The 144,179-nt window shown below is 44.3% G+C and overlaps 1 protein-coding gene and 1 non-coding gene across 6 annotated transcripts; one reads left to right on the plus strand and one right to left on the minus strand.

The window, feature by feature from the left end:
* Positions 1–4,816: 4,816 nt before the first annotated feature.
* On the plus strand, positions 4,817–4,889 carry trnak-uuu (transfer RNA lysine (anticodon UUU)). Its single transcript has one exon. It is a non-coding gene; the product is annotated as a tRNA-Lys (tRNA).
* A 4,504-nt stretch (positions 4,890–9,393) lies between these two features.
* On the minus strand, positions 9,394–117,979 carry LOC137377052 (uncharacterized). 5 transcript variants are annotated; one of them, XM_068046246.1, is made up of 23 exons: positions 117,860–117,979; positions 112,451–112,789; positions 98,817–99,131; positions 96,730–96,822; positions 90,166–90,240; positions 86,542–86,967; positions 85,473–85,547; positions 81,849–82,274; positions 80,780–80,854; positions 77,159–77,584; positions 76,090–76,164; positions 72,469–72,894; positions 71,400–71,474; positions 67,776–68,201; positions 66,708–66,782; positions 63,081–63,506; positions 62,013–62,087; positions 58,395–58,820; positions 57,327–57,401; positions 48,291–48,365; positions 35,755–35,832; positions 32,934–33,008; positions 9,394–12,499 (listed from the first exon to the last, which is right to left on the minus strand). In XM_068046246.1, the coding sequence occupies exons 1-23, from the start codon at positions 117,909–117,911 to the stop codon at positions 12,483–12,485; spliced, it is 4,626 nt and encodes a 1,541-aa protein (XP_067902347.1). In that variant the 5' UTR covers positions 117,912–117,979; the 3' UTR covers positions 9,394–12,482. The 5 variants fall into 5 exon arrangements, with proteins under 5 accessions (XP_067902347.1, XP_067902352.1, XP_067902349.1 ...); XM_068046251.1 differs by lacking the exon at positions 117,860–117,979 and adding an exon at positions 103,460–103,588 and having other exon boundaries at positions 112,451–112,514; XM_068046248.1 differs by lacking the exon at positions 96,730–96,822.
* Positions 117,980–144,179: the final 26,200 nt, after the last annotated feature.

Genomic DNA, 144,179 nt, shown 5'->3' on the forward strand with positions numbered 1-144,179 from the left:
TTTACATTTACAGCAATTGAGAATATTAACGATACAGTTCGAGGGGCTCCCCATGGTTCCAGCCCCTCAGTCCAGCTTGGTGGGGGAACCTTACACTGTGGTCTTTCCCCATTGAGCCTTTGCTGCGACTGCCCCAAGCTTTAGTGCGTCCCTCAGCACGTAGTCCTGGACCTTGGAATGTGCCAGTCTGCAACATTCGGTGGTGGACAACTCTTTGCGCTGGAAGACCAGCAAGTTTCGGGCAGACCAAAGGGCGTCTTTCACCGAATTGATAGTCCTCCAGCAGCAGTTGATGTTTGTCTCGGTGTGCGTCCCTGGGAACAGCCCGTAGAGCACAGACTCCTGTGTTACAGAGCTGCTTGGGATGAACCTTGACAAAAACCACTGCATCTCTTTCCACACCTGCTTTGCAAAGGCACATTCCAGGAGGAGGTGGGCGACCGTCTCTTCCCCACCACAGCCAACGCGGGGGCACTGTGCGGAGGGGGCGAGACTTCGGGTGTGCATGAAGGATCTGACGGGGAGGGCCCTTCTCACCACCAGCCAAGCTACGTCTTGGTGCTTGTTTGAAAGTTCTGGTGATGAGGCATTCCGCCAAATGACTTTGACGGTCTGCTCGGGGAACCATCCGACAGGATCCACCGTTTCCTTTTCCCGTAGGGCCTTGAGGACATTCCGTGCAGACCACTGCCTGATGGACTGGTGGTCAAAGGTGTTTTTCCGCAGAAACTGCTCCACGTTGGATAGGTGGTACGGCGCCGCCCAACTGCACGGTGCGTTCCGCGGCAATGTGACCAGGCCCATCCTTCGCAACACCGGGGACAGATAGAACCTCAGCACGTAGTGACACTTGGAGTTTGCGTACTGGGGATCTACACATAGCTTGATGCAGCCGCACACGAAGGTGGTCATCAGGATGAGGGCCACGTTGGGTACATTTTTCCCGCCCATGTCCAGAGATTTGAACATCGTGTCCCTCCGGACCCGGTCCATTTTAGATCCCCAGACGAAGCGGAAAATGGCTCGGGTGACTGCCACGGCGCAGGAGTGGGGTATGGGCCAGACCTGCGCCACGTAGAGCAACAACGTGAGCGCCTCGCACCTGATGACCAGGTTCTTACCTACAATGGAGAGAGATCGCTGCCCCTACATGCCCAACTTTTGTCGTACCTTGGCTACTCGCTCCTCCCATGTTTTGGTGCACGCCCCGGCCCTTCCGAACCATATCCCCAGCACCTTCAGGTAATCTGACCTGACGGTGAAGGGGACAAAGGATCGGTCAGCCCAGTTCCCAAAGAACATGGCCTCGCTCTTGCCGTGGTTAACTTTGGCTCCCGAGGCCAGTTCGAACTGGTCGCAGATGCTCATCAGTCTGCGCACGGACAGCGGATCCGAGCAGAAGACGGCGACGTCATCCATGTACAGGGAGGTTTTGACCTGAGTGCCTCCGCTGCCTGGGATTGTCACCCCTCTTATGCTCGCATCCTTCCTAATAGACTCAGCAAAGGGTTCAAAACAGCAAACAAACAAGACCGGGGACAGAGGACAGCCCTGTCTGACTCCAGATTTGATCGGGAAACTTTCAGATTCCCACCCGTTGATTGACACTGCGCTACTGATGTTTGTGTAGAGCAGTTGGATCCAATTGCAGATTCCCTCCCCAAACCCCATTTTGGAAAGCACGTCCATCATGTAGGTGTGCGATATCCTGTCAAAAGCCTTCTCCTGGTCCAGGCTGATGAGGCAGGTGTCCACCCTCCTGTCCCGTACGTAGGCGATCGTATCCCTGAGTAGCGCGAGGCTATCAGAGATCTTCCTGCCGGGTACAGTACAGGTCTGATCGGGGTGAATCACCAGCTCCAGAGCAGACTTGACTCGACTGGCTATGACTTTGGACAGAATCTTGTAATCAACATTAAGCAGTGAGATGGGCCGCCAATTTCTGATTTCTACCCTCTCCCCCTTCTGCTTGTAAATGAGGGTGATGATGCCTTTTCTCATGGATTCTGACATGCTACCAGCCAGGAGCATACTCTCGTATACTTCCAGCAGGTCCGGGCCGACCCAGTCCCACAGGGCCGAGTACAACTCGACCGGTAAGCCGTCGCTCCCGGGAGTTTTACTCGCCTCGAAAGACTCGACGGCCTTTGTCAGCTCGTCCAGAGTTAGCGGCTTGTCCAGTCCCTCCCTCCTGCTGTCATCTAAGACCTCTGTGATAGATGACAGGAAGGACTGGGAGGCTCTGCTGTCTGTGGGCTTCGCGTCATACAGCCCAGCATAAAAGGATTTGCTGATCCTTAGTATGTCGGACTGCGAAGACGTTACCGAGCCATCTTCTTCCTTCAGGCTGCTGATAACAGAGCTCTCTCTGTGTACCTTTTGGAAGAAGTAACGCGAGCACGTCTCATCCTGCTCGATGGAGCGGACTCTGGACCGGAAGATGATCTTGGAGGCCTCCTTGGCAAAGAGCGAGGCCTGCTGGCTCTTCACCTCTTGGAGGTCCTCCTTGACCTCGACCCCCATTGACTGCAACCGGAGTAGATTTTGCATAATTTTCTGGAGTCGGGACAGTTCCCTCTGTCTCTCTCTCGCCTTCTGAACACCTTTGTGGATGAAGAACCTCTTGATGTTCTCCTTAATCGCTTCCCACCAGTGAACTGGAGACTCAAAGAGGGGTTTCACGGTCCTCCAACCATTGTAATCCCTTTTGAGTTCCTCAACGTTCTCTGGGGTCAGCAGTGTCGCATTGAGCTTCCACGTCCCTCTGCCAACCCGCTGGTCGTCCTGTAAGTGACAGTCGGCCAGTAAGAGGCAGTGGTCGGAGAAGAACACCGGCTTGACGTCGGTGGATCCGACTGTGACAGCACGGGAAACAAACAGGAAGTCAATCCTGGAACGGGCAGACCCGTCCGATCTTGACCATGTGTATCTGCGCTGCGCTCCGTCTGCAGGTTTGCTGAAGACGTCGTGCAGTTTGGCATCCTTAACTGTTTCTATGAGGAATCTGGACGTAGCGTCCAGTTTGCTGTCGTCACTGCCGGATCGTCCAGCCGCATCGATGATGCAGTTGAAGTCACCGCCTAGGATGACCGGCCTGGATGTCGCCAGCAGCAGTGGGAGCTGCTGGAAGACGGTCAGCCGCTCGCTGCGTTGTACCGGGGCGTACACGTTGATCAACCGGAGCGGAGCGTTGTTGTACATCACGTCTGCTACGAGGAGGCGGCCGCCCACCACCTCCTTAACTTCGGAGATGGTGAAGTTACCTCCCCGCAGCAGAATACCCAGGCCGGAGGAACGGCAGTCATTACCCCCCGACCAGATCGATGGCCCGTGGGACCACCATCGCGACCACTGCCTGTAGGTGCTGAGGTGTGGTATTCCACACTCCTGCAGAAACAGTAGGTCAGCTTTGACCTTGGCAAGGTAATCCAAGGTTGAAACACATCGCGTAGTCGATTTAATGCTACGCACATTAATGGAAGCAATTCTTACACCCATTTTTTTCTAAAAATTAGTTGTTGCTTCCCATACCATTTGTCCTCGCTAGTCCCAGTCCTTCCCCTTCGGGATGTTCCTGCATACCCATCGTATGCGCAAGCAGTTTCACGTTGGTTGGGCTCAGAAACCCCTCCTGATTTTTCATGCAGGGTTTGTGCCGCTCGGGTGACATCGGGGGGGTCTTGTAGGCAGAGAGGATTGGGTTGTCCTCAGCTGCTTCCATCTGTTCCTCCTCGAAAACATCACAGCTCCCGGTCTCCCGGAGCTCAGGTGCGCCAGACGTGTCTTTGCTCCCGGTGTCCCGGAGCTGAGATGCGTTGGCCACGTCGTTACGTGTGGGGAATTGGGGTTGGGGCACGCCGGGCCCATCACAGCTTCCAGTGCCCGGGGGCTGGGATGCTTTATCATCCATCTCGGAGTTCTGCCGCCTCTTTTGAAGGGGCTGTCGTTCCAGCATTTCCCCGTCCAGTGAAGAGGAGTTGTTGCAGTCTGATTCAGAAGAGAGCCTCCTCTTGCCACTGGTTTGGGTGGTGGCTTTGGGATGTTTTTTCTTTGTGGTTTTCCTCTGGACCACTTGCCACTGACCTGTTTGTCCATCTGCTGCCTCCTCCTCCATTGATTCTGTCTGCGGAGGAGGGGTTTCCGGGCGCTGGGTAGGTGCTGGGTCGTTGGTTTCAGCTGCCTCCCCTTCCTTCTCAGGTTGAAGTTCCTCACTGCGGAGAAGGTTGCTGGTCTCCTTTCGAACAGCGGACGCCTTCGTCCAACCTTCGCCCGGCCATTCCTTGGACCTTGCCGCCTGAGCATAGCTGAGACAACGTTTGGGGCAGGTCTTGTAGAGATGGCCTGCCGCACCGCACAAGTTGCAACACTTAGTCTGCTTACAGTCCTTGGTCTGATGGCCTTCCTCCTTGCAGTTCTTGCAAACAACCGTGCTGCAGTTGGCTGCCATGTGACCAGATTTGCCACAGGTGCGGCAAACTCCGGGCTGCCCAGCGTAGACCAAGAAGCCTCGACTTCCCCCGATAGCGAAGCTGGAGGGAGGGTGGATGATGGCTCCACTGGGATCTACCTTCAAGGTCACCTTGACCTGCCGCTTGCTGGTCCAGATCCCAAAGGGGTCCTTGACATCAGTGCTGCTGCCGGCCACCTCAACGTACCTGGCGAGAAAGGTGAGTACATCCACCACCGGAACATGGGGGTTGTAGAGGTGAATCGTCACCACCCGGTCCCGTTGTGACGGAAGCGTGAAGAGCGGCTCCGCTGTGAGGATCGACAGTGGCGACAGTTGGTCCAAAACAGGTACAACTGCATAGAGGGAGCCTGGATAGCTCAGTTGGTAGAGGATCAGACTTTTAATCTGATAGTCCAGGTTTCAAGTCCCTGTTTAGGTGAAGCTTTTCAATCCAGATTCTCAACTTCTACTCCTATGCTTTTCCACAAAACATAAGGCAGCATAAACATTAAAAAAACCCCAGAAAAAGTGGTGTCACAGGAAAGCTGTGACCTGATTGGCTGGTAGGGGATCTGTACTGAGTTTGAAAATAAAACATTGATAAAAATTGATAAAAACCCTAATTAACTAATTAATGAATAAGTAGAGTAACTAAACTGGAGGGAGGAGATTACTGTATTTAGTTAGCATTTAATATTTATAGTAGAAATCTAGCACGAGGGACCACATAGTTAATTGTAACATAATTTAGTAAGGATTTGATAAGTATTTATTCATTTTACATTAATTTATTAATTAGTGCTAGAAAGGTCAGTTAGAAGGGTAAAGTGCTTCACCTGTGAGATGTGGGAGGTCCGTGACGCTTCCACGTTCCGGATGACTACATCTGCAGGAAGTGTACACAGTTGCAGCTCCTCACAGATCGCATGGATCGGTTGGAGCCACAATTGGATGCATTTAGGAGCATGCAGGTGGCAGAAAGCATCATAGACAGGAGTATTAGGGAAGTGGTTACACCCAAGGTGCAGGCAGATAGATGGGTGACCGCTAGAAGGGGCAGGCAGTCAGTGCAGGAATCCCCTGTGGCTATCCCCCTCTCTAACAAGTATACCATTTTGGATACTGTTGGGGGGGATGGCCTATCAGGGGAAAACAACAGCAACAGTCAGAGCAGTGGCACCACACTGGCACTGTTGTTCAGCAGGGAAGGACAAAGCGCAGAAGAGCAATAGTTATAGGGGACTCTATAGTCAGGGGCACAGATAGGCGCTTCTGTGGACGTGAAAGAGACTCCAGGATGGTATGTTGCCTCCCGGATGCCAGGGTCAAGGATGTCTCTGAATGGACAGGGGGCATTCTGAAGGGGGAGGGGGAACAGCCAGAGGTAATGGTACACATCGGAACCAACGACATAGGCAGGAAGAGTGACGGAGTCCTGCAGGGGGAGTTTAGGGAGTTAGGTAGAAAGTTAAAAGACAGGACCTCTAGGGTTGTAATCTCGGGATTACTCCCTGTGCCACATGCCAGTGAGGCTAGAAATAGGAAGATAGTGCAGCTAAACATGTGGCTGAACAGCTGGTGTAGGAGGGAGGGTTTCAGATATCTGGATCATTGGGATTCCATCAGGGACAGGTGGGACCTGTACAAGAAGGACGGGTTGCATCTAAACTGGAGGGGCACAAATATCCTGGCTGCGAGGTTTGCTAGCGTCACTCGGGAGGGTTTAAACTAGTGTGGAAGGGGGTGGGAACCAGAGCAGTAGGACAGTAGGTGAAATAAATGAAGGGGAACTAGTAAATAAGGCCAGTAAGACTAAGAGGAAGAGCAGGCAGGGAGATGTTGCTGAGCACAGCAGGACTGGTGGTCTGAAGTGTATTTGTTTCAATGCGAGTAGTATAACAGGTAAGGCATGTGAACTTAGAGCTTGGATTAGTACATGGAACTATGATGTTGTTGCTATTACAGAGACTTGGTTGAGGGAAGGACAGGATTGGCAGCTTAATTTTTCTTGGATTTAGAAGTTTCAGGCGGGATAGAGGGGGATGTAAAAGGGGTGGGGGAGTTGCATTACTGGTTAAGGAGACTATCACAGCTGTACTGTGGGAGGACAGCTCGGAGGAGTCATGCAGCGAGTCAATATGGGTGGAGCTCAGGAATGTTGGGGGATTACTACAGGCCTCCCAACAGCCAACGGGAGGTAGAGGAGCAGATATGTAGACAGATTTTGGAAAGATGTAAAGGTAACAGGGTTGTAATGGTGGGTGATTTTAACTTCCCCTATATTGACAGGGAATCACTTAGTGCTAGGGGCTTGGATGAGGCAGAATTTGTAAAGAGCATCCAGGAGGGCTTCTTTAAACAATATGTAGATAGTCCAACTAGGGATGGCACTGTACTGCACCTGGTATTGGGGAATCAGCCCAGCCAGGTGGTCGACGTTTCAGTTGGGGAGCATTTTGGGAACAGTGACCATAATTCCATAAGTTTTAAGGTACTCGTGAATAAGGATAAGAGTAGTCCTCGGGTGAAGGTGTTAAATTGGGGGAAGGCTAATTACAACAATATTAGGCAGGAACTGAAGAATTTAGATTGGGGGCGGCTATTTGAGGGTAAATCAACATCTGACATGTGGGAGTCTTTCAAACGTCAGTTAATTAGAATCCAGGACCGGCATGTTCCTGTGAGGAAGAAGGATAAGTTTGGCAAGTTTCAGGAACCTTGGATAACGAGGGATATTGTGAGCCTAGTCAAAAAGAAAAAGGAAGCATTCGTAAGGGCCAAAAGGCTGGGAACAGACGAATCCCTTGAGGCATATGAAGACAGTAGGAAGGAACTTAAGCAAGGAGTCAGGAGGGCTAAAAGGGGTCATGAAAAGTAATTGGCAAACAGGATTAAGGATAATCCCAAGGCTTTTTATACCTATAAAAAGAGCAAGAGTGTAACCAGGGAAAGAGTTGGCCCACTCAAGGACAGAGGAGGGAATCTATGTGTGGAGCCAGAGGAAATGGGCGAGGTACTAAATGAGTACTTTGCATCAGTATTCACCAAAGAGAAGGACTTCGTGGATGATGAGTCTAGGGAAGGTAGTGTAGATAGTCTGGGTCATGTCGTTATCAAAAAGGAGGAAGTGTTGGGTGTCTTGCAAAGCATTAAGGTAGATAAGTCCCCAGGGCCTGATGGGATCGACCCCAGAATACTGAGGGAGGCAAGGGAAGAAATTGCTGGGGCCTTGACAGAAATCTTTGTCTCCTCATTGGCTACAGGTGAGGTCCCAGAGGACTGGAGAATAGCCAATGTTGTTCCTTTGTTTAAGAAGGGTAGCAAGGATAATCCAGGAAATTATAGGCCGGTGAGCCTTACGTCAGTGGTAGGGAAATTATTAGTGAGGATTTTTCGGGACAGGATTTACTCCCATTTGAAAACAAACGAACTTATTAGCGAGTACAGCATGGTTTTGTGAAGGGGAGGTCGTGTCTCACTAATTTGATTGAGTTTTTTGAGGAAGTGATGCAGATGATTGATGAAGGAAGGGCAGTGGATGTTGTTTATGTGGACTTCAGTAAAGCCTTTGACAAGGTCCCTCATGGCAGACTGATACAAAAGGTGAAGTCACACGGGATCAGAGGTGAGCTGGCAAGATGGATACAGAACTGGCTCGATCATTGCAGGCAGAGGGTAGCAGTGGAAGGGTGCTTTTCTGAATGGAGGGTTGTGACTAGTGATGTTCCGCAGGGATTAGTGCTGGGAACTTTGCTGTTTGTAGTATATATAAATGATTTGGAGGAAATGTGGTTGGTCTGATTAGTAAGTATGTGGATGACACAAAGGTTGGTGGGGTTGTGGATAGTGATGAGGATTGTCAGAGGATACAGCAGGATATAGATCGGTTGGAGACTTGGGTGGAGAAATGGCAGGTGGAGTTTAATCTGGACAAATGTGAGATAATACAGGTGGGAAGTATACAGTAAATGGCAGAACCCTTAGGAGTATTGACCAGCAGAGAGATCTGGGCGTACAGGTCCACAGGTCACTGAAAGTGGCAACGCAGGTGGATAAGGTAGTCAAGAAGGCATACGGCATGCTTGCCTTCATCGGTCGGGGCATAGAGTATAAAAATTGGCAAGTCATGTTGCAGCTGTACAGAACTTTATTTAGAGCACACTTAGAATATTGCGTTCAATTCTGGTCGCCACACTACCAGGAGGACGTGGAGGCTTTGGAGAGGGTACAGAAGAGGTTTACTAGGATGTTGCCTGGTCTGTAAGGCATTAGCTATGAGGAGAGGTTGGATAAACTCGGATTGTTTTCACTGGAACAACGGAGGTGGAGGGGTGACATGATAGAGGTTTACAAAGTTATGAGTGGCATGGACAGAGTGGATAGTCAGAAGCTTTTTCCCAGAGTGGAAGAGTCAGTTACTCGGGGACATAGGTTTAAGGTGCGAGGGGCAAAGTTTAGAGGGGATGTGCGAGGCAACTTCTTTACACAGAGGGTGGTGAGTGCTGCCAGGGGAGGTGGAAGCTGGTACGATAGCGACGTTTATGAGGCACCTTGACAAATACATGACGAGGATGGGAATAGAGGGATATGGTCCCCGGAAGTGCCGAAGGTTTTAGTTTAGACAGGCATGAAGATCGGCGCAGACTTGGAAGGCTGAATGGCCTGTTCCTTTGCTTTACTGTTCTTTGTTCTTTACAGCATTTTGCACTTCAGTCCCATGCTTCTTTGGCCAGCTGATGTTGAAGGGACTAGGCAGATCAGAGGATCTCCTTGTGAGACTGCTCCTGGACTGGCCAAGGTGGCCATCAATAGGTACAGGCAACAGGTGGTTGAGAGGCCATTCATCTTGACTGCCTGCCTCTCTTCCAGCAGCTATGTTCACATCTAGGATCCCTGGAGAGGGAGCATGCTATTCCATGTGGTGCATAAAATGGTTACTACCAAATGCCTTTATTTACATGCCATGCAATCAGAGGTTACATGAATACGGTAAGCCAAAGTGTACAAATGTATTTATCCAAACAACCATAAAATAAAGTCTGTTCTTTCTTGTCCTTTCAAATAGACTGTCCCAATACATGCATTTCGCATATAATCTTTAAAACATGAAGGTTGGTTTATGTTATGCATGCGAGTTGTTATTGACTGTTTCCCTGGTGTCTGCTGTTCCTTGGGTAATGTTGCTAGTGGTTCTTCTCTGGGGAAAGTTCTTGCTCTGGTGACTGTTGCTGCTGTGGTGATTGTTGTTGCTCATCTATTGCACTGGTTGGAGTATGGTTGGCCTCTGGGACTGATGGTTGTTCAGTTCGTTGTTCAGTTGGTGAACTCAAATTTGTCTCAGCAGCTAATTGCTGTGTAGGAGCAGCTTCTCTGGTTGAGTGTAGCTATCTGCGGTTGCGATGATAGATCTGGTCATTCACCTTCACCTGATACCATTGAGGTGACAACTTCTTCATGCAAGTCCCAAGTTGCCAAGTCGGCTTGTTTTTATTCTGTGCATTGAATGTTTGCATTCTGACTGGCTCTCCAACTCTCAGCTCTGGCAACGTTTTGCTATTTTTTCAAACTGACATTTAACTTTCTGTCGTCTCACTATGATCTTGTCTCTCACACCCGTTACTACTTCTGGTTTTAGTTGTTTCTTAGCTGTTGGAAGTGTCGTCGGGTGCAGCATGACATTAGTCTCCCAACTGAACTACTTCCCATGCTTCAGTAGGTGTGTTTCTCCACTCTAATATTGCCTTGTACACATCTGTGCTGGATCTAGTCGATTTCTTTATGGTCCTTTTGACAATGTTCACCACCGTCTCAGCCTTTCCATTTGACTCGGGATAGTGTGGAAAAGATGTGTAGTGTTGAATTTCCTAATCATTCATGAAGCATCTGAATTCTTCACTCATGAACTGAGCCTACTGTCGCTTATCACAATGTCAAGAATGCCATGACGACTGAAGCGTGCTATTAGGCATTCTACAATCTTACTGGTAGTTGTTGACATCAGTTGGTCTAATTCCCCGTAGTCTGAATAGAATGTGAAAATCAGTTCCAGTGAGGGTGAAGAGGTCTACTCCAAGCTTCATCCTTGGTCTGCCAGGTATATGACAACTCATGAGGGGCTCTTTGGCTTGGTCAGCTTGATGATCATTGCAAGCACTGCACTCACTGATGTGGTCCTTAATCTCATTGCTCATGTTTAGTCAGTAGAGCATTTCTCTTGCCTTCCTCAGACTAGACTCAATTCCTTGATGGCTTTCGTGGACATGCTTCAGTATCTCTTGTCTCATCTCTTTAGGGATAATAATCTTAGTCCCTTTGTACAAGATGCCATCTTGGGCATTCGTCTCTGTATACCCAATGCTCTCTTACAGCAACAGGTGTACCTTTGATGATTTCAGGCCATCCTTTCATCACAACTTCCTGTAGCACTTGAAGGGTTGCATCTTGTCATGCAGTTTCTTTTATCTGAGCAAGACGCTTGTCTGCAGATTCAATGTCTCTGCTGGGTTAGTTACTTCCAGAGTATGTCATGCTGTTGCTTCTTGTTGAATCTGGAAGATTTTGCACTCTACTAGCATTGTCAACTTCCTTCAAAGGGAGCGCAGCTCTCGATGGCATATAGGTGATGTACATCTGCTTCCCTTGCTTGACTTCTCTGCAAACAAAGTAACAGCCTTTACAAATGTTTTGGAGCAGATAGAAGCAGTTTAAAAAAAATGCTTTGAAGTAGCTTGTGAGCAGACTCTACCATCATTTTCTCTCTCCCAAAACAGGCACTGGTTGAAATTCTCACAAGCAAAGACAATAGCCAGACACTCTTTCTCAATCTATGCATAGCATCGTTCAGTTTGCATTCATGCTCAGCATGCAAACACAACTGGTTCCCCTTGCCACATGAGAGTGGCTCCAAGTTCTGTTTCATTCATGTCACACTGCAGGGTGACTTCCTCATTGACATCATAGTACCTCAGCAATGGCACTGTCATCACTAGTTGTTTGATTCAAGTGAAAGCTACCTCTTGTTCTGTGCCCCAATACCACTGAACATCCTTTGCAGTGAGCTTGTGTGGAGGTTCATGCTGTGATGACGGATTAGGCAAGAGTTTGGCTAGGTAGTTCATAAATCCTACAAATCGTAGAACTGCCTTCACGTTTGTTGGTTGTTGCATCTGCTACAGCTCATACCTTATCAGGATCAGGGTGAAATCCTTTAGCTGTTATTACATGCCCAATGTACCTGACTTTAGTCATGTTCAACTTCAGGTTCATCTGGTGATCTCTCTCTAGCAGTCTCACTAGATTCCAACCATCGTCTGTGATGACATCTTCCATCGTATCTCCACATCCATAGACTAGAAGATCATCCACAATCGCTTCCACTCCATGGGATATTTAGACCCTCTTATTAGCAATTTCTCAGTTGGTCTAAAAGAGGTATAACAACATAGCGAAGGAGCCTGAGTAACTCAGTTGGTAGACTAGCTGCCTTTTAATCTGACAGTCCAGTGTTCAAGTCCCTGTTCAAGGAAAGCTTTGCAATCAAGATTCTCAAATTCCACTCTCGCACTTTTCCACAACACATAAGCCATTTTGGACTTCAGTCCCATGCTCCTGAACTTTGGCCACCCATGCAGAGGGGAGTGGGCAGATCAGAGAACCTCCTTGTGGGACTGCTCCTGGGCCCAGCCTAGGTGGACATCAACAAGTCCAGGCAGTGGGCGATTGAGGGATTTGTTCATCCTGACTGCCTGCCTCTCTTCCACAGGTTCATTTGTGCCTGAGTGCCCCTGGAGTCCACCTTCATGCTTCAGGCCTTCTGTGATTGGTGGGCACTGGGGGAAATTGGAGTGCATTGCCCTTGATAATTACACCTTAGTGTGATTAGTTAAGATTTCTTCAAAGTTTTTGGGTTTTTGTTACTGGTTGATTTGGTGGATTTGAGATCACTTGACATCAGAGTCCAACATGACCTTATAGTAGAATATTTTCATGTGGTAGCTCTATAACATCAGGTGTCCTTACACATGAGGGTTTGCTATTGACTTGGATTCTCTGTAGAAAGAAAACAAAATATTTTAATATTTGCCTATTTTTTTTTTAAAAAACAAAATATTTTAATATTCAATTACTGTTATAAATTAATTTAATTTTAGCATCTAAAGGATGCCTTTATCACCCTTTAGTGATAAAGTGGCAGTTGATTATTTGTTATTTTTAAAGCCAGTTATCTTTGTGCAGGTAGAATAGGCATGAAGCCATGCTGCGGCCACCATCTACACTTGTTAACAAACTCCATGCAGATTTCTCATGGTAGTGATACATAAATAGGGCAAATATTGGGGGTGTATCTACTTAATTTAAAAGAATGAAATTGTAAATGCAATTTTTTATTTGCTTGTGCAACGTAGATGCTGCTTGCAAGACCAGAATTTATTACCCATCCCTAATTGCCCTTGAGAAGGTGGGGTTGAGCCAACACCTTGAACGGCTGCAGTCTTTTTGGTGCAGGTAAAGAAAGAGTGCTGTTAGGAAGGGAGTTCCAGGATTTTAACCCAGCGACAGTGAAGGAGTGGCGATATATTTCCAAGCCAGGATGATGTGTGGCTTGGAGGGGAACTTGCAGGTGGTGGTGATCCCTTTCATCTGTGCCCTGTCCTTCTAGGTGGTAGAGGTCGCGTGTTTGGAAGGTGCTGTCAAAGGAGCCTTGACTAGTTGCTGCAGTGCATCTTGTAGATGGTACACACTGCTGCCAAGGTGAACCAGTCGTGGAGGGAGTGAATGTTTAAGGTGGTGAATGTGGCCCCAATCAAACAGCTGCTCAATGCTGGATGGTGTTGAGTCTCTTGAGTATTGGAGCTGCCATTCATCCAGGAATGTGGAAAGTATTCCATCATACTCCTGACTTGTGTCTTGTAGATGGTGGAAAGGCTTTAGGAAGTTTGGAGGTGAACTACACAATACAGCCTCTGACATGATCTTGTAGCTACAGTATTTTGGTGGCTTCTTCAGTTAATATCGGTTGATAGTGACCCCTCAGGACGTTAATGGTGGGGAATTCAGTGATGGTAGCACCATTGCATGTTATGGGAAGGGGTTGAGATTCTCTTTTTCGAGCTGGTCAGTGCCTGGCACTTGTGTGGCGCGAATGTTACTTGCCACTTATCAGCCCAAGCTTGAATGTTGTCCAGGTCTCGCTGCATGCAGGCATGGACTGCTTCATTGTCTGAGGAATTGTAAATGGAAATGAACACTGTAATTATTAGCAAACATCCCACATCTGACCTTATGAAGGAAGGAAGGTCATTGATACATTGATGAAGCAGCTGAAGATGGTTGGGCCTAAGACACTGCAAGATTTCAGCAGGTGATGAGTTGAGGCAGGGGCGAAGTCAGGCGATATTAGGCAGGTAGAAATCGGCAGTCTTAGTGGTGGCATGGATATGTGGGCAGAAGCTCATCTCAGGGTCAAATATGATACCAAGATTGCAAACAATTAGGTTTAGTCTCAGACAGTTGCAGAGAGAGGGATGGAGTTGTTAGTTAGGGAACTGAGTTTGGAATGGGGACCAAAGACAATTGCTTCAGTCCTTCCAATATTGAATAGTAGGAAATTTCTGCTCATCCAGCACTGGATGTCAGATAAGCAGTCTGATAATTTAGCAGCAGTGGAGAGAGGTGATTTTGAGGTAGAATTGGGTGTCATCAGCATACATGTGAAAACTAACATTGTGCTTTCAAATGTTGTGGTCGAGGGGCAGCATGTAGATGAAAAACAGGAGAGAGTCAAGGATAGATCCTTGGGGGACACTAGAGGTAACAGTGCAGGAGCAGGAAGAGAAGCCATTGCAAGATACTCTGACTACGATTAGACAGATAAGAATGGCACCAGGTGAGTGCCGTCCCACCCAGCTGGACGACATTGGTGAGGCATTGGAGGAAGATGTGCAGTCAACAGTGTCGAAGGCTGCAGACAGGTGGAGAAAGACAAGGAGGGATAGTTCATCTTTGTCACAGTCACACAGGATGTCAATTATGACTTGGATACAGCTGTTTTGGTGCAATAGCAGATGTGAAAACCTGATTGGAGGGATTCAAACATGAAGTTCTGGGAAAAATGGGCACGGATTTGGGAGGCGACAACACATTCAAGGATTTTGGCGAGGAAAGGGGGGTTGTAGATGGGGGTGGAAATTTGCAACGATGGTGGGGGTCAAGCATTTTTTTTTGAGGAGTGGGGTAATTATAGCCAATTTTGAAGAGAAAGAGACATCATCTAAAGAAAGAGAACCCATTAACAATATCAGCTTACACAGGGGCCAGGAAGGAAATTTGAGTGGTCAGCAGTTTAGTGGGAATAGGGTCAAGGGAGCAGGAGGGGTTCTCAGGGACAAGATGAGCCCAGAGAGGGCATGAGGGGAGGCAGGAGAGAAACTAAATGTAGTTTCAGGGTTAGGGCAGGGGGGATCTTTAGAGGAAATTTGGCCCACTGGGCTAGTGGAAGGGAGGGAAAGGGCAAAGGCAGCTGACTGGATGATCTCAATCTTAATGATAAGTCTTTGAGTTCCTTGCACTTTCTGTTGAGATGAGGGTGGAGGAGATAGGAAGAGAGGTTTAAGAAGACGGTTTGCAGTAAAGAAAGGAAGCCAGAATTATCTTTACATTTCAGGATAATCCTGGAATAGTGAGCAGGTTTAGCAGACAAGAGCTGGACCTGATAGTGCTTTACGTGGTCCAGCCAGATCTGGTGGTGATTGGTTAAGCTAGTTGTTTGCCATAATCGTTCAAAACGGCATCCCTTGGATTTAAGGGACTGCAGTTGAAGGCTGTACCAGGGGAGTGACAAGGGTGAGAGAGAGTAATGGTTTTGTTGGGGACTCGGGCATTTAAGGTGGAGGTGAGAGTGCAGTTGAGTAAATCATTCCCAGCTGAAATGTTGTGGTGAATGGAGAGTCAATGGTTAGACAAGTTGGCATTTTGGAAGTGCAGTTGTAAGTGAATTCAAAGATAGCTTTTTTCTGAGATGGATACCGAAGGAGGTAGGGATTGGGCATGGAAGGGGGATATGGGTAGAGAGTGATAAAAGGAAGTGATCAGAGATCGCCTTATATGTTATTGATATGACGGGAGTAGCAAGACTACATGAGATAGAAAGGTCAAGGAGGTGGCCATAAAGATTGATTGGAGAGTTTACATGGAGAAAGAGATTTAGGGAGGATAATAGGACAGTGAATTTAGAGCAGAGAGAGCACTATGAATTGAGATGGAGGTTAAAATCACCAAGGACGATAAGTCAATCGGTGCAGAGGCTGAGAGAGGAAAGCAGTAAAGATGCCTTGGCGAGAAAAATTTTATCGTACTTGGGAGGGCAGTAGAGAATGAAGCTTTTAAAAGAGAAGTGAGAGGGATGGAACAAGGTGAAATGCTGAAAGGAGGAGAAGGTACCAGAGGAGTAGAGGGTCAGACAAAGCTGTAATTTGTTGGTAAGAGCCACACCATGATCATGACAGTGTTGGCTGGGCAAATAGTGGAAAGTATAGCCAAGTGTGGAGGCTTCATTTAGGGTGAAGGTATAATCACCCTCAGCTAGATTTCTGTCAAGGCCAAGATGTCAATGCAATCATCCATAATAAGTTAATGGACGGCAAGGTACAAGTGAATGGACATTCTGGAAGGAGATGTGGAGGGGGACGGTGAAAGCTGAACTGTTGGCAGAGTCCACAGGGCCACCAATGTGAGGGGTGAGTTTGACGGAAGGAGATTGGCAAGATTAGCCCCCAGCAGGTGCACTCACCAGGAAGTTCAGCGAGAGAGAAGGATGGGACAGTTGGGTTGCTGCTCATATTGAGCCATTGTCAAGTGCCTCAATGGGCCCTTTGGAGGATGCCAAGGGAGGCACAGAGGAAGCTTTAGGCTTATCTAAGAAGCAGTCAAACTTGGGATGGTGGCAAGAGGGCAGGAATGTCAAGGAGTACTGAAGACTTGGGTAGGAATTGGGAGGGAAGAGTACCTGAGAGTGGAGAAGTGGAAGGCGACATGATAATAGAGAAGAGGGGTGTAGGAGAGGTAAAGAGAAAGGAAGTTTAAAAAAAAGGAGAAAAACGTTAAAATATTAGTGATGGACTCGGGTCTGGAGTGGCAGCCAAAGTGTGCAGGTGAATGGGCACAGGGCAAACTCAAGTTACATAAGCCTGCTTACATAAAAATTAGGATACATTAAAGCCTGATACTAAATAGTAAGAAGTTCAGAATTGAAGTCAGAAGTCCTGTGGTGGGATAGCAATGATGTAGGTAGGGTGCAGACAGCAAGGGACATCGACAAACTGTTGTCTGAGTTTGGAGACAGTTGTAGCAAGAGAAGTCCAGAAGAAATTTGAGGGTAAAGTATTGGAGGACAGGCTGATGGAGATATTTTTGTGGGAATGAAGATGCACGAAGGTGTACAAAATCAGTTACAGGATCAGAAGAATGGTGAAATTGAAGGAAATAATAAGATCCAGAAGCAGTAGAAGCTTGCACTTTGGCCCAGGCAAGGGAAATTCTGGCCAGGAACAGACTGAAGCTGAGGCTGAAAAATAAACAGTATAACCAGTGGCCAGTCACTGGCTGAGCAGAACAACTGAAGTCTCTCAATCACAGTAATGGTGGCGGAAGGGCTGTAAACTGATCAAAGTTACTTAAACAAACTTATCTTAAAAGAGCAGCAGGTGAGAGATCTTGTGGTATAGTCAATGTAGTCCAGAGCAGAAAGGTAATTTTGATGCCCAGAGAAATCCAGAGATTTGGAAGTCAAGTTTGAGAGAAGATCCAGCACCAGATTTTTCCAGATCTTTTCCACAGTTCACAGAGCAAAAAAGGAGCAACAGATCAGAGACAGAAATGGGTCTTATAGTTTAGTCCAATATAGCCCAGCGCATAAATGTGATCTTGATGTCTAGAGAAATTCAGAAATTTGAAGCCAGGTTTTAGAGACGATCCAGGTCTTTTCCAGATCTTTTCCAGAGCTCCCAAACAAGGAACTGGTAAGGTTCGGGGATGCGGTTAAAACTAACAGGCAGAGGTCATTCTGGAGCACGTCTGCAGCACTACAGCCATAGCCTTTGTGGTACCAGTGAGCACAGCCATTTATTGATATCGCGTGGCATGAATTGAATTGGCCGAAAAATGGAATTTGCAATGGTGGGAACCTCAGGGGGAGGCTGAGATGGATGATCCACTTATCACTTCTGGCTGAAGATTGTTGTAAATAATTCATATTTATCTTTGCACCCACCTACTGGGCTCACCATCAGTAAAGATAGGGATGTTCGTGGAGCTTCCTCCTCCCGTTAGTTGCTTAATTGTCCACCATCATTCACAGCTGGATGTTGCAGGATTGTGGTTCTTTGATTTAATCCGTTGGTTGTGGGATCGCTTAGCTCTGTCTATCACATGCTGCTTGCACTGTTTGGCATGCATGTAGTCCTGTGCTGTAGTTTCACTAGGTTGGCATATCATTTTTAGATATATTTGGTGCTGCTCCTGGCATGCAGTTCTACATTCCTCATTGAATCGCAGTTGTCCCTCTAGTTTGATGTTAATGGTAGAGTGAGGGATAGGCCGCACCATGAGGTTACAGATAGTGGTGGAATACAATTCTGCTGCTGCTGGTGGATGCCCAATTTTGAGCTGCTAAATCTGTTCTGAATTGATCCTATTTAGCATAGTGGTAGTGCCACACAACGCAATGGAAGGTAACCTCTGTGTGAACACAGGACTTTGTCTCCACAAGGATTCTGTGGTTGTCACTCTTACCAATATGATCATAGACAGATGCATCTGAGACAAGTAAATTGGGGAGGGTTTGGTCAAGTAGGTTTTTCCCTCATGTTTCTGCTCTCACCAACTGCTCCAGGCACAGCCTGGCAGCTACATCCTCAGAACATGGCAAGCTCGATCAGTAGTGGTGCTACTGAGTCATTCTTGGTGGTATACGTTGAAGTCCCCCACCAAGAGTACATTCTGTGCCCTTGCTACTGTCATGCAGGCCCCCACCTGCTAAGAATGAGGAATATTAATTTCGCCACATGAACATTAATTTTAAACTGTTACTGGAGTGAAGAAAGAACTGGCTAAAAAAACCCACAATGGATCCTTGGCTGGAGAGACATTTCTGCATATTAACAAACAGTACTTGGAAAGGACAAAGGGGCTATTTCCTGTTCCAATTTAACCCACAATGGACTTTTGATTACCAGACGCTTTGGGTGGAGGAGCTCGCATTCCAGGTTGACTGCTAAGATGGCCGAATGCACAAATGTACGTGGTCACACAAGCTAGTCATATGACTTGCTGGGCCACCTCAGTTTTTTTGAATTTGAACTTGCCACAGAGTTTTGAACTGGCAGAAAAGCTGTTTGTTCCTGGACTGAAGAAGATCTCTCCTGGCTAGCTCGCCACAGCCTCTCCTGCCTGCTTCCATCTCGTTCTTATGGAACTCCAAAACCCACTGAAGATAAGTGAACTACAAAGAGAGAAAAGTCTCCTACATTGAAAAAGATTTAAGAAGAATACTGAGCCCCAGTGAAAAGCAAAACGTACCTACAATCAAGGACTCTACAGTGGGCTCGAAGCACAGTAACAAAAAGCCCTCTTCAGATATTACCTTAAACTCTGCCACTTTATATTTCTTCTCTTTTCTGTCCCTATCTGCATGTGCGTATCACATATGCATGCTAGTGTGGACGTGCCGTATATCCGTAGGGGTTAACCGAATTAGAGTTTAAGTGAACTTAATAACATTTCAACCTTTCTTCTTTACACCTAAGAAGACCTGTGTGTGTGTGCTGGTTTCTTTGCTTTATAATTGGAAAGCAGTGAATAAAGATTCACCAAGGGGGAGCTAAAAATACGGTGTGTTTAAAATTAAACCCTGTTACAGTAAGACCAGGTGAAGGCTGAGAGGGAACCCTAGACCTCTTTCTCACCTGGTCGTAACACTACCCTCAGTAATTCTTCCAAGTGATGTTTAACATAGAGGAATTCTGATGCATCAGCTGAGGGAGGGCAGTAGGTGGTAAAGAAGATTTCCTTGTCCACGTTTGGCCTGATACCATGACATTTCATGGGATCTGGAGTCAATGTTGAAGACTCAAAGGGCCACCTCCTCTTGACTGCATACCACTATGCTGCCAGCTCTGGGATGGTGAAGAACGTGTCAGGTAAGGTATAATTCTGTGATTATAACTCTGTCAGGCTGTTGCTCGACTAGTCTGTGGGATAGCTCTCCCAATTTTGCCACATGTCCCTACATGTTAGTGAGGATGACTTTGCAAGGTTGACTTGGCTAGTGTGCTTTAGTCGTGTCTGGGGCCTAGGTCAAAGCTGGGTGGTCTGTCCAGTTTTATTCTTCTTAGACATTTTCATAGTGGTTTGATGCAAATGAGTGGCTTGCTAGGTCATTTCAGAGACAAGTAAAAGTCAACCACATTGCTGTGGGTCTGGAGTCACGTATAGGTCTGTTCGGGTACAGACAATAGATTTCCTTCCCTTAAAGACATTAGTGAAGAAGATGGGTTTTTATACCAATCCTGTAGTTTCAGAGTCAACATTACTAAGATGCCTGTCTTTTTGTGGGATATGTCGCGCATTCTTTGTTCCAGTCCTACTCAGGCCCCCTCCCCCAACTCTTTTTCCGGTACATTGATGACTGTATCGGTGCCGTTTCCTGCTCCCGCCCCGAACTGGAAAACTTTATCAACTTTGCTTCCAATTTCCACCCTTCTCTCATCTTTACATGGTCCATCTCTGACACTTCCCTTCCCTTCCTCGACTTCTCTGTCTCCATCTCTGGGGATAGGTTGTCTACTAATATCCATTATAAGCCCACTGACTCCCACAGCTACCTCGACTACACTTCTTCACACCCTACCTCCTGTAAGGACTCCATTCCATTCTCCCAGTTTCTCTGTCTCCGACGCATCTGCTCTGATGATGCTACCTTCCATGACGGTGCTTCTGATATGACCTCCTTTTTCCTCAACCGAGGATTTCCCCCCACTGTGGTTGACAGGGCCCATTCCCCGCATCTCTACCCTCACCCCTTCCCCTCCCTCCCAGAACCGTGACAGGGTTCCCCTTGTCCTCACTTTTCACCCCACCAGCCTCCATATCCAAAGGATCATCCTCCGCCATTTCCGCCACCTCCAGCGTGATGCCACTACCAGTCGCATCTTCCACTCCCTTACCCTGTCAGCCTTCCGAAGGGATCGTTCCCTCCGCGACACCCTGGTCCACTCCTCCATTACCCCCACCACCTCGTCCCTATCCCACGGCACCTTCCCCTGCAATCGCAGGAGGTGTAATACCTGCCCATTTACCTCCTCTCTCCTCACTATCCCAGGCCCCAAACACTCCTTTCAGGTGAAGCAGTGATTTACTTGTACTCCTTTCAATGTAGTATACTGTATTCGCTGCTCACAGTGTGGTCTCCTCTACACTGGGGAGACCAAACACAGACTGGGTGACCGCTTTGCGGAACATCTCCGCTCAGTCCGCAAGCAGGACCCTGAGCTTCCGGTTGCTTGCCATTTCAACACTCCGCCCTGCTTTCATGCTCACATCTCTGTCCTGGGATTGCTGCAGTGTTCCAGTGAACATCAACGCAAGCTCGAGGAACAGCATCTCATCTACCGATTAGGCACACTACAGCCTGCCGGACTGAACATTGAGTTCAATAATTTCAGAGCATGACAGCCCCCCATTTTACTTTCATTTTTAGTTATTTTTTTCTTCCTTTTTTTTTACATTTTTTTTACATTTTTTACAATCTTTTTTTTTTGCATTTATTTCATTTCATCTTAGTTTGTTCAGTTTGCTTACCCACTGTTTTTTTTCAGTTTGCACTTGCTGCTGTTCAATATTCAGTGTATTAACACCTAATCTATACTAATGCTTTGTCTTTCAACACACCATTAACATATTGTTTGCCTTTGCTCCGTGACCTTTTAGTCAGCTATGTGGCATGGTCCAATCTAGACCTCCTTTGTTATGTCTTGCCCCACCCCCACCTCACTTGCTTATAACCTGTGACTTTTCTAATATTTGTCAGTTCTGATGAAGGGTCACTGACCCAAAACATTAACTCTGCTTCTCTTTCCACAGATGCTGCCAGACCTGCTGAGTGGTTCCAGCATTTCTTGTTTTTATTTCAGATTTCCAGCATCCGCAGTATTTTGCTTTTATTACTAAGACTAGCTTTCTATTCCAAATTTATTTCATTAATTGAATTTAAATTCACGAGCTACCATGGTAGGATTTGCACACATGTCTCCAGGGCATTAATCCAGGCTTCTGCGTTACTAGTTTACTAACAGAAGCACTATGCTATTGTTTGTTACAATGGGACTATCTTCTGTTTGAAGTACAAATACTACATTAAAAATATCTTGCCCCTAATACAGACTTGCTATTTCAGGCTTTCTTCTACAGAGTAGGAACATAGGAAATAGGAGCAGGAATAGGCCATTTGACCCCTCGAGCCTGCTCTGCATTCAACCAGATCATAGTTGATCTTCTACCTCAATACCATTTTCATGCACTAACCCCATGTCCCTTGATATCTTTAATATTTAGACATTTATCAATCTTTGTCCTGAACACACTCAGTGACTGAGCCTCTACTGCCCTCTGGGTAGGTAATTCCAAAGATTCACTACCCACTGAGTGAAGAAATCCCTCTTCACCTCAGTTCTACATGGCCTATCCCTTATTCTGAGACTGTGTTGCCTGGTTCTATACTCACTAGCCAGGGCAAACATCTTTCTTGCATCGACCCTGCTGAGCCCTGTAAACATTTTATATGCTTCAATGAGATCGCCTCTCATTCTTTGAAACTCTAGAGAAAACAGGCCCAGTTTATGTAATCCCTCCTCATAAGACAATCCTGCCATCCCAGGGAATAGTCTGGTGAACCTTCATTGCACTCCTTCAATGGCAAGTAAATAAGGAAACCAAAACTGTACACAAACTCCAGCTGCGGTCTCACCAAGGCTCTATACAATTGCAGCAAGATTTCTTTACTCCTGTACTCAAATCCTCTTGCCATAAAGGCCAACATCCCATTTGCCTTCCTAATTGCTCACTGCACCTGCATGTTAGTTTTCAGTGACTTTTGTACAAGGACAGCCAGGTCCCTTTGAACATCAAGACTTCCCAATCTTCCACCATTTAAGAAATACTCTGCCATTTTTCCACATTATATTCCATCTGCTATATTTTTGCCCACTCACTTAGCCTGTCTAAATCCTCTTGAAGCCTCTTTGCATCCCCCTCACAATTCACATTCCCACCTAGTTCTGTGTCATAGTAAACTTGGAAATATTACATTTGGTCCCCACATCCAAATCATTGATATAGATTGTGAATAGCTGGGGCCCAAGCACTGATCCTTGCAGCACCTCACTATTCACAGCTTGCCTATCCGAAAATAACTCATTTATTCCTCATCTCTGTTTTCTGTCTGTTAACCAATTCTCAGTCTATTCCACAATATTATCCCCAATCCCATGGGCCCTAATTTTGCTCACTAACTTCCTGTGTGGGTTTATCGAAAGCCTTTTGAAAATCCAAATACACCACATCCACTGGTTCCTCCTTATGTATTCTACTAGTTACATCCTCAAAAAACTCCAACAGGTTTGCCAAACAATGATTTCCTTTTCATAAATCCATGTTGACTCTGCCCAATCAGTGTCCTGTTATCACATCCTTTATATTAGAGCTTAACATTTTCCCTGCAACTGACATCAAACTGACAGGTCTGTAGTTCACCGTTTTCTCTCCCCCTCCCTTCTTAAATAGCGGGGGTACATTTGCTACCTTCCAATCTTCAGGAACCATTCCAGAATCTATAGAATTTTTGAAGATGATCACCAACGCATCCACCTCTTTCAACACTCTAGGATGTAAATAATCAGGTCCAGGGGATTTATCAACTTTGAGTCCCATTAATTTTTTTTTTATATTTGTTCGTGGGATGTGGGCATCTTGGACTAGGCCAGCATTTATTGCCCACCCCTAACTGCCCTTGAGACGGTGGTGGTGAGCTGCCTTTTTGAACCGCTGCAGTCCTTGGGGTGTTGTCACACCCACAATGCTGTTAGGAAGGGAGTTGCAGCATTTTGACCCAGCGACAGTGAAGGAATGGCATATAGTTCCAAGTCAGGATGGTCTCCAGTATTGCTGACACATTTCCCAGTACTACTTTTTTAAGAATACTAATTTCTTTCAGTTCCTCATTCTCGTTAATCCTTTGGTTCTTTAGCATTTCTGAGAATAGCTGTGGTGATGTCATTGACAGAAACAGCTGCCTGGATGCTGCAGAAACTCCATTCCTCTTAATAGTCACTTCCTGTATATCCATAAATTCTTTACCAGCAAGAAAAATGTCTTTCAGTTTTAATATTTCAAATGATCTGAGTCAGTTTCTTATCACAATTTTGTTTTATTCACTAGTGGGATGTGGACATCATCGGCTAGGCCAGCATTTAATGCCCATCCCTAATTGCCCTTGAATTGAGTGGCTTGCTAGGCCATTTCAGAAAGCATTTAAGAGTCAACCACATTTCTGTGGGTTTGGAGTTACATGCAGGCCAGACCAGGTAAGCATGGCAGATTTCCTTCCCTAAAGGACATTAGCGAACCAAATGGGCAACATGTCTCCCTTTCAGGCAGCCTGACATTCAGTTTTAACTTTTATTGATGTAAGAACTTGACTCCCTTTGAGGCAGATTTGTTGCTTGGGTTAATAGATAAATGGAATTCACGCAGAACCAGTTCACGTTCCAGACAACTCATTTGAAAATCTTAATGTGAAATATTAGTATGGGAACACAGAATCAAAATAGGATATGGCCATGAAATTTCAGGGGCCTCCTAGAATATTCCCATAGCAAACCCACTGGATGTGCAATAAACCCTTCTCTCCCTCCGTTGCTCCTTGTCTGCCTCACTGTTTCCATTTTCTTCTTCTCTTCCTGACCTCACTGTTGCTCCTCACTCTTTCCCCTTTCATCCCCCCATCTATTTTACTGTTGCCATCACCCTTTCTCATTAATCTCCTATTTCAATTCTCGGGGCCGAAATTTATGGTCCCACTGCCGTAATCAGTGGTTGAAAACAATGGCGGCCCGCCCGTGCGGGCTGCACCATGTGGAGCCGCTGCGATATTAAGAGTGAGGACTCATTTAAATAACTGGGATGGACTGCCCACTGGGTGGGCTGTCCGTCCCCGGAAATGGCATCAGCTGCATTTGCGCAGACGCTGATACCAATTTAAAGGGTTTCAAGCCCTACATTTCACTTTAAATATTTAAAGACAGATTGATTTAAAAAAGTAAGTAAATTGATATTGACCCTCTCCTCCCAACCACTAACCATAGAATTAATTACGTGCCCTCTTCCCCCCAAAACACTTACCTTGTGTAACTGACCTCTCCCCCACCAAAATAAAAATAAACTTTACCATTGAGCCCTTCCCACCAATGAAGTGTCTTTGACGCTGTTACCCACGTCCCGCACTGAGAAATATACCTGCTTCCCCCTCCCCACCAGTGTTTGGCCTCGGATCGCTGGATGGGAATCCGAAGGCACGGGAGTGCACTGGGATATATGACGGGAGCGTGAAGGTATTTAATTCATTTATTTAAATTAATTTAAATATTTAAACTGGGCTTGTCACCACTGGCAATATGGGGCTGGGCCTTCCTGGTGTCAAGATCCATGGTGGGCCTCACCCGAAAGCATTTTCCAGCACCCCCCCCCTACCCCCGTCATGACCCCTGACGTTGGGGGATCTGTAAGATTCGCTCCATGTATTCAGCTGGACAAACTGTCTCTTTATCAAGCAAAAACAACAACAACTTGTATTTATACAGCACCTTTAAAGCAGTAAAATGTCCCAAGGCGATTCACAAGAGTGTTAATAATCAAAATTTGATACTGAGCCACATAAGGCAATATTAGGGCAGATTACCAAAAACTTAGTAAAAGAGGCAGGTTTTAAGGAGCATCGTAAAGGAAAAAGAGGTAGAGTTTTAGGGAGGGAATTGTAAAACTAAGAAAATAGGCAACTGAAGGCACAGCCATCAATGGTGGAGCAATTAAAATCAGTGATGTACAAGATGCTAAGACTGGAAGTGCACAGAGATCTTCAAGGCTTGTAGTGCTTTAACAGGTTACAGAGATATGGAGAGGTGAGGCCATGGAGGGATTTGAAAACAAGAATGAGAATTTTAAAATTGGGATGTTGCCAGGCTGGGAGCCAATGTAGAAGCGAGCACAGGGGTAATGGCTGAATGGGACTTGGTATGAGTTAGGATACGGGCAGCAGAGTTTTAGATGAGCTCAAGTGAAGGGTGGAAGATGGGAGGTCGGCTAGGAGTGCACTGGAATAATCAAGTCTATAAGTAACAAATGTATGAATGAGTGTTTCAGTAGCTGATGAGCTGAGGTGGGGGAGATTTGCGCAATGTTATGGAGGTGGAAATAGGTAGTGTTAGTGATGAAGTGGATATGTAGTTAGAAGCTCACCTTTGTGTCAAATACAACACCAAAATTGTGAATGGTCCGGTTCAGCCTCAAACAATTGCCAGAGAGAGGAATGGAAGTGATGGCTGGGGAATGAAGTCTTCACAATATTAGTTGGAGAAAATTTCTGCTCATCCAGCACTGAATGCCAGCCAAGCAGTGTGATAAAATGGAGACAGTGGATGGGTCGAGAGTGGGAATGGTGTGTTAGAGCTGGGTGCCATGAGTACACATGTGGAACCTGATGTTATGCTTTTGGATTGAAGCCGCTGAGGGGCAGCATGAAGATGAGAAATAGGAGCAGGATCAAGATAGATCATTAGGGAACACCAGACGTAATAGCGCAAGAGTACGAAGAGAAGCCATTGAAGGTGATTCTCTGGCAAGAACTGATTAGATAAGAATGGAACCAGACAAGGGCAGTCCCACTCAGCTGGACGATGGAGGAGACATGGGGCCAATTATGTCGAAGGCATGTCAAGAAAGATGAATAGTGTCCCTTTGTTACAGTTGCATAGGGTGTCATTTGTAACCCAATTTTTGTGACAAAGAAGTCATGAGTTTCTTGCACTTGTTCTTGGAGGTGAGGGTGGAAGAGGAAAGGGAGGGTGGTTAAAAAGATGGTTTGCAGTGAAAAGAACCTGGAGATTATTAATAAAGAGGTAGTGCTCGAAAAGTTAACTGTATTGAAGGTCGATAAATCCTCTGGACCAGATGAGCTACTTCCCAGCGTCTTGAAAGAGGTGACTATAAAGCTAATGAATGCATTGGTGGCTGTCTTTCAAAATTCGATAAATTCTGGAAACATTCCTGCAGACAGGAAAGTAGCAAATGCAACCCCACAATTTAAGAAAGGAGGAAGAGAGAAAACGGGGAACTACAGACCTGTTAGTTTGACATCAATAGCAGGGAAAATGTTAGGATCTATTATAAAGGATGTGATAACTAGACAGTTAGAAAATAATGGTAGGATTGGGCAGAGTCAACATGGATTTATGAAAGGGAAATCATGTTTGACAAACCTGTTGGAGATTTTTGAGGATGTTACTTGTAGCATAGATGAAGAAGAACCAGTGGATGTGGTGTATTTGGATTTTCAGAAGGCTTTTGATAAGGTCCCACATAGGAGATTAGTAAACAAAATTAGAGCACATGGGATTGGGGGTAATATACGGCTAGGGATTGAAAATTGGTTGACAGAAAACAGTAAGAATAAATGGCCATTCTCAGGATGGCAGGCTGTTACTAGTGGGGTACTGCAAGGATCTAGTACTGGGACCACAGCTGTCCACAGTCTATATCAATGATTTGGATGTGGGGACCAAATTTAATATTTCTAAATTTGCTGATGACACAAAACTAGGTGGGAATGTAAGTTGTGAGGAAGATGCAAGGAGGCTTCAAGGGGACCTGGAGAGGCTAAGTGAATACACAAGTACATGGCAGATGGAATATAATGTGAATAAGTGTGAAGGATCCACTTTGGTAGAAAAAACCGAAAGATAGAGTATTTCTTAAATGGCGAGAGATTGGAAAGTTTTGATGTCCAAAGAGACCTGGGTGTCCTTGTTCATGAGTCACTAAAAGCTAGTATGCAGGTGCAGCAAGCAATTAGGAAGGCAAGTCATTGCAAGGAGTTTCAAGTACAGGAGTAAAGAAGTCTTGCTGCAATTGTATAGAGCCTTGGTGATGGGACCTCACCTAGAGTATTGTGTACCGTTTTAGTCTCCTCATCTAAGGAAGGATATACTTGCCATAAAGGAAGTGCAACGGAGGTTCACCAGACTAATCCCTGGGATGGCTGGATTGTCTGATGGGGAGAGATTGAAGAAACTGTATTCTCTAGAGTTTCAAAGAATGAGAGGTGATCACATTGAAACTTACAAAATTCTTACAGGGCGTGACAGGGTTGATGTAGATAGGATGTTTCTCCTGGCTGGTGAGTCTAGAACCAGGGGACATCATCTCAGTATAAGGGGTAGGCCATTTAAGACTGGGATGAGGAGGAATTCACTGATGAGAGGGACATGACGGATGTTGAGGTTAGGGACAGATGTTTGATTACTCTTGGTCAAGTCGGCATAAGGAGGGAGGAAGTGTTGGGTATTCTAAAAGGCATTAAGGTGGACAAGTCCCCAGGTCCGGATGGGATCTATCCCAGGTTACTGTGGGAAGCGAGAGAGGAAATAGCTGGGGCCTGAACAGATATCTTTGCAACATCCTTAAACACGGGTGAGGTCCCAGAGGACTGGAGAATTGCTAATGTTGTCCCCTTGTTTAAGAAGGGTAGCAGGGATAATCCAGGTAATTATAGACCGGTGAGCCTGACGTCAGTGGTAGAGAAGCTGCTGGAGAAGATACTGAGGGATAGGATCTATTCCCATTTGGAAGAAAATGGGCTTATCAGTGATAGGCAACATGGTTTTGTGCAGGGAAGGTCATGTCTTACCAACTTAATAGAATTCTTTGAGGAAGTGACAAAGTTGATTGATGAGGGAAGGGCTGTAGATGTCATATACATAGACTTCAGTAAGGCGTTTGATAAGGTTCCCCATGGTAGGCTGATAGAGAAAGTGAAGTCGCATGGGGTCCAGGGTGTACTAGCTAGATGGGTAAAGAATTGGCTGGGCAACAGGAGACAGAGAGTAGCAGTGGAAGGGAGTTTCTCAAAATGGAGACGTGTAACCAGTGGTGTTCCACAGGGATCCGTGCTGGGACCACTGTTGTTTATGATATACATAAATGATTTGGAGGAAAGTATAGGTGGTCTGATTAGCAAGTTTGCAGATGACACTAAGATTGGTGGAGTTGCAGATAGTGAAGGGGACTGTCAGAGAATACAGCAGAATATAGATAGATTGGAGAGTTGGGCAGAGAAATAGCAGATGGAGTTCAATCAGGACAAACGCATGGTGATGCATTTTGGAAGATCCAATTCAAGAGTGAACTATACAGTAAATGGAAAAGTCCTGGGGAAAATTGATGTACAGAGAGATTTGGGTGTTCAGGTCCATTGTTCCCTGAAGGTGGCAATGCAGGTTAATAAAGTGGTCAAGAAGGCATACGGCATGCTTTCCTTCATCAGACGGGGTATTGAGTACAAGAGTTGGCAGGTCATGTTACAGTTGTATAGGACTTTGGTTCGGCCACATTTGGAATACTGCATGCAGTTCTGGTCACCACATTACCAAAAGGATGTAGATGCTTTGGAGAGAGTGCAGAGGAGGTTCACCAGGATGTTGCCTGGTATGGAGGGCGCTAGCTATGAAGAGAGGTTGAGTAGATTAGGATTATTTTCATTAGAAAGACGGAGGTTGAGGGGGACCTGATTGAGGTGTACAAAATCATGAGAGGTATAGACAGGGTGGATAGCAAGAAGCTTTTTCCCAGAGTGAGGGATTCAATTACAAGGGGTCACGAGTTCAAAGTGAGAGGGGAAAAGTTTAGGGGGGATATGCGTGGAAAGTTCTTTACGCAGAGGGTGGTGGGTGCCTGGAACACATTGCCAGCGGAGGTGGTAGACGCGGGCACGATAGCGTCTTTCAAGATGTATCTAGACAGATACATGAATGGGCAGGAAGCAAAGAGATACAGACCCTTGGAAAATAGGCGACATGTTTAGATAGAGGATCTGGATCGACGCAGGCTTGGAGGGCCGAAGGGCCTGTTTCTGTGCTGTAATTTTCTTTGTTCTTTGTTCTTTCTTTGTACTTAGAGAGTGGTGAATCTTTGGAATTCTCTTTCCCAAAGGGATGTAGAAGCTCAATAATTGGGCATGTTCAAGACAGAAATTGACGGATACCTGGATGCTAATGACATCAAGGGATATGCGGATAGCGTGGGAAAGTGGCGCTGAGATAGATGATCAGCCATGATCTATTTGAATGGCAGAGCAGGCTTGATGGGCTGAATGGCCTATCCCTGCTCCTATGTTCCTATGTAAGATGATCCTGGAATAGTGAGCAGTTTTTGCAGGGGAGAGCAGGACCTGACAATGCTTTATGTATTCCAACTAGATTTGACAATGAATGGTTAAGCCAGGTGTCCACCATACTAAGTATGCACCCCTTTATCTTAAGGGAGTAGAGATCAGGAAGGATGACCAGAGCGAGAGAGAGTAATGGCTTTGATGGGGACAAAGACATCAAAGATAGAGGTGTGGGTATGATTGAGAAGATTGGTAGCTGCAGAAACATCATGCTGAATGGAAGGCCAAAGGCAAGATAACTGGCAATTTCAAAGTGCAGTTGTGACTTGAAGTAGACACAGAAAGAAGTGAGGTTGGAAGTGGGGATGTGAGTTGAGGGATACAAGGCAGTGACCAGAGATGACGTTTATGTGACTAACAAGATGGGAGTAGCGAGGGCACATGAGATAGTGAGGTTGATGGATGGATGTGAACATGGGTAGGGGAGTTTATATGGAGGGTGAAATTTAGGGAGGATAGGGTGACAGTGAACTCAGAGGAGAGAGAGAGCATGACTAATTGAAATAAAGGTTAAAATCACCAAGGATGAGAAGTCACGCAGTGGAGAAGCTGAGAGAGGAAAGCAGTGAGGATGTCTCAGTGAGAAATATGGCATGGTACTTAGATGGGCAGTATAGAAAGAGGATTTTAAATGAGAATTGAGAGGGGTGGATCAAAGCGAGATGCTCAAAGGAGGAGAAGTTGCCAGAGGTGTAGGGATCCAGACCAAGGTCTGAAATGGTTGTGATAAGGGCTACACTGCCACCAATGGTTATGGAAGGCATAGCCAGTCGGGGAAGCTTCATTAAGGTGGAAGTTGTTATCACCCCTCAAGTCAGATTTCCATCAAGGCCATGACATCAATACAATCATCCTCAATAAGTTGATGGATGGCAAGGGCCTTGTTCAGAAGTGAACAGACATTCTGGAGGGAGATAGTGGAAGGGGCGGTTATAGCCGATCTGCTGGCAGAGTCTAAAGTGTCACAACTGGGAGCAGTGCGGAAGTAGGTTGGCAAGGCCAGTCCCCAGTGGGCATGTTGGGTGAGAAAGTTTGGGAAAATGTTGGAGTGGTTGGAAATGCAAAGGGGAAATGTCATTAATTCTCAGTTTGCCTCCTCGTTGGAAAATCTTGGAATAATGAAGACCTCGTTCTCTGAGAATTTTAACGGACAGTAGACTTCTCTTGTTGCATTGAGTTTACCTTTGACAACTAGTTTGAAGTTTTTCATTTTTTTTCTTTGGCCTCCTTGTCTCGAGAGACAATGGGTAAGTGCCTGGAAGTGGTCAGTGGTTTGTGGAGCAGCGCCCGGAGTGGCTATAAAGGCTAATTCTAGAGTGACTCTTCCACAGGTGCTGCAGATAAAATTGGTTGTCAGGGCTGTTACACAGTTGGCTCTCCCTTTGCGCTTCTGTCTTTTTTCCTGCCAACTGCCAAGTCTCTTCGACTCGCCACACTTTAGCTCTGCCTTTATGGCTGCCCGCCAGCTCTGGCGATCACTGGCAACTGACTCCCACGACTTGTGATCAATGTCACAGGACTTCATGTCGCGTTTGCAGACGTCTTTAAAGCCGAGCCATGGACGGCCGGTGGGTCTGATACCAGTGGCGAGCTCGCTGTACAATGTGTCCTTGGGGATCCTGCCATCTTCCATGTGGCTCACAAGGCCAAGCCATCTCAAGCGCCGCTGACTCAGTAGCGTGAATATGCTGGGGATGTTGGCCGCCTCGAGGACTTCTATGTTGGAGATACAGTCCTGCCACCTGATGCCAAGGATTCTCCGGAGGCAGCGAAGATGGAATGAATTGAGACGTTGCTCTTGATTGACATACGTTGTCCAGGCCTCGCTGCCGTAGAGCAAGGTACTGAGGACACAGGCTTGATACACTCGGACTTTTTGTGCCATTTTCCCACACTCTCTTGGCCAGTCTGGACATAGCAGTGGAAGCCTTTCCCATGCGCTTGTTGATTTCTGCATCGAGAGCCAGGTTACTGGTGATAGTTGAGCCTAGGTAGGTGAACTCTTGAACCACTTCCAGAGCGTGGTCGCCGATATTGATGGAAGGAGCATTTCTGACATCCTGTCCCATGATGTTCGTTTTCTTGAGACTGATGGTTAGGCCAAATTCGTTGCAGGCAGCCGCAAACCTGTCGATGAGACTCTGCAGATACTCTTCAGTGTGAGATGTTAATGCAGCATCGTCAGCAAAGAGGAGCAAAAGCCCATGGGAAGGACGGCATTACCCCCGAAATAATCAAGAGTGCTAAGCCTGCTATACTCTCAGCACTCTACGAACCGCTTTGCCTGTGCTGGGACGAGGGAGCAGTACCACAGGACATGCGCGATGCCATTATCATCATCCTCTGTAAGAACAAAGGTGACCGCGGTGACTGCAACAACTACCGTGGAATCTCCCTGCTCAGCATGGTGAGGAAAGTCTTCGCTCGAGTTGCTTTAAACAGGCTCCAGAAGCTGCCCGAGCATGTCTCCCCTGAGGCACAGTGTTGCCTTCGAGCAGAGAGATTCACCATTGACATGTTGTTCTCCCTTCCTCAGCTACAGGAGAAATGCCGCGAACAACAGATGCCCTTCTACGTTGCTTTCATTGATCTCACTAAAGCCTTTGACTTCGTCAGCAGACGTGGTCTCTTCAGACTACTAGCAAAGATCAGATGTCCACCTGCTGCAAGAAACCTACAAGTAAACCTGTCACTGTCTGTTTATTTGAAAAATAAAATACCAAGGGGCTAAACCCTAACAAAATACATTTGCTGTGCTCAGGTGGGGGGTTTGAACATTGGGAAACATCCATATCACAACACATGGCCATAACACCTCCCATAGTTAAATCTATCCTGAAATTATCTGTATCCTTATTGTTATAGAATATATGTCACAGTGTGTTCACAGTTCACTGACAAAAATGTAAAATATGTACATGGTAAAGTATTTACCTCTTTCAGAATCAGGAAACTTCTCAAGAAATGATCTGCCACTATTGTCTTCAATTTCCTTTGGTTTTGGTTGCCCTTAAATAACAATGCAATCAAAATATATTAACAAGCACACAAAATGAGCTGAAGCCATAGCAGATGGATACAGAATGTATGAAATGCACAAATATATTATTTATTTCAGAGTTCCAGCAACCGCAGCATTTTGCTTTTGCATGAATTGCGATAGCTAGTTATGAAATCATTATCCTTTCTACAGTTGAGAACAATAACTGTGGGCTGCAGAACAGTAAATAAGTTAGGAAAAGTGTTTTCCTCAATTACTTAGTTGATAGTTAGCTATACCAGTTATCTCATGGGTGTTTTGTGACACTGTTCAAAAATGTCTACAACATTCAGGAACAGCTACCCTGGACAGACCAGCAATGAACTAGCGAATGGCACAAAGGGAAAGAAGATGCCACAACATCTTACAGCCTGACCTGCAAGCACTTTGTGGAACATTGTGATTTTAATGAAACCTCCTTCCAGAGCTCAGTTCTATGCTAAATCCACAGCAAATTCAATTTTAGGCAGAGCGACAAAATGTAAGATACAAGCGATTCAAAACTACAGAGCAACACTAAGAAATGCCAAGGACTACAAATAAAGATGAATAGTCTATGAGCTCATCTTCTGTGTTCGGAAAATAATAAATTGTGCATGTAGTCATTACTTTATTAAACTGCTGCTGAGATGAGTAATAATTAGTACATATGCTGCCATGGACATTTTTAAGTCCCTGTATGGGACCCCATAGCACATTGATGTAATGGTGCAAAAGGGCTGACAGTTCACTCATCCCTATGGTGCTGATGTGAGACATCAAATCACTTCTGACCAAATCATTACAGTGGTTCTGCACATCCATTCAGGGTTTGGTGCAAGATTTGCCAAATGTTTTCATAATAATGAAGGCAAATAACATTTCAAGTGATCTTTATGTTGGTACCATGATTCTGCACAAATCACTTGCTCCCAGACATGGGTGCAGTAGTTTGCATTCACCTTGGACTTCAGAATGACAGGCAGAATGAGCAGAGGCAGCACAGCGCTAGACAAGCTGCTGGAAGAAGTAGGAGGAGGACGGGGAGAAGAGCTTTCAGAGGGAGCCATATCTGCCCAGAATGTTCATGGAGCAATTCTCCTACCTTAATCTCAGCAAGGAACAATGTTCTCAGACATCTCTGCTTCACTAAGCAGGTTCTTACTGAAATCTGGCACCAGCTGCAGCCACAATTGCAGCCTCAGAGCAGGGCCAGGACAGCTGTGTACATGACCATGGCCAAAACTTTTATACTTCTGGCTCCTTCCTCGCTGGAGCAGGTGATATTTACAACATCGCCCAGTTCATTGTCCACTGTTGCATGTGGGAGGTCACTGAGATTCTGTATTCCAAGAGAGCTGGATACATTTAATTCTCTCTTCCCAGAGAGGTGCAGGTGGAGTAAGCATGCAGCCTCGCTAGGATTGGAGGATTCCCCAGGGTATTGGGTGCATTTGACTGCACCACTTTGTAGGCACCACATGACAATTCTGAGATGTACTGCAACCAGAAGGGATTCCACTCCCTCAACTTCCAGTTGGTGTGCCAACATATGTAGTTTATCCTGGTAGCAGTTTATTCTGTGGCAGTCCACTGCGCCGTCTACATTTGAGCCACCACAACAAACCAAAGACCCATCTACAAGGCCTTCAATTATCCAGCTGTCGACATTCTTGGTTTTGATTCATACGTGTGAGGGTTCAGGCTCTGCTGCATGACATGAGCTCAGATTCCAGGTGACACTGCACTGCTGTACTGAGGGAGTGCTGCATAGTTTCAGGTGACAATTTCTAAAACTGCAATAAATTAAGGACCCATCATTCTGCTCAGTTGGATATAAAAGATCCCATGATACTATTCCAAGAAGAGCAGGATGCTCTCTAGCTATTATGAATACTGTTTCTCACTGTAATGCTGCATGAAAAAGCCCAGAATGAACTAGAATTGTTTATTGATTCTGGAACCTTGCTGTATGGAACGCTCCCTAACAGTCTCCATTGTTAGAACATAGGGCTGAATTTTGTTGATTACTTTGAAGTCCTGTTGCTGGGGCTGAAAGTGGGAGGTGACCCGACTTCGGTGGGCGGTGGGATTCAGGGCAGTATATTGCCTGTGGTGGCCAATTAAGAGGCCAGCACCAGGGCCGCCATCAATTAAGAACTGTGGCTCACACTCAAGAGTTGCTGGCCCAATCAGAGGGCTAGCAATCTCAGCAGTGCCACAGCTAGCAGTGACCAGTGCTGAGGCTGCAGTTCCAGGCTGAGGGCACTCTCGTCAAGACACTCAAGTACATTGGGGTTGGGGTGAGTGGGGGATCATGCAGCAATGGTGAGGTTGGCCATTGCTGCGGGGGGCGGGGGGGGGGGGCGTCAGTCTGTTGGCCATGCAGTGCCCATCACTGAAGGCCCGCCACACTGGCTCCTGCTGGAAGGCCGCCAAGGTTTACCTGGCAGTTTACCCATGCAGCAGCAGGCCCTCCTGACGTGGGTAAAATGCATGTAGCGACGGAAAGTGGGCCTTAATTGCTATACAATTAACATGCATTTCAGTCACTGTCCTGGAATCTCTCCTGTGATACTGAATCAACTTTTGAAACTTTTAATCTGGATAATCAGGTGTTTGAAATTTCCCTCCCTCACACCCTGAAAATATCTATCTTTATTGTTATCGAATATATGTCTTAGTCTGTTAAGAGTTCACCGATAAGAATAAAAATATACTTGGCATTGTTATTACCTCTTTCAGTGTCAGGAAAATTCTTTTCAAGAAGTGCTCTGTCACTATCATCTTCAATTTCCTTTACTTTTGGCTTCCCTTAAATAACAATGCAGTCAAAATATATTAGTCAGCGCACAAACTGACTTGAATCCATCATAGCAGATGGATCCTGAATGTAATATTGTTCAACTACTTCACTCTAGATTCTACTTCAAGCTCCTTGTACTCGACTTTTTGATACCACTTTGATGAAACATTTTGTCTCAACTCTTTCACTACCCAAGTGTTATAAGTCACGACCAATCACTGGTTATTGTGAGCTTTCAGTTGGAAACTGTCCTAATCATTATTAATATTTAGTTGCAACTTGTTCAGTTCTGGTTAACGCTCATACTAAATTTCCAGAATGTCACCTGAAAGCAATGCATTCTACTTTAAAGCAACAATGATTGCAGCAGAAACAGAACAATTAGGAGATAGCAATCAGTGTAGTTTCTCAAAACTGTTATCGAGATTTGTGATGAAAGGGTTAATAAGACTGCAGCAATAATTACCATAATGAGGCCATTCAATGTAAAAATGATTTTCAAAGAATAAAATCAATCCATGCATGAATTGTGATTGGAATTTACTCTTCTTGTCCCCTCGTTTTTGCATTTGGATGTCCGCTGTTCATCATTCAGCCATTTGCAGCTCCTCTATGCACATGTCTTGTTCCTTTACTTGTCACATTGCCACTCCCTTTGGCATTGCGCCAACAACTCCTCTATCGTTTAATCTCTCCTGTCTTCCACTTTATCACAGAGCTTCCCTTTTGTTCTTTTACCACCCTCCTCCTTTCACTTGCTTAAAACCTATTGCATTTCTAACTTTCCCCAATTCGATGAAAGATCACCGAACTAACACGTTAACTCTGTTTCTCTCAGCACGGATACTGCCAGACACGCTGATTTTTTCCAGCATTTTCTGTTTTTTCTTTCAGATTTCCAGCATCTGTAATATTTTGCTTTTGCATGAATTGTGATTCCTTCTTATGAAATACTCATCTTTTCTACAGTTGAGAATAATTATTGCAAGCTGCAGAGCAGCAGTTAAGTAAAAATGTTTTGCTCAGTTATTTAACTTATAGTTAGTTTGACAACTTGTCTCATGGGTGTATTCTGTAAATTTTCAAGAATGTCTACTACATTCAGGAACGGTTGCATTGACAGAAAGGCAAAGAACTAGTGAATGGCACAAATTGAGAGAAGGTGCCACAATTTGTTATAGCCTGATATGCAAATAATTTGTGCAGCATTGTGATTTTAATGAAACCTCCATCCTTCATCCAGGGATGAATGCTATGCCAAATCGATAGCCAATTCATTCATGATTCATACCTAGTTAATGTATACATGTAAACAGACAAGATTGCATGCCTCTGTCTAGCTCCTGGGTTCCAAGGGTTACTGCAGTATTCAGCATTTCATTGGCTCCTCGGTCTCAATTTTGTGGCATCTGACCGGTTACTATGTACCTCATTGATAAATATGTGGTTATCATGGGTCATGGAAACGTCAATGTGACAAAACATAATAGAAGAGCTACTCAAATCTACAAAGCAACAACATCTCCACTTTTGTGTTTTGGGTAAATCTAAAATTGTACATGTAGTCTTTATTAGACTGTTACTGAGACCAGTAATAATTAGTACACCTGCAGTGGTGGATATATTTAAAGCCCTGTATAGTATCCCACAGCATATTGATGTAATACTGAAAAAGGACTCTCAGTTCACTCATCCCTACGATGCTGATGTAAAATAGCAAATCACTTCTGACCAAATCATTACACAATGCTTCACACATCTATGCAGGGATCGATGCAGGATTGGCCAAATATTACCATAAGAGTGAAGGGGAATAACATTTCAAGTGATCTTTATGTTGGTGCTATGATTTCCAGCTGGTGGTTTTTTGCAACATGTGCACAGGAGTTTGTGTGATGTACAAAATGCAGAAATTACCTGCTGTGACTTTCAATACTGTGCTGCTCATCGGTGCTTCCTCAGCAGTGTCCTGTTTAACTTCAATGATTAACTCAGCACCATCATCCTTGGATATGTCAGGACACAGTGTAATGGTGCAGGGAATGCGGAAAGACCCTTCAGACATACATTGTAATTCTGGCACCTCAGCACTGAAGGAATTATCTTTCTTGCATAAATCTGATACATTTGTGAGGGGAGCACATACTGCCTTTGGTCCTCGTAACTTCTTTGCTGGCATTTCCCAGTGAAATAACTTCTTTGCTTCCTGCTCCCCTTTCCGCTTCAGGGATGTAACAATGTTCACCAGCTCTGGATTGAACACAGTCACTTCCCAACTCAGACTGGTTTGCTCACCATGTGTGATTTCAAATGGTTTCTTGATATCACTAATTACAGGCGAAACTATAGAAAGGCTTTCAGGTGATATAAAATTTATTTTTCAACTCTTTCCTATGCATTCTTGTTTAAATGCAAATTACATACTGAATTGACAACCGTATTTATTGAACAATTAGATGGATGCTTAATTAGTTCTCATCAGCGGCTGTCTCACTTTCTCCAAGCTGTCAGAGAATTGTGCTCAGATTGATTTCTGCCAGGGTCACTCAGCTCCAGAGATTGTTACAGCCTTGGTTCAAACATGGCCAAAAGAGCTGAGCTCAAGAGGTGAGGTGAGAGTGACTGACCTTGACATCAAGGCTGCCTGTAACTGAGTGTGGCATCAAAGAGCCCTCACAAAATTGAAGTCAATAGATAGCAGTGGGAAAATTCTCCACTGGTTGGAGTCATACATATCAGAAAGGAAGATGGTTATGGTTATTGGAGGCTAAACATCTAAGCCCCAGGACATTGTTACAGGAGTTCTTAGGCCCAACCATTTTCAGCTGCTTCGTCAATAACCTTCCCTCCATTATAAGTTCAGAATTGGGGATGTTCGCTGATGATTGCACACTATTCAGAACTATTCACAACTCCTCAGATACTGAAGCAGTCCTTGCCCACATTCAGCAACATTCAGGCTTGGGCTGATAAGTGGCAAGCAACATTCATGCCTCACAAATGCCAGGCAATGACCATCTCCAACAAGAGAGAGAATCTAACCATCACCCCTGGCATTTAACGGCATTCCCATCCACGAATGCCCCCCACCATCAACATCCTGGAGTTTTCCTTTGACCAAAAACATAAATGGACCAGCCATATAAATACTGTGGCTATAATAGCAGGTCAGAGGCTGGGAATTCTGCAGCATGTAACTCACCTCCTGATGTGTCCACCATCTACAAAGCAGTCAGGGGTTCATAGGAATACTCTCCACTTGCCTGAATGAGTACAGCTCCAACAACATTCAAGAAGCTTGACATGATCCAGGACAAAGCAGACCGCTTGACTGTCACCCCATGAACCACATTATACTCTCACTCCCTCCACCACCCGCACAGGGTGGCAGTAATATGTACCACATACAAGATGCACTGCAGCAACTCATCAAGAATACTTCAACAACACTTTCCAAACCTATCACCTCCAGAACCTAGGGGAGCAGATGCATGGAACACCATGCAAGTTTCCCTCCAAGCCACACACCATCCGGCCATGGAACAATATCACCGTTCCTTCACTGTCATTGAATCAAAAACCTGGAACTCCCTTCCTAACAGCACTGGGGGTGCACCTACACCAGATGGACTGCAGCGGTTCACGAATGTGGCTCACCGTCACCTTCTCAAGGACAATTAAGGATTGGATTCTTAGTTCATAACTGGGTTAATAATAAGCTGATGGATCACTGTTCGAGCTCATTGAGTGAGTGATTTGTCATTACTCATGTGGTAGTAGCTTTGTAAGTAATGGTGGTTTCAGCCCGAAGGTTTTGTCAACTTTAAGGCCGGTGGCAGACCAAGGGTGCTAGTGGCAGCCAATTAAGATGCACCACCTGGGTTGCCGTCAAATTAAGGATGTTGGCTCTCCCCCAAGATCTGTTGACAGAATCAGAGGGCCAGCAGACCAGCAGCATCAGCAGTGGTGCAAAGTGCTGAGGTTGCAGCTCTATGATGAGGGCATCTCAAAGGTGAGGCACCCTCGAGGACACGTAAGTATCTTTGGGGAAGCCAGGGCACTGCAGCCAGACCCCAGATCGGTGGTGGGGGTGGGGGGGGTGGAATTGTGGAGCACCAGTGGCATGTCGCTGACATTGGCTGAAAGCACCCATCAAGGCACAGGGGCGGCACAGTGGTGCAGTGGTTAGCACTGCAGCCTCACAGCTCCAGGGACCCGGGTTCAATTTTGGGTACTGCCTGTGTGGAGTTTGCAAGTTCTCCCTGTGACTGCTTGGGTTTTTGCCGGGTGTTCCGGTTTCCTCCCACTGCCAAAGACTTGCAGATGATTGGTAAATTGGCTATTGTAAATTGCCCCTAGTGTAGGTGGGGAATATGGGATTGCTGTAGGGTTAGTATAAATGGGTGGTTCTTGTTCGGCGCAGACTCGATGGGCCGAAGGGCCTGTTTCAGTGCTGTATCTCTAAATATAAAAAATATAAATAAGGTGGGCTGCCTTCCCCTACCTCAGATCCTGTTGGAAGGCCACGAGTGTTTACCTGGCTATCTCTGCACACAGTGGAAGGCCATCCAGACATGAGCAAAATGCACACAGAGTCAGCAAGTGGCCCTTAATTGACCACTTAAGGGACTTAAGTGGCTACCAAGTTTCCCGTTGCCGGCAATATGGCATGGCGGTGGAAAGATGTTGCATTTCCCTCCAATGCCTCCCTGCACCATTTTGCCTGCTCTCTCGCTTCCCAGCCTGTCGCCAATGTTCAGGAAAATTCAGCCCACAGACAGTCAGTCGTTGAAGGACAGAACACTGGAACCTCATTTTTGTGTATTTACAAACCTTTATTTACAGAGACCCACATTGTATGTCAGGCACCTCCAACCAACAACCCCTCTTTTAGTCCAGCCCAATATGTATGAGCACAGGTGAGTCCCCAATTAATACAATTATTTGAATACAATTAACATCCAATTGATAAACAATTAACAGGTATTGTACCTGCATTCATACAGGTGTGGGTTCAAGCTCCACTCCATGACTTGAGCATAGAATCTAGGTGACACTTCACTGCTGTAGTGAGGGAGTGCTACACAGTTTAAGGAAACAATTTCTTGAACTTGCATTACATGAAGGACCTATCCCTCTGCTTAGCTGCATGTAAAAGATCCGATGACAGCATTCCAGGAAGAACAGGGTGCTCTCTGGATATTTGAACAATGTGTCTCACTCAACCCATACCACCAGAAAAAAGCCCAGAATAGACTAGAATTATTTTGATTTATTGTTTCTGGAACCTTGCTCTACATAACTATCATCATTGTTAGAACTTACTGCTGAATTTTGTTGCTTACCTTGAGCTCCCATCAAGGAGGGTACCCGCCCCCCCCCAAACTCCACCAGATCCCGCTGGAACAGCACCATGGCCAGAAGGCTGGTAACTCAAAAGCCTCAGCAGCACAACTGCTGGCAGTGGAGAGTGCTGAAGTTGCAGCTCCAGGATGAGGGTGCCTCAAAATCCAGGTGCCCGTGAAAACATATAAGTATCTGTGCACAAGCCGGGTCTTGGCAGCCAGGCCGTGGCCAACTGCTTGCAGGCAATCATGGAGCACTGGCGGTGCCATTGCTGCAAGGGCAGTCATTGACATCAGGATACCCGTCTTTTAAAAAAAAAATTCATTCATGGGATGTGGGCGACGCTGGCCAGGCCAGCATTTATTGCCCATCCCTAATTGCCCTTGAGAAGGTGGTGGTGAGCTGCCTTCTTGAACTGCTGCAGTCCATTTGGGGTAGGTACACCCATAGTGCTGTTAGGAAGGGAGTTCCAGGATTTTGACCCAGCAACAGTGAAGGAACGGCGATATAGTTCCAAGTCAGGATGGTGTGTGACTTGGAGGGGAACTTGCAGGTGGTGGTGTTCCCATGTATTTGCTGCCCTTGTCCTTCTAGTTGGTAGAGGTCGCGGGTTTGGAAGGTGCTGTCTGAGGAGCCTTGGTGCATTGCTGCAGTGCATCTAGATGGTACACACTGCTGCCACTGTGCGTCGGTGGTGGAGGGAGTGAATGTTTGTAGATGGGGTGTCAATCAAGCGGGCTGCTTTGTCCTGGATGGTGTCAAGCTTCTTGAGTGTTGTTGGAGCTGCACTTACCCAGGCAAGTGGAGAGTATTCCATCACACTCCTGACTTGTGCCTTGTAGATGGTGGACAGGCTTTGGGGAGTCAGGAGGTGAGTTACTCGCCTCAGGATCCCTCGCCTCTGACCTGCTCTTCTAGCCACGGTATTTATATGGCTACTCCAGTTCAGTTTTAGGTCGATGGTAGCCCCTAAGATGTTGATAGTGGGGGATTCAGCGATGGTAATGCTGTTGAATGTCAAGGGGAGGTGGTTAGATTCTCTCTTATTGGAGATGGTCATTGCCTGGCACTTGTGTGGCGTGAATGTTACTTGCCACTTATCAGCCCAAGCCAGGATATTGTCCAGGTCTTGCTGCATTTCTACACGGACTGCTTCAGTATCTGAGGAGTCACGAATGGTGCTGAACATTGTGCAATTATCAGAGAACATCCCCAGTTCTCACCTTTTGATTGAAGGAAGGTCATTGATGAAGCAGCTGAAGATGATTGGGCCTAGGACACTACCCTGAGGAACTCCTGCAGTGATGTTCTGGAGCTCAGATGATTGACCTCCAACAACCACAACCATCTTCCTTTGCACTAGGTATGACTCCAGCCAGTGGAGGGTTTTCCCCCCGATTCCCATTGACCTCAGTTTTGCTAGGGCTCCTTGATGCCATGCTCGGTCAAATGCTGCCTTGATGCCCTCTATGGGCATGGAGCATCTATCAATGAGGGAGGCCCCCTGGCTGTGCCAGATCCTGCTGGAAGACCACCATGGTTCACCTGACTGTGTCTCCACAAAGCAGCGGGCCCTCCCAAGTGGAAAAACACGTATAGCAGCAGGAAGTGGCCCTTAATTGGCCACATAGGTGGCTCAGCTGAACCACCAAATTTCCCACCGCTGGCTATATGGCATGGCAGCAGGAAGGTATTGGACACCCCTCCAAAGCTTCCCCTGCCATTTTGCCAGCCCTCCTGACTGCCAGCCCATTACCAATGGCCAGGAAGATTCAGCCCACAGTTAGCCAGACTGGGAAGGATAGAACACTGCAACCTCATCTTTATACACTTGCAAGCTTTAATTTACAGAGATCCACATTGTATATCATGCACCTCAAACTAACAACCCTTCTTTCAGTCCATTTCAATATACATGAGCGCAGCTGAGACTCCAATTAATATCGGTATCTGAACACAACTAACATCCAATGTGGAGGAGGTGGCATAGTGGTAATGCCAGTAGACTAGTAATCCAGAGCCCAAGCTAATGCTCTGGGGACATGGGTTTGAATCCCACCACAGCAGATGGTAACCTTTGAACTCAATTAATAGATCTGGAATTAAAAGCTAGTCTAATGGTGACCATGAAACCATTGTTGACTGTTATAAAAACCCATCTGGTTCACTAATGTCCTTTAGGGAAGGAAATCTACCATACTTACCTGATCTGGCCTATATGTGACTCCAGAGCCATAGCAATGTGGTTGACTCTTAAAATGCCCTCTGAAATAGCCTAGCAAGCCACTCAGTTCAAGGGAAATTAGGGATCGGCAATAAATGCTGGCCTAGCCAGCGATGCCCACATCCCATAAATACAAATTTTAAAAAATTGATATACAATTAACATGCATCGTATCTGCATTTTAGTCACTGCCCTGGAATCTATCCTGTGATAATGAATCAACATTTGAAACTATGAATCTGGATAATCACCAGTTTGTAATTTCCCTCTGTCATGCAGACCGGAACTGCGATGATACAAACTGTGGACTAGCTCTGTAGACATATGAAAAATGGACTTTGTCTTTAAAAAAATTAACCTCCTTTCAAAAAGGTGAACAATTGTTCCACAATGGCCACCGAAGGAAATGAACTGGCCTTTGTGTCTTCAAACTGTCTGACAAAGACTAATGACCAATCTTCAAAGCTACGAGGTGTCAACTGCTCCCCATCCTAGAAACATTCCAGAATTGAATGTCTTCTTCTGAAACAAAGAAGGTGTGAAGTAGACATGTCATGGGCCATTGCGATCACCATTGGGAAAGATACACAGTTTTACCTTTACAAAATGACAGTCTAGAGCCAGAGAAAGAGCAAGAGAGAGAATCAAGATTATAGGAGTGTGTGCTCCAGCAATCCAGAGGCACGTGTCAAAAGAACAAAGAACAGTACAGCACAGGAATAGGCCATTCGGTCGCCCAAGCCTGCGCCGATCATGATGCCTGTCTAAACTAAAACCTTCTGCATTTCCGGGGTCTGTATCCCTCTATTCCCATCCTATTCATGTATTTGTCAAGATGCCTCTTAAATGTCGCTATCGTACCTGCTTCCACCACCTCCCCCGGCAACAAGTTCCAGGCATTCACCACCCTCTGTGTAAAAAACTTGCCTCGCACATCCCCTCTAAGCTTTGCCCCTTGCACCTTAAACCTATGTCCCCGAGAAACTGACTCTTCCACCCTGGGGAAAAGCTTCTGACTATCCACTCTGTCCATGCCACTCATAACTTTGTAAACCTCTATCAGTTCGCCCCTCCACCTCTGTCGTTCCTGTGAAAACAATCTGAGTTTATCCAACCTCTCCTCATAGCTAATGCCCTCCAGACCAGGCAACATCCTGGTAAACCTCTTCTGTACCCTCTCCAAAGCCTCAACATCCTTCTGGTAGTGTGTCAACCAGAATTGTATGCAATATTCTAAGTGTGGCCTAACTAAGATTCTGTACAGCTGCAACATGACTTGCCAATTTTTATACTCTATGTCCCGACCGATGAAGGCAAGCATGCTGTATGCCTTCTTGACTACCTTATCCACCTACGTTGCCCTTTCAGTGATCTGTGGACCTGTACGTCCAGAGCTCTCTGTCTGTCTACTCCGAAGGGTTCTGCCATTTACTGTATACTTCCCACCTGTATTAGACCTTCCAAAATGCATTGCCTCACATTTGTCTGGATTAAACTCCATCTGCCATTTCTTCGCCCAAGTCTCCAACCGATCTATATCCTGCTGTATCCTCTGACAATCCTCATCACTATCCGCAACTCCACCAACCTTTGTGTCGTCTGCAAACTTACTAATCAGACCAGCTACATTTTCCTCCAAATCATTTATATATATTACAAACAGCAAAGGTCCCAGCACTGATCCCTGTGGAACACCACTACTTACAGCCCTCCATTCAGAAAAGCACCCTTCCACTGCTACCCTCTGTCTTCTATGACCGAGCCACTTCTATATCCATCTTGCCAGCTCACCTCTGATCCCGTGTGACTTCACCTTTTGTACCAGTCTGCCATGAGGGACCTTGTCAAAGGCTTTAATGAAGTTCATGTAGACAACATCCACTGCCCTTCCTTCATCAATCAACTTCGTCACTTCCTCAAAAAACTCGATCAAGTTAGTGAGACACGACCTCCCCTTCACAAAACCATGCTGCCGCTCACTAATAAGTCTACTTGTTTCCAAATGGGAGTAAATCCTGTCCTGAAGAATCCTCCCCAATAATTTCTCTACCACTGACGTAAGGCTCACTGGCCTGTAATTTCCTGGATTATCCTTGCTACCCTTCTTAAACAAAGGAACAACATTGGCTATTCTCCAGTCCTCTGGGACTTCACCTGTAGCCAATGAGGATACAAAGATTTCTGTCAAGACCGCAGCAATTTCTTCCCTTGCCTCCCTCAGTATTCTGGAGTAGATCCCATCAGGCCCTGGGGACTTATCTATCTTAATGTTTTTCAAGTCGCCCAACACCTCCTCCTTTTTGATATCGACTCGACCCAGAGTATCTACACACCCTTCCCTAGACTCATCATCCACGAAGTCCTTCTCTTTTGTGAATACTGATGCAAAGTACTCATTTAGAACCTCACCCATTTCCTCTGGCTCCACACATAGATTCCCTCCTCTGTCCTTGAGTGGGCCAACCCTTTCCCTGGTTACCCTCTTGGTCTTTATATACGTACAAAAAGCCTTGGAATTCTCCTTTATCCTGTTCGCCAATGACTTTTCATGACCCCTTTTAGCCCTCCTGACTCCTTGCTTAAGTTCCTTCCTACTGTCTTTGTATTCCTCAAGGGATTCGTCTGTTCCCAACCTTCTAGCCCTTACGAATGCTTCCTTTTCTTTTTGACTAGACTCATAATATCCCTTGTTATCCAAGGTTCCCGAAACTTGCCAAACTTATCCTTCATCCTCACAGGAACATGCGGTCCTGGATTCTAATCAACTGACGTTTGAAAGACTCCCACATGTCAGATGTTGATTTACCCTCAAACAGCCGCCCCCAATCTAAATTCTTCAGTTCCTGCCTAATATTGTTATAATTAGCCTTCCCCCAATTTAGCATCTTCACCCGAGGACTACTCTTATCCTTATCCACAAGTGCCTTAAAACCCATGGAATTATGGTCACTGTTCCAGAAATGCTCCCCTACGGAAACTTCGACCAATTGGTCCGGCCCTTTCCCCAATACCAGGTTCAGTACAGCCCCTTCCCTAGTTGGACTATCTACATATTGTTTCAAGAAGCCCTCCTGGATGCTCCTTACAGGTTCTGCCCCATCCAAGCCCCTAGCACTAAGTGAGTCCCAGTCAATACAGGGGAAGTTAAAATCACCCACCACAACAACCCTGTTGCTTTTACATCTTTCCAAAATCTGTCTACATATCTGCTCCTCTATCTCCCGCTGGCTATTGGGAGGCCTGTAGTAAATCCCCACATTGTGACTGCACTGTTCCTATTCTTGAGCTCTATCCATATTGCCTCACTGCATAAGCCCTCTGAGGTGTCCTCCCGCAGTACAGCTGTGATATTCTCCTTAACCAGCAATGCAACTCCCCCACCCATTTTGCATCCCCCTCTAACCCGCCTGAAGCATCTCAATCCTGGAATGTTTAGCTGCCAATCCTGTCCTTCCCTCAACCAAGTCTCTGTGATAGCAACAACATCATAGTTCCAAGTACTAATCCAAACTCTAAGTTCATCTGTCTGACCTGTTATACTTCTCGCATTGAAACAAATGCACTTCAGACCACCAGTCCCGCTGTGCTCAGCAACACCTCCCTGCCTGCTCTTCCTCTCAGTCTTACTGGCCTTATTCACTAGTTCCCCCTCAGTTATTTCACCTGCTGACCTACTGCTCTGGTTCCCAGCCCCCTGCCACACTAGTTTAAATTCTCCCGAGTGACGCTAGCGAACCTCGCAGCCAGGATATTTGTGCCCCCCCAGTTTAGATGCAATCCGTCCTTCTTGTACAGGTCCCACCTGTCCCTGAAGAGATCCCAATGATCCAGATATCTGAAACCCTCCCTCCTACACCAGTTGTTCAGCAACTTGTTTAGCTGCACTATCTTCCTATTTCTAGCCTCATTGGCATGTGGCACAGGGAGTAATCCCGACATTACAACCCTCGAGGTCCTGTTTTTTAACTTACTACCAAACTCCCTGAACTCCCCCTGCAGGACCTCGTCACTCTTCCTGCCTATGTCGTTAGTACTAATGTGTACCACAACCTCTGGCTGTTCACCCTCCCCCTTCAGAATGCCCCCTGTCCGAGACATCCATGACCCTGGCACCAGGGAGGCAATATACCATCCTGGAGTCTCTTTCATGTCCACAGAAGCGCCTATCTGTGCCCCTGACTATAGAGTCCCCTATAACTATTGCTCTTCTGCTGTGTCCTGCTGCAGAATCCTATGTCTTCATGATGCAGCAGTGAGAACGAGAAGTGACCCAAAATCTTCAAATGAACCTTCAATCATAAGAGAAATCTACAATCATCTCAGACGTGCACCCATCGAAAACTTGATTTCCAAGATCATTCAACAGGTATATCCTGACCTGCACCACCCCACCCCTAGCTAAAAGTCAGCTTCCTTTTTCCTTTCTCTATCTGCCTCCGTGTGTGTGTGTGTGTGTGTGTGTGTGTGTGTGTGTGTGTGTGTGTGTGTGTGTGTGTGTGTGTGTGTGTGTGTGTGTGTGTGTGTGTGTGTGTGTGTGTGTGTGTGTGTGTGTGTGAATGCGTGAGTGGATACAGTGCCACAATTTTGGGATAATGCGTTTTGATCAATAAACAATTGATTCCTGTTTTTGAAAACCTACAAGTAAACCTGTCTCTGTCTGTTTATTTGAAAAATAAAATACCAAGGGACTAAACCCTAATAAAAATACATTTGCTGTGCTCAGGTGGGGGGTTTGAACATTAGAAAACACCCACATCACAACACATGGCCATAACACCTCCCATAGCTAAATCTATCCTGAAATTATCTGTATCCTTATTGTTATAGAATATATGTCACAGTGTGTTCACAGTTCACTGACAAAAATGAAAAATATGTACATGGTAAAGTATTTACCTCTTTCAGAATCAGGAACTTTCTCAGGAAGTGATCTGTCACTATCGTCTTCAGTTTCCTTTGGTATTGTTTGCCCTTAAATACCAATGCAGTCAAAAGATATTAGTGAGCACACAAAATGACCTGAATCCATTGCAGATGAATACAGAACATGTGAATCGAACAAATACATCATTTTTTTTTTCCGTTTTCCAGCCATAGCAGATGGATACAGAATGCATGAAATGCACAATTATATTATTTATTTCAGAGTTGAAGCAACTGCAGCATTTTGCTTTTGCATGATAGCTAGTTATTAAATCATTATCCTTTCTACAGTTGAGAACAATAAGTGTAGGCTGTAGAACAGTAAATAAGTTAGGAAAAGTGTGTTGCTCAATTACTTAGTTGATAGTTAGCTATACCAGTTGTCTCATGGATGTTTTGTGACACTGTTCAAGAATGTCTACAACATTCAGGAACAGCCACCCTGGACAGACTGGCAATGAACTAGCGAATGGCACAAAGGGAAAGAAGATGTCACAACATCTTACAGCCTGACCTGCAAGCACTTTGTGGAACATTGTGATTTTAATGAAACCTCCTTCCAGAGCTCAGTTCTATGCTAAATCCACAGCAGATTCAATTAAAAGGCAGTGCAACAAAATGTAAGATACAAGTGACTCAAATCTACAGAGCAACACTAGGAGATGCCAAGGACTACACGTAGAAATTCATACCTATCATCTCCACTTCTGTGTTTTGGCTAATATTAAATTTTACATGTAGTCTTTACTTTCTTCAACTGCTGCTGAGAGCACTGATAATTACTACACTTGCTTTAATGAACATTTCTAAGTCCCTGAATAGCATCCCACAGCACATTGATGTAATGCTGCAAAAAGGCTGTCAGTTCACTCATCCCTATGGTGCTGATGTAAGACAGCAAATCACTTCTGACCAGATCATTACACAGTGGTTCTGCACATTCATTCATGGATCAATGCAAGATTTGCCAAATGTTCTCATAATAATGAAGGGAAATAACATTTTAAGTGATCTTTATGTTGGTGCCATGATTTCCAGCTGAAGTTTTTATCATCGTGTGTACAGGTGTTTGTGTGAGGTACAAAATGCAGAAATTAACTGCTGTGATATTCAGTACTGTGCTGTTAGTCTGAGCTTCCTCAGCAGACTCCTGTTTAACTTCAATGATTAACTCAGCACCATTATCCTTGGATATGTCAGGACACAGTGTAACGGTGCAGGGAATGTGGAAAGACCCTTCAGATATACATTGTAATTCTGGCACCTCAGCACTGAAGGAATCATCTTTCTTGCATAAATCTGATACATTTGTGAGGGGAGCACATACTCTCTTTGGTCCCAGTGAAATAACTTCTTTACTTCCTGCTCATCTTTCCGCTTCAGAGATATAACAATGTTCACTGCCTCTGGATTGAACACAGTCACTTCCCAGCCCAGATTGGTTTGCTCACCATTTATGATTTCTTGTGGTTTCTTGATATTACTGATATTAGGCAGAACTACAAAACAAAAGGCATTAATGTCATATAAACTCTTTTGTTCCGAATCTCTTCTGTGTATTCCTGTTTGGACACAATTTTTGAACTGAATTGACAGCAACATTTATTGGACGATCAGAAGAATAATTGATCGATTCTCATCTGCTGCTGTCTCCCTTTCTCCAAGCTACCTATGAGTTCTGCTCAAACCAAGGTCCCTTGGTTATTCTGTGCTGTTAATATGATTATGTACCAGTGTTCAATCCTCTTCGAGTGAGTGATTAGACGTTACTCAGTTGGTGGCACCTTTGTAGGTAACGTTGGTTTCAGTCAGCAGGCTTACTTCACAAGTTCACTTGTAGATTGACCATTTGGAAATCATGGGCTTTACTGGGTAGATACACTCAAAAAGCCCTGCTTTAATGTTGAATGAGCTGATGCCATCAGGATGGCTAGACCTGTTTTTGTATTATATGGTCAGAAGACCTTAGGAAGATTGGCACGCAGTTGCCTGAAATGTAGTGATGAATAGAATGTGAATTTTGAGCTTAAACCTGTTTCAGAGGCCTGTGTATAGCGACTCGCCTCATCCAGTTGGCTCAGTTGGTGTCATTCATGCTTTTGATTCATACAGGTGTGGGTTCAAGCTCCACTCAACGACTTGAGCACAGAATCCAGGTGACACTGCAGTGCTGTACTGAGGAAATGCTGTGTAGTTTAAGATGACAATTTCTAAAACTTGCGTTAAATGAAGGACCTATCCATCTGCTCAGCTGCATGTAAAAGATACCATGACAAGATTCCAAGAAGAACAGGGTGCTCTCTGGCTATTGTGAACAATGTGTCTCTCTCAACCCATACAACCAGAAAAAAGCCCAGAATAAACTAGATTTATTTCTATTCATTGTTTCAGGAATCTTGCTCTACCTAACACTTCTTAACTTTGTTATTATTGTTAGAACACACAGCTGAATTTTGTTGCTTACCTGGGAGTCCTGCCACCAGGGCTGAAAGCAGGAGGCGATCTCGCTTCAGTGGGTGGCAGGTCCTGATGTTGCAATTTGCCGGCGGTGGCCAATTAACAGGCCGCCATTCAATGGAGGACTGCGGCCCATCCCCAAGAGCTGCTGACCCAATCAGAAGGCTGGCAGCTCAACAGCCTCAGCAACATCACTGCTAACAGTGGCCAGTGCTGAGGCTGCAGCTCCAGAACGAGGGTGCCTAAAATACCAGGTGCCCGCAAAGACATGTAAGTATCTGTGTGGGTCTTGGCAGCCATGGCTGATAATCGTGGTGCAGGTGTTCATGGAACACTGGCAGTGCCGTTGCTGCGAGGGCGGTCATTGCCATCAGGGTACCCCTCCTTAGGCCATGGTGCACCCATCAAGGAAGATGCCTGCCACTGCACCGGTTCCCATGGTTTACCTTGCAATGTCCCCACACAGCAATCTCCAGTTGTGGGAAAATGCACGTGACATGAAGTGACCCATAATTGACCACTTAAGTGGTCAGTGGATGGCTGAACCGCCAACTTTCCCACTGCTGCCTATATGGCAGGGCAGTGGATAAACTTTGGGCTGTCCCCAAAGCTTCCCTGCCATTTTGCCAGCCCTCCCATTGTCAGCCTGTCACCAATAGCCAGGTTGATTGAGGCCACAGTTCGGCAGACAGTGAAGGATGGAACACTGCATGGCAAGGGAGGAGATAGCAGGGGGTCTAACACAAATTTTCAGATCCTCCCTGGCCACAGGAGAGGTACCAGAGGATTGGAGGAATGTGGTACCATTATTCAAGAAGAGTAGCAGGGATAAACAGGCCGGTGAGTCTAACATCAGTGGTAGGGAAATTATTGGAAAAAATTCTGAGAGACAGGATTAATCTCCACTTGGAGAGGCAGGGATTAATCAGGGATAGTCAGCATGGCTTTGTCAGGGGGAGATCGTGTCTAACAAATTTGATTGAATTTTTCGAGGAGGTGACGAGGTGTGTAGATGAGGGTAAAGCAGTTGATGTAGTCTTCATGGACTTCAGTAAGGCTTTTGATAAGGTCCTGCATGGGAGATTGGTTAAGAAGGTAAGAGCCCATGGGATCCAGGGTAATTTGGCAAATTGGATTCAAAATTGGCTTAGTGGCAGGAGGCAGAGGGTGATGGTAGAGGGTTGTTTCTGCAAGTGGAAGCCTGTGACCAGTGGTGTACCGCAGGGATCGGTGCTGGGACCCTTACTGTTTGTAGTGTACATTAATGATTTAGACGTGAATATAAGAGGTATGATCAGTAAGTTCGCAGACAACACGAATATTGGTGGCGTTGTAAATAGTGAGGAGGATAGCCTTAGATTACAGGACGATATAGATGGGCTGGTAAGCTGGGCGGAGCAGTGGCAAATGGAGTTTAGTCCTGAGAAGTGTGAGGTGACGCACTTTGGGAGATCTAACAAAGCAATGGATTATACAATGGATGATAGGACCCTAAAGAGTACCGAGGGTCAGAGGGACCTTGGAGTGTTTGTCCATAGATCACTGAAGGCAGCAGCACAGGTTGATAAGGTGGTTCGGAAGGCTTACGGGAAACTTGCCTTTATTAGCCGAGGCATAGAATATAAGAGCAGGGAGGTTATGATGGAGCTGTATAAAACGCTAGTTAGGCCACAGCTCGAGTACTGTGTACAGTTCTGGGCACCATGCTATAGGAAGGATGTGATAGCACTGGAGAGGTTGCAGAGGAGATTCACCAGGATGCTGCCGGGGCTGGAGCATTTCAGCTATGATGAGAGATTGGATAGATTAGGGTTGTTTTCCTTAGAGCAGAGAAGGCTGCGGGGGGACCTGATTGGGGTGCACAGAATTGTGAGAGGCATTGATGGGATAGATAGGAAGAGACTTTATCCCTTAGCGGAGAGGTCAGTAACTAGGGGGCATAGATTTAAGGTAAGGGATGGGAGGTTTGGAGACGAGCTGACCAGGAATTTTTTCACCCAGAGGGTGGTTGGAATCTGGACAACACTGCTTGGAGGAGTGGTAGAGACAGGAACACTCACGACATTCGGGAAATATTTGGATGAGCACTTGAAACGTCATAACATACAAGGCTACGGGCCAAGTGCAGGGACATGGGATTAGTTAGGACAGGCGCTTGATGGTCGGCATAGGCTTGTTGGGCTGAAGGGCCTGTTTCTGTGCTGTATAACTCTATGACTCTATGACTGCAGCCTCATCTTTATACGCTTACAAGCTTTTATTTACATCGACCCACATTGTCTATCAGCCATCTTCAATTAACAACCCCTCTTTAAGTCCACATCAGTATGTAGGACCACAGGTAAGACTCCAAGTAATACCAGTATCTGAATATAATTAACATCCAATTGAAATACAATTAACATATATTGTATTTGCATTTCAGTCACTGTCCTGGAATCTCTCCTGTGATACTGAATCAACTTTTGAAACTTTGAATCTGGATAATCAACAGTTTGTAATTTCCTTCAGTCACACACACCGGAAGAGTAATGATACAAACTATAGATTAACTCTGAAGAGTTACGTAAAACTGTCTTTAAAAAATGAACCTTGATTTTAAAAATTTGAACAACGGTTCCACAATAGCTGCCAAAGGAAAGGGACTGGTCTTTGTATATTCAAACTGTCTGACAAAGACAAAGGACAAATCTTCAAAGCTAAGAGATGTCAGTTGCACCCCATCCTAAAAACGTTCCAGAATTGAATGTCTTTTTCTGAAACAAAGAAGGTGTGACGTAGCCATGTCCTGGGCCATAGTGTAATGATCATGGGAAGTGATCAGACCATCACCTACCAGGAGGTGAGAGGCAACACAGTTTTAACTTTTGAAAACAAAGTGATTCCCGACAACGCTGCCTGCCACTGACGTCATCAGGCTGCGCCACGGTGCGCACATGCACAGACGGTCTCCTGCTCTCTGCGCATGCGCTGCGTTCCGGCTTGCCAGGACTGGTTAGTGCATGCGCTGATGACGTCATCGCATGACGTGTGCTTCTTCACGCAACGCACCCGGTCGGCCTCTGCGCATGTGCTTTATGCAACGCCAATGGGTATTCACGCATGTGTCAATCTTCTGATATTCACGCATGCGTCAAAGCTTCGGCGCGAGTTTCTGAAAGTGGAAGGAGCAGAGGTTTCGTCGGGCATTTTCTCGCATTTTATCGCAATTATTTTGTCGTTTTGGAGATTTCAGTCTGCTTCATTTTTATTAGAAAGAGGAGATTGCTCCAAGGTAAGTTGCTCTGCTGTTGTAAGTTGCTCTGAAAATATTTCCATTGTCTGGGGCACTGCATGTGCTCCAGTCCCTGTTGTAAGTTGCTCTGAAAACATTTCCATTGTCTGGGGCACTGCATGTGCTCCAGTCCACTGCACTGCACTAAAATCCTTTCCATTGTCTGGGGCTGTGTGCAGGCAGTACATCTGCTGCAGTCCCTGTTGTAAGTTGCTCTGTTCCTGCACCCATTAAAGCCGTGCACATGGACACACAGCCACATGTTTTCCCATCCGCCCTTGAAACAACCATGCAGAGCCTTGTGAGACTCCGCAATTGCCAGCTGCTGCCTATCAAGCAGAGAGGGCATCCAAAGTGGTCAAGCACTTGGGGAACATCCAGAAAGAAGAGACTGAGCACTGAAAGAAACAAGCATGCCGTGTCCAGTGGTAGCACAAATGTGAATTCTCTTGCTGAGTACACAACTGGTGAGGTGGGAGTGCAGCCACACCTTTCTCCATCCTCAGTGTTGCTTGAAGGCAAAGGTAGATAAGAGCGAAAGAAATGGAAGGTGATGCTGATAGTAGTAGGCAGGATTAAATGGGAGCGGATGGGAAGGCGCACGAGTAGCATGACCACTAGCAGGGAACAGCTGGCTAAATGGCCTGCTTTATGTTCATAGTCTAAAAGAAATGTGCTTCTTTTCCCAGCACCCTCACATCATTCATGGTTTCCCTGAGAGCAGCATTGAACCATCACGAGATAGGGGCAGTAACATCATCCTGACTCTTACAGCTGAGTTGGGTACTAAGTGATTCATTGGCAGTGTTATCAGTACATGCCTTTACTGTAGAACATAAAGCATGCTCAACAGTAATTTCATTGGAGGAGGGAAGCTCTGACACTGATGTTCTTTCCTTATTTCTTTTCACGTAAAACATGCCTTTGAGAAAACAATCCTTGAGACTTAAGGTCAGCAATCAAGCAACGAAGGATCATGCTACGGAGTTTGTCACGATATGGAAAGGAACCTTGCATTTATGGATGAAGTGGGAGCGCATATTGGGATGCGTTTGGGGAACATTCACCAAGAATAGACTGAGTTCAGACTCTTGTGACTTTGCTTTCTTCACATGGACAATATAGTAGTGGAATAGAGAGCCAAGCGTTCATTCACCACAATGCTCTCCAGGAACAATCTCTTTAGTTCTGCATAGCAGAGACTCGGCCTGTCTGTCTCACGGGAATGCTGGCAACACAACACTCATGTAACCATGCACAGCAGAGCCTTGAATGTTTAATGCACTTAAATAAAATTTCTCAATAATCAAACCTGGAATTGTTGAGGTTTTTGATGTTATTTTCCCGACTTTGCAACTGCACTTCAGATACTCAACTGCGGTGTGGTACTTGGGGGGGGAGGGTGGAGAAGGGGGGTTTGTGAAGGGATGGGAGGGGGGTTGTGAAGGGTTGGGGGGGGAGGGGAGGGGGAGAGGGGGGCGGTTGTGAGGGGGAAGAGGGAGGGGGTTGTGAGGGGGAAGAGGGAGGGGGTTGTGATGGGGGAGGGGTTGTGAAGGGGTGGGTGGGAGAGGGGGTGTGAGGGGCAGGTGGGGGAAGAGGGGGAGGTGGGGGAAGGGGGGGATGTGGGGGGAGGTAGAGAGGGGGTGTGGTGGGGTAGTGGGAGAGAGTTAAATTCAGAAGCTCCTGAAGAGAGGGATGCAAAAGGCAGGGACAAGAGAGCTGCAATGCCTGAAGTAAAGTTGAGAAGTAGGGGAGAAAGCGGCTGGATGGGGGATCTGCAGCTGGAGAGAACGGCTGGATGGAGAGGGCCAGAAGCGAGACGCCGTTGAGAGCCGTGGGGAGCGAGCGGCCGAACACCTTGGTGTCGCTGGGTGTGGGTAAGTCTTTTGCCGTTGCAAATTTATGGCGCATGCGTAGAAAAACGCACCCACCCCCCTCACGCTGCTGTCTCCGGCCGCTCCACTTCCCTTCGTCACTGGGCCGTTTGCTCGCCCACTCGCCGGCCGCTCCGCTCCCCACAGGCCTGCTCCGCTCCCCTCCGTCACCAACCCGTTCGCTCGCCCACTTGCCGACCGCTCCATTCCTACCAGGCCCGCTCCGCTCCCCACTCCCTCCCCGGCCAGCTCCCTGGCCCCGGCTCGCTCCCCGGCCCTGGCTCGGTCGCACTCTCACTCCACCATTGTGTGCTGACATGTGTTTGTTAGGTTGCCTCCGTGTGATTATTTGAGCAAAGCCATCTTTCGTCGTGGCAGCTGACTAAAGTCACAATCTGTGACGTTTTAGTGGCACATGCTGCATTTGCGCATGTGCCACAACAGCGCCCCCCAGTGTTAGCGTTGTCAACAAATGATGTCCTTTGAAAAAGACCATCTGGAACCTGAGAAGGAGATGAAGACAGACAGACGGAATCAACATTCTAGCAGCATGAGCTCCAAACCAGCCAGAAGGCATGTGCCCTGCTGCAGAATCCTACATCGACAATATACAGAACTGAGAACTAGAAGTGACCCACCGTCTTCAACTGAACCTTCCATCAAGAGTGAAATCTACTGGGAGGTGAGAGGCAACACAGTTTTAATTTTTGTTAAAGACAGTCTGGAAGATGAGAAAGAGAAAGAGGGAATCAACATTCTAGCAGCATGTGCCCCAATCCAGCCAGAAGGCACGTGCCATGCTGCAGAATCCTAAGCCGACATGATACAGCAGTGAGAACTAGAAGTGACCTACCATCTTCAACTGAACCTTCAATCAAGAGAGAAATCAACAATTATCTTTGGCCTGCACCCATTGAGAGCTTGTGTTCAAAGTGAATCCAACAGGTTTATAGAGACCAGAACCTCCCCGATTCCACTAAAAGTCTCCTTCCTTTTTCCCTTCTCTATCTGTCTTTTCTTGCGTGTATTTGTGTGTGTGTGTGTGTGTGTGTGCACGAGCGAATGCGTGAGTGGATGCGGTTCAAACAAATTCGGGATAAGGTGAGGTGATCAAGAGACAATTGATTTTCTGTTTTTTAAAACTGACAGTAAAACCTGTCTCTGTCTGTTTTTCTGAAAAATAAAATAGCAAGCGGCTAAAACCTAATAAAAATACACTTGCTGTAGGCAGGCGTCAGGTTGAACAGTGGGAACCACCCATGTCACACAAAGTGGCCATAACACCTCTCATAGTTAAAACCAATCTGAAATTATCTGTATCTTTATTGTTATAAAATATATGTCACAGTGTTTTCAGAGTTCACTGAAAAAAATTGGAAAATATCGACTTGGTAAAGTATTTACCTCTTTCAGAGTCAGGAACATTCTCAAGAAGTGATCTGTCACTATCGTCTTCAATTTCCTTTTGTATTGTTTTCCCTTTAATAACAATGCAGTCAAAAGATATTAGTGAGCACACAAAATGACCTGAATCCATTGCAGATGAATACAGAAGGTATGAATTGAACAAATACATCATTCTTTTTCAATTTTCCAGCATCCACAGTATTTTGCTTTTGCACGAATTGTGACAGCTGGATATGAATTCATGATGTTTTCCACAGTTGAGAACAATAACTGCAGATTGCACCCAACAGTAAATAAGTCAGGAAAAGTATTTTGCTCAATTACTTAGTTGATAGTTAGCTAGACCATTTGTCGCATGGGTGTTTTGTTACATTTTTCAAGAATGTCTACCACATTCAGGAACAGTGGCCCTGGACAGACAAGCAAGGAAATAGCAAATGGCACAAAGGGAGAGAATATGCCACAATATCTTATAGCCTGAACTGCAAGCACTTTGTGAAACATTGTGATTTGAGTGAAACCTCCTTCCGGAGCTCAGTTCTGTGCTAAATCCACAGCAGATTCAATCTTAGACAGAGCAAAAAAATGTAAGATACAAGCTACTCAAAGCAACAGAGCAACACTAAGAGATGTCAAGGACTACACATGGCAATGAATAATCTAAAACCTCCACTTCTGTGTTTTGGCTGATATTGAATTTTACATGTAGTCTTTATTTTCTTCAACTGCTCCTGAGAGCACTGATAATCACTATACCTGCTGTAGTGAACATTTTTAAGTCCCTGCATAGCATCCCACAGCACATTGATGTAATGCTGCAAAAAGGCTGTCAGTTCACTCATCCCTATGGTGCTGATGTAAGACAGCAAATCACTTCTGACCAAATCATTGCACAGTGGTTCTACACATTCATTCAGGGATCAATGCAAGATTTGCCAAATTTCATTACAATAATGAAGGGAAATAACATTTCAAGTGATCATTATGTCGGTACCATGATTTCTGGCTGAAATGTTTATGATCATGTTACAGGTGTTTGTGTGATGTAGAAAATGCAGAAATTACCTGCTGTGACTTTCAGTACTGTGCTGTTAGTCTGAGCTTTCTCAGCAGACTCCTGTGAAACTTCAATGATTAGCTGAGCATCATCATCCTTGCATATGTCAGGACACAGTGTAACGGTGCAGGGAATGTGGAAATGCCCTTCAGATGTACGTTGAAATTCTGGCACCTCAGCACTGAAGGAATCATCTTTCTTGCATAAATCTGGTACATTTGTGAGGGGAGCACATACTCTCTTTGGTCCTTGCAACCTCCTCGCTGGAATTTTCCAGTGAAATAACCTCTTTACTTCCTGCTCGTCTTTCCGCTTCAGAGATGTAACAATGTTCACTACCTCTGGATTGAACACAGTCACGTCCCAGCCCAGATTGGTTTGCTCACCATTTATGATTTCATGCGGTTTCTTGAAATCACTAATTTTCGGCAGAACTACAAAACAAAAAGCATTGATGTCATACAAAATCTTTTGTTCCAAATCTCTTCTGTGCATTCTTGTTTAAACACAAATTCTGAACTGAATTTACAGCAACATTTATTGAACAATCAGATGAACAATTCATTGGTTCTCATCTGCTGCTGTCTCACTTTCTCCAAGCTATATGTGAGTTGTGCTCAAACCAAGTTCCCTTAGTTATTCTGTGCTGTTAAGATGATTATGTAGCAGTGTTCGAGCCTGTTTGAGTGAGTGATAAGATGTAACTCAGTTGGTGGCACCTTTGTAGGTAACGTTGGTTTCAGTCAGCAGGCTTACTGAACTGCAGGTTCACTTGTGGATCTACCATATGGAAATCCTAGGCCTTACTGGGTAGACACACACTAAAAGCCCTGCTTTAACGTTTAATGAGCTGATGCCATCAGGATGGCCAGACCTGTTTTTGTATTGTATGGTAAGAAGACCTTAGGAAGATTGGTACTCAGTTGCCAAAAATGTAATGATGAATAGAATGTGAATATTTAGTTTAAACCTATTACACAGGCCTGTGTATAGTGACTCGCCTCATCCAGTTGGCTCGGTTGGTAGCATTCATGGTTTTGATTCATACAGCTATGGGTTCAAGTTCCACTCCATGACTTGAGCACAGAATCCAGGTGACACCTCAGTGCTGTACTGAGGAAATGCTGTGTAGTTTAAGGTGATAATTTCTAAAACTTGTGTTAAATGAATGACCTGTCCCTTTGCTCAGGTGCATGAAAAAATCTGATGACAGCATTCCAAGAAGAACAGGGTGCTCTCTGGCTGTTGCGAACAATGAGTCTCTCTCAACCCATACAACCAGAAAAAAGCCCAGAATAAACTAGATTTATTTCTATTCAGTGTTTCAGGAACCTTGCTCTGCCTAACACTTCTTAACTTTGTTATCAATGTTAGAACACCCAGTTGAATTTTGTTGCTTACCTGGAAGTTGTGCCGTGAGGGTTGAAAGCAGGAGTCGATTCCGCTTCAGCAGCTGAAAATTCCTGATGTTGCAATTTGCCGGAGGTGGCCAATTAACAGGCCGCCATCCAAGGAAGGACTGCGGCCCATCCCCAAGAGCTGCTGACCCAATCAGAAGTCTGGCAGCTCAACAACCTCAGCAACACCACTGCTAGCAGTGGCCAGTGCTGAGGCTGCAGCTCCAGAATGATAATGCCTAAAAAACCAGGTGCCCGCAAAGACATGTAAGTATCTTTCCTGAAACTGGGTCTTGGCAGCCATGCCTGGCAATCGCGGTGCAGGCGATCATGGAGCACTGGCAGTGCCGTTGCGGTGAGGGCGGTCATTGTCATCGGAGTACCCCTCCATCGGCCATGGTGTGCCCATCAAGGAAGACACCTGCCACTGCAATGGTTCCCATGGTTTACCTTGCAGTGTCCCTACACAGCAACCAGATCTCCAGTTGTGGGAAAATGTACATGGCACGAAATGGCCCATAATTGGCCACTTAAGTGGTCAGTGGATGGCTGAACCGTCAACTTTCCCACTGCTCCCAAAGCTTCCCTGCCATTTTGCAAGCCCTCCCATTGCTAGCCTGTCACCAATAGCCAGGCTGATTCAGGTCACAGTTAGCTCAGCAGTGAAGGATAGAACACTGGAGCCTCATCTTTATACACCGACAAGCTTTTACTTACAGAGACCCACATCTTTTATCAGTCATCTCCAACTAACAACCCCTTGATAAGTCCACTTCAGTATGTATGGCCACCGGTGAGACTTCAATTAATATCAGTATCTGAATATAATTAACATCCAATTGAAATGCAATTAACATACATTGTATCTGCATTTCAGTCACTGTCCTGGAATCTCTCCTGTGACACTGAATCAACTTTTGAAACTTTGAATCTGGATAATCAACAGTTTGTAATTTCCCTCTGTCACACACACCGGAGGAGTAATGATACAAACTATGGATTAGCTCTGAACAGTAAAATAGACTCTGTCTTTATAAAATAAACCTTTATTTTTAAAAATTGAACAACGGTTCCACAAGAGCCCCCGAAGGAAAGGGACTGGTCTTTGTATATTCAAACTGTCTGACAAAGATAAAGGACACATTTTCAAAGCTAAGAGATGTCAGTTGCACCTCATCCTGAAAACGTTTCAGAATTGAATGTCTTTTTCTGAAGCAAAGAAGGTGTGAAGTAGCCATATCCTGGGCCATAGTGCAATAATCATGGGAAGTGATCAGACCATCTCCTACCAGGAGGTGAGAGACAGTTTTCACTTTTGAAAAAGACCATCTGGAACTTGAGAAGGAGAGTGAGAGACAGACAGGCAGACAGAATCAACATTCCAGCAGCTTGTACTCCAGCAAGCCAGAAGGCACGTGCCCTGCAGTAGAATTCCACGTCCACAATATACAGTACTGAGAACTAGAAGTGACCCACCATCTTCCATTGAACCTTCCATCAAGAGTGAAATCTACTGGGAGGTGAGAGGCAACACAGTTTTAATTTTTGTTAAAGACATTCTGCAAGATGAGAAAGAGAGAGAGGGAATCAACATTCTAGCAGCATGTGCTCCAACCCAGCCAGAAGGCATGTGCCATGCTGCAGAATCCTAAGTCAACATGATACAGCAGTGAGAAGTAGAAGTGACCTACCATCTTCAACTGAACCTTCAACCAAGAGAGAAAACAACAATTATCTTTGGCCCGCACCCATTGAGAGCTTGTGTTTGAAGTGAATCCAACAGGTTTATAGAGACCAGAACCTCCCCGATTCCACTAAAAGTCTCCTTCCTTTTTCCCTTCTCTATCTGTCTCTTCTTGCGTGTATTTGTGTGTGTGTGTATGAGCGAATGCGTGAGTGGATGCGGTTCCAACAAATTCGGGATAAGGTGAGGTGATCAAGAGACAATCGATTTTCTGTTTTTTAAAACTGACAGGAAAACCTGTCTCTGTCTGTTTATCTGAAAAATAAAATAGCAAGCGGCTAAAACCTAATAAAAATACACTTGCTGTAGGCAGGCGTGAGGTTGCACAGTGGGAACCACCCACGTCACACAACGTGGCCATAACACCTCTCATAGTTAAAACCAATCTGAAATTATCTGTATCTTTATTGTTATAAAATATATGTCACAGTGTTTTCGGAGTTCACTGAAAAAAATGGAAAATATCGACTTGGTAAAGTATTTACCTCTTTCAGAGTCAGGAACATTCTCAAGAAGTGATCTGTCACTATCGTCTTCAATTTCCTTTTGTATTGTTTTCCCTTTAATAACAATGCAGTCAAAAGATATTAGTGAGCACACAAAATGACCTGAATCCATTGCAGATGAATACAGAAGGAATGAATTGAACAAATACATTATTTTTTTTCAATTTTCCAGCATCCACAGTATTTTGCTTTTGCACAAATTGTGACAGCTGGATATGAATTTATGATGTTTTCCACAGTTGAGAACAATAACTGCAGATTGCACCCAACAGTAAATAAGTAAGGAAAAGTATTTTGCTCCATTACTTAGTTGATAGTTAGCTAGACCATTTGTCGCATGGGTGTTTTGTTACATTTTTCAAGAATGCCTACCACATTCAGGAACAGTGGCCCTGGACAGACAAGCAAGGAAATAGCAAATGGCACAAAGGGAGAGAAGATGCCACAATATCTTATAGCCTGAACTGCAAGCACTTTGTGAAACATTGTGATTTGAGTGAAACCTCCTTACGGAGCTCTGTTCTGTGCTAAATCCACAGCAGATTCAATCTTAGACAGAGCAAAAAAATGTAAGATACAAGCTACTCAAAGCGACAGAGCAACACTAAGAGATGTCAAGGACTACACATGGCAATGAATAATCTAAAATCTCCACTTCTGTGTTTTGGCTGATATTGAATTTTACATGTAGTCTTTATTTTCTTCAACTGCTGCTGAGAGCACTGATAATCACTATACCTGCTGTAGTGAACATTTTTAAGTCCCTGCATAGCATCCCACAGCACATTGATGTAATGCTGCAAAAAGGCTGTCAGTTCACTCATCCCTATGGTGCTGATGTAAGACAGCAAATCACTTCTGACCAAATCATTGCACAGTGGTTCTACACATTCATTCAGGGATCAATGCAAGATATGCCAAATTTCATTACAATAATGAAGGGAAATAACATTTCAAGTGATCATTATGTCGGTACCATGATTTCTGGCTGAAATGTTTATGATCATGCTACAGGTGTTTGTGTGATGTAGAAAATGCAGAAATTACCTGCTGTGACTTTCAGTACTGTGCTGTTAGTCTGAGCTTCCTCAGCAGACTCCTGTGAAACTTCAATGATTAGCTGAGCATCATCATCCTTGCATATGTCAGGACACAGTGTAACGGTGCAGGGAATGTGGAAATGCCCTTCAGATGTACGTTGAAATTCTGGCACCTCAGCACTGAAGGAATCATCTTTCTTGCATAAATCTGGTACATTTGTGAGGGGACCACATACTCTCTTTGGTCCTTGCAACCTCCTCGCTGGCATTTTCCAGTGAAATAACTTCTTTACTTCCTGCTCGTCTTTCCGCTTCAGAGATGTAACAATGTTCACTACCTCTGGATTGAACACAGTCACGTCCCAGCCCAGATTGGTTTGCTCACCATTTATGATTTCATGCGGTTTCTTGAAATCACTAATTTTCGGCAGAACTACAAAACAAAAAGCATTGATGTCATACAAAATCTTTTGTTCCAAATCTCTTCTGTGCATTCTTGTTTAAACACAAATTCTGAACTGAATTTACAGCAACATTTATTGAACAATCAGATGAACAATTCATTGGTTCTCATCTGCTGCTGTCTCACTTTCTCCAAGCTATATGTGAGTTGTGCTCAAACTAAGTTCCCTTAGTTATTCTGTGCTGTTAATATGATTATGTAGCAGTGTTCGAGCCTGTTTGAGTGAGTGATAAGATGTAACTCAGTTGGTGGCACCTTTGTAGGTAACGTTGGTTTCAGTCAGCAGGCTTACTGAACTGCAAGTTCACTTGTAGATCTACCATATGGAAATCCTGGGCCTTACTGGGTAGACACACACTAAAAGCCCTGCTTTAATGTTTAATGAGCTGATGCCATCAGGATGGCCAGACATGTTTTTGTATTGTATGGTAAGAAGACGTTAGGAAGATTGGTACTCAGTTGCCTAAAATGTAATGATGAATAGAATGTGAATATTTAGTTTAAACCTATTACACAGGCCTGTGTATAGTGACTCGCCTCAACCAGTTGGCTCGGTTGGTAGCATTCATAGTTTTGATTCATACAGCTATGGGTTCAAGTTCAACTCCATGACTTGAGCACAGAATCCAGGTGACACCTCAGTGCTGTACTGAGGAAATGCTGTGTAGTTTAAGGTGATAATTTCTAAAACTTGTGTTAAATGAAGGACCTATCTCTTTGCTCAGGTGCATGTAAAAAATCTGATGACAGCATTCCAAGAAGAACAGGGTGCTCTCTGGCTGTTGCGAACAATGAGTCTCTCTCAACCCATACAACCAGAAAAAAGCCCAGAATAAACTAGATTTATTTCTATTCAGTGTTTCAGGAACCTTGCTCTGCCTAACACTTCTTAACTTTGTTATCAATGTTAGAACACCCAGTTGAATTTTGTTGCTTACCTGGAGGTTGTGCCGTGAGGGTTGAAAGCAGGAGTCGGTCCCGCTTCAGCAGCTGAAAATTCCTGATGTTGCAATTTGCTGGTGGTGGCCAATTAACAGGCCGCCATCCAAGGAAGGACTGCGGCCCATCCCCAAGAGCTGCTGACCCAATCAGAAGTCTGGCAGCTCAACGACCTCAGCAACACCACTGCTAGCAGTGGCCAGTGCTGAGGCTGCAGCTCCAGAATGATAATGCCTAAAAAGCCAGGTGCCCGCAAAGACATGTAAGTATCTTTCCTGAAACTGGGTCTTGGCAGCCATGCCTGGCAATCGCGGTGCAGGCGATCATGGAGCACTGGCAGTGCCGTTGCTGTGAGGGTGGTCATTGTCATCGGAGTACCCCTCCATCGGCCATGGTGTGCCCATCAAGGAAGACACCTGCCACTGCAATGGTTCCCATGGTTTACCTTGCAGTGTCCCTACACGGCAACCAGATCTCCAGTTGTGGGAAAATGTACATGGCACGAAATGGCCCATAATTGGCCACTTAAGTGGTCAGTGGATGGCTGAACCGTCAACTTTCCCACTGCTCCCAAAGCTTCCCTGCCATTTTGCAAGCCCTCCCATTGCTAGCCTGTCACCAATAGCCAGGCTGATTCAGGTCACAGTTAGCTCAGCAGTGAAGGATAGAACACTGGAGCCTCATCTTGATACACCGACAAGCTTTTACTTACAGAGACCCACATCTTTTATCAGTCATTTCCAACTAACAACCCCTTGAAAAGTCCACTTCAGAATGTATGACCACTGGTGAGACTTCAAGTAATACGAGTATCTGAATATAATTAACATCCAATTCAAATACAATTAGCATACATTGTATCTGCATTTCAGTCACTGTCCTGGAATCTCTCCTGTGACACTGAATCAACTTTTGAAACTTTGAATCTGGATAATCAACAGTTTGTAATTTCCCTCTGTCACACACACCGGAGGAGTAATGATACAAACTGTGGACTAGCTCTGAACAGTAAAACAGACTCTGTCTTTATAAAATAAACCTTTATTTTAAAACATTGAACAACGGTTCCACAAGAGCCCCCGAAGGAAAGGGACTGGTCTTTGTATATTCAAACTGTCTGACAAAGATAAAGGACAAATTTTCAAAGCTAAGAGATGTCAGTTGCACCTCATCCTGAAAATGTTTCAGAATTGAATGTCTTTTTCTGAAGCAAAGAAGGTGTGAAGTAGCCATATCCTGGGCCATAGTGCAATAATCATGGGAAGTGATCAGACCATCTCCTACCAGGAGGTGAGAGACAGTTTTCACTTTTGAAAAAGATCATCTGGAACTTGAGAAGGAGAGTGAGAGACAGACAGGCAGACAGAATCAACATTCTAGCAGCTTGTACTCCAGCAAGCCAGAAGGCACGTGCCCTGCAGTAGAATTCCACGTCTACAATATACAGTACTGAGAACTAGAAGTGACCCACCATCTTCCACTGAACCTTCCATCAAGAGTGAAATCTACTGGGAGGTGAGAGGCAACACAGTTTTAATTTTTGTTAAAGACATTCTGCAAGATGAGAAAGAGAGAGAGGGAATCAACATTCTAGCAGCATGTGCTCCAACCCAGCCAGAAGGCATGTGCCATGCTGCAGAATCCTAAGTCAACATGATACAGCAGTGAGAAGTAGAAGTGACCTACCATCTTCAACTGAACCTTCAACCAAGAGAGAAAACAACAATTATCTTTGGCCTGCACCCATTGAGAGCTTGTGTTTGAAGTGAATCCAACAGGTTTATAGAGACCAGAACCTCCCCGATTCCACTAAAAGTCTCCTTCCTTTTTCCCTTCTCTATCTGTCTCTTCTTGCATGTATTTGTGTGTGTGTGTGTGTGTGCATGAGCGAATGCGTGAGTGGATGCGGTTCCAACAAATTCGGGATAAGGTGAGGTGATCAAGAGACAATCGATTTTCTGTTTTTTAAAACTGACAGGAAAACCTGTCTCTGTCTGTTTATCTGAAAAATAAAATAGCAAGCGGCTAAAACCTAATAAAAATACACTTGCTGTAGGCAGGCGTGAGGTTGCACAGTGGGAACCACCCACGTCACACAACGTGGCCATAACACCTCTCATAGTTAAAACCAATCTGAAATTATCTGTATCTTTATTGTTATAAAATATATGTCACAGTGTTTTCGGAGTTCACTGAAAAAAATGGAAAATATCGACTTGGTAAAGTATTTACCTCTTTCAGAGTCAGGAACATTCTCAAGAAGTGATCTGTCACTATCGTCTTCAATTTCCTTTTGTATTGTTTTCCCTTTAATAACAATGCAGTCAAAAGATATTAGTGAGCACACAAAATGACCTGAATCCATTGCAGATGAATACAGAAGGTATGAATTGAACAAATACATCATTTTTTTTCAATTTTCCAGCATCCACAGTATTTTGCTTTTGCACGAATTGTGACAGCTGGATATGAATTCATGATGTTTTCCACAGTTGAGAACAATAACTGCAGATTGCACCCAACAGTAAATAAGTAAGGAAAAGTATTTTGCTCCATTACTTAGTTGATAGTTAGCTAGACCATTTGTCGCATGGGTGTTTTGTTACATTTTTCAAGAATGCCTACCACATTCAGGAACAGTGGCCCTGGACAGACAAGCAAGGAAATAGCAAATGGCACAAAGGGAGAGAAGATGCCACAATATCTTATAGCCTGAACTGCAAGCACTTTGTGAAACATTGTGATTTGAGTGAAACCTCCTTACGGAGCTCTGTTCTGTGCTAAATCCACAGCAGATTCAATCTTAGACAGAGCAAAAAAATGTAAGATACAAGCTACTCAAAGCGACAGAGCAACACTAAGAGATGTCAAGGACTACACATGGCAATGAATAATCTAAAATCTCCACTTCTGTGTTTTGGCTGATATTGAATTTTACATGTAGTCTTTATTTTCTTCAACTGCTGCTGAGAGCACTGATAATCACTATACCTGCTGTAGTGAACATTTTTAAGTCCCTGCATAGCATCCCACAGCACATTGATGTAATGCTGCAAAAAGGCTGTCAGTTCACTCATCCCTATGGTGCTGATGTAAGACAGCAAATCACTTCTGACCAAATCATTGCACAGTGGTTCTACACATTCATTCAGGGATCAATGCAAGATATGCCAAATTTCATTACAATAATGAAGGGAAATAACATTTCAAGTGATCATTATGTCGGTACCATGATTTCTGGCTGAAATGTTTATGATCATGCTACAGGTGTTTGTGTGATGTAGAAAATGCAGAAATTACCTGCTGTGACTTTCAGTACTGTGCTGTTAGTCTGAGCTTCCTCAGCAGACTCCTGTGAAACTTCAATGATTAGCTGAGCATCATCATCCTTGCATATGTCAGGACACAGTGTAACGGTGCAGGGAATGTGGAAATGCCCTTCAGATGTACGTTGAAATTCTGGCACCTCAGCACTGAAGGAATCATCTTTCTTGCATAAATCTGGTACATTTGTGAGGGGAGCACATACTCTCTTTGGTCCTTGCAACCTCCTCGCTGGAATTTTCCAGTGAAATAACCTCTTTACTTCCTGCTCGTCTTTCCGCTTCAGAGATGTAACAATGTTCACTACCTCTGGATTGAACACAGTCACGTCCCAGCCCAGATTGGTTTGCTCACCATTTATGATTTCATGCGGTTTCTTGAAATCACTAATTTTCGGCAGAACTACAAAACAAAAAGCATTGATGTCATACAAAATCTTTTGTTCCAAATCTCTTCTGTGCATTCTTGTTTAAACACAAATTCTGAACTGAATTTACAGCAACATTTATTGAACAATCAGATGAACAATTCATTGGTTCTCATCTGCTGCTGTCTCACTTTCTCCAAGCTATATGTGAGTTGTGCTCAAACTAAGTTCCCTTAGTTATTCTGTGCTGTTAATATGATTATGTAGCAGTGTTCGAGCCTGTTTGAGTGAGTGATAAGATGTAACTCAGTTGGTGGCACCTTTGTAGGTAACGTTGGTTTCAGTCAGCAGGCTTACTGAACTGAAAGTTCACTTGTAGATCTACCATATGGAAATCCTGGGCCTTACTGGGTAGACACACACTAAAAGCCCTGCTTTAATGTTTAATGAGCTGATGCCATCAGGATGGCCAGACATGTTTTTGTATTGTATGGTAAGAAGACCTTAGGAAGATTGGTACTCAGTTGCCAAAAATGTAATGATGAATAGAATGTGAATATTTAGTTTAAACCTATTACACAGGCCTGTGTATAGTGACTCGCCTCAACCAGTTGGCTCGGTTGGTAGCATTCATGGTTTTGATTCATACAGCTATGGGTTCAAGTTCCACTCCATGACTTGAGCACAGAATCCAGGTGACACCTCAGTGCTGTACTGAGGAAATGCTGTGTAGTTTAAGGTGATAATTTCTAAAACTTGTGTTAAATGAAGGACCTATCCCTTTGCTCAGGTGCATGTAAAAAATCTGATGACAGCATTCCAAGAAGAACAGGGTGCTCTCTGGCTGTTGCGAACAATGAGTCTCTCTCAACCCAAACAACCAGAAAAAAGCCCAGAATAAACTAGATTTATTTCTATTCAGTGTTTCAGGAACCTTGCTCTGCCTAACACTTCTTAACTTTGTTATCAATGTTAGAACACCCAGTTGAATTTTGTTGCTTACCTGGAAGTTGTGCCGTGAGGGTTGAAAGCAGGAGTCGATCCCGCTTCAGCAGCTGAAAATTCCTGATGTTGCAATTTGCCGGAGGTGGCCAATTAACAGGCCGCCATCCAAGGAAGGACTGCGGCCCATCCCCAAGAGCTGCTGACCCAATCAGAAGTCTGGCAGCTCAACAACCTCAGCAACACCACTGCTAGCAGTGGCCAGTGCTGAGGCTGCAGCTCCAGAATGATAATGCCTAAAAAACCAGGTGCCCGCAAAGACATGTAAGTATCTTTCCTGAAACTGGGTCTTGGCAGCCATGCCTGGCAATCGCGGTGCAGGCGATCATGGAGCACTGGCAGTGCCGTTGCGGTGAGGGCGGTCATTGTCATCGGAGTACCCCTCCATCGGCCATGGTGTGCCCATCAAGGAAGACACCTGCCACTGCAATGGTTCCCATGGTTTACCTTGCAGTGTCCCTACACAGCAACCAGATCTCCAGTTGTGGGAAAATGTACATGGCACGAAATGGCCCATAATTGGCCACTTAAGTGGTCAGTGGATGGCTGAACCGTCAACTTTCCCACTGCTCCCAAAGCTTCCCTGCCATTTTGCAAGCCCTCCCATTGCTAGCCTGTCACCAATAGCCAGGCTGATTCAGGTCACAGTTAGCTCAGCAGTGAAGGATAGAACACTGGAGCCTCATCTTTATACACCGACAAGCTTTTACTTACAGAGAACCACATCTTTTATCAGTCATCTCCAACTAACAACCCCTTGATAAGTCCACTTCAGTATGTATGGCCACCGGTGAGACTTCAATTAATATCAGTATCTGAATATAATTAACATCCAATTGAAATGCAATTAACATACATTGTATCTGCATTTCAGTCACTGTCCTGGAATCTCTCCTGTGACACTGAATCAACTTTTGAAACTTTGAATCTGGATAATCAACAGTTTGTAATTTCCCTCTGTCACACACACCGGAGGAGTAATGATACAAACTATGGACTAGCTCTGAACAGTAAAACAGACTCTGTCTTTATAAAATAAACCTTTATTTTAAAAAATTGAACAACGGTTCCACAAGAGCCCCCGAAGGAAAGGGACTGGTCTTTGTATATTCAAACTGTCTGACAAAGATAAAGGACAAATTTTCAAAGCTAAGAGATGTCAGTTGCACCACATCCTAAAAACGTTTCAGAATTGAATGTCTTTTTCTGAAGCAAGGAAGGTGTGAAGTAGCCATGTCCTGGGCCATAGTGCAATGATCATGGGAAGTGATCTGACCATCTCCTACCAGGAGGTGAGAGACAGTTTTCACTTTTGAAAAAGACCATCTGGAACTTGAGAAGGAGAGTGAGAGACAGACAGACAGACAGAATCAACATTCGAGCAGCTTGTATTCCAGCAAGCCAGAAGGCACGTGCCCTGCAGTAGAATCCTACATCTACAATATACAGCACTGAGGACTAGAAGTCACCCACCGTCTTCAACTAAACCTTCCATCAAGTGTGAAATCTACTGGGAGGTGAGAGGCGACACAGTTTTAATTTTTGTTAAAGACATCCTGGAAGGTGAGAAAGAGAGACAGGGAATCAACATTCTAGCAGCATGTGCTCCAACCCAGCCAGAAGGCACGTGCCATGCTGCAGAATCCTAAGCGGACATGATACAGCAGTGAGAACTAGAAGTGACCTACCATCTTCAACTGAACCTTCAATCAAGAGAGAAAACAACAATTATCTTTGGCCTGCACCCATTGAGAGCTTGTGTTCTAAGGGAATCCAACAGGTTTATAGTGACCAGAACCTCCCCGACTCCACTAAAAGTCTCCTTCCTTTTTCCCTTCTCTATCTGTCTCTTCTTGCGTGTATTTGTGTTTGTGTGTGTGCGCGAGCGAATGCGTGAGTGAATGCGGTTTCAACAAATTCGGGATAAGGTGAGGTGATCAAGAAACAATTGATTTTCTGTTTTTTAAAACTGACAGGAAAACCTGTCTCTGTCTGTTTATCTGAAAAATAAAATACCAAGTGGCTAAAACCTAATAAAAATACACTTGCTGTGGTCAGGCGTGAGGTTGAACGGTGTGAGCCACCCACATCACACAATGTGGCCATAACACCTCTCATAGTTAAAACCGATCTGAAATTATCTGTATCTTTATTGATATAAAATATATGTCACAGTGTTTTCAGAGTTCACTGAAAAAAAATGGAAAATATCTACTCGGTAAAGTATTTACCTCTTTCAGAGTCAGGAACATTCTCAAGAAGTGATCTGTCACTATCGTCTTCAATTTCCTTTGGTATTGTTTTCCCTTAAATAACAATGCAGTCAAAAGATATTAGTGAGCACACAAAATGACCTGAATCCATTGCAGATGAATACAGAAGGTATGGATTGAACAAATACATCATTTTTTTTCAATTTTCCATCATCCACAACATTTTGCTTTTGCACGAATTGTGACAGCTGGATATGAATTCATGATGTTTTCCACAGTTGAGAACAATAACTGCAGATTGCACCCAACAGTAATTAAGTAAGGAAAAGTATTTTGCTCAATTACTTAGTTGATAGTTAGCTAGACCATTTGTCTCATGGGTGTTTTTTTTACATTTTTCAAGAATGTCTACCACATTCAGGAACAGTGGCCCTGGACAGACAAGCAAGGAAATAGCAAATGGCACAAAGGGAGAGAAGATGCCACAATATCTTATAGCCTGAACTGCAAGCACTTTGTGAAACATTGTGATTTGAGTGAAACCTCCTTCCGGAGCTCAGTTCTGTGCTAAATCCACAGCAGATTCAATCTTAGACAGAGCGAAAAAATGTAAGATACAAGCTACTCCGATCGACAGAGCAACACTAAGAGATGTCAAGGACTACACATGGCAATGAATAATCTAAAATCTCCACTTCTGTGTTTTGGCTGATATTGAATTTTACATGTCGTCTTTATTTTCTTCAACTGCTGCTGAGAGCACTGATAATCACTATACCTGCTGTAGTGAACATTTTTAAGTCCCTGCATAGCATCCCACAGCACATTGATGTAATGCTGCAAAAAGGCTGTCAGTTCACTCATCCCTATGGTGCTGATGTAAGACAGCAAATCACTTCTGACCAAATCATTGCACAGTGGTTCGACACATTCATTCAGGGATCAATGCAAGATTTGCCAAATTTCATTACAATAATGAAGGGAAATAACATTTCAAGTGATCATTATGTCGGTACCATGATTTCTGGCTGAAATGTTTATGATCATGTTACAGGTGTTTGTGTGATGTAGAAAATGCAGAAATTACCTGCTGTGACTTTCAGTACTGTGCTGTTAGTCTGAGCTTCCTCAGCAGACTCCTGTGAAACTTCAATGATTAGCTGAGCATCATCATCCTTGCATATGTCAGGACACAGTGTAACGGTGCAGGGAATGTGGAAATGCCCTTCAGATGTACGTTGAAATTCTGGCACCTCAGCACTGAAGGAATCATCTTTCTTGCATAAATCTGGTACATTTGTGAGGGGAGCACATACTCTCTTTGGTCCTTGCAACCTCCTCGCTGGAATTTTCCAGTGAAATAACCTCTTTACTTCCTGCTCGTCTTTCCGCTTCAGAGATGTAACAATGTTCACTACCTCTGGATTGAACACAGTCACGTCCCAGCCCAGATTGGTTTGCTCACCATTTATGATTTCATGCGGTTTCTTGAAATCACTAATTTTCGGCAGAACTACAAAACAAAAAGCATTGATGTCATACAAAATCTTTTGTTCCAAATCTCTTCTGTGCATTCTTGTTTAAACACAAATTCTGAATTGAATTTACAGCAACATTTATTGAACAATCAGATGAACAATTCATTGGTTCTCATCTGCTGCTGTCTCACTTTCTCCAACCTATATGTGAGTTGTGCTCAAACTAAGTTCCCTTAGTTATTCTGTGCAGTTAATATGATTATGTAGCAGTGTTCGAGCCTGTTTGAGTGAGTGATAAGATGTAACTCAGTTGGTGGCACCTTTGTAGGTAACGTTGATTTCAGTCAGCAGGCTTACTGAACTGCAAGTTCACTTGCAGATCTACCATATGGAAATCCTGGGCCTTACTGGGTAGACACACACTAAAAGCCCTGCTTTAATGTTTAATGAGCTGATGCCATCAGGATGGCCAGACATGTTTTTGTATTGTATGGTAAGAAGACCTTAGGAAGATTGGTACTCAGTTGCCAAAAATGTAATGATGAATAGAATGTGAATATTTAGTTTAAACCTATTACACAGGCCTGTGTATAGTGACTCGCCTCAACCAGTTGGCTCGGTTGGTAGCATTCATGGTTTTGATTCATACAGCTATGGGTTCAAGTTCCACTCCATGACTTGAGCACAGAATCCAGGTGACACCTCAGTGCTGTACTGAGGAAATGCTGTGTAGTTTAAGGTGATAATTTCTAAAACTTGTGTTAAATGAAGGACCTATCTCTTTGCTCAGGTGCATGTAAAAAATCTGATGACAGCATTCCAAGAAGAACAGGGTGCTCTCTGGCTGTTGCGAACAATGAGTCTCTCTCAACCCATACAACCAGAAAAAAGCCCAGAATAAACTAGATTTATTTCTATTCAGTGTTTCAGGAACCTTGCTCTGCCTAACACTTCTTAACTTTGTTATCAATGTCAGAACACCCAGTTGAATTTTGTTGCTTACCTGGAAGTTGTGCCGTGAGGGTTGAAAGCAGGAGTCGGTCCCACTTCAGCAGCTGAAAATTCCTGATGTTGCAATTTGCTGGTGGTGGCCAATCAACAGGCCGCCATCCAAGGAAGGACTGCGGCCCATCCCCAAGAGCTGCTGACCCAATCAGAAGTCTGGCAGCTCAACGACCTCAGCAACACCACTGCTAGCAGTGGCCAGTGCTGAGGCTGCAGCTCCAGAATGATAATGCCTCAAAAGCCAGGTGCCCGCAAAGACATGTAAGTATCTTCCCTGAAGCTGGGTCTTGGCAGCCATGCCTGGCAATCGCGGTGCAGGCGGTCATGGAGCACTGGCAGTGCCGTTGCTGTGAGGGCGGTCATTGTCTTCGGAGTACCCCTCCATCGGCCATGGTGTGCCCATCAAGGAAGACACCTGCCACTGCAACGGTTCCCATGGTTTACCTTGCAGTGTCCCCACACAGCAACCAGATCTCCAGTTGTGGGAAAATGTACATGGCACGAAATGGCCCATAATTGGCCACTTAAGTGGTCAGTGGATGGCTGAACCGTCAACTTTCCCACTGCTCCCACAGCTTCCCTGCCATTTTGCAAGCCTTCCCATTGCCAGCTAGTCACCAATAGCCAGGCTGATTCAGGTCACAGTTAGCTCAGCAGTGAAGGATAGAACACTGGAGCCTCATCATTATACACCGACAAGCTTTTACTTACAGGGACCCACATCTTTTATCAGTCATTTCCAACTAACAACCCCTCTATAAGTCCACTTCAGTATGTATGGCCACCGGTGAGACTTCAATTAATATCAGTAGCTGAATAGAATTAACATCCAATTGAAATGCAATTAACATACATTGTATCTGCATTTCAGTCACTGTCCTGGAATCTCTCCTGTGACACTGAATCAACTTTTGAAACTTTGAATCTGGATAATCAACAGTTTGTAATTTCCCTCTGTCACACACACCGGAGGAGTAATGATACAAACTATGGACTAGCTCTGAACAGTCAAACAGACTCTGAATTTATAAAATAAACCTTTATTTTAAAAAATTGAACAACGGTTCCACAAGAGCCCCCGAAGGAAAGGGACTGGTCTTTGTATATTCAAACTGTCTGACAAAGATAAAGGACAAATTTTCAAAGCTAAGAGATGTCAGTTGCACCACATCCTAAAAACGTTTCAGAATTGAATGTCTTTTTCTGAAGCAAGGAAGGTGTGAAGTAGCCATGTCCTGGGCCATAGTGCAATGATCATGGGAAGTGATCTGACCATCTCCTACCAGGAGGTGAGAGACAGTTTTCACTTTTGAAAAAGACCATCTGGAACTTGAGGAGAGTGAGAGACAGACAGACAGACAGAATCAACATTCGAGCAGCTTGTATTCCAGCAAGCCAGAAGGCACGTGCCCTGCAGTAGAATCCTACATCTACAATATACAGCACTGAGGACTAGAAGTCACCCACCGTCTTCAACTAAACCTTCCATCAAGTGTGAAATCTACTGGGAGGTGAGAGGCGACACAGTTTTAATTTTTGTTAAAGACATCCTGGAAGGTGAGAAAGAGAGACAGGGAATCAACATTCTAGCAGCATGTGCTCCAACCCAGCCAGAAGGCACGTGCCATGCTGCAGAATCCTAAGCGGACATGATACAGCAGTGAGAACTAGAAGTGACCTACCATCTTCAACTGAACCTTCAATCAAGAGAGAAAACAACAATTATCTTTGGCCTGCACCCATTGAGAGCTTGTGTTCTAAGGGAATCCAACAGGTTTATAGTGACCAGAACCTCCCCGACTCCACTAAAAGTCTCCTTCCTTTTTCCCTTCTCTATCTGTCTCTTCTTGCGTGTATTTGTGTTTGTGTGTGTGCGCGAGCGAATGCGTGAGTGAATGCGGTTTCAACAAATTCGGGATAAGGTGAGGTGATCAAGAAACAATTGATTTTCTGTTTTTTAAAACTGACAGGAAAACCTGTCTCTGTCTGTTTATCTGAAAAATAAAATACCAAGTGGCTAAAACCTAATAAAAATACACTTGCTGTGGTCAGGCGTGAGGTTGAACGGTGTGAGCCACCCACATCACACAATGTGGCCATAACACCTCTCATAGTTAAAACCGATCTGAAATTATCTGTATCTTTATTGATATAAAATATATGTCACAGTGTTTTCAGAGTTCACTGAAAAAAAATGGAAAATATCTACTCGGTAAAGTATTTACCTCTTTCAGAGTCAGGAACATTCTCAAGAAGTGATCTGTCACTATCGTCTTCAATTTCCTTTGGTATTGTTTTCCCTTAAATAACAATGCAGTCAAAAGATATTAGTGAGCACACAAAATGACCTGAATCCATTGCAGATGAATACAGAAGGTATGGATTGAACAAATACATCATTTTTTTTCAATTTTCCATCATCCACAACATTTTGCTTTTGCACGAATTGTGACAGCTGGATATGAATTCATGATGTTTTCCACAGTTGAGAACAATAACTGCAGATTGCACCCAACAGTAATTAAGTAAGGAAAAGTATTTTGCTCAATTACTTAGTTGATAGTTAGCTAGACCATTTGTCTCATGGGTGTTTTTTTTACATTTTTCAAGAATGTCTACCACATTCAGGAACAGTGGCCCTGGACAGACAAGCAAGGAAATAGCAAATGGCACAAAGGGAGAGAAGATGCCACAATATCTTATAGCCTGAACTGCAAGCACTTTGTGAAACATTGTGATTTGAGTGAAACCTCCTTCCGGAGCTCAGTTCTGTGCTAAATCCACAGCAGATTCAATCTTAGACAGAGCGAAAAAATGTAAGATACAAGCTACTCCGATCGACAGAGCAACACTAAGAGATGTCAAGGACTACACATGGCAATGAATAATCTAAAATCTCCACTTCTGTGTTTTGGCTGATATTGAATTTTACATGTCGTCTTTATTTTCTTCAACTGCTGCTGAGAGCACTGATAATCACTATACCTGCTGTAGTGAACATTTTTAAGTCCCTGCATAGCATCCCACAGCACATTGATGTAATGCTGCAAAAAGGCTGTCAGTTCACTCATCCCTATGGTGCTGATGTAAGACAGCAAATCACTTCTGACCAAATCATTGCACAGTGGTTCGACACATTCATTCAGGGATCAATGCAAGATTTGCCAAATTTCATTACAATAATGAAGGGAAATAACATTTCAAGTGATCATTATGTCGGTACCATGATTTCTGGCTGAAATGTTTATGATCATGTTACATGTGTTTGTGTGATGTAGAAAATGCAGAAATTACCTGCTGTGACTTTCAGTACTGTGCTGTTAGTCTGAGCTTCCTCAGCAGACTCCTGTGAAACTTCAATGATTAGCTGAGCATCATCATCCTTGCATATGTCAGGACACAGTGTAACGGTGCAGGGAATGTGGAAATGCCCTTCAGATGTACGTTGAAATTCTGGCACCTCAGCACTGAAGGAATCATCTTTCTTGCATAAATCTGGTACATTTGTGAGGGGAGCACATACTCTCTTTGGTCCTTGCAACCTCCTCGCTGGAATTTTCCAGTGAAATAACCTCTTTACTTCCTGCTCGTCTTTCCGCTTCAGAGATGTAACAATGTTCACTACCTCTGGATTGAACACAGTCACGTCCCAGCCCAGATTGGTTTGCTCACCATTTATGATTTCATGCGGTTTCTTGAAATCACTAATTTTCGGCAGAACTACAAAACAAAAAGCATTGATGTCATACAAAATCTTTTGTTCCAAATCTCTTCTGTGCATTCTTGTTTAAACACAAATTCTGAATTGAATTTACAGCAACATTTATTGAACAATCAGATGAACAATTCATTGGTTCTCATCTGCTGCTGTCTCACTTTCTCCAACCTATATGTGAGTTGTGCTCAAACTAAGTTCCCTTAGTTATTCTGTGCAGTTAATATGATTATGTAGCAGTGTTCGAGCCTGTTTGAGTGAGTGATAAGATGTAACTCAGTTGGTGGCACCTTTGTAGGTAACGTTGATTTCAGTCAGCAGGCTTACTGAACTGCAAGTTCACTTGCAGATCTACCATATGGAAATCCTGGGCCTTACTGGGTAGACACACACTAAAAGCCCTGCTTTAATGTTTAATGAGCTGATGCCATCAGGATGGCCAGACATGTTTTTGTATTGTATGGTAAGAAGACCTTAGGAAGATTGGTACTCAGTTGCCAAAAATGTAATGATGAATAGAATGTGAATATTTAGTTTAAACCTATTACACAGGCCTGTGTATAGTGACTCGCCTCAACCAGTTGGCTCGGTTGGTAGCATTCATGGTTTTGATTCATACAGCTATGGGTTCAAGTTCCACTCCATGACTTGAGCACAGAATCCAGGTGACACCTCAGTGCTGTACTGAGGAAATGCTGTGTAGTTTAAGGTGATAATTTCTAAAACTTGTGTTAAATGAAGGACCTATCTCTTTGCTCAGGTGCATGTAAAAAATCTGATGACAGCATTCCAAGAAGAACAGGGTGCTCTCTGGCTGTTGCGAACAATGAGTCTCTCTCAACCCATACAACCAGAAAAAAGCCCAGAATAAACTAGATTTATTTCTATTCAGTGTTTCAGGAACCTTGCTCTGCCTAACACTTCTTAACTTTGTTATCAATGTTAGAACACCCAGTTGAATTTTGTTGCTTACCTGGAAGTTGTGCCGTGAGGGTTGAAAGCAGGAGTCGGTCCCACTTCAGCAGCTGAAAATTCCTGATGTTGCAATTTGCTGGTGGTGGCCAATCAACAGGCCGCCATCCAAGGAAGGACTGCGGCCCATCCCCAAGAGCTGCTGACCCAATCAGAAGTCTGGCAGCTCAACGACCTCAGCAACACCACTGCTAGCAGTGGCCAGTGCTGAGGCTGCAGCTCCAGAATGATAATGCCTCAAAAGCCAGGTGCCCGCAAAGACATGTAAGTATCTTCCCTGAAGCTGGGTCTTGGCAGCCATGCCTGGCAATCGCGGTGCAGGCGGTCATGGAGCACTGGCAGTGCCGTTGCTGTGAGGGCGGTCATTGTCTTCGGAGTACCCCTCCATCGGCCATGGTGTGCCCATCAAGGAAGACACCTGCCACTGCAACGGTTCCCATGGTTTACCTTGCAGTGTCCCCACACAGCAACCAGATCTCCAGTTGTGGGAAAATGTACATGGCACGAAATGGCCCATAATTGGCCACTTAAGTGGTCAGTGGATGGCTGAACCGTCAACTTTCCCACTGCTCCCACAGCTTCCCTGCCATTTTGCAAGCCTTCCCATTGCCAGCTAGTCACCAATAGCCAGGCTGATTCAGGTCACAGTTAGCTCAGCAGTGAAGGATAGAACACTGGAGCCTCATCATTATACACCGACAAGCTTTTACTTACAGGGACCCACATCTTTTATCAGTCATTTCCAACTAACAACCCCTCTATAAGTCCACTTCAGTATGTATGGCCACCGGTGAGACTTCAATTAATATCAGTAGCTGAATAGAATTAACATCCAATTGAAATGCAATTAACATACATTGTATCTGCATTTCAGTCACTGTCCTGGAATCTCTCCTGTGACACTGAATCAACTTTTGAAACTTTGAATCTGGATAATCAACAGTTTGTAATTTCCCTCTGTCACACACACCGGAGGAGTAATGATACAAACTATGGACTAGCTCTGAACAGTCAAACAGACTCTGAATTTATAAAATAAACCTTTATTTTAAAAAATTGAACAACGGTTCCACAAGAGCCCCCGAAGGAAAGGGACTGGTCTTTGTATATTCAAACTGTCTGACAAAGATAAAGGACAAATTTTCAAAGCTAAGAGATGTCAGTTGCACCACATCCTAAAAACGTTTCAGAATTGAATGTCTTTTTCTGAAGCAAGGAAGGTGTGAAGTAGCCATGTCCTGGGCCATAGTGCAATGATCATGGGAAGTGATCTGACCATCTCCTACCAGGAGGTGAGAGACAGTTTTCACTTTTGAAAAAGACCATCTGGAACTTGAGGAGAGTGAGAGACAGACAGACAGACAGAATCAACATTCGAGCAGCTTGTATTCCAGCAAGCCAGAAGGCACGTGCCCTGCAGTAGAATCCTACATCTACAATATACAGCACTGAGGACTAGAAGTCACCCACCGTCTTCAACTAAACCTTCCATCAAGTGTGAAATCTACTGGGAGGTGAGAGGCGACACAGTTTTAATTTTTGTTAAAGACATCCTGGAAGGTGAGAAAGAGAGACAGGGAATCAACATTCTAGCAGCATGTGCTCCAACCCAGCCAGAAGGCACGTGCCATGCTGCAGAATCCTAAGCGGACATGATACAGCAGTGAGAACTAGAAGTGACCTACCATCTTCAACTGAACCTTCAATCAAGAGAGAAAACAACAATTATCTTTGGCCTGCACCCATTGAGAGCTTGTGTTCTAAGGGAATCCAACAGGTTTATAGTGACCAGAACCTCCCCGACTCCACTAAAAGTCTCCTTCCTTTTTCCCTTCTCTATCTGTCTCTTCTTGCGTGTATTTGTGTTTGTGTGTGTGCGCGAGCGAATGCGTGAGTGAATGCGGTTTCAACAAATTCGGGATAAGGTGAGGTGATCAAGAAACAATTGATTTTCTGTTTTTTAAAACTGACAGGAAAACCTGTCTCTGTCTGTTTATCTGAAAAATAAAATACCAAGTGGCTAAAACCTAATAAAAATACACTTGCTGTGGTCAGGCGTGAGGTTGAACGGTGTGAGCCACCCACATCACACAATGTGGCCATAACACCTCTCATAGTTAAAACCGATCTGAAATTATCTGTATCTTTATTGATATAAAATATATGTCACAGTGTTTTCAGAGTTCACTGAAAAAAAATGGAAAATATCTACTCGGTAAAGTATTTACCTCTTTCAGAGTCAGGAACATTCTCAAGAAGTGATCTGTCACTATCGTCTTCAATTTCCTTTGGTATTGTTTTCCCTTAAATAACAATGCAGTCAAAAGATATTAGTGAGCACACAAAATGACCTGAATCCATTGCAGATGAATACAGAAGGTATGGATTGAACAAATACATCATTTTTTTTCAATTTTCCATCATCCACAACATTTTGCTTTTGCACGAATTGTGACAGCTGGATATGAATTCATGATGTTTTCCACAGTTGAGAACAATAACTGCAGATTGCACCCAACAGTAATTAAGTAAGGAAAAGTATTTTGCTCAATTACTTAGTTGATAGTTAGCTAGACCATTTGTCTCATGGGTGTTTTTTTTACATTTTTCAAGAATGTCTACCACATTCAGGAACAGTGGCCCTGGACAGACAAGCAAGGAAATAGCAAATGGCACAAAGGGAGAGAAGATGCCACAATATCTTATAGCCTGAACTGCAAGCACTTTGTGAAACATTGTGATTTGAGTGAAACCTCCTTCCGGAGCTCAGTTCTGTGCTAAATCCACAGCAGATTCAATCTTAGACAGAGCGAAAAAATGTAAGATACAAGCTACTCCGATCGACAGAGCAACACTAAGAGATGTCAAGGACTACACATGGCAATGAATAATCTAAAATCTCCACTTCTGTGTTTTGGCTGATATTGAATTTTACATGTCGTCTTTATTTTCTTCAACTGCTGCTGAGAGCACTGATAATCACTATACCTGCTGTAGTGAACATTTTTAAGTCCCTGCATAGCATCCCACAGCACATTGATGTAATGCTGCAAAAAGGCTGTCAGTTCACTCATCCCTATGGTGCTGATGTAAGACAGCAAATCACTTCTGACCAAATCATTGCACAGTGGTTCGACACATTCATTCAGGGATCAATGCAAGATTTGCCAAATTTCATTACAATAATGAAGGGAAATAACATTTCAAGTGATCATTATGTCGGTACCATGATTTCTGGCTGAAATGTTTATGATCATGTTACAGGTGTTTGTGTGATGTAGAAAATGCAGAAATTACCTGCTGTGACTTTCAGTACTGTGCTGTTAGTCTGAGCTTCCTCAGCAGACTCCTGTGAAACTTCAATGATTAGCTGAGCATCATCATCCTTGCATATGTCAGGACACAGTGTAACGGTGCAGGGAATGTGGAAATGCCCTTCAGATGTACGTTGAAATTCTGGCACCTCAGCACTGAAGGAATCATCTTTCTTGCATAAATCTGGTACATTTGTGAGGGGAGCACATACTCTCTTTGGTCCTTGCAACCTCCTCGCTGGAATTTTCCAGTGAAATAACCTCTTTACTTCCTGCTCGTCTTTCCGCTTCAGAGATGTAACAATGTTCACTACCTCTGGATTGAACACAGTCACGTCCCAGCCCAGATTGGTTTGCTCACCATTTATGATTTCATGCGGTTTCTTGAAATCACTAATTTTCGGCAGAACTACAAAACAAAAAGCATTGATGTCATACAAAATCTTTTGTTCCAAATCTCTTCTGTGCATTCTTGTTTAAACACAAATTCTGAATTGAATTTACAGCAACATTTATTGAACAATCAGATGAACAATTCATTGGTTCTCATCTGCTGCTGTCTCACTTTCTCCAACCTATATGTGAGTTGTGCTCAAACTAAGTTCCCTTAGTTATTCTGTGCAGTTAATATGATTATGTAGCAGTGTTCGAGCCTGTTTGAGTGAGTGATAAGATGTAACTCAGTTGGTGGCACCTTTGTAGGTAACGTTGATTTCAGTCAGCAGGCTTACTGAACTGCAAGTTCACTTGCAGATCTACCATATGGAAATCCTGGGCCTTACTGGGTAGACACACACTAAAAGCCCTGCTTTAATGTTTAATGAGCTGATGCCATCAGGATGGCCAGACATGTTTTTGTATTGTATGGTAAGAAGACCTTAGGAAGATTGGTACTCAGTTGCCAAAAATGTAATGATGAATAGAATGTGAATATTTAGTTTAAACCTATTACACAGGCCTGTGTATAGTGACTCGCCTCAACCAGTTGGCTCGGTTGGTAGCATTCATGGTTTTGATTCATACAGCTATGGGTTCAAGTTCCACTCCATGACTTGAGCACAGAATCCAGGTGACACCTCAGTGCTGTACTGAGGAAATGCTGTGTAGTTTAAGGTGATAATTTCTAAAACTTGTGTTAAATGAAGGACCTATCTCTTTGCTCAGGTGCATGTAAAAAATCTGATGACAGCATTCCAAGAAGAACAGGGTGCTCTCTGGCTGTTGCGAACAATGAGTCTCTCTCAACCCATACAACCAGAAAAAAGCCCAGAATAAACTAGATTTATTTCTATTCAGTGTTTCAGGAACCTTGCTCTTCCTAACACTTCTTAACTTTGTTATCAATGTTAGAACACCCAGTTGAATTTTGTTGCTTACCTGGAAGTTGTGCCGTGAGGGTTGAAAGCAGGAGTCGGTCCCACTTCAGCAGCTGAAAATTCCTGATGTTGCAATTTGCTGGTGGTGGCCAATCAACAGGCCGCCATCCAAGGAAGGACTGCGGCCCATCCCCAAGAGCTGCTGACCCAATCAGAAGTCTGGCAGCTCAACGACCTCAGCAACACCACTGCTAGCAGTGGCCAGTGCTGAGGCTGCAGCTCCAGAATGATAATGCCTCAAAAGCCAGGTGCCCGCAAAGACATGTAAGTATCTTCCCTGAAGCTGGGTCTTGGCAGCCATGCCTGGCAATCGCGGTGCAGGCGGTCATGGAGCACTGGCAGTGCCGTTGCTGTGAGGGCGGTCATTGTCTTCGGAGTACCCCTCCATCGGCCATGGTGTGCCCATCAAGGAAGACACCTGCCACTGCAACGGTTCCCATGGTTTACCTTGCAGTGTCCCCACACAGCAACCAGATCTCCAGTTGTGGGAAAATGTACATGGCACGAAATGGCCCATAATTGGCCACTTAAGTGGTCAGTGGATGGCTGAACCGTCAACTTTCCCACTGCTCCCACAGCTTCCCTGCCATTTTGCAAGCCTTCCCATTGCCAGCTAGTCACCAATAGCCAGGCTGATTCAGGTCACAGTTAGCTCAGCAGTGAAGGATAGAACACTGGAGCCTCATCATTATACACCGACAAGCTTTTACTTACAGGGACCCACATCTTTTATCAGTCATTTCCAACTAACAACCCCTCTATAAGTCCACTTCAGTATGTATGGCCACCGGTGAGACTTCAATTAATATCAGTAGCTGAATAGAATTAACATCCAATTGAAATGCAATTAACATACATTGTATCTGCATTTCAGTCACTGTCCTGGAATCTCTCCTGTGACACTGAATCAACTTTTGAAACTTTGAATCTGGATAATCAACAGTTTGTAATTTCCCTCTGTCACACACACCGGAGGAGTAATGATACAAACTATGGACTAGCTCTGAACAGTCAAACAGACTCTGAATTTATAAAATAAACCTTTATTTTAAAAAATTGAACAACGGTTCCACAAGAGCCCCCGAAGGAAAGGGACTGGTCTTTGTATATTCAAACTGTCTGACAAAGATAAAGGACAAATTTTCAAAGCTAAGAGATGTCAGTTGCACCACATCCTAAAAACGTTTCAGAATTGAATGTCTTTTTCTGAAGCAAGGAAGGTGTGAAGTAGCCATGTCCTGGGCCATAGTGCAATGATCATGGGAAGTGATCTGACCATCTCCTACCAGGAGGTGAGAGACAGTTTTCACTTTTGAAAAAGACCATCTGGAACTTGAGAAGGAGAGTGAGAGACAGACAGACAGACAGAATCAACATTCGAGCAGCTTGTATTCCAGCAAGCCAGAAGGCACGTGCCCTGCAGTAGAATCCTACATCTACAATATACAGCACTGAGGACTAGAAGTCACCCACCGTCTTCAACTAAACCTTCCATCAAGTGTGAAATCTACTGGGAGGTGAGAGGCGACACAGTTTTAATTTTTGTTAAAGACATCCTGGAAGGTGAGAAAGAGAGACAGGGAATCAACATTCTAGCAGCATGTGCTCCAACCCAGCCAGAAGGCACGTGCCATGCTGCAGAATCCTAAGCGGACATGATACAGCAGTGAGAACTAGAAGTGACCTACCATCTTCAACTGAACCTTCAATCAAGAGAGAAAACAACAATTATCTTTGGCCTGCACCCATTGAGAGCTTGTGTTCTAAGGGAATCCAACAGGTTTATAGTGACCAGAACCTCCCCGACTCCACTAAAAGTCTCCTTCCTTTTTCCCTTCTCTATCTGTCTCTTCTTGCGTGTATTTGTGTTTGTGTGTGTGCGCGAGCGAATGCGTGAGTGAATGCGGTTTCAACAAATTCGGGATAAGGTGAGGTGATCAAGAAACAATTGATTTTCTGTTTTTTAAAACTGACAGGAAAACCTGTCTCTGTCTGTTTATCTGAAAAATAAAATACCAAGTGGCTAAAACCTAATAAAAATACACTTGCTGTGGTCAGGCGTGAGGTTGAACGGTGTGAGCCACCCACATCACACAATGTGGCCATAACACCTCTCATAGTTAAAACCAATCTGAAATTATCTGTATCTTTATTGATATAAAATATATGTCACAGTGTTTTCAGAGTTCACTGAAAAAAAATGGAAAATATCTACTCGGTAAAGTATTTACCTCTTTCAGAGTCAGGAACATTCTCAAGAAGTGATCTGTCACTATCGTCTTCAATTTCCTTTGGTATTGTTTTCCCTTAAATAACAATGCAGTCAAAAGATATTAGTGAGCACACAAAATGACCTGAATCCATTGCAGATGAATACAGAAGGTATGGATTGAACAAATACATCATTTTTTTTCAATTTTCCATCATCCACAACATTTTGCTTTTGCACGAATTGTGACAGCTGGATATGAATTCATGATGTTTTCCACAGTTGAGAACAATAACTGCAGATTGCACCCAACAGTAATTAAGTAAGGAAAAGTATTTTGCTCAATTACTTAGTTGATAGTTAGCTAGACCATTTGTCTCATGGGTGTTTTTTTTATATTTTTCAGGAATGTCTACCACATTCAGGAACAGTGGCCCTGGACAGACAAGCAAGGAAATAGCAAATGGCACAAAGGGAGAGAAGATGCCACAATATCTTATAGCCTGAACTGCAAGCACTTTGTGAAACATTGTGATTTGAGTGAAACCTCCTTCCGGAGCTCAGTTCTGTGCTAAATCCACAGCAGATTCAATCTTAGACAGAGCGAAAAAATGTAAGATACAAGCTACTCCGATCGACAGAGCAACACGAAGAGATGTCAAGGACTACACATGGCAATGAATAATCTAAAATCTCCACTTCTGTGTTTTGGCTGATATTGAATTGTACATGTCGTCTTTATTTTCTTCAACTGCTGCTGAGAGCACTGATAATCACTATACCTGCTGTAGTGAACATTTTTAAGTCCCTGCATAGCATCCCACAGCACATTGATGTAATGCTGCAAAAAGGCTGTCAGTTCACTCATCCCTATGGTGCTGATGTAAGACAGCAAATCACTTCTGACCAAATCATTGCACAGTGGTTCGACACATTCATTCAGGGATCAATGCAAGATTTGCCAAATTTCATTACAATAATGAAGGGAAATAACATTTCAAGTGATCATTATGTCGGTACCATGATTTCTGGCTGAAATGTTTATGATCATGTTACAGGTGTTTGTGTGATGTAGAAAATGCAGAAATTACCTGCTGTGACTTTCAGTACTGTGCTGTTAGTCTGAGCTTCCTCAGCAGACTCCTGTGAAACTTCAATGATTAGCTGAGCATCATCATCCTTGCATATGTCAGGACACAGTGTAACGGTGCAGGGAATGTGGAAATGCCCTTCAGATATACGTTGAAATTCTGGCACCTCAGCACTGAAGGAATCATCTTTCTTGCATAAATCTGGTACATTTGTGAGGGGAGCACATACTCTCTTTGGTCCTTGCAACCTCCTCGCTGGAATTTTCCAGTGAAATAACCTCTTTACTTCCTGCTCGTCTTTCCGCTTCAGAGATGTAACAATGTTCACTACCTCTGGATTGAACACAGTCACGTCCCAGCCCAGATTGGTTTGCTCACCATTTATGATTTCATGCGGTTTCTTGAAATCACTAATTTTCGGCAGAACTACAAAACAAAAAGCATTGATGTCATACAAAATCTTTTGTTCCAAATCTCTTCTGTGCATTCTTGTTTAAACACAAATTCTGAATTGAATTTACAGCAACATTTATTGAACAATCAGATGAACAATTCATTGGTTCTCATCTGCTGCTGTCTCACTTTCTCCAACCTATATGTGAGTTGTGCTCAAACTAAGTTCCCTTAGTTATTCTGTGCAGTTAATATGATTATGTAGCAGTGTTCGAGCCTGTTTGAGTGAGTGATAAGATGTAACTCAGTTGGTGGCACCTTTGTAGATAACGTTGGTTTCAGTCAGCAGGCTTACTGAACTGCAAGTTCACTTGTAGATCTACCATATGGAAATCCTGGGCCTTACTGGGTAGACACACACTAAAAGCCCTGCTTTAATGTTTAATGAGCTGATGCCATCAGGATGGCCAGACATGTTTTTGTATTGTATGGTAAGAAGACCTTAGGAAGATTGGTACTCAGTTGCCAAAAATGTAATGATGAATAGAATGTGAATATTTAGTTTAAACCTATTACACAGGCCTGTGTATAGTGACTCGCCTCAACCAGTTGGCTCGGTTGGTAGCATTCATGGTTTTGATTCATACAGCTATGGGTTCAAGTTCCACTCCATGACTTGAGCACAGAATCCAGGTGACACCTCAGTGCTGTACTGAGGAAATGCTGTGTAGTTTAAGGTGATAATTTCTAAAACTTGTGTTAAATGAAGGACCTATCTCTTTGCTCAGGTGCATGTAAAAAATCTGATGACAGCATTCCAAGAAGAACAGGGTGCTCTCTGGCTGTTGCGAACAATGAGTCTCTCTCAACCCATACAACCAGAAAAAAGCCCAGAATAAACTAGATTTATTTCTATTCAGTGTTTCAGGAACCTTGCTCTGCCTAACACTTCTTAACTTTGTTATCAATGTTAGAACACCCAGTTGAATTTTGTTGCTTACCTGGAGGTTGTGCCGTGAGGGTTGAAAGCAGGAGTCGATCCCGCTTCAGCAGCTGGAAATTCCTGATGTTGCAATTTGCTGGTGGTGGCCAATCAACAGGCCGCCATCCAAGGAAGGACTGCGGCCCATCCCCAAGAGCTGCTGACCCAATCAGAAGTCTGGCAGCTCAACGACCTCAGCAACACCACTGCTAGCAGTGGCCAGTGCTGAGGCTGCAGCTCCAGAATGATAATGCCTCAAAAGCCAGGTGCCCGCAAAGACATGTAAGTATCTTTCCTGAAGCTGGGTCTTGGCAGCCATGCCTGGCAATCGCGGTGCAGGCGGTCATGGAGCACTGGCAGTGCCGTTGCTGTGAGGGCGGTCATTGTCTTCGGAGTACCCCTCCATCGGCCATGGTGTGCCCATCAAGGAAGACACCTGCCACTGCAACGGTTCCCATGGTTTACCTTGCAGTGTCCCCACACAGCAACCAGATCTCCAGTTGTGGGAAAATGTACTTGGCACGAAATGGCCCATAATTGGCCACTTAAGTGGTCAGTGGATGGCTGAACCGTCAACTTTCCCACTGCTCCCACAGCTTCCCTGCCATTTTGCAAGCCTTCCCATTGCCAGCTAGTCACCAATAGCCAGGCTGATTCAGGTCACAGTTAGCTCAGCAGTGAAGGATAGAACACTGGAGCCTCATCATTATACACCGACAAGCTTTTACTTACAGGGACCCACATCTTTTATCAGTCATTTCCAACTAACAACCCCTCTATAAGTCCACTTCAGTATGTATGGCCACCGGTGAGACTTCAATTAATATCAGTAGCTGAATAGAATTAACATCCAATTGAAATGCAATTAACATACATTGTATCTGCATTTCAGTCACTGTCCTGGAATCTCTCCTGTGACACTGAATCAACTTTTGAAACTTTGAATCTGGATAATCAACAGTTTGTAATTTCCCTCTGTCACACACACCGGAGGAGTAATGATACAAACTATGGACTAGCTCTGAACAGTCAAACAGACTCTGAATTTATAAAATAAACCTTTATTTTAAAAAATTGAACAACGGTTCCACAAGAGCCCCCGAAGGAAAGGGACTGGTCTTTGTATATTCAAACTGTCTGACAAAGATAAAGGACAAATTTTCAAAGCTAAGAGATGTCAGTTGCACCACATCCTAAAAACGTTTCAGAATTGAATGTCTTTTTCTGAAGCAAGGAAGGTGTGAAGTAGCCATGTCCTGGGCCATAGTGCAATGATCATGGGAAGTGATCTGACCATCTCCTACCAGGAGGTGAGAGACAGTTTTCACTTTTGAAAAAGACCATCTGGAACTTGAGAAGGAGAGTGAGAGACAGACAGACAGACAGAATCAACATTCGAGCAGCTTGTATTCCAGCAAGCCAGAAGGCACGTGCCCTGCAGTAGAATCCTACATCTACAATATACAGCACTGAGGACTAGAAGTCACCCACCGTCTTCAACTAAACCTTCCATCAAGTGTGAAATCTACTGGGAGGTGAGAGGCGACACAGTTTTAATTTTTGTTAAAGACATCCTGGAAGGTGAGAAAGAGAGACAGGGAATCAACATTCTAGCAGCATGTGCTCCAACCCAGCCAGAAGGCACGTGCCATGCTGCAGAATCCTAAGCGGACATGATACAGCAGTGAGAACTAGAAGTGACCTACCATCTTCAACTGAACCTTCAATCAAGAGAGAAAACAACAATTATCTTTGGCCTGCACCCATTGAGAGCTTGTGTTCTAAGGGAATCCAACAGGTTTATAGTGACCAGAACCTCCCCGACTCCACTAAAAGTCTCCTTCCTTTTTCCCTTCTCTATCTGTCTCTTCTTGCGTGTATTTGTGTTTGTGTGTGTGCGCGAGCGAATGCGTGAGTGAATGCGGTTTCAACAAATTCGGGATAAGGTGAGGTGATCAAGAAACAATTGATTTTCTGTTTTTTAAAACTGACAGGAAAACCTGTCTCTGTCTGTTTATCTGAAAAATAAAATACCAAGTGGCTAAAACCTAATAAAAATACACTTGCTGTGGTCAGGCGTGAGGTTGAACGGTGTGAGCCACCCACATCACACAATGTGGCCATAACACCTCTCATAGTTAAAACCGATCTGAAATTATCTGTATCTTTATTGATATAAAATATATGTCACAGTGTTTTCAGAGTTCACTGAAAAAAAATGGAAAATATCTACTCGGTAAAGTATTTACCTCTTTCAGAGTCAGGAACATTCTCAAGAAGTGATCTGTCACTATCGTCTTCAATTTCCTTTGGTATTGTTTTCCCTTAAATAACAATGCAGTCAAAAGATATTAGTGAGCACACAAAATGACCTGAATCCATTGCAGATGAATACAGAAGGTATGAATTGAACAAATACATCATTTTTTTTCAATTTTCCATCATCCACAACATTTTGCTTTTGCACGAATTGTGACAGCTGGATATGAATTCATGATGTTTTCCACAGTTGAGAACAATAACTGCAGATTGCACCCAACAGTAATTAAGTAAGGAAAAGTATTTTGCTCAATTACTTAGTTGATAGTTAGCTAGACCATTTGTCTCATGGGTGTTTTTTTTACATTTTTCAAGAATGTCTACCACATTCAGGAACAGTGGCCCTGGACAGACAAGCAAGGAAATAGCAAATGGCACAAAGGGAGAGAAGATGCCACAATATCTTATAGCCTGAACTGCAAGCACTTTGTGAAACATTGTGATTTGAGTGAAACCTCCTTCCGGAGCTCAGTTCTGTGCTAAATCCACAGCAGATTCAATCTTAGACAGAGCGAAAAAATGTAAGATACAAGCTACTCCGATCGACAGAGCAACACTAAGAGATGCCAAGGACTACACATACAGATTAATAATCTATGATCTCCACTTCTGTGTTTGGAAAATATTACTTTGTACATGTAGTCTTTATTTTCCTAAACTGCTGCTGAGACAAGTAATAATCAGTACACATACTGTAGTGAACATTTTTAAGTCCCTGCATAGCATCCCACAGCACATTGATGTAATGCTGCAAAAGGGCTGACAGTTCACTCATCCCTATGATGCTGGTGTAAGATTTTTTTTATTTTTATTTTAGAGATACAGCACTGAAACAGGCCCTTTGAGTCTGTGCCGACCAAGAACCACCCATTTATACTAACCCTACAGTAATTCCATATTCCCTCCCACCTACCTACACTAGGGGCAATTTACAATGGCCAATTTACCTATCACCTGCAAGTCTTTGGCGGTGGGAGGAAACTAAAGCACCCGGCGAAAACCCACGCAGTCTCAGGGAGAACTTGCAAACTCCGCACAGACAGTACCCAGAATTAAACCCGGGTCCCTGGAGTTGTGAGGCTGCGCTGCTAGCCACTGCACCGCCAATCTATTTCTCCAATCACTTGTAAACCGACCATATGGAAATCATGGGCTTTACTGGGTAGACACACACAAAAAGCCCTACTTTAATGTTTAATGAGCTGATGCCATCAGGATGGCCAGACAGGTTTTGTATTATATGGTAAGAAGTCCTTAGAAAGATTGGTACTCAGTTGCCTAAAATGTACTGGTTAACAGAATGTGAATATTTAGCTTAAACCTATTACACAGGCCTGTCTATAATGACTCGCCTCATCCAATTGGCTCGGTTGGTAGCCTTCATGGTTTTGATTCATACAGCTGTGGGTTTAAGCTCCACTCCATGACTTGAGCACAGAATCCAGGTGATACTTCAGTGCTGTGCTGAGGAAATGCTGCGTAGTTTCAGGTGCAATTTCTAAAACTTGTGTTAAATGAAGGACCTATCTATTTGCTCAGCTGTATGCAAAGGATCCGATGACAACATTCCAAGAAGAACAGGGTGCTCTCTGGCTGTTGTGAACAATGAGTCTCTCTCAACCCATACAACCAGAAAAAAGCCCAGAATAAACTAGATTTATTTCTATTCATTGTTTCAGGAACCTTGCTCTTCCTAACACTTCTTAACTTTGTTATCAATGTTAGAACACCCAGCTGAATTTCGTTGCTTACCTGGAAGTCGTGCCGCGAGGGCAGAAAGCAGGAGGCGATCCCACTTCAGCAGCTGGTAAGTCCGGATGTTGCAATTTGCTGGTGGTGGCCAAGTAACAGGCCACCATCCAAAGAAGGACTGCGGCCCATCCCCAAGAGCTGCTGACCCAATCAGAAGTCTGGCAGCTCAACAACCTCAGCAACGCTACTGCTAGCAGTGGCCAGTGCTGAGGCTGCAGCTCCAGAATGAGGATGCCTAAAAGGCCAGGTGCCCGCAAAGACATGTAAGTGCCTTTGCAGAAGCTGGGTCTTGGCAGCCATGCCTTGTAATCGTGTTGCAGGCGGTCATGGAGCACTGGCAGTGCCGTTGCTGCGAGAGCGGTCATTGTCATCGGGGTACCCCTCCATAGGTCATGGTGTGCCCATCAAGGAAAACAACTGCCACTGCAATGGTTCCCATGGTTTACCTTGCAGTGTCCCCACACAGCAACCAGATCTCCAGTTGTGTGAAAATTCACGTGATATGAAATGGCCCATAATTGGCCACTTATGTGATCAGTGGGTGGCTGAACTGCCAACTTTCCCACTGCTGCCAAATGGCAGGGCAGCAGGTAAATGTTGGACTTCTCTCCAAAGCTTCCCTGCCATTTTGCAAGCCCTCCCATTGCCAGCCTGTCACCAATATCCAGGCTGATTCAGGTCACAGTTAGCCAAACAGTGAAGGATAGAACACTGCAGCCTCATCTTTATACACCGACAAGCTTTTACTTACAGAGACCCACATTTTCTATCAGTCATCTCCAACAAAAAGCATTGATGTCATATAAACTCTTTTGTTCTGAATCTCTTCTGTGCATTTTTGTTGAAACCCAAATTCTGAATTTAGCTGATAGCAAAATTTATTGAACAATCACATGGACAATTAATTGGCTGTCATCTGCTGCTTCTTCTCCAACTTACATGTGAGTTGTGCTCAAACTCTGCTCTCCCAGTTATTCTGTGCTAATAATAAGCTAATGGATCAGTGTTCAAGACTCTTTGAGTGATTTGGCTTTGCTCAATTGTTGGCAGCTTTGTAAGTAATGTTGGTTTTAGCCTGCTGGTTTACTGAACTGCAAAATCATTTGTACATGAACCCTATGGGAGTCATAGGCTTTACTGGGTAGATACACACAGAATGCCCTGCTTTAATGTTTACTGAGTTTACTTCCTAATAATTCTAGTTCAATGCTTTCTGCAGCCACTTGCAAACAAAAGAACAAAGAACAAAGAACAGCACAGGAACAGACCATACAGCCCTCCTAGCCTGCGCCGATCTTGATGCCTGCCTAAACTAAAACCTCTGCACTTCCGGGGACTGTATCCCTCCATTCGCATCCTATTCATGTATTTGTCAAGATGCCTCTTAAACGTCACTATCGTATCTGCTCCCACCACCTCCCCCGGCAGCAAGTTCCAGGCACTCGCAACCCTCTGTGTAAAAAACTTGCCTCGCACATCCCCTCTAAACTTTGCCCCTCGCACCTTAAACCTATGTCCCCTAGTAACTGATTCTTCCACCCTGGGATAAAGCTTCTGACTATCCACTCTGTCCATGCCGCTCATAACTTTGGAAACCTCTATCATGTCGCCCCTCCACCTCCGTCGTTCCAGTGAAAACAATCCGAGTTTATCCAACCTCTCCTCATAGGTAATGACCTCCAGATCAGGCAACATCCTGGTAAACCTCCTCTGTACCCTCTCCAAAGCCTCCACGTCCTTCTGGTAGTATGGCGACCAGAATTGCATGCAATATTCTAAGTGTGGCCTAACTAAGGTTCTGTACAGCTGCAACATGACTTGCCAATTTTTATACTCTATGCCCCGACCGATGAAGGCAAGCATGCCGTATGCCTTCTTGACTACCTTATCCACCTGCGTTGCCACTTTCAGTGACCTGTGGACCTGTACGCCCAGATCTCTCTGCCTGTCTATACTCCTAAGGGTTCTGCCATTTACTGTATACCTCCCACCTGCATTAGACCTTCCAAAATGCATTACCTCACATTTGTCCGGATTAAACTCCATCTGCCATTTCTCCGCCCAAGCCTCCAACCGATCTATATCCTGCTGTATCCTCTGACGATCCTCATCATTATCCACAACTCCACCAACCTTTGTGTCGTCCGCAAACTTACTAATCAGACCAGCTACATTTTCCTCCAAATCATTTATATATACTACAAACAGCAAAGGTCCCAGCACTGATCCCTGCGGAACACCACTAGTCACATCCCTCCATTCAGAAAAACACCCATCCACTGTTACCCTCTGTCTTCTGTGACTGAGCCAGTTCTGTGTCCACCTTGCCAGCTCACCTCTGATCCCATGTGACTTCACCTTTTGCACCAGTCTGCCATGCAGGACCTTGTCAAAGGCTTTACTAAAGTCCATATAGACAACATCCACCGCCCTTCCCTCATCAATCATCTTCGTCACTTCCTCAAACAACTCAATCAAAGTAGTAAGACACGACCTCCCCTTCACAAAACCATGCTGTACTCGCTAATAAGTTCGTTTGTTTCCAAATGGGAGTAAATCCTGTCCCGAAGAATCCTCTCTAAAAGTTACCCTACCACTGACGTAAGGCTCACCGGCCTATAATTTCCTGGATTATCCTTCCCACCCTTCTTAAACAAAGGAACAACATTGGCTATTCTCCAGTCCTCTGGGACCTCACCTGCAGCCAATGAGGATGCAAAGATTTCTTTCAAGGCCCCAGCAATTTCTTCCCTTGCCTCCCTCAGTATTCTAGGGTAGATCCCATCAGGCCCTGGGGACATATCTACCTTAATGCTTTGCAAAACACCCAACACCTCCTCCTTTTTGATAATGAGATGACTGAGACTATCTGCACTCCCTTCCCTAGGCTCATCATCCACCAAGTCCTTCTCCTTGGTGAATACGGATGCAAAGTACTCATTTAGCACCTCACCCATTTCCTCTGGCTGCATGCATAGATTCCCACCTCTGTCCTTGAGTGGGCCAACCCTTTCCCTGGTTACCCTCTTGCTCTTTATATATGTATAAAAAGCCTTGGGATTTTCCTTAATCCTGTTTGCCAATGACTTTTCATGACCCCTTTTAGTCCTCCTAACTCCTTGCTTAAGTTCCTTCCTATTTCTTTATATTCCTCAAGTGCTTCATCTGTTCCTGGCCTTCCAGCCTTACAAATGCTTCCTTTTTCTTTTTGACTAGGCTCACAATATCCCGTGTTATCCAAGCTTCCCGAAACTTGCCAAATTTGTCTTTCTTCCTCACAGGAACATGCTGCTCCTGGATTCTAATCAGCTGATGTTTGAAAGACTCCCATATGTCAGATGTTGATTTACCCTCAAACAGCTGCCCCCAATCTAAATTCTTCAGTTCCTGCCTAATATTGTTATAAGTAGCCTTCCCCCAATTTAACACCTTCACCCGAGGACTACTCTTATCCTTATCCACAAGTACCTTAAAACTTATGGAATTATGGTCACTGCTTCTGAAATGCTCCCCCACTGAAACTTCGACCACCTGGCCGGGCTCATTCCCCAATACCAGGTCCAGAATGGCCCCATCCCTAGTTGGACTATCTACATACTGTTTCAAGAAGCCCTCCTGGATGCTCCTCACAAATTCTGCCCCATCCAAGCCCCTAGCACTAAGTGAGTCCCAGTCAATATAGGGGAAGTTAAAATCACCCACCACTACAACCCTGTTACCTTTACATCTTTCCAAAATCTGTCTACATATCTACTCCTCTACCTCCCGCTGGCTGTTGGGAGGCCTGTAGTAAACCCCCAACATCGTGACTGCACCCTTCCTATTCCTGAGCTCCACCCATATTGCCTCACTGCATGACCTCTCTGAGGTGTCCTTTCGCAGTACAGTTGTGATATTCTCCTTAACCAGTAATGCAACTCCCCCTCTATCCTGCCTGAAGCTTCTAAAGCCTGGAACATTTAGCTGCCAATCCTGCCCTTCCCTCAACCAAGTCTCTGTGTTCGCAACAACATCATATTTCCAAGTACTAATCCAAGCTCTAAGTTCATCTGCCTTACCTGTTATACTTCTCGCATTGAAACAAATGCACTTCAGACCACTAGTCCCGCTATGCTCAGCAACATCTCCCTGCCTGCTCTTCCTCTTAGTCCCACTGGCCTTAGTTACTATGTCCTCCTCATTTACTTCACTAGCTGTCCTACTGCTCTGGTTCCCACCCCTCTGCCACACTAGCTTAAACCCTCCCGAGTGATGCTAGCAAACCTTACAGCCAGGATATTCGTGCCCTTCCAGTTTAGATGCAACCTGTCCTTCTTGTACAGGTCCCATCTGTCCCTGAATAGAGCCCAATGGTCCAGATATCTGAAACCCTCCCTCCTACACCAGCTGCTCAGCCACGTGTTTAGCTGCACTATCTTCCTATTTCTAGCCTCACTGGCACGTGGCACAGGGAGTAATCCAGAGATTACAACCCTAGAGGTCCTGTTTTTTAAACTTACTACCTAACTCCCTAAACTCCCCCTGCAGGACCTCATCACTCTTCCTGCCTATGTTGTTGGTACCGATGTGTACCACAATCTCTGGCTGTTCACCCTCCCCCTTCAGAATGCCCCCTGTCCGTTCAGAGACATCCTTGACCCTGGCACCCGGGAGGCAACATACCTTCCTGGAGTCTCTTTCACATCCACAGAAGCGCCTATCTGTGCCCCTGACCATAGAGATGAAGATGAAAAGGACTTTACCTTTACATTTTTTCTTCCAGATACAGACTCCTAAACACACTGCACAAAGCAACGCAGCAAAGCCACCAACAATTGGTCCAATTGGTATTTGTTCTGTTAAAATATAAAACATACACAGTTCTTTGAAAACTTGAAACAAATGAATTGTCATTTGCATATATTCATGAGAAGCTATGTCCTTTTCTATTGATCAGGTCAGATAACCCTACAGAAAGTGTGGTAGAAATTGGTGTAAATTCCTTTATGTGAAATGCATGTAACCTTGATAAATTTAGCAGTGGCACAGCCTGCAACCAACTTCATGTGTATTTGGGCTGGTGCTAAATTAATCGGACCTAAAACAGAAGTCAGTGCCTTTGCATAAGTTGCTGAAGGTTCTAACCCTTGTTGAAGGGCCCACTCTGGAAAATGTCCTTCCAATGAGCAGAGCAGGTGCCAGCTCTGCCTTGTGAAGAATTCTTCAGCAGCCTCTGCAGCTGCCAACAAAAAGTGATTTTTAAAATTTACATTAAAAAAAAGCCTTTCTGAGGCGCTAGGGGGAGCAGGAGTGCCATTTGAACTCCAACCACACCCAGTCCCAGAGCACAATGACCAACTCCAGTGTGGAGTCCAGAGTTCAGGCATTGTAGCTGCATGTCTGTCCTTGACACTCCCTCACTATCTGTGCTCTGCCAAGACAAGCTGCATTATGTAGACTTTGCCTAAACTTGTCAGCCACAAAATATGGAGCTGTGATGTGGTAATGCTAATCTTCCGAAGAGGAAAGTAGAAAGGCAGAGATTTAAATAAAGAGAAAAGTACACAGAACAACAGAAAAAAGAAAGGGTCACCTTTTTGGACTTCAATAATTGGCATGGCCATGCAAACAGCAAATGCTACAAGGTGGACAGGACAAAGTTTATACCTTGATTTCAATCAACCCAATTCTCCCACAAATTAAGTTAAATTATTCTGAGAATAGAACACAAAATATCAACGAACTCTATTTTTAAAAAGGATTGAAAAAGAGCATTCTATCTAGTAACACTATTCCATTGTGCTGGGAAGATGTATTCACATTAGCATCTGCTGACAAGTATATTGGACGCCTGACCCATTCACATCGTTTGGAGGGCTGGAAAACAACATTGTACATGCACAGATTTGAGCCACAACAGATCAGCTGTTTTGCAGCATCCATAGGAACAATGGCCGGAACTTAATGTTGGGGCAGAGGCCCCACCCACTGGCCAAAAAATCAGGGACAAGCCCACCTCCACTGAGCCTAGAACCACATCATGATTTTCCGTGGCCCAGGCATTTTATTTGCTTCAGCAAGGACTTCCAGCTCCCGTTTCCAAGAGCTGCTGGCCAATCAGTGGGCTGGCAGCTCATCAGTCCCAGCAGCGTCACTGGAAACAGTGGCCACTACTGGGACTGCACCCAGCGAGAAGAGCAGTGATGGAAGGGGCCCCGAAATTGAGGTAATTGTGCGGAGCCTCACTGCGGTCAATCGGCTGGGCTCCTGTCTGAAGGGAGGGGGGTGGTCACTCAAGAGGGTGGGGGAGGTGCTCCAGCAGGGGTGGCTTGTACCACTGGAGATGTCCTCCATGGGGCACCGGGTGCCCAATCACGAGGGATCCCCCGGGTTGACAAGCAGGCTGCCTGGTATTACTAGGTGGCCTATGCGGGTGCTGAAGTTCCCAGCTGCCACTGATAAAATACTATTGGCGGCAGGAGAGGCCCTTACGTGGCAAATAAATGGCCAGTTAAGGGCCTTAATTGGCCTGTGATGGGTGGGCCATTGTCGTTTCCCCGCTGCTCTTGAAATTGCAGCAGGGGCGGGATGGCAATGGGGATGGCACCCCCCCCCGCCCCCCAACCCTCCGCCTCCCATTCGATTTTATGCCCCCACCCCAGCCCGCTCCCACGGGGGATGTAAAATTCTGGCCAGTGTGACTGGGGGCCTGAAAAGCTAATAATGTCTGCACCAAAAGCAGATGATTGGTAACTATAGACATTATCTGTGAGAAATGTAATGGGAGCTTCACTATTGTAGAGAAATAAATTCTAAGCAAAACCTGAAATCTTCTGTAACTAGATCTTACCTTCAACCGGGTCAGTGTCCAGTGTAAAATTGCCAAGTATGGTTTTATGCTTCACCACACATCTGTACTTAGTTCGATCTTCCAATGTTGGTTCAATTCTTAATTTACTGGAAACACTGAATGTTCCATCACTGTTTGTAATTAGAACCTCTGTGGATTGATCTTTTGAAATATATTCCATTTTTCCATTTGATACCTTTAACCAACTAATATTGATCTGCTTAGGATAAAATTCCTTAACGTCACATGCCAAAATGGTCTCTGTACCATTTGCAGTTGTAACTTCTTGTGCAGACATGCTGACCCTTGGTTGGACTGTGTAAGAGAGAACAGACAATGTAAGTGATTAGTATATCATCCTACATCAAGTTACATTTTACTGATTGTTGTTCTGAGAAGCCAGTAAAATCCATCATAGCTTTTGTATCGTAAAAGCTGCTCCACTGCTTCAGTCTTTTACTTCCTCCATGCAGTTTTCTTTTTTTTAACCTTTTTCCATCTCTATTGAAGATGCTGCAAGGGATGATTTTGTGACCAGTTATTCCCTATCTACATCTATTTTGGGGTAAAGATGGGATGTAGGAGAAGGGAAATCAGGTGAAAAGACATCCCACCAGATTGCTACTTAATCTTAGCCCTCCAAAACTTCAAGAGCATCAGCTTCACTGAGACGAGTGACACCTCAGTCCTCGGGGCTCTATTGGTACAGTCTCAGCCACAAGCCTCCCAACCTCCTAATACTGAAGTAGTTCCACACAAGATGATAGGATCATAAATGGAAAGAAAGGTGACGAGGTAGTAAGCATAAAGAAAATAAAGTATGGCAGTACACATGTACTTTGCTGGTAATTCATGCTTTGGTGTATTTCTTCCCAGGAAGGCATCCTGTCATCACTGCAATATGATAATTAATGTTTGTTATCATCCTGTTCCACTGATAATATCAGAGATATTACAGATTAACTGAATGGTTGAGAGTATGACATGGGACTGTGAAGGGTTTTATTATGTCATGCAGATTAGGGCATCCTTTACATTGGACGATGATCTCTTGCCAGGGAGCACATGCTGCTGTCCAAATCCCTTGTTTCTCCTGAGCTTCTGCAAAACCAGTATGGGGTTGGTCTCCAGCCCATTCTTTGTCTTAACCACCTATGTTTGGAAGGTCCAATCCCTTTGTATTGGCAAGCTAATAGAGGATGCAACAAACCGCTAGAATTCTGGAGATCCTTACTAAGCTATACTGCAGGGCTTGTCCAGGCATTAGAAACGGAACTTGTGAAATTCTATTTCACAATGATTCTGATAGCATCCGAGGCCTCATTGAACTTATTTTCTGCTTCTGTACTGGATTCTGAAATGCCACCCTATCACATTACTCCGGTTGATCAGTGCGGGTATCTGCACTGAGAATAAACAAATCATGAATACTTGCCTGGTGTCATGCAGGCCCCCACCTGCCAAGAATGAGGCACACATTATTTCACCACATGAACATTAAAACTTAAAATTGTGGCTGGGATAAAAAGAGGGCCTATCACAAGGAATTACCAGGCCCCCTTTTTTACACACTAGCAGATAGTGTTGGAACAAAGGAATCAGTCATTGCTCTCCAATACACAGAAGGTGTGGTCAAACCAGTTTAGTCACATGACTAACTGGCAGTATGAATCTGGACTTGACACAGAGTGTTTGAAACTCAAAAAGCTCCTGGACTGAGAACATCTTTCTCTTGTCTGCTCCCATCTCATTCTCACAGAACTGAAGACCCAGAGAAGACACATGAGCCCCAAGAGAGAAACGTCTCCTAAAGTGAACAAGGTTTAAGAAGAAACAAAAACAAGAAATGCTGGAACCACTCAGCAGGTCTGGCAGCATCTGTGGAAAGAGAAGCAGAGTTAACGTTTCAGGTCAGCGACCCTTCTTCGGAACTGACAAATATTAGAAAAGTCACAGATTATAAACAAGTGAGGTGGGGGTTGGGCAAGAGATAACAAAGGAAAAGGTGCAGATTGGACCAGGCCACATAGCTGACCAAAAGGTCACGGAGCAAAGGCAAACAATATGTTAATGGTGTGTTGAAAGACAAAGCATTAGTACAGATTAGGTGTGAATATAATGAATATTGAACAGCAGCAAGTGCAAACCTGAAAAAAACAAGCTGAAAAAAACAGCGGATAAGCAAACTGAACAAACTAAGATGAAATGAAATAAATGCAAAAAAAGATTGTAAAAAATGTAAAAAGGAATGCAAAAAAAAAGGAAGAAAAAATAACTAAAAATGACTAAAAATGAAAGTAAAGTGGGGGGCTGTCATGCTCTGAAATTATTGAACTCAATGTTCAGTCCGGCAGGCTGTAGTGTGCCTAATCGGTAGATGAGATGCTGTTCCTCGAGCTTGCGTTGATGTTCACTGGAACACTGCAGCAATCCCAGGACAGAGATGTGAGCATGAGAGCAGGGGGGAGTGTTGAAATGGCAAGCAACCGGAAGCTCAGGGTCCTGCTTGCGGACTGAGCGGAAATGTTCCGCAAAGCGGTCACCCAGTCTGCGCTTGGTCTCCCCAATGTAGAGGAGACCACACTGTGAGCAGCGAATACAGTATACTACATTGAAAGAAGTACAAGTAAATCGCTGCTTCACCTGAAAGGAGTGTTTGGGGCCTGGGATAGTGAGGAGAGAGGAGGTAAATGGGCAGGTATTACACCTCCTGTGATTGCAGGGGAAGGTGCCCTGGGACGGGGACGAGGTGGTGGGGGTAATGGAGGAGTGGACCAGGGTGTCGTGGAGGGAACGATCCCTTCGGAATGCTGACAGGGGAAGGGAGGGGAAGATGCGACTGGTAGTGGCATCACGCTGGAGGTGGCGAAAATGGCGGAGGATGATCCTTTGGATATGGAGGCTGGTGGGATGAAAAGTGAGGACAAGGGGAACCCTGTCACGGTTCTGGGAGGGAGGGGAAGGGGTGAGGGTAGAGGTGCGGGGAATGGGTCGGACACGGTTGAGGGCCCTGTCAACCACAGTGGGGGGAAATCCTCGGTTGAGGAAAAAGGTCATATCAGAAGCACCGTCATGGAAGGTAGCATCATCAGAGCAGATGCGTCGGAGACGGAGAAACTGGGAGAATGGAATGGAGTCCTTATAGGAGGTAGGGTGTGAAGAAGTGTAGTCGAGGTAGCTGTGGGAGTCAGTGGGCTTATAATGGATATTGGTAGACAACCTATCCCCAGAGATGGAGACAGAGAAGTCGAGGAAGGGAAGGGAAGTGTCAGAGATGGACCATGTAAAGGTGAGAGAAGGGTGGAAATTGGAAGCAAAGTTGATAAAGTTTTCTAGTTCGGGGCGGGAGCAGGAAACGGCACCGATACAGTCATCAATGTACCGGAAAAAGAGTTGGGGGAGGGGGCCTGAGTAGGACTGGAACAAAGAATGCTCGACATATCCCACAAAAAGACAGGCATAACTAGGACCCATGCGGGTACCCATAGTTACTTGAAGGAAATGCATGGAGTTGAAGGAGAAGTTGTTCAATGTGAGAACAAGTTCAGCCAGGCGGAGGAGGGTGTTGGTGGATGGGGACTGGTTGCTGTTCAATATTCAGTATATTCACACCTAATCTGTACTAATGCTTTGTCTTTCAACACACCATTAACATATTGTTTGCCTTTGCTCCGTGACCTTTTGGTCAGCTATGTGGCCTGGTCCAATCTGCACCTTCTCCTTTGTTATCTCTTGCCCAACCCCCACCTCACTTGTTTATAATCTGTGACTTTTCTAATATTTGTCAGTTCCGAAGAAGGGTCGCTGACCCGAAACGTTAACTCTGCTTCTCTTTCCACCGATGCTGCCAGACCTGCTGAGTGGTTCCAGCATTTCTTGTTTTTGTTTCAGATTTCCAGCATCCGCAGTATTTTGCTTTTATTTAAGGTTTAAGAAGAATCCTGGGCCCCAATGAAAAACAAGACTACCTACAATCAAGGACTACATTGAACTTGAAGCACAGTAAAAACTCCTCTTCAGTGACTGCCTCAAACTTTTTCACTTTATTTTTCTTCTGCTCTTTTCTGTCCCCATTTGCATGTGCATATCATGTACGCATGTTAGCATGGGGTGCAGTGTGTATCCGTAGGTGTTAACTGATTAGAGTTTAAGTTTATGTTTTAATAAATTTCACTTTCCTTCTTTAAACCTAAGAAAGCCTGTTCATGCTCATTTCTTTGCCTTATGATTGGAAAATGGTGAACAAAGATTCACCAAGGGGGAGCTCAAAACAGAGTGTGTTTAAAATTAAATCCCTTTACCATAAGACCAGGTGAAGACAGTAAAAAACCCCTAGACACCTTTCACACCTGGTTGTAACAGTAATTTGGGTGCTAGCATCCGGAATTTTACCCACAGACAAACAAGAGAAATTGGAAGCCAATATAATAAAAGCAAAATACTGCGGATGCTGGAAATCTGAAATAAAAACAAGAAATGCTGGAACCACTCAGCAGGTCTGGCAGCATCTGTGGAAAGAGAAGCAGAGTTAGCGTTTCGGGTCAGTGACCCTTCTTCGGAATTGGAAGCCAAATTGTTCCCAATAAAAAAAAGAGCAAAATTAATACAGGTTTTCTTGTGGTTGTGTGTGATTGAATACTAACATGTCTGCAACTGAAGCGAGTAGCTCTCCAAGCCAGGGTGAAGTTACAAGGACTTTCCATGAAGGAGTTGAGAAAGATGGCTGAGCAGTGTGGGATCACAGTACGTGGCAAGGCTGGGAAATCTTGAATCTGAAGAGGCAGAACAAGGTTTAAGAAGAATACTGGGCCCCAATGAAAAGCAAGACTACCTACAATCAAGGACTACAGCGAGCTTGAACACCTCTTCAGGTGTGTATCCATAGGCATTAACTGAATTAGAGTTTAAGTTCCAATAAATTTTACTTTTCTTCTTTAGACCTAAGAAAGCCTGTTTATGCTCATTTCTTTGCCTTATAATTGGAAAGTGGTGAACAAGGATTCACCAAGGGGGAGCTGAAACGACAGTGTGTTTAAAATTAAATCCCATTACAATAAGACCAGGTGATGACAGTAAAAGACCCCTGGACACCTTTCACACCTGGTCGTTAACGCCTGGCCACACGTGCTGCTATACAAAATGACCTGGATTTTGCAGTCGACAGTGAAGCAAGGGTACTTGCCACTGACATCGAAGAAAGCTGCCTGCAAAGATCTAATGCCCTCTGTGGTGCTATTTCCTCTTTCCCCACAGCAGTTTAACTCTGGCACCAAGTCAAGGCGATGTCTTGCTTGCAGCTGCAGAGGTACCACAAGCAGGTAGGCAACCAATCAAATTGAACCATTCACACACATCAAACCAGGAAGTTAAAAGATTTTAAAATTCTTCACTTTTAATTTAAATGTTCAGATAGACAAATAAATATATGATTATATTAAAATAAAAGTTAAACTAAAGATAAACGGACTTCTATAAAAGGAAATTATGTTTTTAAAACTATGAGGTATTTTTTATCATTCTTTTTCAGGGCCAGTGAACATGGTTAGCAGTGATTATGAATTTAGTACCCCATTAAAAACCCAGTTACACCTCATTCAACCAGGTGTAACTTTTCAAAGAATTTCAAAGAACAAAAGAATTTTTACAGCACTCTATCAGTGTTAGATGGAAGGTCTCATCAATTCACGACTGCAAGGGAGATAGCAGTCTGTAGGAACCTCTACTATACACCAAGGAGAGGAATGTAGACTCACTGACAACAACTTCTAGATTTTCACGTTATTTCTGCAAGCGTCCAAACTCCCATAGTTGGAGCCAGTTTCAGTGGCGCAATGACGGAACTCTTATTACCACAGCAAAATCTGGGCCTTAAAGAAAGTGAATGAATTCCATTCCGCTTCATGAAGTTCACATTAAAGGCCTGCTCAGGTCAGGAAAAAAAAAACAGACCCGAACCCAACAGAACCACATCGGACCCGAGTCTGACCAGACCCGACCTGAGCCCGACACAACCACCGGAATGTTCACATTATTTACCTTCTGACTACGAATCTGCAGGAAGCTGCAGCGTGAGCGTGATGACATCATAGAGACGCTCACTTGCTCACTGCGCAGACTCAGTTTCCCTCCTTGACGTCCCGGATGCCCAGCTCAGGTAGGCTTTTAAACTTTTGACACTTGCTAGCAGAGTAAAATGCTGCAGATCTGGCCCGACCTGGACCCGGCCAGACCCGAGCCCGAAAACCAGACCCGGAAGAGCGACCCGACCCTCCCCGAACCCAACACATGTCGTCGGGTCCCGTTGGGTTCGGGTCGGGTAGCAGGCCTTTAGTTCACATGAGTTTCAGACCGCGCCTTTATAGCCACATGGGAGAGATCAATGCTAGCTTTCACTTATGGGAATGCAGCTACAAGCTAATGACTTGCCCAGTATTATTGAGTCCATGTAGAACTAAATGAACTCAGAGGTGTCCTGAACAAGAAACTCATGTGTCTAATATAGCAATGGATATGCCTCAGTGTTCTGTGTTCTCTTTGGCATAGATATCTGTGGGTTGGGTGTTATCTGCATGCATAATGGCAAACCCTCCTGACTTCTACCCTTTCCTCATCTACATTCTTATTCTCCTCCTCAAAGCACAGGAAAAATGGAATGAATCTCCAGAGAGAAATGTTTTATATGTACAGTTATACTATCTGTAAAGCGTTAGGAACTATTTAGCTAGGAACTATTTGTTAGGTGTAAGTGTTCCAGCAGGCGGCCACATTCACAGCTGCACTGGGGAGTCATGCTCTATGTAACACAAGAATCAGTGGAATCAGGTTCTACAGCACAAAGCATGGTGCTGAAATAAACAAGACGGACTCCAGCCTTTTCCAAGTTTAAAGTGTGATTTTTTCTAACATTTGGGAACTAGAAACAACATAAAGACAAAATATGGTGGCAGCAAGTGTCTGTGAGGAAACCTACAACATTTTTAAAAGCATCAGATTGAAAAATGTGGCCCAAATTAGTGCTGGAGAGAGAGACAGAAAAATTGAGTGACTCGTGCAAAAACTCTAAAAAAAAGATCGAAATGTAAGCCGGGACGGGAATGAATGCACTGTTACAGCCCATGATGAATTGGGGAGCTGATGATGTCGTAGAGGCATTTGAGAAGTTTAAACAAAAGTGTAATTTGGCATTCAGTAGTTTCCCAAAAGGAACTAGTGAAGAGGAGAGGGTCAGCTATATCCTTCTGTTGGCTGGAGATATTATTTAACATCTGGTTCCTAAGCGAAGAGGACAGCAGAAATCCAGACAAAATTTTTCAAAGATTCAGCATCCATCTCCAGCCAAAATGAAATCATCGGATATACTGATATGAATTTCAAGGCCTCAGACAGGAATTAGATGAGCCTATTAACGATTTTCTGGCAAGATTGAAAAATGCAGCCAGAAAATGTAAATTTAAGGATACAGATGAACGGCTGATAGATCAGCTCATTTGGGGTCTTGCACATCCTGAAGTACAGAAAGCTCTAATCGGAAAGGACAAGCTCACAATATCGCAGGCTGTAGACACTGCCAGAGCTCATGAAGCCACGAGAAGACAGATGAAGACTCTGACCTGCCAAATGGCTAGCCTTCAAGTAAGCCAAGAGACAGGCAGCAGGGTTGATGCAGTGAAACAACAACTCACAAATGTACATCAAACAGAGAGAAAGATGTGTAGGAACTGTGGATGACCACATGAATTGACAGATAGAAGTAAATGTCCCGCATGTGGATCAATCTGCAGAGCTTGCGGAAAGACCAATCACTGGGAAAAGATGTGCAGGACACGGCAGGAAGTGGTAGATGAGTCATCAGAGCCAGAGTTACAGGGCGAAGGAATAGCAAAAGAAACCAAAACATCCATACCTGGAAGATGCCGATGGGTTTGAGAACATGATAGACATAGGAACTATACAATTGCACAAAATGTCTGGGTGTGACAGTTCACAGAGAAAAGAAATTCACACAACCATTCAGATCAAGAAGAGACTGAGAAATAAGCCCACAATGATAAATCTGAAGGTGAAGATTGATACTGGAGCGCAGAGTAACATCATCCTGCTCAGACTATACAGCAGATTGTTCTTGAAAATTTGGAGAGAAATGGTTATCCAAGGGAAGGTGCTCTGAAACCAAACAACGTCATGCTAAGAGCATATGGGGGAACTGAGATTCGACAGCTAGGAACAACCCAAATCAGAGGGACACACAAAGAAACAGAATCCATATTTGACCTACACCTGAGCTGGAACAACAGAAAATACATCAACAAAACCGGAAACATCACTATCCAGTGAGAAACATGAACAACATCACCAGCAGGTGACACGACATCACCTGTACAGCGTGCCAACTCATACTGAGAGCAACAAATGCCAAATCTACAAGATGGAGGCACAACATCTTACCACCCAAGCGATACCATGAATAACATTTAAAAAAATACACGCTATAAAAGACTCTAAAAAGGGGTTTAGATTATTTCCACAAGTCGGATGATAATCTTTTTTATTTATATTGACAGTTATATTGATATAGGGGCATTATGTTTTAAAGAAGGATGTTATCTATGTATATATTGTTGTACTATCTGTAAAGTGTTCAGAACTAATTAGCTAGGAACTAGTTGTTATGTGTAAGTGTTCCAGTATGGGGCCACATTCATTGCTGCACTGGGATGGCATGTTATACGTAACACAAGAACCAGTGGAATCAGGTTCTACAGCACAAAGCATGGTGTTGGAATAAACAAGACTGACTCCAGCCTTTTCCAAGTTTGAAGTGTGATTCTTTCTAATATCTGGGAACCAGAAACAACATAAAGACAAAAAAAGAAATCCGTTATTTCACGATGCAGAGCTCCTTTAAAATCTCAGAAAATTATCAAAGAAACTGAAGCTTGAAAGTAATGGAAGTGGCTCTCAGTCACAACTGGGTGGCAGAAACATACTTCTGTGTGAGCTTGCACCTTCTTGCTCTCTATCTGCCTCTGCAGCACCATATAGACTCAGCACCACCAACTTCAGTAATAATAATTTTCAGAGGTGTTAAGTAGATGGAAATGCAAAGAAATCACAAGGGAACATTTGCCCATGTGCCCCAAGGTTTATTTATACACAGCAGGGAACATTCCTGTTGGGTGGATCAGGGTCAAAGCAGGTGATAGAGTCAGAGAGTCATTTAGAGAGAGGACAGAAATCATGGCTGTTATTTTAAGGATGGAGTTTTTACTGTCAGACCACCTGAAAATGTAGTTTTTTTCAAAAGGAAAATCCAGGCCCAGAATTTGCACTTGGAATTCTGAATAATTAGCTTATGCCAGAGTATTGAGTGTTAATAGTCTTTAACCAAAAATTACTTGGAACTGACACAGCTGTAGATGCAAACCAACCCCTGATTTTTGCTGGGACATAACTGCACAGATGCCAGCCACTTTATGGTAACTCATCTATAGCTCAATCCAATCCTATCCTCATATGAAGTTCAAGTACACACACTTTATGAGAGAAGTCAATGCATATTATTAGGAGCAGGAACCATGGTTGACCTTTCCCCTCCCTAGGCCAGTGTTGCTGAGGCAGATTGTCACACCTTACTGCCACTCCAGGTGATATCATCTAACTGACCACATAATCAAACATGGGACTTTCCCAGACTGCACGACTCAGTAGCACATTGGGAAATACGCATATATCACTGAGTTACCAATGCCGTCTTCTTAAATATTAGCACAATTTAGCGATGAAATGAACACCAGAGATCTGGGAGAGCAAGGAGAATCACACCAGTAGTATCAAGGATTTAAACTGAAGTGCGACAAAGCAGCAGCAGAGTTAGGAAAGTGAGGGACACAATGGGAGTGGTCCCAAAGATCTAATGTAAAGTGCAACAGAGCAGCAGTAGGGAGATGGGAAAGTAAGGAGCACCACAGGAGCAGTCCCAAGGATTTAAACAGAGCAAGCGAGATGTATGACACAGCAGAAAAAAAAATAGCAAAGTATAGTCACAGCACAACAAAGGCTGTTGAGGGTAAGTTTACAGATAAACATTTAAGTTAGCATACCTAGAACTTAAATCTAGATGAAGAAATTAGTTAAAAAAAATTTTAAAAAGCTCAGTTGAATTGGGGAGCCTAGATGTAAGGAAGTGTGCGCATCAGGGATGGAGGTAAAAAAAATGCCTAAACTGACATCAGCACAAGCTGATTGATGAGTAGCTGGTGCGTTTTTTTGTCTCGATCAGTTACAAATCTTAAGGTTATTTCTGGTAATTTTAGATAGTGGTCTAATAAATCGAGGCATGGCAGGGCACCTCAGTCCTGTTGAATGCACATTCTCTGCCATGTGTGAACTCCAGGATGCTTCTTTTGTCCTGGACAACCACATGTACAGGAAATGCCATCAGCTGAAGCTCTGGGTTTCAGAGCGTGAGCAGGAGTTGTTATTACTGCAGTACATTCACGAAGCAAAAGAGTCAGTTTTAGTTAAAGGATTAAAATATAAAAATGTATTTTATTGAAATCCTTTACAAACCAGAACTTTATTCATCTCAACACTGGCAAGATAGAAGCCATCCTGTTCAGTTTCTGACTGAAACTTTGGGCTAAATTTTATTTGGAGGCCACAGGTCCCGACGTTGGGACCAGAAGTGGGTGCATTGGGGCAATCAGCGGCCGGTCGAATGCAGTTAAGTGGCGGCCATCAATTAAGATTCGGGAATTGTGGGGGCCATCCAGTGAGAGGACGGAAGTGGCAGCAGAGGCGGCAAAAGTGGTGTCCAGTGACACCACGCAAGTTTCAGCTGCCATATTTAAAGAGTGGAAAGCCCATACCTGACTGCTGCTTGCATTAATACAGCCCCTGCATTCAGGAATGCCAAGGATGGGATCGGAAGCCCACAAACAGAATGGCAGAAGAAAGACACTGGGTGGCCCCATGGTTCAATGATGCCTCCCTCCAGGCTCTGCTCCAGGCTGCAAGGGAAAGGTGGGAGGTCCTCTTCCACAGGGATGGGAGGAGGCGACCAGGCTACCTGGACGGAGATAATGGAGGAGATCAGCAGCCATGGTGTCACCCCAAGGACCTGGATTCAGTGCCGGAAAAAGATCAGTGACCTGATATGGTCTGCTAAGGTGAGTGTTCCATTCACTTCCTTTGGGTCTAGCTTTGGGTCAGAGCGAGAGACTGCATTTGGTGGAACACCAGCCTTGGCAATGGGGTTCTGGCATTGTCAATGGGGCCTGAGGCATGGCTGAACCCCAGTCTGTCAATGCATTCCCCTGCATGGTCCCTCAAGAGTTGCTGCATGCAGGAGGTGTATGTGTGCCCCCATCATTGCTTGCTGGACTATCATCATGAGATATCTGAGGTTTTTACTCACTGGGAGACAAACCTTGTTCACCATTATGTCTGCAGGAGAAGACTGTCCACAACAGGAAGCAGCATGCCAAGACCAGCAACGGAGTGCTTTATCTCCATGTCCTAACCATGATGGAGACCAGGGAACTGGCAGGGCATCAAGCTGGACGCGCCATAGCTGATGCTGAGACTGGGCTCCCACTCAAGAGAGTGAGTGAGCATCTCTTGAAGCAGAAGAATGTAACTGATGGCAAAGAGCCATGCTGCGCTTGTAATCCCCATTGCATCAATGGAGAAGCACATTTGGAGTGGTAGGAATGACATGATGGGCAGACCCGAATTCTTCAATGTCTATGATTTCTCATACAGGTCAAGGAACAATTGGTCACCTCTGAGGTGGAGGCTGCCTCAGAGGGTCCATTGTCATATCACTCCCCAGCACCCTCCACTAGTGTAATATTCTCACATCAGAGGACAGTTGCATGCTTTTAGATTTGGGCACACAACCTAGTGAGCTCAGCACAGATACACCAGGGCAGCTGACAGAGGCTGTGACAGTTGAAGGACTGTGGGAGGTCTGGCCCATGCTGAGCACCAAGCTGATGCTGTGCCTTTGGTGTCAGCGGCAACACGGGAAATGTTGCAGAGAGGTCAGACGATATTTGGCAGAGATCCCAGTGGTTACGCGTGCCCAAGCACAGATGATGAAGGAGTACATCCAGGCCTTGGCTGCTCCCTTTTTACCTGTGCCTCTCACACTCACACACAGAAACACACACACACATACACTGGTTAGCTCTATTACAGACAAAAAACATTTGGGCTGAATACTTACTCATTCTTGAAGGAACAGCAGATGAGATATGTTGTGTTCCAAAACTGGCATATAGTCTGGCCTTTGAGTACATGTAGACAGGTCACTGGGATCTTTTAGAACAGTTCTTTTCAGGCAGCATTGAGAATTAATTTAGCAGTTTTTGTTCAAAGACAGGAGATGAAATGTGTTGACACAGTGGACTTCTCAGGGTCTTTTAGAGAGGTGCTGGAAAGCTGAGCTGTGGTCTTCTCTCCTTCCTTGAGACGTTCTCTTCTCTCCTTGCTATATAATCCAACCCTAACTCAAAACAATTCCAAAGTGAAACCGACAACAGGTGGTCAACCTTTTGACCTCCATCAATCTTAACCTGTCACTTCTTTGGAAACAACTTCTCCAGGTGTCCACAGTTCTCGGCTGTTTATTGAGCTGGAAGTCAGGGTGGTTTCCTGGAAAGGCTTGTTTTCCTCACAAGACCTCTCAATGCACCAAAACTCCTCAGACAGCACCTTCCAAACCCACAAGCTCTACCACCTAGAAAGACAAGGGCAGAAGATGCATGGGAATACCACCACCTGCAAGTTACCCTCCAAGCCTCACACCATACTGACTTGGAATTATATCGCTCTTTCTTCACTGTTGCTGTGTCAAATTCCTGGAACTCCCTTCCTAACAGCACTGTGGGTCAACACCTTCTCAAGGACAATTAGGGATGGGCAAAAATTGCTGTCCTAGCCAGCAATGTCCACATCCCATGAATGAATAAAAAAAGGAATGGGTCTTGAATTGAAAGAACTTTGGAAGCTTACAGTTAGGGCATTTGGAATGTTTTCATCTACTTCCTTTAAAACGTTGGGAAGGAAACATCTTTTCCTGGGGAACTATCACTCTTCAGTGTCATTATTTTCTTCATTACTGTAATTTTGCTTATGTTAATTTTGATAAGTACCAGTCCCTGATTCAGTATTAGTTTCCTTGGGATGTCCAACTTGCCATCATTTTCTTCTACTGTAAATACTCACACAAAATAATTATTCAACATGTCCCCCATTTCCTTATTTTCATTTACAATATTACCATTATTAGTTTTCAAAGCCCCACATTTCTCCTGAACACCCTTTTCTTAATTGTTAAAAATGTTTATATTGTTTTTGATATCCTTTACCGTTTCTTTTCATATTTCCTTTTTTGTAGCTCTTACTATCGCTGCCCCAACCAAGGTAATGTTAACTTTGTAAAGATTGCATTCCTCATGATCTGTATGGCTTAGTTACTGACTGGTAAACTCACTGATTCATCAGAGGAGCCAGAAATTTAATGTTTGGAATGCAATATTGCCTTTTATAGATTGCAAACAAACGTCCTGTACTGTGAACGTAACAGCAATTTATATCACATATCAGGAAAATGATTCTGTCTCTCTTACCTGATACTTGCATCACTGAACTCTTTTCCTCTTTATGGGGAGTAACAAAAACAATGCAGGTGTAATTTCCTTCTTCATTAAGTTGTACATTTGGAAGGTAAAGTGAAGCATTTCCTTTCCGTAAAGCGTCGTCAAAAATCTTTGCCCCATTTCTCTTTCGCAGATGTTGTCCTCCGTTAAATATATACACGTCTGTCCGGCTTGTTCGCGATTCAAAAACCCATCGAACAGCTACGTGTGTGAGGTCAGGTTCTGGGTTACTGTATTTGCATTTTAAAAGAGCATCTTCATTTACTGAAACTTCCAGCGGAGAGGGAAATATCTCCAATTCTAATGATCCTTTAAAATAAAAACATCTTAAAACATTAATATACATAAAAGTAGCCTCATATCACATATAGATGAGCGTTTTTAAACTTTTTGTTCATTCATCAAAAAATACATTTGAAAATCATTTGTTTCAAACTATCCATTCTGTAACCATTCCCTATATATATTGATGCCCATATCTCCAGTAAACTTTCATTATAATGTGAAAAGTTTTCTGCCTTGGGTTATTGGTTCCATATCTTTTCATTAAGTATGTAAAATAGTTTTAGTTCTGATTCTCTCTTACTGTTCTATCATGGTTCCAGTCCTATTTCTCCCAATGCAGAACACCGCACTACCATCATTTGAAAATTCTTCAGGCAAGGTAAATTATTTTTCACACAGACTACAGTTAACACCCTAAACTGACCAGCATGTTTTATTTTGAATAATCCTGAGATTACTACCTTTCAGGTCTTGCTCTTTAATCTATCACTTAATTTCTGAAACTCCACATGCAGTACCTGCATTTTATTTCTTCATGTTTTATAGGTTCCGACATGAATCACTATTTCTGGCTGATGCAAAATCTTTTATATCCACTCCCTTACCCCATTACTACTGAGCTTCTGAACTGCAGTCTCTCCTGTTTGACACCTGTTGCCTCCATGGTCCCATCATTTTGTTTTCTCTTTCAAGTTTTGTCTTTGTCACAGCTATTGAGTACTGAATATCTGGTTGGTAATTCGACATTCACAGGAGATCCTTGTACTGCCCTCCTGTCAATGCTTCCTGGATGGTCTTCCATCCCCACCTCCCAACCCCAACACCCTATCCTTCCTATGCTCAATACCTCACTCTGCATGTGAGATTGAAGGGGCAGGGGGGAAGGTGGTGGTGACATCCTGGATTATGTATTCCAAGAACCCTTTAGCCTCCTAAATGTGATGTGGACTTCACCAGCTAGTTCTCAAGCTCAGTAACCTTGAGCTCATGAACAAACAGCCAGAGACACCTGCTACACGTGTGGTTATCCCTGAGACACAAAATATCTAGAACTTCTCACATTGTGCAGATATCACATATCATGGATCTTAGGTGCCCACCCCCACTAGCCTCTGAATACCAAATGTAATTGTTTACTCTTAAAGGTTTAAGAAACTCAAGTGTAATGCAGTGACTAACTCCTCCAATATAATTCCTAATACACAAATATAAACTTAAAATAATTTGCAATATCATCATGGGATATTCTGATGTTGTGAAAAGTACTGTATACATGCAAGATTTTTAGGGTAAACAAGAAAAAAAGGAAAGACTTGCACTTGCACTTGCACCACCAACAGATGCCTCAAAGAGCTTTACAGCCAATGAAGTACTTTTGAAATGTAGCCACTGTTGTAATGTAGGAAACACAGCAGACAATTTGCTCACAGCAAACATTCACAAACTGCAATGTGATAATGACCAGGTAATCTGTTTGTGTGATGTTGATTGAGGGATAAATATTGGCCAGGACACCTGGTATAACTCCTCTGCTCCTCTTTGAAATAGTGCCATGGGCTCTTGTACCATAGCAGGCTGATGGGCCTCAGGCTAATATCTCATTCAAAGCCAATGCAATACTCCCTCAAGCACTACACTGGAAAGTCAATATTGCTTTTTGTGCTCAAGACATGGAGTGAGACTGGAACTCATAGCCTTATGATTCAGGAATAAGAGTAGGACCAACTGAGCCACTGCTGAAACACAGCTGAAGAAATCTAAAGTTTATCTAAAAAAAACGCAAATATAAAAAATCCATCCAACTATTTACCGTGGCACTGAAGCCACTCCCATAATGCTGGGTGTAACTCAATTCCAAACAATTAACAGTTAGAAAGAATAAGCTATCAGTGATTGTACTTATTTCCATCCAAATTACTCCATGTCATAAGAACATAAGAAATAGGAGCAGGAGTAGGCCATTCAGCCCCTCAAGCCTGCCCCGCCATTCAATAAGATCATGGCTGATCTGTCCCAGGCCTCAACTCCTCTTTCGGGCCTGCTCCGCATACCCTTCGACTCCCCGAGATTTCAAAAATCTCTCTACCTCCTCCTAGCCTCTACAGCTCTCTGAGGCAGAGAATTCCAGAGATTCACCACCCTCTGAGAAAAGAAATTCCTTCGCATCTCAGTTTTAAATGTGTGCACCCTTATTCTGTAACTATGTTCCCTAGTTCGAGATTCCCCCACCAGTGGAAACATATTCTCAACATCTACCAAGTCAAGCCCCCTTAAAATCTTACATGTTTCAGTAAGATCACGTCTCATTCCTCTAAACTCCAAATGTCATTATATCAATGGCTTGAATGAAAAACTACAGAGCTGTATATCCAAGTTTGTAGATGATACTAAGTTAGGAGGCATAGTAAGTCACATAGATAGGAGCAGGATGTTACATAAGGACACAGACGTTAAATATTTGAGCAAAACTGTGGAAGATGAAATTTAATGTGGGGCAGTGTGAGGTAATCCACTTTGGATCTAAAATCATAGATCTTCATGGCACCTGACTCAAAATTGTAAAGAAGCAAAGAAATTTGAGTGTCCATATACATAAAATCCTAAAAGGCTAGTGCACAGGTACAAAAAGTAATCTAACAGGTGCACAGCCTTTTTCCTCAAGGAGTTAGAATACAAAGGAGAAAGGTTTACACTTCAGTGTACAAAGCCTTGGCCAGACCCCATCTGGCATTTTGTGTTCGCTATTGGGCACTATACCTCAGGAAGGATATGTATTTATATATATGTATAATAAATCGCTACAAATTTTAAAAAGAGGACATATGATGGTTTCTTCCAACCTTTATTTACATGTGGTTGACCAGAATGATATTAGAGTGTAAAGGGTTAAACTATGATAACAGTTTGCATTTTTTAATATATTCTTTCATGGGATGTGAACGTTGCTGGCAAGGTCAGCCTTTGTTGCCCAACCCTAATTGCCTGAGAAAAGCTAGTGGTGAGCTCCTTTCTTGAACTGTTGTAGTCCATCTGGTGTAGGGACATCCACAGTGCTGTTAGGAAGAGAGTTCTGGGTTTTTGACCCAGTGACAGTGAAGGAACGGCGATATAGTTCCAAGCAGGTGGTGGTGTTCCCAAGCCTCTGCTGCCCTTGTCCCTCCAGGTGATGGAGGCCACAGGTTTGGAAGATGCTGTCAAAGGAGGCTTGGCAAGTAACTGCAGTACATCTTGTATATAGTACACACTGCTGCCACTGTGCATCTGTGGTGGAGGAATGAATATTTAATGTGGTGGATGGAGTGCCAATCAAGTGGGCTGTTCTGTTCTGGATGGTGTCTAGCTTCTTGCATGTTTTTGGAGCTGCATTCATCTAGGTAAATGGAGAGAATTCCATCACACTCCTGACTTGTGCCTTGTAGATAGTGGACAGGCTTTGATGAGTCAGGAGGTGATTTACTTGCTGCAGAATTCTCAGCTCTGACCTGGTCTTCTAGCTGGTCCTGTTAAGTTTCTGTGCAATGGGAACCCTCAGGATGTTGATGGTGGGGGATTGAGCGATAGTAATGCCTTGAATGCCATGGGCTGATGGTGCGAGTCTCTCTTGTTGGAAATGGGCATGTCTGGCACTTTTGTGTTACTTGCCACTTATCAGCCCAAGATTGATGTTCACATCTTGCTGCATGTGGACAAGGACTCCAGAAACTGCTGCCAATTTCAGAGGAGTAATGATAATGAACGCTAACAGTTTAGTTGTCATTACTACCACCTAATAAGGGATTTTTAAACATAGCACAGCAATTTCATGATTGAAAGAGTACTCATTATTATGGCAATGATCTTTATATTTTTCAAAAATGTTCTCAGTTAAGAGTAAGCAGGGAAAATATACAGAAAAGTATGAACTTAGATGGGAAAAGTTCTTAAGAATCAGAAAAGTGTAAATTAAACCATTCTATACTATTACAGGTTTTTGACTTGAGTGCAGACCAGAGCAAACTCCAGGATTAACAGTGATTTTCTTAATAACTGTAGAAGTTAATGTGCAAGTCAGAGATTAGACAACGACAAATACTTCTTGATGCTCTGAACAACAGCAGATGGCACAATAAGAGTGAATTCTTCTTACTGAAATCATAGGCAGGGGGAGGTATAGGAGAATACTCTACTGAAAGAAAGAAATCATAAATCATTTTAGCTGCATTTCTTAGAAAAGAAAGCTTCAACGAAAAAAGTTCAAACTTTTGTCTTTGTGCCTTCAGTTTGTAAAATGCGAATTTAAAGAAAAATCAGATCAGTAATGATCTTGACGGGAAAATTGAAAGCAAGACCACAACACAGAAAGCTGAAATCTTCCTTTTTTTAGTTTAGAAATACAGCACTGAAACAGGCCCTTCTGTGTCGACCATTAGGATTTATACTAATCCTACACTAATTCCATATTCCTACCACATCCCCACCTGTCCCTATCACCTACTAGGGGCAATTTATAATGGCCAATTTACCTACCAACCTGCAAGTCTTTTGGCTGTGGGAGGAAACCGGAGCACCCAGAAAAAACCCATGCAGACACAGGGAGAACTTGCAAACTCCACACAGGCAGTACCCAGAATTGAACCCGGGTCGCTGGAGCTGTAAGGTTGCAGTGCTAACCACTGCGCCGCCCTAACTGGGAGCAGCCACATTTCAATGATTTTTCTCCCCTAGGATAAGTATCTCTGAAAACATGGAGTTTATCAGTGTGTCCGAATTATTGGCTCTTTTACTTTCCTCATTACACAGTCATTTATTGATAGAGTTAATGAGAAAAGTCACTTAAGAATCATTATACTGCACAACCCTTTTGTATTTGGGGTTCAAATAAAAACGATGACTGCAAGTATTTCAATTACTGAAAACGTTTCGATAAATCATCGGTAAAAACTAAATCCACGCAGCACAGCATAAGGTCTAAACTCTTCGCACGCAGAATTGGCCTGAAGCAAAATAAAGGTCAAATTTCAGAATCAGATCATTATTACAGGCTTGTCTGTTTCGGCTTCCAGTGCCCACAATCTGACCCAAGAGAGACCAGAACCCAGAACCCTGCTATTTTACCTGATAATGAAATAAAATACACGATGATAACACACAAAGGTAAGAACCTCATCTTCCAACGGGAAAATACGAACTTTATCCATGGAATAGATTCCTGAAAATCTGTCGCCAGTTTCCAAACTACGTGGATCAGTTTCACTTTCGTTTCAAACTGATCATACCCGATGTGGGTTTATGGAGTGATTGTACTGAGGACTTTACACCAAGGTGTGATATAAAAAAACACTGGAATGGTTGTAAACTGACATGTATTTTATCTATTTTAAAGTTAAATGCAAGAGAGTATTCTTGTTTATTCTCTACCGAAATGATTGTTCAGCTGGTTACGTTTTTACACAAGATTACTTTTTTACACCCACTCCCAACACATTCCTGGACTCATTGCAAACACTGCTCAGCACAGCCCAGCACCAGTTTCATTGGCCGTGTTGAAATTAGACTCCTCAATGTTAAGCATCTCTTTCTACCGGCAACAGAACATGTCCAAGCGTGGATGTTAATACCAAGAAAATCTCTTGCAGTGGCACGCAACAGAACCCGGGATGGGGGGGACAGAGCCCGGGAGACACAACCGGAGGAGGGGTGGCGGTGGTTATCGAGGCCCTGTACAGGGGGGCGGGGTGGAGGCGGGAGGAACGGAGCCCCAGGGAACAGATCCCGGAATCGGGCGGCGCAGAGCCCAATTTGACAGAGCCCTGAGTGGGGTGGGCAGAGGCCAGTGTGACTGAGCCCGGGATGGCTGATAGGGGTGGGTGTGCAATGGACAGGAAGGGGTGGGGTACAGAGCCAGGGTTGGGGGGGTTCAGAGCCTGCGATGGGGGGGGTGGGTGGCACAGGTTGGGGATGGGGATGCAGAACTGGAGGGGCATTGAGACAAACAGAGCATGGGAGGGGCATAGCAAGTTAAGCAGAGTGAGGGGCATAAGGGGGAATCAGAGTCTGGGGGAAGAATAAGTAGAGCGGGCGGAAGCAGGAGGAAAGTGGAGTGCAGGAGGGGGTGACGGTGAGAAAAGAAGGGGAAGGGGAGCAGACGCAAGCAGGTGGGAGCAGAAGTAAGGGGAGTAGGAAGGGGGAGCAGGTGGGGAGTAGGAGCACGGAAAGTTGGGGGCAGTGGGTGGGGAGCAGGAGCCTTCAATGGAGCAGAGCATTGGTGTGAGAAGTGTGATAGGTGTAGCAGATCAGGGAGAGAGTGAGGGTGGAAGGAAGGAAAACGTGACCCAGGACTAAGGGTGCTGGGTGAAGGAGAGAGAACACATTCCAGGTCTAAGGGGTTGTAGCAGGGAAGAGAGGGACAATGGTCCAGACAGGGTGATGAATCATGTTCTCCTCCCTGGTTACCACAGTGCCCCATCTGCCACTGCAGCTCTCACCCAGAGTGTTTATCTTGACAGAGTGACTAGCAACAGTGTGGATACTGCCGGGTTTCGATCAAGTCATGATGTTATCTTCTGCACATGGGTCAGGCCACCCATTGACATCACTCATCCTAAAAGCTGCGACTCCTCTAATTATGTCATTCTGACTCATTTTTGTTGAATGAAATACATCTCACTAAACCAATCTTCCATCTCAAATTATGTAAAACAGTCAAAGCAATTCAGCTTCAGAGAAACAGCTGCAGCAACCCACATGATCAAGAGGCCACATATTTAAAAGGTTACACAATTCAATCGCTGGGTTGGCCTGGCATTCCATGCAGTGTTTTTAGGGTCGAAGTGAGTTTGGAGGCTGTTCAGTCTGGAGGGCCCACTCATTCAGTAGACAAGGAAGTATCGTGGATGTTTTCACAGATCATGCTGATAGTGTGCCATGAGTGACTCCTGGTTCACAATGACTGGCAGAAATTGGTGCCATTCAACCCCCTAGAGTGGGCCCTGGCTTGTCAGACTTGCCAATCCTCATAGCTACTTAATTCATTTCATTTCCACTTGGTCAGCCCTAAACCAGGGAAGTAGCGACTGTGCTGTGTCCCTGCATGGCCACAGAACTAGGTTTGTGCCTCCTCACTGAGTTCCCTTTGTACCTTGGCACATGATACTTGAACTATTACCATCCACCTCTTGGTGGGCAACAGCCACAATTCTGTGAGAATCCCAGTAAAGCCTTTACAATAGCAGCAGTCACCTCTCAACAAGTTGCAGGGAAACACTGCAATGCCATGTAAGGTACAGGTCAGTTGAATGTCCTTTGGATTCCTCAAAGGTGCTGAATGCTTTGAGAAAGAAGCACAGAGCAGCCTGGTGCCTCTGGAAGAACATTTCTTGCACCTGATCCACCCATTCTGTCATTTACTGAAGCAACAACTCTGATATACCCATTCAGGCAGGTGGTCTTACTAATAAAGAGCAGATTTTACTAGGTGGATCCCTGAACAGCAGTGAGTAGGTGGAGCTGGTTGGCAAATCTAAGGAGACATCTGTCTCTCCTGAGAGGTGACATGTGCGAGAGCCCTCAACTGAGGATTCCAAGACCAAGAATTCAGTGATGTTGCCTGTTAACAAGCAATGATTCCAGAGCATTGGTCTCACATGCAAGCTGTAGAGACTGTCTCATGTCTCGTCTCATGGTGCTGATGACAGGAAAATTCGAGAAGTTGCGAACCTACATCTGCAGTGTAATGAGGAAGGCAGAAGAAGAAGGAAAACTCTGGTGACTGGGAGTCCAGGAGATTAATGTAGCCGCTGGCCAGACATTAGGAGAAGAGTATAAGAGCTGTCATCATTTCTGTACTGGCAACAGTTACTTGTTCTATAGATTACAGTCTTGCAAACTAACCTTGACTGCTCAGAAACTGCAGTTTCAGTGTGGAAGACATGACTCCTAGTTGAATCCATTTTTCAGAATCACACCCCTGTGTACTTGCATTAAACCATGCACTGCACCCAATGACCCTGTTCATTTGATTCTAGTGTGTGTACTGTCAGCAGAATGATCATGGCCACAGAAGTGTCATGGAACAGAAATCATGGCAGAAATCGATGTGGCCAGTTCTGATGCTGAGTTTTAGCTGAGGGGCCCTGCCTGACTTCATTTTCCAGTGGTTTTCAAAAGGAAAATCCAGGGCTTTGTATCTGAGAAGGTTGTAAACAGTCTGCTGTTCAGACTACACATTGACCTGTTGGGCACTGCTGGTCAGAGAGCTACTGATGTGCTGTGGCCAGTGCAGAGACAATGCAGAGAAAAGAGAAATGCTCCTAGTATAGGAGAAAACAAAATTGATTCAAATGTAGGAATGATATCGAGAAATCATCCTTCATACAAGGCAATCCAAATAGTCTGGCTCAATCATAATGTGATTTTTTTTTTCAATGAGCAACATCAGACTTAGGAGAAGGAGTAGGCCAGATGGTGCTTTGAGCCTGCTCTGCCATTCGATAAAATCATGGCTGATCTGGAGGAAGAGAAGCAATGGAAGGAGGATGAGCAATATTCATAGATACACTGCTTGAGTTGTGTACCGATCATAACCTCTGCATCACCAACTCATTCTTTCACACTAAACCATGTCACCAGGTTTCATGGAGGTACCAAATATCGCGTCGTTGGCACCAGCTAGACCTCATTGTCACAAGGCGAGCTGCCTTAAACAGTGTTCAAATCACATGCAGCTTCCACAGTGCGGACTGCGACACCAACCACTCCCTAGTGTGCAGCAAGGTTAGACTCAGACCAAAGAAGTTGCATCATTCCAAGCAGAAGGGCCACCCACGCATCAACACGAGCAGAATTTCTCACCCACAGCTGTTAGAAAAATTTCCAAATTCACTTGTAACAGCCCTTCAAAACACTGAGACCAAGTGGGCCCACATCAGAGACACCATCTATGAGTCAGCTTTGACCACCTACGACAAAAGTGCGAAGAGAAATGCAGACTGGCTTCAATCTCATAATGAAGAGCTGGAACCTGTCATAGCCGCTAAGCGCATTGCACTGTTGAACTACAAGAAAGCCCCCAGCGATTTAACATCCGCAGCACTTAAAGCAGCCAGAAGCACTGCACAAAGAACAGCCAGGCACTGTGCAAACGACTAATGGCAACACCTATGCAGTCATATTCAGCTGGCCTCAGACACCAGAAACATCAGAGGAATGTATGATGGCATTAAGAGAGCTCTTGGGCCAACCATCAAGAAGATCGCCCCCCTCAAATCTAAATCAGGGGACATAATCACTGACCAATGCAAGCAAATGGACCGCTGGGTTGAGCACTACCTAGAACTGTACTCCAGGGAGAATGTTGTCACTGAGACTGCCCTCAATGCAGCCCAGCCTCTACCAGTCATGGATGAACTGGACATACAGCCAACCAAATCGGAACTCAGTGATGCCATTGATTCTCTAGCCAGCGGAAAAGCCCCTGGGAAGGACAGCATTACCCCTGAAATAATCAAGAGTGCCAAGCCTGCTATACTCTCAGCACTACATGAACTGCTATGCCTGTGCTGGGACGAGGGAGCAGTACCCCAGGACATGTGCAATGCCAATATCATCACCCTCTATAAAAACAAAGGTGACCGCAGTGACTGCAACAACTACCGTGGAATCTCCCTGCTCAGCATAGTGGGGAAAGTCTTTGCTCGAGTCGCTCTAAACAGGCTCCAGAAGCTGGCTGAGCGCATCTACCCTGAGGCACAATGTGGCTTTCGTGCAGAGAGATCGACCGTTGACATGCTGTTCTCCCTTCGTCAGATACAGGAGAAATGCCGCGAACAACAGATGCCCCTCTACGTTGCTTTCATTGATCTCACCAAAGCCTTTGACCTCGTCAGCAGACGTGGTCTCTTCAGCCTACTAGAAAAGATTGGATGCCCACCAAAGCTACTAAGTATCATCACCTCATTCCATGACAATATGAAAGGCACAATTCAACATGGTGGCTCCTCATCAGAGCCCTTTCCTATCCTGAGTGGCGTGAAACAGGGCTGTGTTCTCGCACCCACACTTTTTGGGATTTTCTTCTCCCTGCTGCTTTCACATGCGTTCAAGTCCTCTGAAGAAGGAATTTTCCTCCACACAAGATCAGGGGGCAGGTTGTTCAACCTTGCCCGTCTAAGAGCGAAGTCCAAAGTACGGAAAGTCCTCATCAAGGAACTCCTCTTTGCTGACAATGCTGCTTTAACATCTCATGCTGAAGACTGCCTGCAGAGTCTCATCAACAGGTTTGCGGCTGCCTGGAATGAATTTGGCCTAACCATCAGCCTCAAGAAAACGAACATCATGGGGCAGGACGTCAGAAATGCTCCATCCATCAATATTGGCGACCATGCTCTGGAAGTGGTTCAAGAGTTCACCTACCTAGGCTCAACTATCACCAGTAACCTGGCTCTGGATGCATAAATCAACAAGCGCATGGGAAAGGCTTCCACTGCTATGTCCAGACTGGCCAAGAGAGTGTGGGAAAATGGCGCACTGATACAGAACACAAAAGTCCGAGTGTATCAGGCCTGTGTCCTCCGTACCTTGCTCTATGGCAGCGAGGCCTGGACAACGTATGTCAGCCAAGAGCAACGTCTCCATTCATTCCATCTTCGCTGCCTCCGGAGAATACTTGGCATCAGGTGGCAGGACCGTATCTCCAACACAGAAGTCCTCGAGCTGGCCAACATCCCCAGCTTATACACACTACTGAGTCAGTGGCGCTTGAGATGGCTTGGCCATGTGAGCCGCATGGAAGATGGCAGGATCCCCAAAGACACATTGTACAGCGAGCTCGCCACTGGTATCAGACCCACCGGCCGTCCATGTCTCCGCTTTAAAGACGTCTGCAAACGTGACATGAAATCCTGTGACATTGATCACAAGTCGTGGGAGTCAGTTGCCAGCGTCCAACAAAGCTGGCGGGCAGCCATAAAGGCGGGGCTAAAGTGTGGCGAGTCGAAGAGACTTAGTAGTTGGCAGGAAAAAAGACAGAGGCGCAAGGGGAGAGCCAACTGTGTAACAGCCCCGACAAACAAATTTCTCTGCAGCACCTGTGGAAGATCCTGTCACTCTAGAATTGGCCTTTATAGCCACTGCAGGCGCTGCTTCACAAACCACTGACCACCTCCAGGCGCTTATCCATTGTCTCTCGAGATAAGGAGGCCAAAGAAGACATAACATAACTGGCAGAAAAGCTGGAAAAGTGAAATGGAGGTACTGTGCAGTTTGTGCTGCTTGCAATTCCCAGCATCTGTTGTCTGTATTTCAAAAGACATGTTATAAACTGTGTTAACTGTAGGTGTGGAGCAGAAGGCAATGCTGCTCTCTGCTGTCCCCATGCGCATCTGCCAACTTTCCCACAACTCCATGTTTGAAACTCTGCTCAAGTTTCAGCCCAAATCAAATGAAAATATTAGCATTAGCTCTTTACTCCCCACTGGGAGGACCAGATTAGTTAACTTACCTTAATGTTTATTGTAAAACGTTAATAATTTATTTATTTTGTAACTGTTAAATTCATAAACATTCATTTAGATAATATATTTCTGCAATTTGCAGGTGAGATCATGGTGGGAATAATTATGTAATTAGAGTTGAGAAGCAGCAAAGTGACAGTTAATAATATGACAAAGAAACTGACGGTACAGAACCTGTTCCCTGGTGTTCTGCAGAACAGACAGAAGGTAAAGAAAGCATGTTTCCTACAACATCATAGTTTGTTCCACTTTGAATACCTTGCCACAGTATGGGCATGGGTGTGCAGCAATGAACAAGCTGAACAGCAGTCTGAGTATTTTAAAAGAAACCTCAGTCAAAGTATAAGGAAAGTTCAAGGAAACAGTTTGTGGCATGCACATGGCCCATCTATATGGTTCTTTGCTTTATCTTGGCAGATTTTATCACTTACGTTTTCCCAGGTCCTCTGATGGGAAGTTGGATTTATACTTTCTGTCACCTCCACCTACTCAGCCTGGATTGGTTACCTGTGGCGAGGATGCCTTGCAGTGGTAAACACAATAATCCTCATTTCATCCATTTTGTGCACTTTGGAAGTGTAGTCACTGATGTAATGTAAACAAACATGGCAGTCAACGTGCAGGCAGCAAGGTCCCACAAACAGCAATGAGATAAATAGCCAGACAAGCTGTTTATTAGTGATATTGTTTGGAGGATAAGTATTGGCCAAAGCCCAGGATATCTTCCCTTCTTCGCTTTGAGTAGTGCCATGAGAACTCCACCTGAGAGGACAGATGAGGCTTCAGTTTAAAAGACGACACCTCCGACAGTGCCAGCCTAGTTTATGTGCTAAAGACTATGGAGTGTGGCTACCTGTCTGTGGCACAGACATCCCACTGATGAATCTTCTGGAACCCTTCCATGTCCTTGAGCTCCCTGAGGAGAAGAGGAATTCTAAAGGAATGTCCATCCTATTTGTGAGGGAGGTTACAATGAAGCCACCATTACTGTTAGGTATTTATGGAAAAGTTTAAATAATTACTGAAACTACAAAAGGACAAAAAATGTTCCCAAAATAAGTGTAGCAGAAGAAAAGCAACAAGTAAAGAAAAACAAAATAATTCCAATCTGTGAGAGATATAGCTTTGAGGTGCAGTGATGCATTTTGGGTGGCTATGCACCTGCTGTCTGTCTGCTTTTTCCAGTAAACACTGATGACCTCACAGTACCACGGAGGTTTGAGGCCTCATTTTAAATACATTTTGGAAGCTTAATGAGCTTCTTGCCCTGAAGCAATGGAAGCCAATTCCCTCCCCACCCCCCCCACCCCCCACCACGTGCTGTCCATCAGAAATCCTCAGGCAGACCTCATTATCATACTTCCACTGCAAGGCTTGTTGCTCCACAATTTCTAGCATCTGGTACATAACAGTCAAATTTCAGCCTCCCATGAATGTTAGCTATCGCCATAACTATAAATTGTTTTAAATAACTGCATGCAACTTCTATATTACTGCATTTTTTAAATCAACATTTATTTGATGTGATTTTCAGATAAAATTAGTCCATCATTTGACTTAAACATATACGGTTTGAACATATATACAGCTTAATGATTTAAAAGGGTGTCTGGTTCACATCTAAAAATCATGTACTGAAAAACATTTTGTCCAAGGGCCCTTTCAAAGTGCTTTCATGGTATTTAAAATGGTAATCCATAACTCAGCAATAAAACTGTATTGAACACAACAACACAAGAATTAGGAGCAGGCGTAGGCTATTCGGCCCTTCAAGCCTGCTGTGCCATTTGTTAAGAGCATGGCTGATCTGATTGTGGCCTCAACTCCACTTTCCTGTCTGCCCACATAACCCTCAACTCCCTTGTTGATAAAAAAATCTATCTAAATCAGCCTTGAATATATTCAATGACCCAGCCTCCACTGCCCTCTGGGGAAGAGAATTCCACAGACTAACAACACTGTGAGAGAAATTTTTTTTCCTCATCTCTGTCTTAAATGGGACATCCCTAGTTTTCAAACTGTGTCCCCTAGTTCTAGACTCCACCATAAGGGGAAACTTCCTCTCAATATCCACTTTGTCAAGTCCCCTCAAAATCTTATATGTTTCAATAAGATTCACTCTCATTCTTCCAAACTCAAATGGGTATAGGTCCACCATGCTCTGCAACCTTTCCTCATAAGATAACTCCTTCATCCCAGGAATCAGTTGAATGAACATTCTCTGAACTGCTTCTAGTGCAATCATATCCTTTCTTAAGTAAGGAGACCAGAACTGTACACAATACTCCAGATGTGGTCTAAGGCCCTGAACAGTTGTTGCAACACTTCCCTACTTTTATACTCGATTCCCTTTGTAATTAACATCAACATTCCATTTGCCTTCCTAATCACTTGCTGTACCTACATACTAACATTTTTTTGATTTCATGTACCAGGACAACCAGTCCCTCTGCACCATAGAGTTTTGCAGTCTCTTTCCATTCAAATAATAATATACTGCTTTGCTATTCTTCCTGCCAAAGTGGACAAGTTCATAGTTTCCCACATTATACTCCATCTGCCAATTTTTTGCCTACACCAAAACCCTTTGTAGACTCTTTTGAAATTGTAAAGTTATTTTATTATGTTCCTTAAAGGATATTACTTTCTTCTGTAATTTAATTGATCTCTTTTCAAAACAGATCAGGTTTTAAAAACAAAATCTTTCTTTCACTATGTACGAAAGTCACAACACTTTTCAATCATTTCACTAAACATTAACTAGCATTGGGAAGAGGCACCTTTTGCCGAAGCATTTGCAACTGAAGTTGAAAATGAGTTTTCTACAAAAATTATAAATGGATGAACACACGCAATTGCAGAAAACAAGCACCAACAACCGTGATCTGAATGCTACATGATTAAAAAGGTTTTATTTCAGAGCTGTGTTATGGTGAGAAGTTCGATATTTTCAGAAGAAACTGCAAGATTGCAACATCTCAGCACCTCAACAGCAATTTTGAAATGTAAGAGTTCAGCTGCGACTCCTGAACAAACTTTCAACATTCTCTTTCGATGATGCCCTAAGATTAAAGGTAGGAATGTAGTCATGGCAAAACATGTTTAAATTCCTTTTTAATATAGTACCACAACAAATCAGGCTCTGAATTATTCTTTCCATAAGATTGTAGATTCTAGTGATTAAAAATTGTGGTTGCAGATATTGGCAATATTAAGATTCTTAAACCTTGCATCTTAGCACAAGACTTCCAAACAGCTGGAATTATATCTAAGGAAACAGTTGGTCCCTAATATGAATATTGTAAATGGACCCCACTGGAAAAATCTACATATTTTTCTTTACTCTTTCTTATTGGAATATATTCAAATGCACACCCCATAAAATTACTAGTTTTTATAAAATGCTGTAGTTTCCCTGGTCTGGATTGGGTTGCTGGTTAACTCATGAGCACGTAAAAGCAGCCAGTCTGTGCTGTATAAATAATGTATAATTATGACTTTAAGGAAGATCAATAGCAGAGAGCAGAAAATAAGATGATCTAACAATTCTTCTTGAGCAGGACTCAGTAGAATATCTAAAGCAAATATTTGACTAAAAGTTTCACTGCCAACCATTCAATTAGAAACAATGGTAGAATATTCTGGTTTGCCAGTCCTGGTACAGATATGTTTGATTATCCAAACATCTGCAACTCTGTTGAATCCTATTCCAACGTTTGAGGCAATGCTGCACCAAATGATTACTGGATTTGGCTCCATTATTCCAAAGCTTCCTACTTTCCAATGTCCAGCAGCAGAAACCAGAATGCAAGAGTGTTGATTGAAGTTCATCTAATATCAGAATTTTAACATTATCTTAAAACAAAATACTATCTCTGTGTTGAGTCTGTGACTGCAGTACACCACATTTCCTCATACTCAAGTGCCTTGCTTCTGGAGTAGATCCAGTGTTAACTTGGATCATTAATCACTTTCTCTGTAAAAATAAATAAAATATGAATAGGTATCTTCACATTTTAGCATTAGAAAGTGTAATGGAAAGAATTGAACCTCAGCATTTGACAAATGTGGCCCATATCTAAGTGTATATTTTAACACATTTGCACCTCTGTATAATTCCATTATAAATACCTATTGTTATGGAACAAAACCACTTCAGAGTCAGGAGTGAGCTGGAATCAGGAAATCTTTATTGCAAGCATGCAGGGGAAAGCCTTCAGTAGACCAAAGTCTCTCAGAAACTTTTCAGTTACAGCAGAATTATTTATACAAAAGTTTCACACAGAACTGATACAACAGGTTACTCATATGCCCATATTTTGTTATCTTACTATTGCTTATGCACTTCTTTTTCCACATTTTACAATACAAGTTCTTCTTGGTAACTTCGCCCTCCCCAATGCTTCCATTGCACAAGCACATTTTATCTTTTACAACAGATAAGCAGACCAAGGCGTCGTGATGGAAAAGGTACAGCAAGAGAAAAACAACTTCAGCTGTGTAAGCCTGAGTAACTCTATTAACCCCTCATTCTCCACATCACCTCTAACTAAAATTGTAATGAAAACTGCTTATGCAAGCATGTTACAGTGTAATTACATTCTTTTGCCATTATTGGCACTGTAGCACCTCAGTTTTGTACCTCAGTTTCTCAGTCTGTACTGCAGAAATTCCTACCATCAGCCAAAGTCACAGTAAAAAAGGAGGTAGTTAAGATACAGAAAGGGCTAAAAATTGATAAAGAGGAGGTACTAAAAAGGCTGGCTGTACAAGTAGATAAATCACCAGGCCTGGTTGGGGTACATCCTAGGTTGTTGATGGAAGTAAGGATGGAAATTGCAGAGATACTGGCCATAATCTTCCACTCCTCCTTAGAGGAGTAATGCCAGATGACTGAATTTCAAATATTACATGCTTGTTCAAAAAAAGGTGTAGTGAGAAATTCAGCAATGACAGGCCAGTCAGTTTAACCTTGGTAGCACAGAAGCTTTTAGAAATGATAATCAGGGACAAAATTAAGTCACTTGGACTAGTGTGGATTAATTAATGAAAGCCAGCACAGATTTGTCAAAGGCAGTCATGTTTAGCAAACTTGATCGAATTTTTGGAGGAGGTAACAGAGAGGTTAGATGATGGCAATGTGATTGATGGGTGTATATGAACTTCCAAAAGGTATTTGATAAAGTACCATATAACAGGCTTGTCAGCAAAATTTAAACCCATGGAATAAAAGGGGCAGTGGCAGTCTGGATATAAAGTTGACTAAGTGACAAGAAACAGAGTAGTGACAACTAGTTGTTTCTTAGACTGGAGGAAGTTATACAGTGGTGTTCCCCAGTGGTCGCGGCTTTTCTTGATATATATTAATGACTTGTGCCTGGTGCATAGGGCACTATTTCAAAATTTGCAGATGACATAAAACTTAGAAGTCTAGTGAACAGTGAGGAGCGTGGTGATAGAGTTCAAGGGGCCATAGACAGGCTGGTGGAATAGGTGGACAAGTGGCCGACGAAATTTAATGCAGAGAAGTGCAAAGTGATACATTTTGGGAGGAAGAAAGAGGGAGACAATATAAACTAAAGGGTACAATCCTAAAGGGAATGCAGGAACAGAGAGATCTTGGGGTTATACGTGCACAAATCATTGAAGCTGGCAGGCTATGTTGAGAAAGCCGTTAATAAAGCATATGGGATCCTGGGTTTATAAATAGCATCATAGAGTACAAAAGCAAGGAAATTACAATGAACCTCTGTGGTTTGGCCACAACATAAGAACATAAGAAATAGGAGCAGGAGTAGGCCATTCAGCCCCTCAAGCCTGCCCCACCATTCAATAAGCTCATGGCTGATCTGTCCCAGTCCTCAACTTCTCTTTCAGGCCTGCTCTGCCTAACCCTCGACTCCCCGAGATTTCAAAAATCTGTCTACCTCCTCCTTAAATACATTTAGTGACCTAGCCTCCACAACTCTCTGAGGCAGAGAATTCCAGAGATTCATCACCCTCTGAGAGAAGAAATTCCTTCGCATCTCAATTTTAAATGTGTGCCCCCTTATTCTGTAATTATGTCACCTAGTTTGAGATTCCCCCACTAGTGAAAACATCTTCTCAACATCTATCCTGTCGAGCCCCCTTAAAATATTATATGTTTCGATAAGATCACCTCTCATTCTTCTAAACTCTAATGAATAAAGGCCTAACCTGTTTAGCCGTTCTTGATAAGACAACCCCTTCATCCCAGGAATCAGCCTAGTGAACCTTTTCTGAACTGCCTCCAATGCTAGTCTATCCTTCTTTAAATATGGGGACCAAAACCTGTACGCAGTACTCCAGGTGTGGCCTCACCAACACCCTGTACGGTTGTAACAGGACTTCCCTATTTTTAAACTCTAACCCCTTAGCAATAAAGGCCAAAGTTCCATTTGCCTTCCTATTTACTTGCTGCACCTGCATGCTAACCTTTTGTGTTTCATGTACAAGAACACCCAGATCCCTCTGTACTGCAGTATTTTATAGTCTTTCTCCATCTAAATAATAATCAGCCTTTTTATTCTTCTTACCAAAGTGGATTACCTCATATTTTCCCACATTGAACACCATCTGCCAAATTTTTGCCCACTCACTTAACCTATCTATATCCCTTTGCAGATTCTTTGTGTCCTCATCACAACATGCCTTCCCACCTATTTTTGTATCGTCAGCAAATTTAGAGACACTACACTCTGTCCCTTCCTCTAAGTCATTGATGTAGATAGTAAATAGCTGAGGCCCTAGGACCGATCCTTGTGGCACCCCACTAGTTACGGCTTTCCAACCTGAAAAAGACCCATTTATCCTGACTCTCTGCCTTCTGTGTGTTAGCCAATCCTCAATCCATGCCAACACATTACCCCCAATACCCTGAGCTCCTATTTTGTGCAATAACCTTTTATATAGCACGTTATCAAACGCCTTCTGAAAATCCAAATACACAACATCTACTGGTTCACCTTTATCCACTCTGCTTGTTATATCCTCAAAGAACTCTAACAAATTTGTCAAACATGATTTCCCTTTCGTAAAACCATGTTGACTCTGTTTGATTGCATTATGTTTTTCTAAATGTCCTGCTATTTCTTCCTTAATAATCGACTCAAGCATTTTCCCAATGACTGATGTTAATCTAACTAGTCTAAGATTTCCTGCTTTTTGTCTCCCTCCTTTCTTGAATAGAGGTGTCACATTAGCGGTTTTCCAATCCACTGGTACCCTACCGGAATCCAGTGAAATTTGGTACATTATGACCAATGCCTCCACTATCTCTGCAGCCACTTATTTTAAAACCCTTGGGTGCAGGCCATCAGGTCCTGGCGATTTATCTGCCTTTAGTCCCATCAGTTGGTCCAGCACCTTTTCCCTCGTGATAGAGATTGTTAAAAGTTCCTCCCTCCCATTTACACCTTGTTCATGTATTATTATTGGGATGTTTATAGTGTCCTCCACCGTGAAGACTGATGCAAAATATTGGTTCAAATTATCTGCCATTTACCTGTTCCCTGTTGTTGATTCCCCAGTCTTATTCTCTAAGGGTCCCACACTTACTTTAGCTACTCTCTTCCTTTTAATATACCCATAGCAGCTCTTACTGTTTGTTTTTATGTTTCTTGCCAATTTAATCTCATAATCAATTTTCTCCCTCTTTTTTAGTTTTTTAGTCATCCGCTGTTGGTTTCTAAAAGCTTCCCAATCCTCTGGCCTACCACTCATTTTCACCGCATTGTACGCCTTTGCTTTTGATTTGATACTCTCGTTAACTTCCTTTGTTATCCACGGGTGGTTCATGGTTCTCTTCAAGTCCTTCCTTCTGACTTGAATAAATGTTTGCTGAGTGTTATGAAATATCTGCTTAAACGTCTACCACTGCTCATCCACTGACTTCCCCTGTAGTCTATCTTCCCAGCCCTCTTTAGACAACTCTTTCTTCATACCTCTGTAATTGCTCTTGTTTAAGTTGAAGACACTGGTTTGAGACCCGAGTTGCTCACCCTCAAACTGAATTTGAAATTCTACCATGTTATGATTGCTTCCCCCTAAAGGATCCTTAACTATGAGATCTCTTATTAATCCTATCTCATTACACAATACCAAATCAAAAATTGCCTGTTCCCTTGTAGGTTCTGTGACATATTGCTCTAAGTAACAATCCCTGAGGCACTCTATAAATTCGTCTTCCGTGCTACCCTTGCCAATTTGATTTGTCCAGTCTATATGTGGATTAAAATCACCCATGATAATTGCAGTGCCCTTCTTACACGCCTCCATTATTTCCTGATTAATATCTTGCCCTACAGAGAGGCAACTCCTCGGGGGCCTATAGACCACTCCCACCTGTGATTTCTTTCCCTTGCTATTCCTTATTTCCACCCAAACTGATTCTATATCACAATCTGTTACACCAAGATCATTACTCACAACTGTACTGATCCCTTCCTTTAATAGCAAAGCTACCCCACCTCCTTTACCTTTCTGCCTATTCTTCCAGAACGTCTAATATCCTTGAACATTTAGATTCCAGTCCTGGTCATCCTGCAACCACGTCTCTGTGATAGTTATCAAATCATATTCATCTATTTCTATCTGTGCCGTCAGCTCATCTATCTTGTTACAAATGCTATGTGCATTCAGATAAAGAGCCTTAAGTTTTGATTTTTTTACCATTTTGACCTACTCTGGTTCTAATTTCTGCTGTACTCTTGTGCTTGTATTCTCTGTCCCTTCCTGTCACTCTCTGGTTAATGTATGTTCCTTCACTACCCTGCACCTCTGCTCTCTCATTACTATTCGACTTTTTAAACTTCCCTTCAATTGAACCCTTCCCCCCACTATTTAGTTTAAAGCCTTATCTACAACCCTAGTTATACGATTCGCCAGGACACTGGTCCCAGCATGGTTCAAGTGAAGCCCATCCCCACGGAACAGTTCTCTCTTTCCCCAGTACTGATGCCAGTGTCCCATGAATTGGAAACCATTTCTCCCACACCAATCTTTGAGCCACACTTTTACCTCTCTAATCTTATTTACCCTGTGCCACTTAGCACGTGGCTCATGTAGTAATCCGGAGATTATTACCTTTGTGGGTCTGCTTTTTAATTTGGCCTCGAGCTGCTTGTAGTCCCTCAGCAGAACCTCTTTCCCTGTCCTACCACGACAACTGGATCTTTTCCCTCCCACTCCAAGTTCCTCTCCAACCCAGAAGAGATGTCCTTAACCTTGGCACGAGGTAGACAACACAGCCTTCGGGACTCTCTATCTTTGCTGCAGAGAACAGTATCTATTCCCTTAACTATGCTATCCCTACTACAACTACATTTGTCTTTTCTCCCCCCACTTGAATGGCACTCTGAACCCCGGGTGCTGTGGTCATTTTGCTCATCCTCCCTGCTCAGTATTTAGGATCACAGTATTTAAGAAAAAAAACTATTTAAGTGTACTCTTAACCTGTAATGACGTCGCCTGATTTAAATTACTTGGCCAAAACCAAAAAAAAAAGAGAAAAGAAAAAACAACATGAGACAGGGAAGAGGGAAAGAAATACCCACCAATCGCTTCCCAGCCCTCCTGTGATGTCACATTTTGATTTTTGCTGGTCAAGCAGGTCCACAGAACAGAACAGAGCACTCTCACTGTCGCTACTGCTGTTTCTGTGTCAGGCCTCGCTCTCCACCCTTTATACACCGGCTGCTCTCACCGCCGTCGCTGCTGCTTCTGTGTTGGGCCTCGCTCTCCGCCCTTTATACACCGGCTCCTCTCACCGCCACCCGCTGCTGCTTCTGTGTCGAGCCTTGGCTCTCCGCCCTTTATACACCGGCTCCTCTCACCGCCACCCGCTGCTGCTTCTGTGTCGAGCCTTGGCTCTCTGCCCTTTAGACTTCGGCTCCTCTCACTGCCACTGCTACTGCTTCTGCAGAATCGGGCCAGATCTTGTTCTTTTCCCAATGTCAGGTTCTGTGGCGGAACGGCTGGAAAATCAGAGCAGCAGCGGCACCATGGAACTCAACGCCGGGATTGCTGGGCCCGATCATCCTGGCAGCGGGGACGCTCCATGGCGGCCTCTCCTCCACTCTGCGATGGGACCTGAGTTTACAAATTTAAATTACATATTTACATTAATTAGGTAAATTGGCCATTAAAAAAAAATTGTCACTAGTATAGGTAGGTGGTAGGGAAATATAGGGGCAGGTGGGGATGTTTGGTAGGAATATGGGATTAGTGTAGGATTAGTATAAATGGGTGGTTGAAGGTCGGCACAGACTTGGTGGGCCGAAGGGCCTGTTTCAGTGCTGTATCTCTAATCTAAAATGTAATCCGCAGCGATCTTACTTTCAGTTGCCAATCTTCAGCACAGCGTGTGGCACTCACACGCCTTCACTTTCCTGTCCAGAGAAAGCTGACATCACCGAGGTGAAGAAGGGGTGAACGCTGCACAATGTAGTGTCTGGGGTGGGGGGTGGGGAGGGGTCAACTCTGCTCTAAGTACTGTAATGGGGGGAAGGGGTGAACTCTGCACTATGTACTGTTTGGGAGAGGGAAAGTGTGAACTCTACACTATGTACTGTAATGGGGGGGAGGGGTGAACTCTGCACTATGTACTGTATGGGAGAGGGAAAGGGTGAACTCTGCACTATGTACTGTAATGGGGGGAAGGGGTGAACTCTGCACTATGTACTGTATGGGAGAGGGAAAGGGTGAACTCTACACTATGGACTGTAATGGGGGAAGGGGTGAACTCTGCACTATGTACTGTATGGGAGAGGGAAAGGGTGAACTCTACACTATGTACTGTAATGGGGGGAAGGGGTAAACTCTGCACTATGTACTGTATGGGAGAGGGAAAGGGTGAACTCTGCACTATGTACTGTAATGGGGGGAAGGGGTGAACTCTGCACTATGTACTGTATGGGAGAGGGAAAGGGTGAACTCTGCACTATGTACTGTAATGGGGGGAAGGGGTGAACTCTGTACTATGTACTGTCTGGGAGAGGGAAAGGGTGAACTCTACACTATGTACTGTAATGGGGGAAGGGGTGAACTCTGCACTATGTACTGTATGGGAGAGGGAAAGGGTGAACACCACACTATGTACTGTAATGGGGGGAAGGGGTAAACTCTGCACTATGTACTGTATGGGACAAGGATAGGGTGAACTCTGCACTATGTACTGTAATGGGGGGAAGGGGTGAACTCTGCACTATGTACTGTATGGGAGAGGGAAAGGGTGAACTCTACACTATGTACTGTAATGGGGGGAAGGGGTGAACTCTGCACTATGTACTGTATGGGAGAGGGAAAGGGTGAACTCTGCACTATGTACTGTAATGGGGGGAAGGGGTGAACTCTGCACTATGTACTGTATGGGAGAGGGAAAGGGTGAACTCTACACTATGTACTGTAATGGGGGAAGGGGTGAACTCTGCACTATGTACTGTATGGGAGAGCGAAAGGGTGAACTCTGCACTATGTACTGTAATGGGGGATGGGGTGAACTCTGTACTATGTACTGTAATGGGGAAAGGGGTAAACTCTGCACTAGGTACTGTATGGGAGAGGGAAAGGGTGAACTCTGCACTATGTACTGTAATGGGGGAAGGGGTGAACTCTGTACTATGTACTGTAATGGGGGAAGGGGTGAACTCTGTACTATGTACTGTAATGGGGGAAGGGGTGAACTCTGCACTATGTACTGTAATGGGGGAAGGGGTGAACTCTGTACTATGTACTGTAATGGGGGAAGGGGTGAACTCTGCACTAGGTACTGTAATGGGGGAAGGGGTGAACTCTGTACTATGTACTGTAATGGGGGAAGGGGTGAACTCTGCACTAGGTACTGTATGGGAGAGGGAAAGGGTGAACACTGTACTATGTACTGTAATGGGGGAAGGGGTGAACTCTGCACTAGGTACTGTAATGGGGGAAGGGGTGAACTCTGTACTATGTACTGTAATGGGGGAAGGGGTGAACTCTGCACTATGTACTGTAATGGGGGAAGGGGTGAACTCTGTACTATGTACTGTAATGGGGGAAGGGGTGAACTCTGCACTAGGTACTGTTTGGGAGAGGGAAAGGGTGAACTCTGCACTATGTACTGTAATGGGGGAAGGGGTGAACTCTGTACTATGTACTGTAATGGGGGAAGGGGTGAACTCTGCACTAGGTACTGTATGGGAGAGGGAAAGGGTGAACTCTACACTATGTACTGTAATGGGGGAAGGGGTGAACTCCACAGTATGTACTGTATGGGAGAGGGAAAGGGTGAACTCTGCACTATGTACTGTAATGGGGGAAGGGGTGAACTCTGCACTAGGTACTGAATGGGAGAGGGAAAGGGTGAACTCTACACTATGTACTGTAATGGGGGAAGGGGTGAACTCTGCACTATGTACTGTAATGGGGGGAAGGGTTGAAGTCTGCACTATGTACTGCATGGCGGGGGGGTGGGGCGGTAAGGTAGGGGTGAAGTCTGCGTTATGGTGTACTGTTTGCAGGGCTAGCAACTTTTAAAAAATAGTGCAAGCACCTGTTCCTGCTCCCACCCCCGCAACATGATGGGGGAGTGGCCGCTGTGCATCTGCAGTGTTCCCACCAGATGCAAGATTGCGTCAGCACAGCGGTGCGGGTCCTGTGCATGGCAGCCGCCATTTTCTGCGCTCACCGTCGGTTCTGGCAGCAGGAGCTCACGATCGATCCCATTGTGTCCAATTCAGAGCACTGCACTGTAGGAATGATATGAAGGCCGTTGAGAGGGTGTAAAAGGGATTTCTTCAAATAATTCCAGGGATGAGGGACTTCAGTCACATGGAAAGATTGTAGAAGCTGGGGCTGTGGTCATTAGAGAAGAGAAGGTTGAGAAGAAATTTGATAGAGGTGTCCAAAATCAGGAGGTGTCAAGACAGAGTCGATAGAGAGAAACTGCTCCAATTCACGGAAGGGTCGAAAACCAGAGGACACAGATTTAAGGTGACTGCCAAAAGAACTGGAGGTAATATGAGAAAAACCTTTTCTAATGCAACAAGTGGTTATGATTTGGAATGTACTGCCTGAGAGGATGGTGCAGGCAGATTCAATCAAGGTCTTCAAAAGCAAATTAGACAAGTGCATGAAGGGAAAATATTGCAGGGCTACAGGGAAAAGGTGGGGGAGTGGGACCGGCTATTATAGTCCACCTTTAAGTGGGCGTGGATACATTTTCAGTGCACCTTGCTAGAGAGGAAATGGTGTAGCATACTATGTGACTGAATCTCATTCTCGATCTGCTGCTGATCACCAAACAGACCAGCCATGTACAGATGTTCTCTTGCAATGTAATGCCATGCTACTAGCCTCAATTAGTGTTAACTGACCCATGATGCGTGGTTAGTGCCTTGATGTCTGATGTCTGAATGAGGTACTTTGATTTCCAGAGGTATTTGATAAGGTGCCACATACGAACATATGAATTAGGAGCAGGAATAGGCCACGGGACCCCTCAAGCCTGCTCCGCCATTCAATATGTTCATGGCTGAACTGATTACTCCACATTTCCACCTATCCCCGATAACCTTTCACCCCCTCGCTTATCAAGAATCGATCTACCACTACCTTAAAAATATTCAAACACTCTGCTTCCACTGCCTTTTGAGGAAGAGAATTCCAAAGAAAAAATGTCTCCTCATCTATGTCTTGAATGGGCGACCCCTTATTTTTAAACAGTAACCCCTAGTTCAAGATTCTCGCACAAAGGGAAACATCCTTTCCACATCCACTCTGTCAGTACCTCCCCAGGATCTTATATGTTTCAATCAAATTGCCTCTTACTCTTCCAAACTCCAGCGGATACATGCCCAGCCTGTCCAATCTTTCCTCATAAGACAGGCCACCCATTTCAGGTATTAGTCTAGTAAACCTTCTCTCTACTGCCTCCAACGCATTTACATCCTTAAATAAGGAGACCAGTACTGTACACAGTACTCCAGATTTGGTCTCACCAATGCCCTATATAGCTGAAGCATAACCTCCCTACTTTTGTATTCAATTCCCCTCGCAATAAACTATAACATTCTATTAGCTTTCCTAATTACGTGCTGCACCTGCTAACCTTTTGCGATTCATGCACTAGCACACCCAGATCCCTCTGCATCTCAGAGCTCTGCAATCTCTCACCATTTAGATAATATGCTTCTTTATTATTCTTCCTGCCAAAGTGGACAATTTCACACTTTCCCACATTATACTCCATTTGCCAGGTCTTTGCCCACTCACTTAACCTATCTAATCCCTTTGTAGCCTCCTTATGTCCTCTTCACAACTTACTTTCCTACCTACCTTTGCATCATCAGCAAATTTAGCAATCATACCTTCGGTGCCCTCATCTAAGACATTTATATAAATTGTAAAAAGTTGAGGCCCCAGAACAGATCCCTGTGCCACACCACTCGTTACCTCTTACCAACTAGAAAATGACCCATTTATGCCTACTCTCTGTTTGCTGTTAGCTAACCAATCTTCTATCCAGGTCTAAACAAAAAAATTAACGTTCTTGACATATCAAATGGGTTTTAGTCCGTTCCGTTGCACCCCGATGATCAGTACAAATTCGCCTTTAGCTTTAAGGGACAACAATATACATGAACTTGCCTTCCACAAGAATTCCATAACAGCTCCTCTATCTTTCATCAGCGAATGGAAACATGCCTAAAGAAGTTCAGTCGCGCAGACTGACTGATCGAGTATGCAGACGACTTATTGTGGATCTCTGAAAGTGAAGGAGAACATAGGAAACTGTTGAGGGACTTTTTGAGACTTCTGAACACAACAGCCTTTAAGGATAACCCCAAAAAGGCACAGATAGAGAAAGAGGAAGTTCAGTTTCTGGGACTCACTATTCGACCAGGAGAATGCAAGATCAGGGCAGGAACTGCCCTGACTAGGCTCGGTAACCACTCTCCAATTGTTTTTGGGTCTGACAGGTTACTGTAGGAAATTCATTGAGAACTATGCTGATACAGTGGCCTCCTTACTGAGGTTACTAAAGAAGGGTGTAGAATAGAAGTTGAATGGGGAATGTGAGGAAGCCTTTGTTCAGTTAAAACAAGACTGACAGACAGATCCAACCTTGGCAGCTGTAGATCCTGGGAAAAGCTTCTATTTGGAATTGGCAGCTACAGATGCCAGTCTGACTGTTGTCCTTATGCAGGAAATGCACCATCAGTTGAGACCAGTGGCCTATGCGTCCTGCATCCTGGTCGGTGTGGAGAAAGCCAGTTTGCAGTGTTCAACCTGTCACTTTAGATTAGATTAGATTTATTGATCCATCACTCCCCAACCCACTTATTCTTAAACAGGAGGATCAAACAGGGAACTATGTATAGTGTGCAACTAGCTAGATGGACATTATTGTTAGAAGGCAGTGATCTTAAGGTTGAAGTGACTGGGGAACGTAAATTAGCCACCCATCTTAATTATAAGGGAGAGTCTCTATTTGCACAGTTGAGGGAGTGTGGGAAATGGAAAGAAGTTTTAAATCAGGCATACATCCTGAAGGATGAGCCATCTATGCGGATGGCTCAAGCTTTGTGGAAAAGGGAGAAAGGAAAATAGGATGCAGAATTTAAGATTCAGATGGGAACGTGGAGATGGCCCTGTCACTTCCCCACTATCTTTAGTGTTCAGTAGGCAGAGTTAGCCACAATCACCTATGTGGTCACACATCTGACAGAATTTCCCCCTCCTTACAGCATCTGCTCCAACTCATTCTTTACATGTAACACATGTACAGAAAATTTGGCCATTTGGGCCAGACGAGCATTTTAAGTCAGCAAATGGAAAGACTTTGATCACAGTCCCGACGTTGACAACAATATTGGAAACTGTAAAGGCAAAAAGGCACGAGTATTACATCCAAAAGATCAAGGCCCACTCTAAAACCAAGCCCAGATGGGAAGGTAACCAGAAAGCCGATGAACAGGCTCAGAGGGGTGCAAAGAGAGGAATCCCAAGGGACTGTTATCAGTCAGGAGTGGTGGTCACTGCTGCCGCTACTCAGAATATGGTCCGACTCCCACCAGATCTTAAGACTATTCAGTTAAATGATGTAATATTAACGGCAATCGCAAAGGAAGAAGAAGAGGACAGAGACAGAGAATGGCCTGATGGGAGTGGGGAGGTCCAGACCAGAGAGGTAATGCTGTTTAAAAGTGATAAGTGGGTAGTTCCGGAAATGTATGCAGAAGAATTCATTCAGCTTCTAAATGGAAAACCAGGGACAGGACACCCAGGACCCAAAGAAGATTTTTGTAAAAACTGTTTGATATATGCTGCTAATAATCCTGACTCACACAGAAAAAGGCATCTCTGGGACATACATGACAGTCTGAGGGACCGTGGCAGTGTGTCCATTTTGACTTTATTGGGCCCTTGCTCACTACTAAGAATGGTAGTAAATGAATCATAGAATATAATCATGGATTGGTTACAGCACAAAGGAGACCATTCAGCCTATCATGTCTGTGCCAGCTCACTGGAAGAGCAACTCACCTAGTCCCACTCCCCTGCCTTTTCCCTGTAGCCCTGCATCGTTTTTTGCTTCAGATAATTATTTAATTCTCGTTTGAAGGCCTTCATTGAATCTGCCGCCACCACACTCTCGGGCAAAGCATTCCAGGTCCTAACCATACACGGTGTAAAAAAGATTTCCTCATTTCTTTTGCCAATCACCTTAAATCAGCATCCTCTGGTTCTTGACCATTCCACCAACGGGAACAGTTTCTCCCTACCTACTCAGTCCTGGCCCCTCATGATTTTGAACACCTCTATCAAATCTCCTCAATCTTTTCTTCTCCAAGGAGAACAGCCTCAGCTGTTAAGTAAGTGGCCAAAGATCTGGCAAATGGAGTATAATGGGGAAGATGTGAAATTGTCCATTTTGGCAGGAAGAATAAAAAAGCATATTATCTAAATAGTGAGAGATTGCAGAGCTCAGAACATTCAGCATCAGAGAGGGGGAGGTCAGAGGGTATAGTGAATACACGGCAAGGGGTCAGATCAGAAAGGGTAGGGTCAGAGGGAAGTGAAGGGGAAGGAAGATCTGGAGGAGTTTTCTTCTTTCCGACGGGATTTTCATTTGTCTCTTTAACCTTGTTCACCCTCATTGCTTTCTATTTCCTTCCTTGTGTTTGATAAAGTGTCAACCAAAACTCATTTTCACAGCCACATCTCCTTCCTCAGTTGAGCTCTTCTTCCGTCGCATCCGCCTCCGGGCTCAGTTCTTTGACCAGGTGTCCTCCCCCTGACCAGCAGACCCATTCACCCGCCTCCAGCATTCTCCCTCTACCTGGACCCCTCTCCCTGGCCTCTGACCCACTCTTGATATTTTCATTGAAAACTGTCAGTGAGACATTGGTCATCTCAATTTCTCTGCCCCCCTCACTCACTCTCAGCTGTCCCCCTCTGAACTTGAGGCACTCCGTTCTCTCAGGTCTAACCCTGACATGGTCATCAAACCTGCTGACAAGGGTGGTGTTCTTGTTGTCTGGCGTACCGACCTCTACCTTACAGAGGCTCAGCAGCAACTCACAGACACTTCTTCCTACCTCCCTCTGGACCATGACCCCACCACCGAACATCAAGCTACTGTCCACAGGACTGTCACTGACCTCATCTCCTCTGGAGATCTTCCCTCTACAGCTTCTAACCTCATAGTCCTGCAACCCCGGACAGCTCACTTCTACCTCCTTCCCAAAATCCACAAATGGGACTGTCCCGGCAGACCCATTGTGTCAGCCTGCTCCTGCCCCACTAAACTTATTTCTTCCTATCTTGACTCTATCTTTTCTCCGCTGGTCCAGTCTCTTCCCACCTACATCCGTGACTCTTCTGAAGCCCTACGCCATTTTGACAATTTCCAGTTTCCTGACCCCAACCGCCTCCTCTTCACAATGGACGTCCAATCTCTCTACACCTCCATCCTCCACCAGGATGGTTTGAGGGCGCTCCATTTCTTCCTTGAACAGAAGCCCAACCAGTCCCCATCCACCACCAACCTCCTCCGCCTGGTTGAACCTGTTCTCACATTGAACAACTTCTCCTTCAACTCCACTCACTTCCTTCAAGTAAAAAGTGCTGCTATGGGTACCCGCATGGGCCCTAGTTATGCCTGTCTTTTTGTGGGATATGTCGAGCATTCCTTGTTCCAGTCCTACTCAGGCCCCCTCCCCCAAATTTTTCCAGTACATTGATGACTGTATCGGTGCCGTTTCCTGCTCCTGCCCCAAACTAGAAAAGTTTATCAACTTTGCTTCAAATTTCCACCCTTCTCTCACCTTTATATGGTCCATCTCTGACACTTTCCTTCCCTTCCTCGACTTCTCTGTCTCCATCTCTGGGGATAGGCTGTCTACTAATATTCATTCTAAGCATACCAACTCCCACAGCTACCTCGACTACACTTCTTCACACCCTGCCTCCTGTAAGGACACCATTCCATTCCCCCAGATTCTCCGTCTACGCGCATCTACTCTGATGATGACAGCGCTTACATGACAGCACTTCTGATTTGTCTTCCTTTTTCTTCAGTTGAGGATTCCCCCCCACTGTAGTTGACAGGATCCTCAACCGTGTCCGCAGAATTCACAGCAGGGCTCCTTCCTTAGTTTTTTGCTGGATCTCTCACAGCTCTCAGCTGGACAGCCTTTTGTGGTGCTGTTGTGATTTCTCTACTCTCCAGAGAACTACCTTTTAAGGTAACAATCTCTCACCTCTGTAACAATGCCTCTGTTAGGAGATGCAGGGCCCCCTCCCAGTGGTGACCAACAATAACCAAGGTTGTGGCTACTTCACACCTTCTTTGTGTCAGCAGAACCCATTCAATTCAGAAATGTCTCTTGATGGGTTCAGGATGGGTGTAATTGACATGTCTTAGCTCAGAATGTCTTCTTTTGTCCTTAACAGACAGTAAGACAGTCTCAATATACAGGGCCAGGTCAAATAACATTCAGTGGCCATTTTGCAGCACATTGTCCACATTTTAAAAGGAAAAGTCAATTTTTTTAACTCGTCAGTTTGGGTTGTGTATTTTCGTTGCTGCACTTCTCGTGAACGTGATATAAGGAAAATCCAGGCCTTTATAGCAGATGAAGTTGTGAACAGTCTACTGCTCAAATTACTCCCTAACCTCTTGTGTAGTGCTGGTCACTGATGTATTCGAGAGCTACTGATGTGCTGTGGCCAGTGCAGAGAAAAGTCACAAGAAGGATCAATATTATAGGCGAAAACAAAATCAATCCAAATGCAGGAATGATTTCAAGGAATCATTTTTCACTCAGGGAAATCCAAAAGGCCTTGATCAGTCATAATGTGAAGTTATTCTCAACGAGAAAGAGAAGCAATGGAAGGAGGATGAGCAACATTCATAGATACACAGAACAGAATTGGCAGAGAAGCTGGAAAAGTGAAGCGGTGGCACAGTGTTGATTGTGTTGCTTGCAATTCTCAACATCTGTTCCAAAAGACACATTATATATTGTTATGCTATCTGTAAAGTGCTTGGAACTAATTAGCTAGGAACTAGTTGTTATGTGTAAGTGTTCCAGTGGGACCACATTCACAGCTGCACTGGAGAGTCATGGGATATGTAACACAAAACCAGTTTCACCAGTCCCTACCAGGCAGCATGGTGAGCTATATTAAATACAAAGAGCTCCAGTCATTCCAAGTCTAAAGTGTGATTATTTCCAACATCTGGAAACCAGAAAACAACAAGAAGACGTAACATGATGGCAGCAAGTGTCTGTGGGTAAACCTAGAACATTTTAAAAGAATTAGATTGGAAAAATGGACCCAAATTAGTGCCAGAGAGAGAGAAAGAAAAACTGAGTGACTAGTGTGAAATGAAAAATGAAACGTTAGCCGGGACAGGA

This window comes from Heterodontus francisci, chromosome 14 (assembly GCF_036365525.1).
Source record: "Heterodontus francisci isolate sHetFra1 chromosome 14, sHetFra1.hap1, whole genome shotgun sequence".
Taxonomy (NCBI): domain Eukaryota; kingdom Metazoa; phylum Chordata; class Chondrichthyes; order Heterodontiformes; family Heterodontidae; genus Heterodontus; species Heterodontus francisci.

What these genes read in the sequence shown, in the direction of transcription:
- LOC137377052 (XM_068046246.1), bottom strand. Translation starts at nt 117,911, where the DNA reads ATGAGGTTCTTACCTTTGTGTGTTATCATCGTGTATTTTATTTCATTA. An exon ending in GGACACTGACCCGGTTGAAG is followed by an intron (nt 96,823 to 98,816) that starts GTAAGATCTAGT and finishes ATATTTTAACAG; the next exon opens with AACAAATACCAATTGGACCA. An exon ending in TTTTCCTGACACTGAAAGAG is followed by an intron (nt 33,009 to 35,754) that starts GTAATAACAATG and finishes TTGTTATTTAAG; the next exon opens with GGCAACCAAAACCAAAGGAA.